Source organism: Manacus candei, unplaced genomic scaffold (genome assembly GCF_025592945.1).
Source record: "Manacus candei isolate 608988 ecotype Guabito, Panama unplaced genomic scaffold, ASM2559294v1 h1tg000165l, whole genome shotgun sequence".
Classification (NCBI taxonomy): domain Eukaryota; kingdom Metazoa; phylum Chordata; class Aves; order Passeriformes; family Pipridae; genus Manacus; species Manacus candei.
This window is the reverse complement of record NW_026138213.1, coordinates 480,214-624,392: the sequence shown is the minus strand read 5'-3', so window position 1 is coordinate 624,392 and position 144,179 is coordinate 480,214. Positions and strand designations below refer to the sequence as shown.

The 144,179-nt window shown below is 44.6% G+C and overlaps 2 protein-coding genes across 4 annotated transcripts in view; one reads left to right on the top strand and one right to left on the bottom strand.

The window, feature by feature from the left end:
• Positions 1-27,222, top strand: part of LOC127463519 (G protein-activated inward rectifier potassium channel 2) — a 165,155-nt gene extending 137,933 nt beyond the window's left edge. For all 3 annotated transcript variants that reach the window (XM_051773053.1, XM_051773052.1, XM_051773054.1), the window contains one exon: positions 25,272-27,222. In XM_051773053.1, the coding sequence (XP_051629013.1) occupies positions 25,272-25,597 (326 nt within the window). In that variant the 3' untranslated portion in view covers positions 25,598-27,222. The remainder of the gene's footprint in view (positions 1-25,271) is intronic.
• Positions 27,223-46,849: 19,627 nt separating this feature from the next.
• DYRK1A (dual specificity tyrosine phosphorylation regulated kinase 1A) lies at positions 46,850-118,188 on the bottom strand. The gene is given in 13 exon segments (XM_051773048.1): positions 46,850-50,450; positions 52,213-52,337; positions 52,883-53,189; positions 54,299-54,439; positions 54,750-54,896; positions 56,129-56,415; positions 58,298-58,445; positions 59,177-59,353; positions 59,355-59,366; positions 60,123-60,215; positions 67,315-67,520; positions 94,304-94,382; positions 117,604-118,188. Coding segments are annotated over 12 exon segments (2,277 nt in total). The 5' UTR covers positions 94,314-94,382; positions 117,604-118,188; the 3' UTR covers positions 46,850-49,826.
• Positions 118,189-144,179: the final 25,991 nt, after the last annotated feature.

Genomic DNA, 144,179 nt, shown 5'->3' with positions numbered 1-144,179 from the left:
TGGCAATGGGACATTTTTGATCTGTCTTTTGGAGGGGAAGCCCAAAGGCACATCAGGGTTGACAGCTTTGATCCCACACTTCTGACTGGTGCAGGCTGATGGGAACTGGAGAGAGAGGGAATTTCCCCTGCAAGAGAAAAATCCATCTGACTCTGGCAGAGCTGCCAGGCACCACCATAACAAAAAAGATTTATGACTCAGCCAGTCCAATTAAATTGTGCTGGCACTTTTGTTTAACCAGCCATTAGGCCCTTCTTTTTTTTTTTTTTTTTTTTTGCAACCTTGCATAAGAATTATTAATTTATTACATTTAGAGCTCCAGGGTGGGAAACCCCCCCCTTCCATTTTCATCATTTTCTCAATTCTATTCCCATTAGTCTCCTTTTACAGTGAGAAGACAACAAATTAGCTTCTCTTTCAGATATTAAGTGCAGCAATGGGTTTTTAGCTGCCAATAGGGCCAAGACAGATGCCGTGCAAAAGTGTAGGGGAGTTCAAAGCCAAAGGTTTTGAGTCAGTCAGGGATTCTTGTCTGGCCAAAAATCTGCTTCAAAGGCAGCAGCCACACCTACAGAGCTGTGAAGTGGGGAGGGTTTGCTTTGCAGCCTCAGGAAAATGCCTTTCTCCTCCCATCACTCAAGGGCTCAAACTCCTCTTTAAGGCTCTCCCCTCAGGGCTTGAACACAACTACAACAGGATTTTAAACCTCTGATAAGTTAGTCAAGATCCAGGGTTTAAGACGCAAAACACTAATTTTAACCTTGGTGTATCTGCCTTCCTTTACCCTGCAAAGGGATATAAAACACTGTTCAGGTGCTCGAAAGCCACCAGTGATAGAAATGCAGTCCAGAAACATCCCCTGTCCGTGTGGATCCAACATTTAATACACAACCTTGAGCCTGATCTGAAGCTCTCCCAGACCTGTGGAGTAGGACTCAGGTCCCTGGTGGCCTCTGGATGAGGACCCTAAGGAATAAATTGAGCTGTGCAGTGCCTGTCAGCTCCCTAATGGCCTCAGAGAAGAAGCAATTAGGGCTCTAATTACAAGGCAAATGGAAGATTAGAAGCAGATAAATGTTTCTAATTTAGATAAAGTATCCATACTGGAACAATTGGCTGTTAAAAGGGAACCTCACCACATGTGAGGTGACTTCATACCTGTGTGAGGAAGGGTGGGATCAGGCAGGATATCTTTCCCTGGGGCTGTGCTGCAGTCATTCTGTTCTCTGCAGCCACTGTTCCCTCTGCAGATGGATGGAAAAAGCCATTCCACAGTGACAGACCCAACAAATCCTGGATGGTTCAGCACACAAACTGTCCACGGCAAACCCAGACACAGAAATGCTCAGTCCATGAAAATGCACCTTCCTCTGTCTCCCTTTCTTATGTTCTCAGTTCACCACCTCCCACCACACTTCCCATCTGTCCCACGTGGTTTAGTACATGATCTGTTACAAAGGGAGGAACCAAAAGCCAAAATTTCACCAGGTGCAGCAGGTCCATTACAAATAAGGACTGATTTTTTTAATCTGAAAGGTAACAGAACCAGAGCAGAGAGCTGGAGACTCCTGTGAACACAGACCTCAAGGCTGATGCTGTTTAGGGTAGCCAAGACAGAGATCAAATGTCTCTTAAAACTCTTTTCTTTACACTCTGCAAATATCACACCAAGCAGGCCAGAAAAACATGGAAATAAAAAGAAAAATTAAGAAGTCTCCAGGAGTTTCCCTCAAAATTTGTTTGCCCTTCTGAAATTAAGCCCTTTCATTTTAAGCCCTTTTCCTTTTAGCAAAGACCCAGTTGACAGACAATCTTAATATTTTCAAGTGGAGCCCCACAGCCCAAGCTATGATGCTGAAAGCACAGCAGACAACTTTTACTTGGTGCCTACAAAGCAACCAAAATTGCCAAAAAAGGCAATAAATAATCAGGGCAATTTCTATGCAGCAACTCAGCACCTTCCACCTGAGCGCTGCAAAAAGAGCCAGGCTGGGATAAATTGGGAGTCTCCCATTCCCAGGCTCTTCAATCAGTTTTGATTTCCAGCTTTATCCACTGTGACACAGAAACCCGTGGGGAGGGAATCCAAAATGACCTCGTTCAGGCACTGGGAGAGCAGGACACTCAAGCCAGGCACCTCCCAGGTGAAGGCAGCACAGTGAAGCACAGAAAGCTTTATCTCCACTATTCCAGTTATCTCAGGACTCGAAAAGATAGGGGGAAAAAAAATCGATTTGAAAGCAATTTCATAGGGGATGGCCATAACTGACTTAAATGGACAAAATAAATAACATTCCTGTAGGTTGTTTAAACAGAAGGAGAAGGAAACAGCCCCAGGCAGGAGGAACTGGCAGAATATTAACACTTTGTGTGCAGTTGGTGCCGTGGAAGGACAGAAAATGCGGGTTGTCTCATAAATCCATGCTGGAATTTATGGATTATAATGTCTTTATCGTGAGCCCCTGTGGCATCCCACTGCAACTAAATGATGAAGCCGTGCTGATGGAAAGAGGATATTCCAAGCAGGTGGTGGTTGTTATACAGCAACTCTATTTTCCATAGATGTCACGTAATCACAGTCAGCTCAGCCTAGAAAATCTTGTAGAAGCAATATTTGTTCTGGGGTGGTTCCCTTCTGTTCTCCAGGCTGTAAAATCTTATTTTTTCATTATTGGCCTGCTACTGAAGAGACCCTGGAAACGGTTGTAATCTGCCAGGGAAGAAACATCCTTTTCTCAATTAAATTTTAACCAGAAATTGCTAAAAAAACTCTGAGTTTATTAGATTGCAATAAGCACCAGGGAAAGTGTTTGGGCCCAGGCCACTCAAATCCCAGGTCACTCAAATCCCAGGCAAAGTAGCAAATGAGTAACAGGGTCCTCTAACTATTTTTGTGGATTTGGGGTTTCCATATTTGGGAATTGATATAAATCAAGATATACTTGCTGAAACAGATTAGAGGAATTGGTATAAATCAAAATGTAACACAGGTCATCTTGTGGGCCCAGAGGTTGAGTTACACAGCAGCCAGTTGTCATTTTGGTTCTACCTCAGGGTCAATCAGTTCCTCCACTGCAAATTCAGAGCCCAGTAATTGTGCTAAGAAAGAAAATATCTGCTTTCTACCACCTGGCATCAGGTATTTCGAGGACAGGTTGTGGTTTATCTTATTCTTCTGAGGGTTTGAGAGTTGTACAAGTTTGTCAAGGAGGAAAAAAGGAAATTTGGTGGTGGAGAAGGTGTTTTTTCGAGGGCACAAAACTATTTTGACAGTAAAACACAACATTTTGGGAGGTATTGCTGCTACCCAGAGGGCTTTTGTTTGTATCAAGATGCTGAAACCCTGAGATTAAACAGTTGCCAGGGTGTGTGAGAACACCCTGAGTTCATTAAATCAGCAGAAAGTCTTTGCTTTGAGTCAGGTCTAACTGCATCATCACCAGGGCTTATTACACTTCCATAATCACTATGCTGAGATTTTACATCCAGACTAAAAGATATTACATTAAATCTATCTCAGATAGTCCATTTATTAGTTTTTTGTTACAAGTTTTCTTCTTCCTCCCCTCTCCCTCGTGCCAGAACAATGGGATGCAAGACCATTTGATTAGAAAAATAAAATACCACGTGAGCAGTACTTGAGGCCTAAATATGAACCCCAATAAATAGAATATCTGAGATCTATTTGTTGAGGTCTAGGGGAGCTGTGTGCTCACTGTTTCAGGTGTGGAAACAAAGGGGCAGAGGGTGAGAGGAGAGGGATTTGCCCTCTCCATCTGGGTCGCTCCAGATCAAAAGATATTACACTAAATCTGCCTCAGATACTCTATTTATTAGGGGTTTGGTGCAGGTTTTTGTCTTCCTCTCCTCTCCCTAGTGTCAGAATGGAATGCAAGACCACTAAGATTAAGATTCAAATTAAGAAAATACCATTTGAGCAGTACTTCAGGCCTAAATATGAACCCCAATTAACAGACCATCCGAGATAGATTTAGTGCAATATCTTTTAGTCTGACATGATTCAGATGGGGAGGGAAAATCCCTCTCCTCTCACCCTCTGCCTCTTTGTTTCCACACCCGAAAAAGTGAGCACAGAGCTCCACCAGACCTCAGCTGCACAGCTCAGTGGTAGCTTAAACTCATTTTGCAGGCAATTTGCATGGATGTGAACAATTACAACAGAGAATCAAGCCCTGCATCTAATGTTGGTAATGCTCTTAATAATAACAACCCCACTTCCCTGGAAGAGAACATTAAACCTGTTCAAAATACAGTATTTTTTTCCAAATGATAGTATTTCTCCCCTCCTACATCACATCTACCTTAATCATCTGACTCCCACGGAGCTGGCTCCACTTCAGTGACAGTCTCCTCTACTTGTTTAAAAGTCATGTTATTTCCACTGCCATCAGAAAGACATGATTTTCAAGTGAAGTTATTAAGTTTCCAATACAAGGAACAGTGCGTGGGTGCTGCTGAAGGAGACTCTCAGGAATGAAAAAGAGATTCCTTCCCTTCCAGCAGAGGATTGAGTCTTGCTTCTCTCTGGGGCCTGGAGACACCTGGATTTATTGTGATGTTTGTCTCCAAAGAAGTGAAGCCTGCGTCCCACATACAGCCCAGTGATCTAACTCTGCCTCCACCAGAAATTAGGGATCAGTCCTTCGTGGTGCTGGATGAACAGGAAAACACTCACTTGTTTTAACCTGCTTATGTCCAAATTCTTCTATCCAAAATGTCGAAGACAATGGGCAATGTATGAACCAGGTTTCCCCTGGAGGCTCCATAAGGCCACTCCATCTGTTTTTCTGCCAACCAGAGTCCAAGTGAACGTGGTCTGTTAAAGCTAAAACTGGTCAGGTCTGATCCACGTTCCTGATTCCCCTCAGATTGTGCACAGAAGAAAGGAATTTTAACACTTTCTGGGGAAGCACAATTGAAAAAACCTCTTCAATTCTGGCCCACAGCTGTTCACCTCGAGCTCTGTGTCTGTGCTTTAATCAACTTTACTGAATCTCAACTGGTTTTGTAGCAGCCCCCCTTGTGTGAGTGCAGCCTTTGTCAGTGGTTTATTAACTTTGTGTCATAGACCTGAACTGGGAGCCAAGAAATTAACCTCACACCAGTTCTGTGTTTTGTGAGAGTTTCAGCTCCTTCCCCTTCTCCTTTCGCAGCAGCTGTCAAATCACTGCAGGTCTTCATTTGCTGACTCCAACCTCCCTGAATTTTCACTTCATTAGCTGCCCTTTCACAAGGTCTCTCAGCTCCGTTCAGTCCCTCTGAATTCAGCAGGACCAGGAGATGGAGGGATGTTCCAGCTGCTACAGCAGGAAAGATTTTTGAAAACTATATTGTGCAGCACCTACACTATTATTGAATTAAATCCTCCAGGTTCGTTCTCAAAACTCTGCCATTGTTTCGAAACCTGTCAGAGCCCCTTAATCAAATTACAGCCTTCATTCAGCTCAAGATTATACCTGGTGGTGTGTCAGTTTGACACACTGTCATTTTTTTGACAAGGAAAGTGAATAAACAAAAGGAAAAAGTAAAGAAAGGTTTTTTTTCTACCATCCCCACTGCCCTCCCTTAAGACAGAGTAGCCCTGAATCACATTCATCTCTGATTTACCTGAACTGATCACCTCAAAATGCTCAGTTGTGAAACCAGGAGCAGGAGTGTGACTGGTACCAGGCCCAGAATGGCTCAAGACCCAGAAAATGCATTCATGACCCTCCTGAACATGTGAAACTTGCTCTGGTGGCTCACATTCATGTGCACAGTTCAAAACGTCACCAGCTATTTCTATTCCCACCCCAGGTTGTGTCCTGGTGCTGCCAATGTGCAGGTGCACCCTGAGAGTTGTGGCTCCCCATGTTACCATAAAACACTGAGATTTAGGGCTGCTCAAGGCCACATTGGATGGGGCTTGGATCAGTCTGGGATACTGGAAGGTGTCCTTGTTCCTGGCAGGGGGTGGAACAAGATGATCTTTAAGGTCCTTTCCAACCCAAACTATTCTGTGATTCTATGTGTGGTCCAGCTGGTTGACCCTTTGCTTCTTCACTTTTGGCACAACAGGAAAAGAGAAGGAAAACTCAGACCTGACCTTTTGGTTGTTCCCAGCAGCTCAGGTACCCAGGGAAAGAGAAAAGATGCTCTTGACCTCTCCAGTTGCTGTTCTTCAGCTGTCCTTCAGCTTTCCCAGTGCTCTATCCTTTCCCACCAGCCTTTCCTGACTGCCCCAAGAAGGAAGACTCCATTTGTAATTGATGTTTTTCCCAGGAAGAAACATTCCCTCTTGGGTGTCCTTATTGTCTTCCCAGGGAACTCCTTCTTGTCCCATCCTTAAATCCCTGCTGCTGCAGCATCTACAGACTTGATGCAGCACAACTGGACATCAGGAGGAATTTCTTGCTGGAAAGGGTGGTGAGGCCTTGGCAGGGGCTACCCAGGGAGGTTTGGAGTGCCCAGCCCTGGAGGTGTCCCAGGAAGGCCTGGCCGTGGCACTCAGAGCTCTGGGCTGGGGGACAAGGTGGGCATCCATGATCTTGGAGATCTTTTCCAACCTCAGTGATTCTGGAATTCTATGAAATGCACCAGAAGTGGTTCACAGCCTCCCTACATCAGGAGGATTGTGTGCCAGATGTGATGGCTGGTTGTTTTTTAGCTTTGATATTTTGTGTTTGCATTAAAAAGACAACATCAAAAGTGTCTGATGAAAACTACTGAGTTTTAGTTGCCACTGGAGTTCATTCCTCAGTCTTTTGCCTCTGCAAAAACAGAAAAGTTCCATTTGGTCCATTTTTACCCAAATGGAAACTATCCACAGTTATTGAATATTGACCAGTTATTCTGGTCTCAGGTGATGATCACCTTGAAGATAAGCACAGGTTTTGATTCTCACTGTAGAGATGAAATGATAGGTAAGGTGTTTGGTGTTCAGCATGGATTGGACCTGTGCATTTATGCCCTGTGTTGCATTCCTGGGAAAGAGAGAAAGGAAAACTGTCTGGGGCCCAAAGTCAGTCCATTTACCTGCAATGGAGGAGAACCATCAGCTGTGCTTAAGACCTGTCCACATCCTTAGTTTTGGACTAATTCCAGTGAAATCATTCATTCAACTGAAAAACAGCAACAACAACCTTGAGCCCTTGCGTGGAAAACATCCAATCTGAGTCGGAAGAGTCTGGAATTGTGAATGGTGACAGAATTAAGTTACAGGAAGTTTAACCTCTTGCCAAATGCTGGCACCAACTTGTAGCAGTGACCAGTCTGATTGTCTATTCACTGCTGTTCCCTCTTTTAGCTGCCCTGGTCATTCTGTTCCCTGTGGGCTTGAATCCTCATGAGAAGGGTGAGTCAAACAGAGAGCAGGGCTTGGGGTTCTCTCCATCCACTCAGTCCCTCTTTTAGTCTCTCTCCCTGGCTTGAAAGGGCCAATTAAAGTTGTCACAGCTCCCTGGCAGCCTCCTCTTCTTCCTGACAGATGTTGCCACAGTCAGTGGTGTATTAATGCTGCTGCACCTTGTGGCTTTCCAGAATATCCACAAAAACCCCTGGTTTGGATCACGTAAACACGGAGTTAGCACATGGATGTCTGGCAGGATCTGGGGAGATGGTTCACCCCATAGAATGAGCCTTCAGTTCAGACTCCCTGCTGGCTGCAGAGCTGATGTGCCAGTGCCCTGCTGGGTCATCCTCCTGCTCCTCCTCAGATCCCAGAGCAGCTGGTGCCTCCTCAGCACAGCGAGCACTGACCAGTGGGTGGAACTCACACTAAAAAAAAGGAATTGTCTGTTTAGTCGGCACAGCTGAGGGAATTATTGCAAGGAACCACTTATCCCTCACTCTTTTTCATGCCTTCTTCCAAGTGTGCAGCCAGAAGAAGCAGGGACCCACATCTCCTGGCTGGGTGGAGGAGTGGTGTCAATGCAAAACACCACCTGGGCTCTTCCAGTGCTCTTCCAGTCTTGGGAATATTTTTTTCTGTCTGCAGCTTGTAAATTAGTTTTGCTGTCAGCCTACAGCCCCGAAGCCCTCGGAATCAGGATGTGTGGTGACATCTCTCATCCCACTTCTCCCCCAGAAGTCTTTGCTCCAGGCATTCCTGGGCTCTTGGAAGATCCCTTCTGGCTGGCCCATATTGCCTTAGGACAGAGGGAAAACACCAGGAGCAGAAAGAGGCTCCTCTAGTGCTGTTCTGCACCTCTGGAGCAGCACAATGCAGCATTAGCACACTGAAGGATCTAGTCCATTAACTTTTAAAATTAGCTTATCAGGGGAGATGGCAGAGCTTGTGGGAAAACAAGACATTCAGAACTTCTTAAAAATCCAAGCTGTCCTCCCCTGGAGCATCACACCTCATCAGTTATGGCTGGAGCTCTCCCTCTCTTAAATATGACACTGCAGAAAGGCTGCACAGCAGATTTTATTCTGCAGCTGCCACCCTGATCTCCATCTTTCTCCCACTAGCAACAAGCCACAGCATTATCCAGGAGTTTTGCAGTGTCAGGGCTCTGACTGTGCTCCTTCTTTTGAGACAGTTGTTCACAGCAATTTAGATCAAGGTACAACACAGTAGCAGCAGATCAGCCTGATCTGCTTGAACGTGGCTCTGGCTGGAGGGGAAGGTTCCTGTGATGCTGTTGCCACACTATTGCAGTGTTCATGAAGCTGAGTTGTACCTTTTAGAGATCAATAAAACAGGTCATCCTCATTCTCTCGGGGTGATTTCCTTTGAATGAGTTCTTTTGTTGTTGCAACATTCATGTGATCCAGCAGTCATGTGGAAAACTGGAGAAATTCCCCAAAGGGATCCTGAAGAGTAACCCCATTCCTGTAGAGACTTTTGCTGCCCACCCTCATCCAGACTAAAACCATTCACTTCCAAAAGCCAGGAAATGCAGCAAGAAGACACTTTTGACTTTTGCGAGGCTTGGGTTGAGTCATCACCTTGTCACTGGATTTGGACCCGTCGGCCCCCTGGTTGGAAGCCTGTGGAATTGGGGTCATTAGTTAGGCCAAAATGCACAGATCACAAGCAGTTGGTTCACAAGTGAACCATTTCATAGTCCACAGAATCATGGAATGGTTTGGGTTGGAAGGGACCTCAAAGATCATCCCATTCCAACTCCCTGCCATGGGCAGGGACACCTTCCACCAGCCCAAGTTGCTCCAAGACCTCTCCAGCCTGGCCTTGGACACTTCCAGGGATCCAGGGGCAGCCACAGCTTCTCTGGGCAACCTTGACCAGGGCCTCATCACCCTCATAGCCAACAATTTCTTCCCAATATCCCATCTATCCCTGCCCTCTCTCAGTTGGAAGTCTTGTCCTGTCACTCCATCCCTTGGAAATAGTCTCTCTCCATCTTTCTTGGAGCTCCTTCAGGCCCTGCAAGGCCACAATCAGGTCACCCCAAAGCTTCTCCTCTCCAGGCTGAACAATCCCAGCTCTCCCAGCCTTTCCTCCCAGCAGAGCTGCTCCATCCCTCGGATCATCTTGGTGCCTCCTCTGGACTCGCTCCAATACTTTTCTTTCTCAGTATCAGTCAGGAAAATAAACTACATTAATCAACTACTCTTTCACTGACAGACACACTCCCCCCTCCACGGACACGCAAACAACCTGTTCAAGTTCACATTGGGATTTATTAATGAAAGCCTTCAGACTTGACCAGACTTTGAGGAACGTCCCTGAAATCCTGGCCTTGAAGCCTGCAGTCCATCACAGCAGCAGCACACGATTTAATCTCCGTGCTGGCTCCTGAGAGAACCACTGGGGTTTTTTTTTCTTTTTTTTGCATTACCATTCCTGGTGAAATCAGAGCAAACCCTCTGCTCTGTGATTAATAACGTGCTGAGCCACGGCTCCAAATTATTTTGGCTTTTCGATGGTTATGGGGCCGTTTACAAGACTGATGGTGGGCCGTGTGCTGCCAAGAGGCTGAAGGAGCTGTCATTTATTACAGGGCTTTCTTGTAGCCAAATTGTGTAATACAACCCCAGTAAACTGCAGAAGAAGGATTAGGAGTTTTGCTCCAGCCTCTTCCCCATATTAGAAATCAAGTCAAACTTTCTGCACAACAAATGATTTTTGTGAGGGGGGAAAGGGAGAAAATGAGGAAATGCCAATAAACTTTACTAAAATATGTAAAACCCAAACATTTCTATGCTGTGATGGTGCAGCTGAACGTCACGTGTTGTGTTGACTGATTCAATCCCTTCATGTCACAGCATTTTGGGGTGATTTTTTTTGTTCATTTTCATCATGTGCTTATAATCAGAGAATCATAGAATGGTTGGGGTTGAAAGGGGCCTTAAAAATCATCCAGTTCCACCCCCTCGCCATGGGCAGGGACACCTTCCACTAGACCAGGTTGCTCCAAGCCCTGTCCAGCCTGGCCTGGGACACTTCCAGGGATCCAGGGGCAGCCACAACTTCTCTGGGCAACCTGGGCCAGGGGCTCACCACCCTCCCAGCCAAGAATTCCTTCCCAATATCCTATCTAGCCCTGCTCTCTGGCAGTTTGAAGCCATTCCCCCTTGTCCTGTCACTCCAGGCCACTGGAAATAGTTTCACATCCAACTTGGCCTTGACCATTTCCAGGGATGGGGCATCCACACATCCTGATCCATGATCTCCCAGTTATTTCCTTGTAACAATGCCCTAGTGTCACTCTGAAGTCTGTTGTCTTCTTGCTGCTGGTCCTTAAATTCTCTTCTCCTCCCTTCATACCACACCAGCAAATCTCACTTGATGATAATCAACCAGTCTCATTATGCATTTGAAGGGACTGAGGCTTCCCGAGGCTCACACACCAAGGACTTGCTATTTTGGGCACAGGAGCATCTCCAAATCCCTGTCCTGTCCCCCCATCCGTCTCTGTCCCTGTGTGTGCACATGGCACAGCCTCGTGTCACCACAGCACCCCCAGGCAAAACCTCCTTTATCCTGGCAGCACAAAATTCTCAGCATGATTAAAAGAAGGGGGAAGCTCCATCCCCCACCAGAGAAGAACAGGAAAGGGCTGAGGAAGCACAGCTGTGACTCCAGGAAAACCTGTTCATATTCCATGACAGGATTCATCCCATCCACCTTCTGCTCCCGAAACAACCTCTCCTGTTTTGCTACCCTACCCTGCTCTGCTCAAAGCAAAGGAGAGAAATGGCCTTAGGAAAGATGTTGAGCTCTGCTGAGACCCTAACAATGAGAAGAAGCTTTGTGTTGAAGCAACAGGGTCTGAAAAAAGTGTTGTTCCCAAACTTCAGCTCTCCATGAAAACCAAATCAGTGCCCTAGGCCAAAAAATCCTCCTGGCTCACATCAAAGGGCAGCAGAGAGCCAGAATTCCCCCCCATGGATATCAGAATGGAAACATCCCCACCATGGCAGCCTTTCTTTGCTGCACACCTTCTCTGAGACCTTGGGGCAAATCTCCATTCTCTGCCTCAACTTCCCCACTGGAAAACAAAAATAACAACATGTCCTTTCCTTGAGACCCTCAGATAAAAACTGATGGGAAACAAGAGACAAACATTACTGGTGTTATTCTTTCTGAGCCTCAGTAATTTATTCATCACTGAGTTTCTGGATTCTCATGCAAACTTATTGGCAAAACACATTCTGTGCTTATATTGTTGCGTTTGCATTGACCTGCACCTCCAGCAAAATGGGAATAAAATGGAATTTAAGAATTGATGGGAAACACAAGGAGTAAATAATCTAGGTTTTATTAAATGTGTTTCAGCTACTGCTCTATGTACATAAGGCATGTCCAGCTCTGTCATTGCTTCTTAAAGCCACATGTAATGTCAGGATTTGGGCTTTTTTTTTTGGGGGGGGGGCAGGGGCAGCTGCATTTTTCAATTAATTTCCAGTACTCCCATTCCTGCTGGGAATAAGCAATTGCAATTTTTTCTCCATTTTCTCTGTAGAAATGTGTGGTTAAAAAGTAAAAAAAAGTGTTCACTCTTTGGGACAGCTCTGCCCATGCTGATCTCAGATTAGCCAGGCAAGAGTTCAGCCCTGGTTCACTGCAAGCATGGATTGAATCACAGAATGGTTTGGGTTGGAAGGGACCTCAAAGATCATCCAGTGCCATGGGTAGGGACAACTTCCACTTAGACCAGGTTGCTCCAAGACCTCTCCAACCTGGCCTTGGACACTTCCAGGGATCCAGGGGCAGCCACAGCTTCTCTGGGCAACCTGGGCCAGGGCCTCCCCACCCTCATAGCCAAGAATTTCTTCCTAATATCCCATCTAAACCTGCCCTCCTTCAGTTTAAGCCCCTTGTCCACTCACTATCTGCCTGTATAAGGGGTCAGCAAGTTTTCAAAGACAACATGCCAAGTTCTATTTCTCTTTCCCATCCTGGAGGTTAAACCTGCCTCGGGATCACAGCAGGAGCCAGAGGATGCTGCCTCACAGACATCTGTTGGACTGCTTGGGACTTAGCAAGGATCCCATGGAGGTGTAAAACTGTGGAGCTCTGAGTCAGGTCAGCAGTCTGGAATAGCTAAATCCTGATGGAAGGTGCTGCTGGTTTGAGTTGCTGCTGACTGAGACCAGAGCTTGGCACTGTGCTTTCAACATTAAAACCTCCCTTTAAACACTCCTGTGCAATGCTGGAGACAGATCCCTTCAGCCAGAATTGCCTGAGGTTTGGTTTTTTCCCTGTTTACCTCCAAAACTGGGAGCCTGGTGTTTTTTGAGAGGCAGGACAGCTCCAGAGTGAAGGATGTCCAGCATTAGTCAGGAGCTCATTGTACAATCTGTATATCAATGAAGGGCTCCAAATTAGCAGTGGTCTGGCAGCAGGAATAAAATCTGTGAGAGAGACACCGTGGAACTGTGCTTGTCATGAAGAAGAACATGGTCTGGTGTGCAGAAATCCCTCAGATCTGTCTGGGAGTCACAAGAAAATCAAGGAAGCCACTAAACTGTAACTCCAAGAGAGGTCAATGAGGTGTATCCTGAAATACATCCCTGCCACAGACACGGAGCATCCCGGCCATGCCTCATCTCCTGCCTGCCCAGGCATCTCGAAAGCAACTTCTGCAATAATCCCTCCACAAGATTTTCCAGGTTTTACTTCTTTTTCCCTTGGTTTAGGCACACACAGGCGCTTCCAAAGCTCTGTGAGCAGTCTCTGCTGGTAGAAGAGTGCCACCTCATGACTGATGCAGAGGATGGAACAACCCACGGCAGGAGAGCTGGAAGCACTGCCAGGGACAGCTCATGTCCCGTGTACCCAAAAGATTTTCATCCTCCACAGCTCCCTGAGACCTTCATCCCTTTCCCAAAAAAAAAAAAAAGTGCTTTTTGTGCCAGGAGGAAAAACTTCACGTCTTTGCTGAGCACAAAACCACACCCTCAGTGTTGAACTGAAATGAATTCCCCAGGAAAACAGACATTATGGAGGCTTCTGTACGAGGTTTTCCTTACTTTGAAAGCCCAGTAATTTAATTTCAGGTTCCTTTCCATCGTCTCCTCTGGGAACTGGGCAATTTTGGATGTGAGCACCCTCCTCTTTCTTCCCCAGAGAGCTTTCCCCATACAGAGCCACCTCTTCTCAAATTCGTTATTTTTCCCTTAATAACCAGCCAGTTTTTCCTCACCAGCTGCAACAAATATTGTTAAACTAAGGAAAATTTTGAGACACTTAAAACTCTTTGTTGCTTCCATAAATGAGATGTCAAAGAAACTTAAAATTTCCCTGCTCCATCACCTTTTGGAACAGGTTGTGGCAAAATCTGACACATATTGCCAAGGATTGATTTGTCTGTGCTCCTCCCAGAAAAAAATTGGTTTAAATATTATTAGTTTAAATAGTAAGGAATAGAACAAAACAACTTTTTGCTGATTTTTTGCTCCCTCCTCCCTTCTAAGTAAGTTCAGGCTTCGAGGAAAGTGCTACTTGGAGCTTGGAGTGTATTGTTCCCATTTTTTCCCAGAATAGAAATATCAGGAGAGGAGTACTGAAGCTTTCCTAAAATCCCAGCTCTACTACTGATACTCTCCTTTATTGGACCCATTGCTAAATTCCAGGCAGTAATTAAATATCCAACTCAGCTTCATCCTCACCACCACAAATAAAACCAAAGTCAATTAAAGCCAAGCGAAATATTAATTTTTCCAAAACGTTCATTGATCTCTTAGCAGGTACATTAATAGCCACTATTATTGGACAGGATTCCAGGCAGCTAAAATATGGATACAAATTTTGACAGAACTGGAATATTAAACAGTTTCAGAAGTGAAAGATTTTGCATCTCATTCCCCCAGGCAACCGGTTCCTGCTCAATCCTGCACTTCAAAAAATAGGCTGCTGAAGTTGTCAGATAACCAAATATTATTAACCTGAAAGCATCAACTTAATGTCTCATCCTATGAACTGAAATTAAAAAAAAAAAAAAATTAAGGAGGAAAAAAAAAATCGAAACCCACTTGCTGTTCAGTGGGAGGATTTTAACAGCACAGATGATTTTCTTTGCATAACTGCTGGAAGGCCTGCAAAAGTTCATCAAAAATCAGAGCTGCACCAAGCCTGGGATTGGCTGAGGCTTTTGTTGTGATGAAGATATCAATAAACCTAATTTAAATTTTAATTAAAGATCACTGCTGTGACAGATGAGCTTTAAGCTTAGTGCAGTTGATGGTTTCCCTGACAGAGATTTTTGTAAAGGAGTTGATCAATCACATGTTAAATAACGACATGAACAAGTGTTTGGTTGCTTAAACTCTCTCCCACAAAGAAAATTAAAGGGTATAAGGGCCACTATCCAAACCTATTATTTGAAATATCAACAAAACCAGCCCAGATCTTTCTCCTCCTCCTCCTCCTCCTCCTCCTCCTTTTCCCAGAGCTTGGGATTTAGAGTTTTCTCCTGAGCACCTCTACCCCCATCCTCTTGGTACTCTTTAGGTGAAACACAAGTCAGAAATCTAATCTCTGAAAACTGGGCTATCTTTAGAAAAGCTGATTTCTTCAAGCTGCCTCTTCTAAAAGCAAGTACCACCTACCCATGTTTGGTTGGTTCCAGCCCACCTGAAAGGATGCACCCTTACGAAACCACCCGGGCAACCCCACTGAAAAGTGTTGTTGCTCACCCAAAATTCCGGCCATTTTCGGATAAAACGTGTTTTCTCTTTATTTTTGTTGCATTTCCCCACCTCACTGCTCACCTGGAAGAAACGAGTGCTTTGTGCTGAGCTCTTTTCGTCTCCCCCTCTGCTTTCACAACAGCCCAGACCAGGTTTTAACAAAAACATAAAACCAGAAACATCCACCCGAACACTTGGCGGGTGATTCACAGGTTCTGCTGTCAAAAAAGCCGGTGATCTTCCCCTATTTCCTGAATTTTCCAGCCTGCCAAGCTGTGTGTACACGCTGCTTTGCCTTTAATCCTGGGTTCACAAACATTTCCACGGTAAAATGTGACAAATCTTTATAAAAACCTCCGAGTCGGGAAAGTTTGGGGGAGATGAAACCTCGGATGTTCTGTTCTCTGGGTGAGCATTTTGAGGAGAGAAACAAAAGGAACCATCCAAAGACATGCAGAGTCAAATTATGTGCTGGAGAAGCCTGCACAGCAAGTGGTGGAATAGATCACACATCTAATTTTAATTGAATGTTTATCTCACAGCCATGGCAGCACAAGTGTGCAGCAGGTACAAACTGTTACAGAGAATGCTGCTTTCACAGCAAGCATCGTTCCAACCAAAGGGGTTTTTCTCCCAGCCATCCCTTGGCATTAAAGCTGATGTGGGAATTCTGCAATGCCCAAACATGCCTTGTTTTAGTCCCATCACCACTGTGTGCTAAAGGCATGTTCTCCAGGGGGGTTGCATATGTTGTGCTTTGTGTAGAATAAAGCCAATAGAGCAGGAAGATGTATTTTTCTGTGTGCCTGAAAGGTTCCCATGCTGGAAGAGCTCCCACATAAACAATGCTTCTGACCCTTATCCAAGGCAAAATGCATTTCACAGAATCACAGAATGGTTTGGGTTGGAAGGGACCTCAAAGATCATCCAGTTCCCACCCTCTGCCATGGGCAGGGACACCTTCCATTAGACCAGGTTACTCAGAGCTCCATCCAACCTGGCCTTGGACACTTCCAGGGATCCAGGGACAGCCACAGCTTCTCTGGGAGACTGGTTCCAGTGTCCCATTACTCCCACAGCCAAGAATTTCTTCCCAATATCCCATCTAACCCTGCTCTCTGTCACTTTGAAGCCATTCCCCCTTGTCCTGTCACTCCAGCCTTTGCAAATAGTCTCTCTCCATCTTTCTTGGAGCTCCTTAAGGCCCTGCAAGGCCACAATCAGGTCACCCCAAAGCTTCTCCTCTCCAGGCTGAACAATCCCAGCTCTCCCAGCCTTTCCTCCCAGCAGAGCTGCTCCAGCCCTGGGATCCTCTTGGTTCCTGCTCTGGCCTCTCTCCAGCAGCTCCATGTCCTTGCTGGGCTGTTCCCCAGGGCTGGAGCAGCTCTGCAGGGGGGTCTCACCTGAGGGGACAGAGGGGTACAATCCCCCCCTGCCCTGCTGCCCACTCTGGGGGATCAGCCCAGGACATGAAGGGTCATTTCATGCACATTTCTGGGTCATATATCTTCTATTCCCACCTGCAGTTCATATCTGCCCCATTCCCACCTTCTGCTTCTCCAGCCAGGAGTGGAAAGGGAGGAACCTGCTCCTGAGGTGCTCATCTCATGTAGCCTTTGGGTTTGTGCAGAGTAGAGGAGAGCAGGAGCTGTTCTGCTGCTTTCTTCCCCAAGATCAGTAATTCAACAGCTCAGGTAGCTCCTTCTTCACCTTTCTTTTATCCAAAACTTGCTTTTCCCATGACCCTCCAGCTCCTCCTAAAAGGTGAGGGAAAGGGCAGGGAACTCAGAGCCCCTGGAGGAATCACAGAGTCGCAGACTCGTGGAACTGTTTGGGTTGGAAGGGACCTTAAAGATTACCCAGTTCCACCCCCTGCCATGGGCAGGGTCACCTTCCACTAGCCCAGGTTGCTCAGACCCCTGTGCATCCTGACTGTGGAAAAGAAGCAGGGAGCCAACCAGGACTCTGAATCCAAGGAAAGGCTTTGGTTCTTGCTGACTGGTCACCCTCTTTGTTATGGAAGCAACCAAGCAAGACAGTGGAGAGATCCAAAGCCTTCAACAGGACTATTGGTACTTAATGTACTGCCAGGGGTCTTCTCCACACTCCCTGGTACCCAGGATCCTCTTGGTTCCATGTAGATCCACCTTGGATCCTCTCTGCTCCAGGTAGATCCACCCAGGATCCTCCCTGCCCTTAACTCTGGATCAGCTCTCACTGCTCAGCAAAAAATCCTGCCATGACCCTTCTCCAGGGAGGCAGCAGCTGGAATGAACACCCTTCCTGCCTGTTCCTGGATGATTGTCAAGGAATTGGGGAAAAAGATGCCCCTGTGCCACACCAGGGAAGGACATCCCATCTTGCAGGGCAGGATTCAGGAGGAAGCCCATGGATTAGAAGCAATGTATTTTCAAAAGGTCAGGTCAGGTCTTCTCCTTACTCAGCACTTTGCATTTTGGGAGCTGAGCCAACGTGTCCTGCAGCCTCTTTTGAACAAAATTCTCATCAATCCTGATTTTCCACCTGCCAGGAGAAATGAAGCACTTCCTTCCACGCCTGAGAAACCACGGAATCTATAAATGTATCCCCACAGTCAAACACAGGGAGCAGGGCACAAAATCCTGGCACTTCATGTTCCAGCTCCACAGAATCGAGTTTCCTGTTTCCAAGGACTCCGAGTGCCAGTTCTGGAAGGAGCTTCTCTCCCTTGTCTGGTCAAACGTTATTTGATATAATAAATATCACAGGAAAATGGAATCATCACCCATTTCAACCAGCACAGCTGAAAAAAAAAAAACCAACAAAAAAACCCAAAAAAACAACATTAAAATTCACACAGGCAGCTTGATTTGCTGGGCATGGCATGAAAATAAGGCTAAATGAAGGTTAAATATTGGTTGAATAGTCATTCATCTATTTGGGAGCTGTTTATTGAGAATATATGAAGTGTTGGTGGCTAAAAGTGGCAGCACATTTGAGGCTGAATCAGACAAGGTTTCCTGGCCTCGCTATGTTTAATTTCTCAGACTAAGCTACCTGCAACAAAAGCAGAATTTCAATGCAAAAAAGCAGAATTTCGACACAAAAAAGCAGAATTTAGGCACAGGAAAGCAATAAATAAGACACAAACTACTCAGTGGAGTATATTTAATTCCTGGGAGAAGAAACACTAACCAATTAAATTAAACATTTTTAACTCAGCCTTTTTTCCAGTGGAAAATAAAATTTCACTGGCATTGAAATCTCCTGCTGGGGGAAAAACATATATTTTTTAATGGTTTGAAAAAGACTAAAGTAAACCCATTTTTCTTCTGATTTAGGTGTTGTTTTATACAATATGTCACATTTCAGAATGAAAGCAGAATGCTTTGACTGATCCAAGTTAGCCTTTGTTTAGAATTTAACTTTATATCGATTTTTTTTTTTTTATACTTGTTTATTTGTTTTCACCTCGTCGAGAACAAAATAGGTTTTGGAGCATCAGAAAGTTCAACTGACTCGAAATTACGGCCTCCCATCAGCTCCATTTCCTTTGCAAATTCATCTTCGTGCAAATGTGACCCGATAAGATGTGACACCTCCCACGGAGATGGGATTTTATTGCTGGTGGTGGTGGTCAGGGCAGCTGCTCCAGCCCACTCATTCCACGAAAACTCGGATTTTCTGCTGTGGAGCTGCTCCCTGGGTCCCATCATCAGCTGTGAGACAAAGGCAGGAGCTGCCACAAAGACCTCTGGGCAGAATTCACAGATGGTGTTAGCTGAAAAATTTCAAATATAGTGATTGGCTTCTCGGTCTGATCAGGAAATGTGGAAGCAGAAATACCCAATTACTCAGATTTACAGGAAAAAAAAAAGCCACACCAGTTTTAAAATTAAAAAAAAAAAAAAAAAGAAAAAGAAAACAAACAAACCCCAATGAAAGTTAATTCCTTATATTCTTAGAAGAATACAAAAACCATCTGTCCCCACTGCCTTCCTCTCCCACAACCCACAACATGAGGGTTCCACACACACGTCCCCAGACAAGCTGAGGCAAAGAGATCTTAAAATGCTCACAGGCACCTGTCCAGAGTTTACTTCTTTCAAGAGTTTTAGACATTGCTCAGGGTAAGATAAACATCCAATTTGCAGGTGTGTCCTGAACCAAGTCATCAGAACCTCTGGGAATTCCCCTTTGCTAGCTCTGAATTGGAAGAGATATATATGTATATACATATACATATACATATATAAAAATATGAGGTGTTTACTCAAATAAACTTGTTAGATGTCCCTAAATGCAAAAAGGGAGGGGAAAATATCTTGTCAGAGCAAGGTATTTGCAACATTTTACAGCAATGTCACCTGGAGAGGGACTTTTCATGAGGATATGGAGGGACAGGACGAGGGGGAATGGCTTCAAAGTGACAGGGAGTAGGGTTAGATGGGATATTGGGAAGGAATTCTTGGCTGGGAGGGTGGGGAGGCCCTGGCACAGGTTGCCCAGAGAAGCTGTGGCTGCCCCTGGATCCCTGGAACTGTCCAAGGCCAGGTTGGACGGGTCTTGGAGAAACCTGGGCTAGTGGGAGGTGTCCCTGCCCATGGCAGGGGGTGGAACTGGATGATCTTTGAGGTCCCTTCCAACCCAAACAATTCTGTGCCTTGGCTTTAAAAAAAAAAAAAAAATCACTGAATTTAGGGTACAACAAGACTTTTTGCTTTCTTTGCTTTCTTCTTTTTACCTTGATTAAAGAGAACCAATTAACCCTCACGGAATGTTTCTGCCACTGGCTTGGTGGCACCGTGGAAATTTTATTCTTAAATCTCTGTCCTTTTTTCGAGGCACACTCAAAAACACTCCTCATTTTCACACCAGGGAGAGCTGTTTAGTACAGATTTGACAGCAAAATTCTACTGCTTTTACACCTCAGCACGTCCCTGGTGGGACACCAATAACCCAGACCCAGCAAAGCTGGGGAATTTTGCCAAAGCCCACATGGTGTCTGCAGGAGAACTGATGTATCAATCAGGGGTTCTTGACTCCCAGCCTCCTGCTTGTTTTTTGGAGCACACATTGCCTTCTTACTCTCCTTAACACCTAAAAATAGCAGACTGACAAACCTCACACCAAATTTATTTGAGAGCAAAAGGTCACCCGGGGCAGAGGCTCCCACAGGCTGCTGGGTGACCCCTCAGGAGCACAGGAGCAGTGCTGGGATGCAAACCTGGAAAGTCACTGGAGCTTTTTATGAGCACCAGACTGGAGTTTCAGAGGCAAAGGTGCACATTCAGCTGATTGCCTCGATGTTCCTGTCATTGGACAGGGACTATTTTGGAGAGGGACTTTCCACAAGGGCGTCGAGTGACAGGACAAGGGGGAAATGGCTTTATGATGAAGGAGAACAGGGTTAGATGGAATACTGAGAAGAAATTCTTCCCTGTGAGGGTGGGGAGGCCCTGGCACAGGTTGCCCAGAGGAGCTGTGGCTGCCCCTGGATCCCTGGAAGTGTCCAAGGCCAGGTTGGACGGGGCTTGGAGCAACCTGGGCTGGTGGAAGGTGTCCCTGCCCATGGCAGGGAGTTGGAACTGGATGCTGTTTAAGGCCTCTTCCAACTCAAACCATTCTATGATTTTGTGATCACAGGGATTAAATAAAATTCTCCAACCTTCTCACCCTCACCCTGGGCAAGGTGCAAAACTCAGCTCTGACTCCACAGGTCAGCACCTCTCCCTTCATAATTCCTGCAGCAGAGCAGCTCCATCATGAGCACACAGAGGCTGCAGGAATTAACCTCAAGAGGTTAATTAACCTTCCTACGTGTTTGGTTTTGGTTTTTTAAAGGTTCTCACGATAGAAATGAAACTTCTGACAAAGTAGATTGAAACTTCCGTGGTGATACCTCAGCAAAGGTTGTTATGAACATAGGCAGGGAGAAAGCAACAGAACAGGAGCATCACATATGGACATGGAAGTTTTAATTTCCATCTGGAGACCCCAGACCAAATTTTGTACTTCTGCTGTATGGGAGTAAAACTCCTCTCACCCCAGAAACGGGGACACCCCTGTTTTCTGTGCACCCCTGAGTCCTTTGCTGCTGAGGTCTTGCTCCAGGTTGAACTGTGAAGTAAAATTCCCATGTAATGACTGAAATCAGGTCATTCTTAGGGGGTATCCCACAAAATTTAGTGCAGCAGAAAGTCTGTTCTGCAAAGTACCAGCAGGAAACTCCTGAACCTCAAAATCACTTCATGCTGTCGCTGTCAGAGAGATGGAGTCAGCCATGGGCCATAATTCTTGTCCCCTTCATTTCATTTAGAGCCCCTTTTTTATTATAGGAGTGGAATTTGAAAAGAAAAAGCCATGTAAAAAAGACTGCCTTGAGGAAACTGAAAGAGGCTGTTACTGTGTAAACTGCAGTAGGCTGACCTAGAGTTGAAAAATCACTGTATTTCAGCCCAAACATGTGTTTGAGACCGTGATTCTGAGGCCCCCTTTTTCCCCTGACTATTTCAAAGCACTTTATTTTTTTGATGGCTCCCATCACCTAGGGAAATACTGCGTGGTGAGAGTGCAGGACACAACATATGATTGTAAAACCTGCCATGAAATCTTAAATTAAGTGCAGTGTGAGGGAATGCATCAAGTCACCACCCCAAACCCTTTAAAACAGAAGCCTAAATAGCAGCAGACAGGATGAACAAACCTGAACCTCAAAATAACTGCACAGGGCAACTTCTCAAGAGGAATGAACCTGGAGGTGGCATCAACTTTGTTATTAATCCTGCTCAGTCAAAGGTGGGGTTGTAACCTTGCCCACCTCTCAGCAGCAGCTTAGGGGGATTTTTTTCTGCCATTTTCTTAGGCTGCACGGTGCAAATATTAAGTTTAATAAAACCATTCCTTCTGCCTGCAAGGAAAACTGCTGCCAGGGTGCACTGAAATAGAGTCCACACTCCCAGCCAGGCAGAGGGAGCCACTGCAGCCCATGTCTGGAGCCTGTTGTTGTTGAACAGGAATAAGAATTTAGAGGATAAATTCAAGTTTTAACTACACTGCTTGTATGGTAACGAGATTGTCCCAAGTAGCAACTAACTGCTGATTTTAGACACATGGAGCTAACCCAAACACTGGCAGCAGGACCATTTTTGTTCCCATTTGAAAGCAAAAAAGTAAAAGTGTTGCTGACTGTGGTGGTCACAAACCTATTACACTGAGTTAACTTGGCTGCCTCAGAAAAAAAAGCTCCCCATCATTTAGTTTGCCTCCTCTGATATAACAAGGACCAAAATTCAGCTTCCCACTCACACTGCAGAGTTCTGACCCGGGAATGGGGGCATGGGGAGTGATAGGAACAGGATCCACCGCGGTGTGTGTCTTCCACAGAGAAGTGGTGACTCTTCTGCTGCTGGTTAAAACCAACTAATTGAACATTAAACATCATAAAAACCCCTCATTACTGCTCATTAGAAATGCCTGGAGTGAGACAGCAGTTAAGGGCAACCCTCAGAGGTCTCATCAGCCCCTCTAAAATGCAGTTTGCAGTGAGGGCAATGGTGGGAGAACAAGCCCTGGCACTGCAGCCTGATCCTGCTGCTGCCATCCCACCCTGCCAGGACAGATGGGGGGGACACTCAGAGACACCACTCTGGGATGTGCAGGGGTAAGTGACTGCCCAGACCAGTGGGATCATCTGCCCACTGCCCTGGCTTCACAGAACCATGGAATCATTTGGGTTGGCAAAGCTCTCCCAGCCCATGGATCCCCCCTGTGCCCCATCCCCACCTTGTCCCCCAGCCCAGAGCACTGAGTGCCACAGCCAGGCCTTCCTGGGACACCTCCAGGGATGGGCACTCCAAACCTCCCTGGGCAGCCCCTGCCAAGGCCTCACCACCCTTTCCAGCAGGAAATTCCTCCTCCTGTCCAAGCTGAGCCTCCCCTGGCACAGCTGGAGGCCGTTCCCTCTCCTCCTGTCCCTTGTTCCCTGGCAGCAGAGCCCGACCCCCTCCGGCTCCCCCCTCCTGTCAGGGGGTTGCAGAGCCAGAAGGTCCCCCCTGAGCCTCCTTTTCTCCAGGCTGAGCCCCCCCAGCTCCCTCAGCCCCTCCTGCTGCTCCAGCCCCTTCCCAGCTCCGTTCCCTTCCCTGCACACGCTCCAGCCCCTCCAGGTCTCTCTTCCATGAGGTTCCAGACCTGGACACAGCCCTGGAGGTCCCTCAGCAGTGCCAGCACAGGGGACAATCCCTGCCCTGGGCTGTGCCCACGCTATCTCTGATCCAAACCAGGTTCCATTGGCCTCTTTTCCCCCTGGGCACACCGAGGCTCGTGTCCAGCCTCTGTCACCAGCACCCTCGGGGCCTTTCCCGATCCTTTCCATCCCCTCTGTCCCAGCCTGGAGCTGCAGGGTGTTGTTGTCACCCAAGAGCTCTTTGAGCTGCCACATTCCTCTCCCTCCATCATTTTGTGGGGGAAAAGTATCCTTTAGACTAAAAATCACACAGGACATCACACGAGAGGCGATTTTGTCACAGGGTTTGTTGTCCTTCCACCCTTCCCACCTGTGAAAGGAAAAGAAAAACAGTAAGACCTCAGTATTTCCATTTGTGCATTGCTTGAGAACTGAAATGCAAACCTGCCTTGTCCTGCAAGAACAAAGAGAAAACCGAAGGCTTAAATATTTCTATCAGACATTAAGAAAGAGAAATTAGGATCAGAGAGCATGACAGGAGAACAGAGGGGGTTTTGCTGGGTCCAGTGCAGCAGCTTTCCCATGACAGCTTTCCCTGACAGCCAGTGCTCCACAGGATCCAAGGCACTGCAGGAAGTGAAGGGAAGCACTGGAGAAGGGCTGAAGTACCACAGTGTGGTGGCAGCTGGGGAACGTCTTCCTAAAGGTAACACCACAAGTGAGAAATACAGAGTACCCAGAAAGAGCAGTTTTCACCCCTCAGAAGCAAGATATGAGAGCAAGAACGAGGGCAGAGTTACCTGGAGCACTTTGCACAACCCTGAAAAAAAGATTGGGGACAATAAACTCCCAGTGTTGGCTCTTCACGAGCCCATCCATGTGACTTTACCAGTGCAGAGAGAAAATGGACATTTCTGAAGTCTGCCATTTGTGCTCTCTAAATTAAACACTTCTTTTAATTGCTTGTGATTATCTTCTAAATCAGTGAAGTGTGGCAGGTTAAGTAACTTTATTTGCTCTGTATTCAATAAATACTGTTCAGCTGAAGTTTGCTTAGTCATACACAGCTAATAATGTGCAATAATCAAAAGAAAATCATCACATTCTCTCCATGCACTCCTATTTTGTTGGCATCATGTTTTTGCCTCTTAAATTCATTTCTCCTGATATTTTTCCTGCTCAGCTGGGTTTTCCCTTCCTCTCCTGAGCATGAATATTTTAATGTAGTGCTTCTCCAAGATGTTGGTGTGAGATGAAGCAGGTTCTCCAAGTCACAGGTCCCTGCCATGGGTGTTTCTTCACTCAGAGGACACTCTGGGTGCTGGACTGAGCTTGGAAGAGCTGCCTCTGAACAAAAAAACAGCATTTTTTTGCCCTGTAGAGTGAAGTTCAGCAGAGCTGTGAAGGGAATGTAGCAGAGAAATTAGTCCCAGTTATCCCAGTTCAACATCACCACTATCACACGTCCTTCAGCGGTTTTGGTGATGTTTGTGCATTGGCCACCAGCCCAACTCTCAAATCGTTTTAAATAAAAAGTGACTCCTACCTTCAGAGGAGCCAAGTTTTGGGGTCACAGGCTCAGGGGTGGGTTCCAGCAGAGGAATGCTGTTGTGTGAATTCCTGTCAGTCTGGGCAAGTGCTGAACATGGCAGTGGGACCCGGAGGATGGCACAGACACTCTCGGTAAACCACTTGAGAGACTCTTCAGCAGGTGAGTTGATGAAACCCAGGAAGAAGGACTGCACTGGATAAAGATGTGTTGATCTTTGCTGACAGACTTAGCACTGGTTATTTTATGCACATGCACAGAAGGAAAGGGCGTCAGAGATGTTTACACTCTAAAACTGCTTTCTAAGCTCAAATTCATACGATGTCAAACCTGATTTCTTTTCTGGCGTTTCTTTCATACATTTCTCTTATTAAATGGGAAAAAAATGATTAAATAATTAAAGATTTGGGCAAGCAGCGGGTCCTTATTACAGCACTTCTTCCTTCTCTGTTCCAGGGATGACCTGCCAAGCCCGAAGCTCCTACATCACGAGCGAGATCCTCTGGGGTTATCGCTTCACCCCCGTCCTCACTCTGGAGGACGGGTTTTATGAGGTTGACTACAACAGTTTTCATGAAACCTATGAGACCAACACTCCAGTTTACAGTGCCAAAGAGCTGGCAGAGATGGCCAGCCGAGCAGAACTGCCCCTCACGTGGTCCGTTTCCAGCAAGCTGGACCAGCACGCGGAGCTGGAAACCGAGGAGGAGGAGAAGAATCAGGAAGACCAAAATGAAAGAAACGGTGACGTGGCCAACTTGGAGAGCGAGTCCAAACTGTAGAACCAACAGAGGCACAAAGGCCACTCCACCTCCTTTGTCTTCTCCCTCTTGGCTCCCGGTTTCTTTCTGCGACACGCCTTTAATTCTTTTTTTTTTTTCCTTCCTACGATTCTCAAACCCTGGAAAATAAATACTCCAGATGCGAAATATCTGCCTACCCGATTCCAGCTCCAGAGATTCACAGACTCCAAGGCGTGGGGTAAAGCTGCAATACCCACTGGGGATGGTGGAATCTCCATCCCCACCCTGGCAGTGACTGCTGGTTCCGCCTCTCCGGGGTCAGACCTCCAGGTTTATCCACCACAAAAAAACCCACCCCGATTCAAGGGAGATACAAGCAAGGGGTTTAAAAGGAAGGACTAATTCATCCAAGTGGACTTTGACTCTGGTTTTTACATGTTTCAGGACAGTTTCACAAGCTGGGGGACAAACCTCTGTGAAATGGGCCTTGCAGCTTTAAGGGGAAGGTGAGCAGAGGGACCTGCAATCCAACAAAATACTGTACATATGCCTTATGTAACTACTTTCTCTTTACATTTAGTAATAAACGCCGCATGTACAAAAGTACTGTAGTAAAGAACTTCTAAATAATGTACACACAGACGTGTAACTAACGTAGGTTTAGAAACAAGAATCCTAGAAATATCGGGATGCAAAAAAAAACACTAACTCCCCATCGAGTAGGAATTTCTCTTCAAATATTTGGAGTGTAATACTGATAATTTTCCCCCCCCTCTAAGGCTCTTCTAGTGCATGACATTTTCTTCAGTGTACCAGACTGGCAGCTATTTAGAGAACCTCACTGTTTGCCAAACAGATCGTTTCACTGACTCTAAAAAGCCATAAGTCTGGGAGAGGGCAGGGTAGATAAATCCTAACAGAACTCCTGAGATACTGTGAAAATGTTTACAAATAAGGCAAAACCGGTTCCTGGTTACTCTTTTTTTGGGGCAGTTCGACCTAAAATTTAGGCTGTGGCAAACTCATGGCTAAACAGAATTTCCTGCATACTCTTAATATAGCGAGCATGTTTCATGTAGAGGTATTATCCTTTATGTGCAATATCCAGGGAAACTCCTCCCTTCTCCCTACCCAGACCATGGGAATTCAGCAGTTTGCTACACCAACAGCACAAGCCATTGAAAACTGAATTAGATTTTAGCTGCTCAGCTGGGAAAGAAACAGCTGCATTTCACGTGAAGCCAAAATCCATGAAATTTGTCTTTTTTTTTTTTTTTTGCCAGCAGAGTCACGGGTGGCACAAACAGCCCTGGGTGTGTGTTTCAACAGGGCGTCCCAGCTAAACACACGGATCCTGCCACCCGTGCTCGAGGGGAGAGAGAGCTTCTCCAACCAGTTTTCCACCTTAGGTAGCTGTAAATCACTGTAAATCCTGTACATTCCACCTCAGCCAACTTTAAAACCGTCGGGGCGGAGAGAACCTGCATCGCTTGGGCAGCAACACCCCCGTGAGTGGGGGAGCTCAGCCCCGCCAAGAACTGCGTTTCTGCCAGCAAAGGAGAAGAAGCTGCAGCCTTAACTCTGTTTTTGTTTGTTGTTTTTTTTCACACCTGCCTGCTCCGGGAGGAACAAACGCACCTGAAGAGAATCCGAAGCGGTTTTTTTTTTGTACAGAAACATTTACGTTAAAACAGAAGAGAAAATAATTTCAAAAAAAAAAAAAAAATTAACCTCAGGAGAAAAACTTGGCGGGCAGGTGGAAAAAATTTGCACTGTGAGATAGCTTTCACATTAAATTCACACCTATTTTCCTTTCTTTGGTTATTTTTCTTTGCTGGTACAGCTGCCCCTTGTTGATTTTCAGGGCGTGGCTAATCTGGGGCTGGGGGAGTTTTGCAGTTCCTCTCTCTGCAGGGATAATTCCCATTCTCCCTGTGCTTCCCACCGAGGAGGGTGTGGGGAAGGAAAGGGTGGCCCAACAGGGACTGGCAGATCAGGCTGGATGGAAGGAGGGTTTTTATGTCTCAGCTCTGAACATTTGCCCCTAAGAGGCTTTCCCAAGGCAGCAGGATGCAAGGACTGGTGCAGAATAAGGAATTTTGGTGGCTCAGTAAAGGTTCCTTACCCTCAAATCCCGGGAGGCAGTGCTGGGCTGGGACAGACCTCCCCACGCTCATCCTCCCACCAAGTGCTCCAGCCCATCCATCCCAACCCACCCACGAGGCTACTACTGAGAGCTTTGGGGGGAAAGGTGGCTCCCCAGCCCCAGGGGAAGCAGAGGAGCCAGGGTAGCAGCACCCCAAGCCCACGATCCGTGTCAGTCCTAGCAGGAGCAAAGCGTTCCTCTGAGGAGAAACCTGCTTTTTGCTCCTGTGATTTACTGGGGCCGCTCCGGAATCCATTGCTGCAGTCTAACAAAAATTGCATTGACTAGAACAGCAGCTCAGGGCCCTGATTAAACCTTTTTTTATTTTTATTTTTATTTTTTTTGGTGTCCTTTTAGCACAAAAAAAACCAACCAGACTTTCCACCACTGGGGCATGCGCATGTGTGAGCTGTATTTTTGTGAATAGGGCACTTCAAGCTTAAAATGTGTGTGTTTGTCTCTCTCTCTCTCTCTCCCCCCGTGTATTTTATTGTCTTTGGTATCAATGTAGTACGGACTGTAAAGTTTATGAACTCTCATTTTTGTAACATAAGCTTTAAAAAAAAAAAGAAAAAAAAAGAAAAAAAACAAACAAAAAACAAATAGAAGCCTCCAAAGCTTTCAATGGGGGAAGCTTCATGGAAACTTTGTACTAGAATGTCCCTATCAAACACCTCTATTTTTCTACAATGATTGATTAAGCAGTTTAACAATGTATTTTGTGTCAATGATTTCGACTGAATTGGTAAAAAGACAATTAAGAATCGAATGCTGTTAATTAACAATGGATTTTCAAGCCGTATATGCCGAGTGGTGTTTTCATTGGCAGGAAATAGTTTAACCTGGGAACTTCATCCCTCAAGCCTAAACAATATCCCATGGAAAGCTCAGTTCCCTATGGGAATATTTTTGGCAAATCACATTTTATGGAACACGAATGTAACATCTTAACATAATTGACTACCTAATTAATCGAGGCTCATTACACCTCTGTATCATACACTAAAATATTTTGATGACTTTTCCTCAGAGTATCTTGTGATTTCCAGGAGCAAAAGGATTTCCAGAGGTGAATGTGGGCTCTCAGTGATCTCCTGCAGCTTCCAATTCCTTCTTCAATGATCAGAAACGCTGCAAATGTGCTTTGTTTAGCTTAATGCCCAGAGTTACACAGTCCTCTCTGACTCCTTCTCCCTTTTATTTTTTCCTTTTTTGTTTTTTTTTTTTTAATTTAATAACACACTATTGTTTTTCCCCCACCCAAGTTTCCAAACCAAGTCTTCCAGGTATTAATAACAGACACAGCCCTCCTGCTTTCAACAGAGTAACACAAATTCCTTCAACCAATTATTCAACCTCAGGCCTATTATTTAGCAATAAATCCCCTCTTCACCAGCACTAAAAGAAACCTCAGAAATTCTTCCCAAACAAACATCCAAAAATGCAGATGTTCCCTTAGGTGTATGTAGCTGTTATGATCTAGAGCTTTGCCTCAGAACACCAAAGCCATGGGAGCCATCCCAATAAATTTAAACTTCTGAGAGGGTCCCCAGCAGCTGCCAAACGGGGTGGGACAAACACCAGGACGTTGGCAGATGGTTTGGAGTTCACTTCAAGCCTTTGGCTTTAAGTCTGGGTTCCTCTGTTGGAGTTAAAGGGGCTACTGAGGCCTTTCCAAGCCAGGGAAGAAATCCCTGTTCTGTGTCCAGCCACAGGGCAGAAGTTCCCGTTTAGCTCAGCTGCTCAATGTTGGGCTGTTCAGGACAGGGAAGACCTGGATTCACGGCTCTCTTCAGCCCAGGGATGGTCAAAGCCATGTCCCACTCCTCCAAAAGAACCAACCCTGCTGTGAGAGCACCAGCAGATCCCCAGCACCAATTCCAAGGGATAACTGGCTCTTGAATTCCCAAAAGAGCCCAAAGAAACTTCCATCTTCCAGTGGAAGGTGTCCCTGCCCATGGCAGAAGGGTTGGAACGAGAGGATCTTTAAGGTGCCTTCCGACCCAAACCACTCTAGGATTCTATGATTCTATAATTCTACCACCAAATTAAATCCTTGGGGTTCTTAAAGGAAGAGTGGACAATTCCTCATCCCCTGGGTTCCTCCAGTTCTTTAATGTGGATGTGAATTAGAAGCTCAATGCTGAAAACATCTTGTCCCCGTGGCAATGGGAGGGTCGGGCACCTCGTGTAGGACATTCCTGAGCAGCCCCCACCAGAGCTTCTGGCTGTGAAACATCAAGTTTTCACTATTCTGGTACTCTCTGTCCACCAAAATATCCTTCTTTTCACAATATCAGCCTCCTTCACAGCCACATTGCCACACTCAGACACTTTTTGGGCCACAAATCAGACCCAACAACACGAGAAATCGGCTTCTCTTCCGCTCTTGTCCCTTCAGCTCATGAACGAGTTGTTTGGAAACACGAAGACCAGGCATAAATCTGGGCTTTGTGCTGGAAAAAATTCTTAAAGGCAAGACCTGAAAGCTGTTATTTATTGATCGTTTCCTGAGGGGATTTTAAACTTTTAGAATTTGGCTTTTTGAAAGGGAAAGGCGGTGTCGACATTCAGGATTCATTTCACGGATTTAGTTCAAGCTTATTTCTCCCACTTTTTTTAGATCCTCTGGATTTCCAGAAATTATAATCCAGTGGCAACTTTCAGTGTAAAGCTGTACTTGTTTCACCACTTGCCATTGTCCCATTTTTTGCCAGGATCCTGGTGCTCCGACACGGTTTCACACAGGGAGCATACACACGTCACATCCAAAGATAGAGCTCTAAAGACACTCAAATATCTCCCCATTTCATCTCAAGTGTGAAATCTGTTTTCTATTCTAAGCAAGTTCACAACTATAAACCACAGTTCTTTCCTCTTTCTCCCCAGCTCACGTGTCGTTCACACAGAATAAAAACTTACAAGTTTTAAATAACACCAACTGCTGTTAGTGGTTTTTCTCAGAGGGGAGAGCCACCCCTACTTTTTTTCCTGTTTTTTTTTTTTTTTTTTATTAAATCAAAGGCAGCAGTTCCAAATTCACGGTCAAAACTCAAGGAAAGTGAAGCTCATGAAGCTCTGGAAGCTCCAGCACCATCCTGCTCCCAGCTTGCTTTGAAGTCTCCATCAGCCACTCTTCCAAGCCAAGGAGCTGTTTTCCCTCAACTGATCGTAGGAAATCACTTGCACTGATTTTCTGGGAAGTTAAAACAGGAAGAACTGGTGGAGAAGTGCTACCCCACCACACTTTTCCTCCACATGTTGGACTAGAGCCCTCTGGACTCCCTCCAGCTCAGGAAAGGAGCGTTCCTGGCACGCGAGCAAGAGTCCTCACAGCCCCTCTCCCTGGACACTTCCCCATCAGGGTGTCCCAAATTCCTCTGTGAAATATCCCTCCTAAAGGATGTGAGATGATGGTGTTTGAGGTGCTTCTAGCTGGGAAAGGATGGCAGTGTGGTGTTCAGTGCTGGATCCTCTCCACATGCTCCTCCTGCCAACCTGAGGGTGCAGAGCCTCAGAAATCTCCTCAAAATGCAACTCTAATCAAATTAAAAAAATGGCATTTTCTAAAACAGGTTGTGGTATCTTAACAAGAAGTGCCTAATCTGAAAACTTCAGTCAGGTTGGGCGTGGGGAACCCCAACTCTTACACTCGGGACTCATTTTAATGAATCCTGCTCAGCCGGTGACAGAAGTCACTTCATTTTTCACTTCATTTTGGTTTAGAGGGGTGGGATGCAGGAGCTCCCAAATCTCTGCCTGTGCTGCTCAGAACTGCTGAACACTCTCCAGCTCTTCCCAAGCTCAGCAGGGATTAGGGGGCATTTCTGGGAAGACCATCTGCTGAGCTGGTTGTGGGAGAAGCCGGTGCTGCCTTTTTGCTCCTGCTTTGGGGCTCCCTGGGAGGTGACGGAGTCAGGAGAGGTCTCCACTCACCCAAATCCCACCTGCACCCAACACATGCCAAAGCCCTGAAGAACCCACACGCTGGGGGAGGTTTTAGGCCCATTTTTAAGCACCCTGGGGATGACTGAAGGCACTGCCCAGAGTGTTAAAGGCCTCCAAACAAGGCTGAAGAGTGACTTGAGCCTCCCAAAGGCATTTTAGTGGAATTGGATTCGGGTACAGCAGTGGGGCAAGAGGAGGAGGCTGCAGAGATTGTCCTCATGCTGGAGCTTTTGTAGGAAAAAAAAGGAAAACACCACAGCAGGGAAAAAAAGAAATCCTCACTTTTAATAAACTCAACGCTTAAAATGTGGAAAAAAACATAAGACACTTCTGATCAAAAGGTAAAATCGCCACAGAACCCCAGAATGGTTTGGGTTGGAAAGGACCTTAAAAATCATCCAATTCCAACCCTCTGCCATGGGCAGGGACATCTTCCACCAGACCAGGTTGCTCCAAGCCCCATCCAGCCTTGGACACTTCCAGGGATGGTTCCCAGCAAGTCAAAAAGGTCCCTGGAAAGGAGGGACACGAACAAGTGCAAAGCCCAGAGATGAAACCCAACAAAAGTCTTGGACAAAGGGCAGGGCCACTGGAATCAAGGCTTCCAAACTCCATCCTGTGGCCATTTTTTACTGTTTATGTGCAAGTGTCACTTCTTTGACGTGCACAAAATTGCTATTAATTAATATAATAAAGTAAAGCACCACCAAAACTGTCGCATAAGAAAGGTGACCGAGCAAATCATCACCATGAAATCTGAAGGATGAGAAGAGACAGGGGAGAGAATTCATGATTTGAACCCCGTGGAGAACAAAAACAGGAAAAGAAAACAACACAAGAAAATATTCCTGAAAAAAAAAATAATGGCAAAGTGTGGTTTATTTCATAAATTTAAATAAATTCCTTTTCCTTTTTTTTTTTTAGTGACAGCATTTGTCCTCTCTTTGTGCCAACACACTGATTGATTTGCCAAAAAATCTTCATGGCCATAAAAATATGGCCTTTCAAGAGGGTTTCTAGCTTTGTGAAGAAATCCTGGATTTTAGGTCTTTAATTATTAATTCTTGAGTAATCTGTGGGCTAGTGCTGATACTTAGAACAAGATCAATAAAGTGAATTGCTTCAGAGGCAAGATTAAATCACATCCCAAAAATGAAATCGTATCACTTAAAAGCCAGAATGGAATATTCCATCCACAGGGTTTTTTTTTCCCCCTCACATTCCCAAAATAAACTAATGAAGCGTTATGGTATTAGAACAAAATGTTTTGTTCATCCGGAGTTTTTCTTGAAACAGGTTGAAAAAAACCCCATTTCTGCTCAGCTTTGCAGATAATGAACAAATTCAGGCCATCAAATCAAAATCAGTTTTCCCACTGTAAAATTGAACAGGTATTAATTTTATATTTTTTTTTTATATTTTATTTTTTTTAATAAAATCCACTCTTGGGGATATCTAACAATGAAGAAATCTGCCATTAAGCTCAGTTTTACCATATGAGTCAGTCACTGCCAGGCCTTTGATTACAGCTAAAATTAAACCCTTCCCAATATGACATCCTGCACATTTTCACACACACATACACACACAAAAAAAACAAATGGACTTGTGAAGAGTTTGGACCGAAATGTCGAGGATCCACCTGGGATTTAGGAAGTGTAGGCTCAGCTTCCTGCTGGATCTGACTCAGACAGGCATTTTTAATCTTGGATCATCTGAAATAGGGAGCTGCAGAAGCTCAAGCCACGGCTCCTTCCTCCCCTGTCTGGTCCTTCCCACCAGGTTACAAATTACCAGGCAAGCTGCTGCAATCTCTGAGGAGATATTCGGGAAACAGGGAAAAGAGACAAAACTTTGGGCTAAAAGGAAAATTTCTGAGCGGATCTACCATAAAATTCATGGTGGAAAAACCCTGTTGCAGGGTTAAAAAAGGGCTTTTTTCATTATTATTTCCATATTATGACTATAAATTCCAGTGTTTCAAAAGGTTAAAAATTATAAGATTATCTTGATATTAAGATAATATTATTAAGAATAATATTTAAGTGGGAAGATACTTTTTCAACCAGTTTTGAGCTCCTAAATGGGTGAGATCACTATGAAAGCTCAGCCTTCAGGCACTGTCTCAGTAAGAGCTTCAGTATTTTTCTTGGGTTGTAGAAGAGAATTAACTTTAACTCTTGATTGATCATTATTTGGAGTGGAATAAACTGAGTGGAATTAAAGCCATTTAAATCTCGAGTTGAGTGCCATAAACTGATTCTGTGCAATCAAAGAAATCCCCTCCAAATTATGCCATTAGTTAATTTAGATAATCAGGAGACAAGATTCAGCTACAAAGCTGGAGATGACAGATAAATATGAAGAGAAAAGGCAGCAATGCAGCTTTATTGGTAAGCTGGATAAACATGGGAATAAGTGGACTAAACAGTCACCAAAAAATAGGAGCTGTGAGGAGGAAAATTAAATCTGTACATCCAACTACTGTGTTATTATTTATGGAGAATTATTCTCCAGTGCAAAGGGGAAACATAAGGAAGAAAAGATGAGTTTTGCTAATTTACACTTAAATTTATAATACAGAAATTTGCATTGAAATACAAATTCCATTTAAATTTTTGGGCCCTAAATCTGAGTTGACCCACGGGAACAGACAAGGCAGGAGTGGAGCAGAGAGAGAGAAATCGGAGTTTTTTCCTCTGATTTATTGTCAGAGGAGAGGATGGGGCAGAAATGGGGACAGACAGGGAGAAGAGAAGGGGTCAAAGAGACCAAATAAACTCCCACAGCACCTTCTGGAGGGACTGGGAGAAAACCTGTGCAGAAAAGCTGAAGGAGCAGCTCCAGGGAGATGATCTTTGGGAGACCCAGAGAGGGGGAGAATTCCAGCAGTTTGGTGATTCAAAGGCCCCAACACGGAGCATCATCCCAAGATTTCCTTGAAGAGGAAGCTCCCCCAATCCCTGTGAGGGTGTTCCTGCCCAAGGGAGGGCGTGGGACGAGGGACAGCAGGGGCAGAAGAAGAGGATGGTGACAGCAAGGAGCACACCCGGCGAGCTGAGGGATGCACAGGAGGAGGGAGAGGGTGGAGAGCCTCATGCTGGGCTAAAACGGCACAAAACCCACACAGCTGGGAAGAAAAGGATGAAAACAGAACAAAAATGTGCCTGAGAGGTCGGACAGGAGCCCTTTGAGGGGGCAAGGGAAGGAAGAGAGCAAAATCAAAGGAAGAGAACAAAAGCCAAGGAAGAGAAGAACAAAAGCAAAGGTCCCTTCGTCTTTCCACGAGCTGTTTCTTCTGCTCCCCAAAGTTCTGGCTGCTTTTCCCCTTTTTTTTTTTTTTTTTTAATACTGAAAATGCTGTATTTATTATATATTATAATGATTTATTTATAAAATAGCCAAGTGTTTGCTTGACATAAGAACTGTGAGGCCACAGATGGAACTCGGTCTGAGCTCCCCGGGTTTGTCGTGCAAGGCAAAGGTGGATCAGAGGGAAACCTGGAGCTGCCAAACTGAGCATCAACAACAGTCAGGACAGACAAATTTAAAGTGGTTTAAATATCATTTCAAAATTAATAGCTGGAGTGGACAGCCCAGAGATTGTGGTGTGTGAACTGTGACAGTCACATTAAAACGTGGGACTGTGGGATTGACCGAAACCCCACCAAAATCAACCTCAGAGGGGGTGGAGGAGACAACCACTTTCTTCAACAGCAAATATTTAGTTCATGTTGCCTTTCCATGCCTGGAAGTGCCCAAGGCCAGGTTGGATGTGCCTTGGAGCAACCTGGGATAGTGGAAGGTGTCCCTGCCCATGGCTCATCCAGGGACTGGATGAGCTTTAAGGTTTGTTCCAACCCAAATCATTCTGGGATTCTATAATTCTATATGACACAGGAGTGGAGGTCAAACTAGTCCATAACATCATATCCCCTCTAAACTGAATATTTAGATTGAAGATTGCATTGAAACTGGGGGTTTTTAAATAAAAATCACAAAAAGCAGGCAAGGATTTAAGCAAATTCCATGCACCACCAAAACCTCAATCCTGGGAATATGAGTCATTAAAACACACCCCAACCCCCACACCTGAGTTAATATATATATTACATATATATTATAATACATATTTTTTCCTTATGTTGTTAAATAACTGAAAAACAGGCTCTAAGACTCATTTTGTTATGGAAACAAAGAAGAGGAGAAACAGCATTTTTTATTTTTCAGTCCCCTGCTGGTATTAAAGAACTGGGTGCACTCAGAGAGAGTTTTATATTATGGCAATAAATTATTACTCCCTTCGTGCTGAATTTTACATCACATTAGAAAACTTCTGGAAAAGGACCAAGAATAGAAAAAAAAAAAAAATAAAAGCTAATTCTTCATGGAAACTGTTGCTTTTATACAAAGAAACCACGAGCCTACGTGAATATCTGATCAGCACAAATTCCAGTGATAATGTTGTGGAGTGTCTTGCTAAAATGTGCTGGAAGAAGAGCAAAAAAGTAACATTTTCACCAGTATTTTAATTCTGTCATTTTTTTTTTCCCAGGAGAATTGAAGCTGCTGTGACACGAGTTTGGGAAATTTGGTCTTTGAGTACAGGAGCTTTTTAAGGTCAGGGGGGTGCTCAAATACCTTTCCCAAATTAGTCTGTGAATGTCACAGGAGCTACTCAGCACGTCGTGGGATGGTCTGGAACCCATCTGGGGTTGGAAGTGACACATCCCTGGATTCCCTGCCCCAGGGTGGGCTGCAGGGCCCTTCTGTTCCCTCCCCACTGGACAATAATAACCAGGACGTGCCCCTTTCCAGCCTAATTCCAGAGTCCCCCTCAACCTGCTGCCTGATCCCAGGGAGGATCAGCCAGGGTGGGATGTGGTTATGCAACGACCAGGAGCCATCAGCAGAGCTGGCTGGGAGAATTCTGGGAGAATTTGCTTCGTTTGGTGCAATAAAAAAGATAAAATCTTGCTGGTTTGGAAAGGCTCTGCTGGTTCTCAGCGAGCAGGAGGAAACACGAGGAGTATTTCTGTGAAACAATTCATTTTACAGGGGTTTTTTTGGTTTCTGTCTCGTCCTGATCCATGAAAAATTGATGCTTTGCTTTAGATTTCTTAAGAACACTTGGAAGTGCTCGTGTTATCACTGGTTAAAATCTACCAGCATCCCCCAGAGCCCTAGGGAATCACCAAGGGTGGAAGAGACCCTCAGGATCATCCAGTCCCACCACCTCAATCACCCCTAATCCACGTCCCCAAGGGCCACATCCAGGGGCCTCTGGATCCCTCCCAGAGATGGTGACCCCCCCACCCCCCTGACATCCTACATTTCTACATTAACACTGAAAAGGAAAGATTTTTTTATTTTTTTTTCTCAAAAACCACCACATTTCTCCCATAGGGTGCAAATCAGGTCAGAGAGGCTCAAATCATGCCAGCAGATTTCTTTAACCCTCACTGGGAAGAAGAGAGGGAGGAACCAGCCACACAACTCTTCCTCCAGTTGCACCCCACGGAAAAATCCCTGTTGCCTTTTCCACTGATTTTTTTCCCTCCATACCCTCAATGACTGGAAAATAACGGGGTCTTGCCCACCAAAAATTACAATTGCACGAGAACAGATGGATTTCATAAGGGTTTTTTCCTTCTTTCCTCTTTTTGTCCAGCTCAAATCCTTCCCTTTCTCCGAGCTTTGTCCGCTCTGCTTTCTCCCCGTCACGTTCCACCCTTGACTGATGTGTCCAAGTGCTCCTGGATCAAGTGGAGCCCCTCTGCAGTCACCTGATACAGCACTTCAGCTGTTTCTGGAAGGTTTTGCCTCTGCTGTGGGTTTGGTTTGCTCCAGAAATCCAACTTGCTGAGGGCCCCTCCGATGCCCCAGCTCCAGAAACTCGCATTTTATATTCCATTACTCCGCTGCCACGACTGAGAAACATCCCCCTGCAAACATATCTTGCTATTTTTACCGACCCCCCCCACCAGCCTGACGTTCTCAGGTTCCCCCCATCACCAGCTGGGGGATTTTTTCAGTGTCCCATTATTATTAATAGCTGCCCATCCTTCAGATCCCTCACCTCAGATTCACTCCCAGTTATTTCTGTGGTGACAGTTGCAGCCTCTGCACTTCATCTCATCTGTCGTGTGTGTGTGTGTGTGTGTGTGTCTTCCCCTTCTTGAGTTATGTTCTGAAGCATCATAGCCCCAGTTAGAACTTTTGCCTCCCTGCCACCCAGAAACAGCACAAATTCCACCCTGCACTGCTGCAAATGGCTTTTTAAATTCCTTATTGAGCACCAAAACACCCTTTTAATTTTCAGGAGTCGTGGAATTCAGCCCTGAGAGGTTTCTTTGCTCGTGATACACAAAGCCCAGCACTGCTGGATTTTTGCTTTCTCATTTCTTTGGGCAGAGTCTTCTAAACTTTTGCTTTGTCTCTTCACTTGAGACAAGTCACAAACTGCTCAGGCCTTTTCCTCTGTTCCACAGTGAATGAACAGAGAGACCCATCTGGCAAAAAATACCATCTTTTCCCTTATTTGCTGTATCCATTTGTGCCCCTGAGAGAAATTGTTCAAACATAACCAAAAAGACACAAGACTGACACAATCTTTTATAAAAAAACTCCGTTATCACAGATTTTTGCAGCAGGGTGTGGAACTCAGAGACAGAAGCGAAGGAGTTTGGCTGAAGCTGCACTGAAAATCTGGCAGAGGGATGGATACAGAGCTTCATTTTTTAAGAATCAAATCAGTGCCTTAACCCTCATGCCACAGAAAGGAAAAATCAGAGGTTACCAGCACACCAGTGCAGAGGAAGGGGCTGCACCCACGTGGATTTAATCCACATCCTGCTCTCCATCCACTGGCACTGGGAGAATGATGAAGGGATGTGTCTGCAGACATTTCCTTTCACACAACCATGGAATGGTTTGGGTTGGAAGGGACCTTAAAAATCATCCAGTTCCACCCCCTGCCATGGGCAGGGACACCTTCCACTAGACCAGGTTGCCCAGAGCTCCATCCAACCTGGCCTGGGACACTTCCAGGGATCCAGGGGCAGCCACAGCTTCTCTGGGAAACCTGTGCCAGGGCCTCACCACCCTCACAGCCAAGATTTTCTTCCCAAAATCCCATCTAACCCTACTCTCTGTCACTTTGAAGCCATTCCCCCTTGTTCTGTCCCTCCAGCCCTTGGAAATAGTCTCTCTCCATCTTTCCTGGAGCCCCTTCAGGCCCTGCAAGGCCACAATCAGGTCACCCCAAAGCTTCTCCTCTCCAGGCTGAACAATCCCAGCTCTCCCAGCCTTTCCTCCCAGCAGAGCTGCTCCAGCCCTGGGATCCTCTTGGTTCCTGCTCTGGCCTCTCTCCAGCAGCTCCATGTCCTTGCTGGGCTGTTCCCCAGGGCTGGAGCAGCTCTGCAGGGGGGTCTCACCCGAGGGGGCAGAGGGGCAGAACCCCCTCCCTCCCCTCCTGCCCACACTGCTTTGGATGCAGCCACATGTAAGGAATATTCTCTCCTTCTTCCAAATTAATATTTGAGGGGAAATCACATGAGATGTGTGTTGGAATAAACAAGCCCCATCCCATTTAATTAAAGCATCATCAGCAAACCTGCCAAAATAACTTTGTTAAAAACTTCCCTGAAGAGAACACCTTAAAATGAAGTTAAAAAAATACAAATAAAACAGTGCAATGGCAAAGCATTTGTTCTTAATGACTTTAACTCCTGCAAAGTGTCAATGCAAAGCACGAGCCCCGTCAGAATTTGGGTGGTTGGTGCTTCTAAACATAGTGGGGGAATTTGGTGACCAGGGCAGGGTCACCAAAAAAATTTGGTGACCAGCACCCACAGCCAGGTCAAACAGCTCCTCCAGCCACACTCCCAGGGCACAAGATATGATTAGACAGGGCCAAACCACCTCAGAGCTGCTCAAAACCCACTTTACTCCAATATTTCTCTGTATTTTTCCAGTACCCTCTACTGAGTTGATCTGAAATCTACCCCAGATAATGAGGAAAAGTTATTTGTGAGGTTTGTTGGGGTTTTTTTTCCAAACTAGAGGAAAAGCAAGTCAGTAGAAAGGTGCCTGCTCAGATCTGCTTTTTCCTGGTTCTCCTGTTACCCCTCCCAAATGCTTCCCTCCCTGGGGTCGATTTTCAAACACACCCTGGGAGCTCCCAGCTGTGGGAGTTTGGCCAAAGCTCAAAAAAAAAAATGGGACAAGGAGCTTTTCCCTGTAAAAGAGCTGGATGTGGATTGGGGGATAAAGGAGAAGGCTGCAGGGACAAGGAGCTTTTCCCTGTAATGGAGCTGGATGTGGATGGGGGATGAAGGAGGAGGCTGCAGGATGGGAAGGCTTCAAGAAAGCCCTTAAATGGTCACAGAGATCTTCAGGGTCTTCTCCCCAACTCCCACATTTCCAAGGGATTAACTCCAGGATTGAGCAGCTTTCTGTGCCTGGAAGGAGCAAGGAAGTTGTTTACCAACTTTCAAGGATTAGAATTGATTGGGAGACACAATTTGCTGCGGTCCAAAGTGATTTTCTGTCCTTGGAAGTGCTGAAATCCAGACTTTTCTCGTTTTTCCATGACTTTTCTCACCTGAAATACGTTTGTGCCCAGGACAGAAAGGATTTGGTGTGTCCTTAGAGACTGGGAATTAATTCCTGGCTGGGTGCTGGTTCTCCTCAGGGTGTTACCCATTTTAATTTAGTATTTCCTATAAGCTTTCCTTTCCCTCCTTGGTCCCAAGGAGACTCATGGGAATAAATTATGCCAGCTCAGCAGAGCAAAGCACAGGAATAAATTCTGCTCCTCACCCTCTTCCCAAATATCCAGTAAGGTCCCAACCCAGGAGCTTTTGCTCATCACTTTGAACACTTTTGCAGTTTTTATTTCCATGGTGGGAACTCCTCCCTCCAAACCAGATTCCTGCTGTCCCTCCCTGCTCCCAGGATCCCATGGAGCAGCTCCACAGGAGCAGAAACCCTTTATCCAGGTGGCTTTGAGCCTTCTGTTCACCCCCAGGAATCCTCCCATTCCCTTTGTTTTCCAGGGGATGCAGCAAAGGAAAAGACAAACACTCCTCTGCCAAGAACAAGCTTTCAGTGTTTATCACTTAAATAAAAAAATCTGGTGATTCCACTCAACTTTTCAGGAATTGGGAAAGTCCAGAGCACTGTTATTATTATTTTTTTTTCTATTCCCAGGCAATTTGGTTTGTCCTTTATCTCCCCACCACAGGAATATGTTGGATTCCAGTCAGGAATTAATTCCCAGTCACCAGCACTAAGGACACACCAAATCCATTCATATTTCAGGTGAGAAAAGTCACAGAAAAATGAGAAAAGCCTGGATTTCAGCACTTCCAAAGACTTTCCAGAAAGTTACTCTGGACCACAGTAAATTGTGTCTCCCAAGTTTTTTTCCCTGGCCTTTTGCTCAGGAAATTTCCATCTCAGTATTCAGGGAACAGAGTCCCTTTTTCACACCTGTAAAACAAAACAGTTGCAAAGACAAAACCGAGCAGAAAACAGGGAAATACATGGAAGAGAAATAAAGGGATTGATGGGACATTTACAGAGCTCAGAAATGGACCTCAAATGGCAAAAATGGCAAAACTGGCAACACCTGGAGGGTCAAAGTCTCTGAATTAAACTAAATTAGGTTCAGGAGAACTTAATTAGAATTAGGCAGAGAAAAAAAAAGCATAAAAAAGGATGTTTCCTCCTTCCTCAGAAGAAATAAGAATAAAGAAAAGGGGGTTTGAATAGATGACAAAGTTACCTCAGCAGAAATTATATTTTCAGTTCCATTCTTGCCTGTTTTTCTATCTTTAAACACTGATAATGACACACTTGTCCCTTTTGTTCTCCTTTTCCTCCTCCTGTCCTTTCCCCCTGTTTTTTAACTCTTAAAAGATGGTTGAGTGTTTGCATTTATGCTTGGAAATCATGGATAACTTTAAAACCAAACCATTTGTTTCACTTGATACCCCAATTTTTCCAAAGCCTGTTTGAACTATTTTGTTGGAATTATTATTTGTAATTTGTGAGATTCAACTTTTAATTCTTATTTCATTGGAGGTGTTTGTTTTATTCTGGCAACAATCCTGTCAAAAAGCAGAGTTGATGGTGGGGCTTCCAGAGGAAAAACTCCTTTAAGAAATATAAATTAATTTCTTGCTTGTAACAAAGATCTTAAAACTTAAAGAGGATTTTTACTCTTTAAGATAAATGGCTTTACAAAGCTGGATGGTTCCAAGTGTGTTTTGGAGCAGGAGAGGGACTATTTTATTGCTCCTTATTTGAGAAGGGGAAAAAAAGATACAGAGGTGAGAAAATGAGACAGGAAAGAAGAGGATGGAAAACAAATCCTGAAAGATGGAAATATTTGAAAAGAGGAGTGAAAACAAAGAAAAGATAGGGGAAAAAAGTGATGAGGAGGGAAAGAAGGAAGAGCTGCCAAAGGGAGAGCAAAAATAAATATAAATCAATAAAAAAAATTAAAATAAATTTAAAAAAATAATAAAAATAGAATTGAGGAGAAAAAGTAAATTGAAAGAAGCAAAGCAGGGAAGAGAAGGGACATGGAAAAAAAAAGGGAAAGAAAGAAAAGGGGAGGAAAAAATAAAAGCTGAAAGAAGGGAAAAGGAGAAAAAATCAAAATGGAAAAGGAGAAAAAAATAGAATGTGGGAAGTGTAGGAAGGGGGAGAAGGACAGTGTGGAAAGCAGGGAAAGGGAGGGAGTAGCAGTGAGAAAGGATGGGAATTTGAGAGTGGGGAGAAAAGGACTTGAAATATTCTCGTTCCTGAAGAGGGAAACAAAGTAAAGTTTCAACTGAAAAGCAAATGAAAAGTGTATTAAAATCATTTCAGCCAAAGTTACAGTGTTGGACTTTTTCTTCAGACAAAACTCTCTCACTGTTGCCATGAAGGAACTCTGTGACATCTCCCATTTTCCAAGATCACTGGAAGAGATTTTTCTCCTGAGATTCCTGGATTTGTCCTCCCAGGTCACTGAGGTGATGACAACTCAAGCTTTGGGAACTCAATTCCCAGGGAATGGGCACGGTCCCAAGGCTGCCAGAGCTCCAGGAGGGTTTGGACAATGCTCTGAGGGACAGGGGGGAGTGTTGGGGTGTCCTGGGCAGGGCCAGGGCTGGGACTGGGTGATCCTTGGGGGTCCTTCCCAACTCAGGATATTCTGGGATTCCCTGATTCCATTCCCTCAGCAGAGAGGTTTCTGCTTGAGATCTTCCACTGGGATCTCCAGAACAAACAAACTCTGCATTTGTTTTTCCACAGATCATTTTCCACTCACTCGCTGGTTTCTGACAATCAACATCCATCAAATCCATCTCCTCCCCTCTCCCTTCCCAAGGGGAGACCTGCAGGAGGTGGATTTGGTTATTAGTTCCTGTTGCCTTAGGAATGCTACTCCTTTCATTACTCAGGGCCATAAGGAACAGCCATAAAACCTGAAGTTGCAAGAAATTGTTAAAATATATGTGATTTTGCAAGAGATTCACCCAGCCCAGCAGGACTCCTCCCTGGGGATCCCACAGCACTGGGTTTGAGAGGCAAAGTTCTTAACTCTTTTCCCACAGAATCACAGGAAGGTTTGGGTTGGAAGGGACCCTAAAGATCATCCAGTTCCAACCTCCTGATGTGGGCAGGGACATATTTCACTATCCCAAAACCTCTCCAACCTGGCCTTGGGCACTTCCAAGGATGGGGCAGCCACACCTTCTGTGAGCAACCTGTGCCAGTTGGGACCAATCCATGGATTACCTTGAAAATGAAGCCCCATTTCTTTATATCCAAACACACACCAGGAAACAGGAAAGCCAGAAAAGAAGAAAGCTCCCAATTCAGATCTTCCAAATCCCAAACTCCTGCCATCCCAGTGCCTTGAGCAGCAAGAACTGACTCTAAGTAGGAAACTTAACACACTGCAAACATGTTTAGAGAATTGTCCTCCTTCAAACACACCAACTCTCAACCCCCTTTAACAAGTAGATGCTTTGGATCCAAATGTTGGTGTGTGCACAATTCCAACAGCAATGCATATATGGTTTAAAAAATTAAGCAATCCTTTAGACTTTCTGGAAGGAATCAAAGTGTTCACTCATTGCTTCTCTGGAAAAAACACTGTATTCCCAGAAAGTTTTCATGACAGACTCTCTACCAGGAGGCTGCAACAGCAACTGGAAGAGCCCAAAGAGCTGATGCATCCAAGAGAACATGGCATAGACTACAAAACTATTCCATATCCTAAAACAAGGAGGGCAGCAAAATTTCAAACCATTTCTGCACTTTGTTAACAGCTACAAATTTGATCTGTAAAAGGAGATGTTCTAGAAAATATGGTGTTAACAGACACACACTGAGACATCAGGAGAACTGTTTTCCAGGACTCTGGAGTGTGCAGCACTGGGGAGCAGAAAACAATGGAATGGTTTGGGTTGGAAGGGACCTTAGAGATCATCAAGTTCCAAAATCCTGGTGAAACTGTTCCTACAGAGACCTGGAGACCAAGGGCTGGGCTGCACAACTCCCCAGAGATGGGAAATGCCTCTTGCAAAGGTGTGCAGGGAAGAGAACGAGAAAATTCCAGTCACTACACAAGGACTTGGAAGTTCATTGCCTTGTTTAGGATCAAAGAATGGTTTGGGTTGGAAGGGGCCTTAAATATCATCCAGTGCCACCCCCTGCCATGGGCAGGGACACCTTCCACTAGACCAGGTTGCTCCAAGCCCCATCCAACCTGGCCTTGGACACTTGCAGGGATCCAGGGGCAGCCACAGCTTCTCTGGGCAACCTGGGCCAGGGCCTCCCCACCCTCACAGGGAAAAATCTCTTCGTTATATTTAATCTAAACCTGTCAAGTTTGCAGCCACTTCCCTGTGTCCTGTCCCTCCATCCCTTGTCCCCAGTCCCTCTCCAGCTCTCTTGGAGCCCCTTTAGGCACTGAAAGGGGCTCTCAGGTCTCCCTGGAGCCTTCTCTTCTCCAGGTGAACACCCCCAGGATGTGACTGAACTCTGTGATGTTCTGCAACATCTACCATAAAACACAATGAACAGAAACTACAAACCCTCTCAGGTCTGGGCAGATCATACAACATTTGAAAGGGTTTGTCTGGAGAACTGCTGGAATAAAATCAAGGAATCTCAATCAGTAAGGAAAAAAACAGCTCAACTGTTGTCACGAGATGGAGACACAAATACCAATCACAAATTTCCAACATCTGTAGGCATCTGTAGGACCCCACAAAACCAGGGATAGGGAACAGAAAACTTTGGCAAAGTGCCTTTCTTTGCTGGACAGATGTGCTATTTGAATGTGCTTCATTCTAAGGAAAATATCCCAGGATCACTGAGGTTGGAAAAGTCCTCCCAGCCCATGGATCCCCCCTGTGCCCATCCCCACCTTGTCCCCCAGCCCAGAGCACTGAGTGCCACGGCCAGGCCTTCCTGGGACACCTCCAGGGCTGGGCACTCCAAACCTCCCTGGGCAGCCCCTGACAAGGCCTGACCACCCTTTCCAGCAGGAAATTCCTCCTCCTGGCCAACCTGAGCCTCCCCTGGCACAGCTGGAGGCCGTTCCCTCTCCTCCTGTCCCTTGTTCCCTGGCAGCAGAGCCCGACCCCCCCCGGCTCCCCCCTCCTGTCAGGGGGTTGCAGAGCCAGAAGGTCCCCCCTGAGAGAATTAAAATAAGTTACAAAAATACTACAAAAATTTATCGAAACTCAGGGGATGAACACTCTGCAGTCACTCCACTTTGAAGCCACTCACTTGTGGCATTTTGACCAGAAAGACACTTCCAAGCTACTCAGAAGTTCCATGCAATGACCTCACTGAGATGTGTTGGGTCTGTAAATCAACATGACACGTTTTGTGTCGCGAGGGCGGAGTTTTCACTCACTCCCTCCTTAAAAAGGATGTTCCTGATGGCTTTCAACAGGAATTCTTCAACAGAGGATCGACTTTCCAAGGTGTCTTTTTCCAGTTATCAAGAATTAAATGTAAGAACATTGGTGGTTTAATGAAAACAATGATGGTGGAGTGATAAACAACCTAGAGGTGAACCCAACCCTTGTGCAAACCAGCCCCCTCCAGACCCCATTATACTTACAGGATGGGAGCCTAAATCCTGGGAGAGCAGCAGTTCCCAAAGGACTGAGGAATCATGATGGATAATCATCTAAATTTACAATCTTTTAATGCAAATAACTGAGGCTGAAAGGTTTCAAAAATGCAATCCTTGGAGGTATCAACAAAACAAGCCACGATATCAGCTGAGAGGTTCGAGGATGGACCTGCATGTCCTGCACACAGCAGGACTGAAACCATTCCCAGGGGCAATTCCACGCTTTAGAATGGGTTTTAAAACACCTGGAATTTCAGAAGAGCCATAAAAGCTTTACAATTAAAGAGGTTTAAGGAACTCCATCTACAGAGGTTATTAATGAACATGTTTTGACGTGGATAAAGTGAAATAGTTTCACACTAGAGTCGTTATTCATCCTTCTAAGAGGCTCTGATGGAACTGAACAGTCCTGGAACTCAAGGAGGACTAAGAGCATGGAAAACCAACTACCTGCACCACTCCAGAGACACGAGAAGGATCCTCACACTTGGAAGGATCTAGAGGAAAAGCAGCTTTTTCGAATTCGTGTCCTGCTGCACCCAAAAGATGTGGGAACAACGGGCTTGGCCTCTGGGGATGAGGACATGCCAGTGCCAGCATTCCACTGCAGGGTCACTCCTGGCCTTAAAATCAGCTTGTCTGGAAGAGCAGGAAGCTGCAGAGAACATCCAGACTACCAGAGGAGGAGAGAAAGAACTCCAACTACAGGTACAGTCCATGAGAAACGGAGCACAGAGCTGGGTTCACACACCACCCATTTGCAGACCTTGCTGTTTCAATTAAAAACTCCAAATTAGCTGTTAGGCCTCCAACTTTTACTTTCATATTCTTAATTCCGTTTCAATGTATCTGATATTTACATATTATAGTATAATTATACCTACCATACCATGGTTTGGAGTAGGTTAATTGCATAGGAAGATTTACTAATCGTTTACATTTTTGTTTCTTTGTTGTCGGGTTTTTTTTTTCCTTAAATTACTCTTTTTTTTTTCTTTTTTCCCTCTCTCTCTCTCGTTTTTAAAAAGCACAGTAAAGAGTCTGAGGACAAATTATTCAACTGTTTATCATACATAAGACTGCATGACTATAATACAAAGGGCTTGTCTTTTCATTTAACGTTACAATATACACAGCAAGTCCGGACTAGATCTTACAATCTGAACACAGGTATTTAACCTTTTCCATGCTGTTTATGTTTACAATGCACAGAAGTCCTGTAACCAAACTGTGTAGTAAAGCACACAAAACTGGACTGTAACATAACACAGTATGCAGAAGCACTGGATTATTTTTTTTTTTTTTTTATGATTTCTTCTTGATGGAGATATTATTTCTTTGAACTGCTTTTATTTGTTGGGTTTTTTTTGGGGGGCGCTCGCTAAAGGTGTGGCAACTGGAGCACATGAAATGTTACCCAGATTTCATATTACCCTTATAATTCCTAGACAGCAGTAAGTACTGGATTCCTTTTTTTTTTTTATATATATATATATTGCTAAACTCAGCGTTCCCGGTTCTAAGGGTGACAGCCTTCCAAATCCTGTAAACTTCTCCCAGTTACTGAGCTTCCAAAAGAAAACCATAAAGACAAAAAAAAAAAAAACCAAAAAAACACAAACCAAACCAAATGGAAACAAAAAAAAAATAAAAAATAAAATAAAAAAAAAAAAATCCCACTTTCATCCACAGGGTCGATGTGTCGATACAAAAAGAAATCGGTCGATCGAGGAAACCACGATTTACAAAAAAAAATAAAACTAAAAATAAAAATGAGCATCCCAAGGGTTTTCGTCCCCGTTCCCATGGTGAGTCAGCTGCTGCGTTGCCACTGTGAGGGTTAAAAAATTCCACCTTTTCCACGGAAAAAAAAAAAACCAAAACCAAACCACGGCTTGGCCGCATGGAATTGGCCATTTGCTGCTAAATTAACTTTTCCAAGGGCTTACTGGCAGAGGTAGATCACTGCTTCTGTAAGGGAGGATGGGCAACACTGGGCATCTGGGATGGGCAACAGAGGGATTTGCCTTCTTCTTTTCCCAAGTTTTTCATGCAGCTTTTACCTTTTTTTTTTTTGTTCCCCCTCCCCCCCAATCAAATCTCTGGATGGGCCCATAAATTTTGCAACTGCCAAGCTGACTGTGTTATATTAAGGCAGCGTTACCCAAAAATTAGGCACCTGTTAAATACAGCCTGCTAACCTCAGGTCTCATGTGAGTGTTTTTGCTTTACTCAGAACTTATTGTTTTGGACCTGTTCATGCAATCAAGGTCTTTTGCCTTCAAGTTTACAATTATGTTAATAAGGAATACAAGAATCAACTGCTGGTTTCATAGCTTCTGGTTCTAAGTGTCCCTTTTGCCTTCAGAAGCCTGAACACATTGATAATGTAACAGATGTTATAGTCTCCAAGTAGATGTCAATCTATTATCTTCAGTACACAGATTGCTGTAAATGTATTGGCTATGAATTCAACAACAGTTCCAGTTTTGTTTAAGCAATAGTACAGCCATAATTTTCAACTGACATTTAAAAATGGTCTAGTTACACCTTGTGTCAAAGTGCAGAACTGCTACATTATTGGTTACAGACATCTATGTGCTATAAAAACAGCTTTGGTACAATAAATTATCAAAAAAGAAAATAAATTTTTGTAAAATTCACAGCATAATTGTGAGGCAAAAAAGCAGTCACATAAAATTCTGCATTTTTTTTTTTTTTAAAAATGTTCAGGATGAACAGAAGACGTCTTTGTGCAGAAGTAATGGTGGAGAAACCACGTGCCGAGAAAAAAGCAAAAGAAAAAAGTAAAAAGCAGGAAGGGACACAGTTGTAGCTATTTCCATCAAAGCAAACCACTACTCCTGTGACCTTCAACCAATAAGGAAGTCAACTTTATGACACACGCAAAGTGACCTTGCAATACCTTACAATAAGTGGGTCACAAAAGTCTATTTTTTAAAAGAAAGGCCTCTTGAATTACCCATTCTCTGTGTTTTCAGCATTAAGGACTGTCTGCAAAAGCATGTCCAAAAGTGATTGCATCTGAAATGGTAGGCTCTTCTAACTTAAGAGTCCAAATCCATAAGGCCAAAGGTTATCCCAAAGACCATCACTTAGACCTCCCCAGGACTGGCCAGGACCGACCCGTTGATTGCTTCTCAGTGCACCTCAGTTATGAAACCAGTCATATTCCAACACTAACTGCCTGCGGTCTCCAAAAGGTGGGACCCCCAGAATCCCATCACAAATTGCTGCTTTGATCCTCAGTAGATTCAGAAAAGGAGAGTTCTGCTCACCGCCACTTCGCATGCTCAGTGTGCCTCACCAGCTCCGTCACAACCGTCCCTTTTTACAGCTGAAGAGTTATAGGTTTGTGTGATCTGAAGGTCCCTCTTGCTTACAGTACTGCATTTCTGTGCCCATGTTTGGTTGGGGAACTAAAAAAAATATATATATTAACTCACTCCCCCTCCCCACCCGAAAAACTTCAAAGGGCCTTTTCTCGGAAAACCATGTGCAATGCCTTTAAAAAAGAAAACTAGTTTGCAACTACGACTAAGGTTTGAACAATAACCCCCTGTTGAATGAGAGCAAAAAAAAAAAATAAAGAAAAAAAAAAAGAAAAACAAACCAAACCCCCTCCCCCAAAAAAACCAAACTATGACTAGAGGTTGTGGCAAGTTAAAATGGGGGAAGCAAAAGGTGAACACCACTAAGCTATTTGTTAAGGTGGGTCCAGACATGGCTCTTGAAAAAAAAAAAAATCAAAAAAAAAAAAAAAACCAACCTAAAAACCTCCCCCCACCCCCCCAAAAAAACCAACAACAAAAAAAAACTTCATTGTCCCTTTGCAATCTTTTCAAGTTTAAAAAAATAGTCAACTTTGCCCTCCTGTAGCGGTTCAGTGAGTTTATCTCCTTCTGATTCAAGCAGCTTTGCACTTTGTTTTTTTTTTTTTTTTGGAAAAACACCACTTCTATAAAAACACACAAGAAACAAACTTAGTTTCAGTTTAGTCACGAGCTAGCCACAGGACTTTGCTGAACACAAACTCCTGTCATGGGAGACTCTTCTCTATCAATGCCTTGCCTCATGGCAAGGTGTCCTTCAGTCATGTAATGAGCAGGACCTGTGTTAGCAGAGAACTGGTACGTGGGATGTCCAGCTATGCCCGTTTCTTGGCGCGGATTAGAGTAGACTGTTAAATTCATGTCCATCGCTCCGTTCTGTCCAAAGTCCAAGGTATTAGCAGCCACTGGGCGGTTCTGATAGGCCTGATTGCCTTGGTTACCAGTAGAGGAGGAAGATGTAGAGGAAGAAGTAGTTGAGGAAGACAGGGATGTCATGGAGTGGTGACTGTGGCCCACCTCCATAGAATCCTGGGTGGAGGAGCTGTTTGTTGGAGAATTGTAGACTCTCGGCCTGGTCCGGCTGCCCAAGGCTTGCTGTCCATGGTGGTGGTGGTGGTGGTGGTGATGGTGGTGGTGGTGGGAGCTGTTGCCGTGGTGATGATGTAATGCATTCTGTTGTTGAGGGTTTACATGGAAGGTGGTTTCTTGAACTGGGTGGTTTTCAACAGTGACCTGTGTCGGAGCTTCGGTGGCCGTCCAACCAATCGGGGGAGGAAACTGCTGTCGAACCTGGGAAGGAGCACAACTACAGTTAAAATGCTGCCTCAGATCTGCCCATTTCACAGGACCAGAGAGTTACTGAGGTCGGAAAAGACCTCCAAGATCATCAAGTCCAACCTTGGGGCACCGTCTTCTCAACTAGACCAGAGCACTGAGTGCCACATCCAGTCGTTCCTTGAACATTTGCAACATATGAGAGATTCATATTATTGAGTTATTCATATTATATAAGATTCATATTATATATATATTCATATATAAGATTCATATTATATATATATTCATATATACGTATTCATATAGATAATATTATATCAGATATTCATATATATATTAATATATTATATGTTAATATATTATATATATTCAGATAGGTAATCCTATTATATCAGATTCATATTATATATACTCATATATATTATATATATTCATATAGGTATTTCTAGATACTATATCAGAGATTCATATTATATATATTCATGTATATTCATATATATTATACATATGAACATATATTTTATATATTCATAAAGGTATTCCTATTATATCAGAGATTCATACTATATTTATTCACATATTTTTATATATTCATCTAGGTATTCCTATTAAATGACCTATGTTATATATTCATATATATTAATATATTACATGTATTCAAATAGGTGTTCATGTTGTATATTATATTTGTGATATATATTTATATTATATATTAATATATTATATATTAATATAATATATATATTCATATAGGTATTCCTAGTATATCAGAGATTCATAGTATATATATTCACATATTTTTATATATTCATCTAGGTATTCCTATTAAATGACCTATGTTATATATTCATATATATTTTTATATTACATGTATTCAAATAGGTGTTCATATTGTATATTATATTTGTATTATATATTTATATTATATATTAATATATTCTATATTAATATAATATATATATTCATATAGGTATTCCTAGTATATGAGAGATTCATATTATATATATTCATGTATATTCATGTATATTTTATATATCCATATATATTTTATATGTTCATATAGGTACTCATATCAAAGATTCATATTATATATATTCATATATTTTATATATTCATCTAGGTATTCATATTAAATAAGCTATGTTATATATTCATAGATATTAATAAATTATATGTATTCATCTAGGTATTCATATTGTGTGAGATATCCATGATATATATATTCATCTATATTATATATATTCATATGTATATATATTATATCAGAGATTTGTATTATATGAGAGTTATTCACATCTATGCCAACTTTTAGAAAAGTTAACCAAGCCTTGCAGTTGCAAAATTATTCCAGAGATGCAAGCACACAGTTAGGAATCACTAAGAAAAATAAATTTTGCATTCTGGATGTTTTTTCCTAACAAACAGTTGAAGTTCAATACGTGACCTTGCTGTTGAAATTCTACCAGCAGCTTTAGGCAACAGTAACAATAAACAATATAATATTTGTACAACACACAGGACAACAGGGCCCTGATTTCTGGCTGAGGGAGACAACAAGCAAACTAAAGTAAATTAATTGGAGTTCATACCTTGAGTGGTGTCAACAGCACGAGAGGAACCTCTGGAACAACACAGCTGGTTAAAGGTCACTAAAACACCAAGGTCTGCCTACACACCAGATTGTGCATGAACTGAAGTGTCCACTTGGGGAGAATTCCTGTATTTATCTGTTCTGCACCACGATAAAACACTGAACTGGCCTCTTCAGACCTACCTGTGGGCTGTGTGTTTCACAGTCCATTGCTTGAACAGCAGCAGTGAAGTGCCCACCACTATGTCGATGCTGGTGCGTGGGGTCCGACCGTGCCCTCCCGCTGTTGCTCGTTCCGGAAGATCCACCTGGAAAACCAGAACGTGCCCCATTAACTAAAGAGGCACCAAATTTAAAGCTGCAAAACGGTGACTGCGTGAAGATAACGTGACCTGCTCCAAGAGGAAAAGTAGGAGATGATCACTCACATTTTTGCTCAGCTAGTTTTTGGGTTTTGGTTGGGCTGGTGCCTGTTCCAGCTGATTGAAAGAATCGTTTCATGAGTGTGGTTGATGTATTGGGTTTTGAACAGGAGGAAAAGACAACATTTCATACAATCATGGAATACCCTGCTCAAATCTTCATTCACAAAGCCTAGCCATGATGAGGATGATGATGATGGAATACCCTGGAAGGGATCATTCTGTCCATCTCCTGGCCCTGCCCAGCACACCCCAACAATCCCCCTGTCCCTCAGAGCGTTGTCCAAACCCTCCTGGAGCTCTGGCAGCCTTGGGGCCGTGCCCACTGCCCTGGGGAGCCTGGGCAGTGCCCACCACCCTCTGGTGATTCACGTGGGCAAGATTTCCACCGGGAAATACAATTTATCCACCCGTCCATGCCAAAACCTCACCTGAGCTTGAAGATGTACTAGAGGTGGTTCCCGAAGACTGCGACTGCTCCATGGCAGGACTGGTGGACACGCTGTTACTCGTGTTTGTACCTTCATCCGCTGTTTTCTTGAAGAAACTGTGCTGCAGGGCATAGTAGGGCTGGATCCGTGTCTTGGGGTCATAGTCAAGCATCCTTAAGATGAGGTCTTTGAACTTCAAGTAGTCGGCTACAGTATGACCCGGTTCCCCAGCCCGGCGCCCGCCTGGTCCTCCTGTCTCAACTCCCAGGATGTTGTGAAGTTTGCGAGTCGCGGGGGGTTTGTATTCCTGGCGGGAAGTTGGGAATCGTTTGAGATCAAGGGGTGGGGTCAGCTTTGGGGGGGCACAGTTTAATTGTACAAGGAGGGGAAGTCAAAGCAAAGGAAGGAACTATTCAATGCTACAGAAGGTGTTACTTAAAGGACGAGATGGAGCAACAGTGGAATTCCATTTTGAGGAAGACAAGATGTAAAACAAAGTAACATCTCACCATTTATATATTAAAAATATATATATTTATAGCTATATAATATTATGTATCATATTGGTTATTTAACCTATCCTTTTTCCATCTTTGGTCTTCTTCAAGTTCCAAAAAAAACCAAAGTAACATCTCACCATTTATACATATAAATATATATATTTTTATATATATAATATATATATGAAAGATTTTATTTCTTTTTAATCATCCAGGCTATTTAACCTATCCTTTTTCCATCTCTGGTCTTCTTCAAGTTCCAAAAAAACCAAACTAACATCTCACTATTTATACATATAACTATATATATAAAAATATAATATATATATTTATATAATATATATTTATATAATATATATTTATGTGTGTGTATTTTTTATAAATATATATATATATATATAAGAATTTATTTTTTTAAATCATCCTGGTTATTTAATCTACCCTTTTTCCCTCTTTGGTCTTCAAGTTCCAAAAAAACCAAAGTAACATCTCACCATTTATACATATAAATATATAAATATATAAATATGTAAATATATAAATATATAAATATATAAAAATATATATATAAGATTTTATTTCTTTTTAATCATCCAGGTTATTTAATCGACTTTTTTTCCATTATTGGTCTTCTTCAAGTTCCAAAAAAACAAAGTAACATCTCACTGTTTATATATAAACATATATATAAACATATATGATAAATATATATAAAACTATAAATATATAAAATATATAAAAATATATATTTTTTATCATCCTGGTAATTTAATCTACCCTTTTTCCATCTTTGTCCTTGTTCAAGCTCCAAACAAACCAAAGTAACGTGTCACCATTTATATATATAAATATATTAAATGCATAATAATATAAAAAATATATGGTTTTTTTTAATCATCCTGGTTATTTAACCTACCCTTTTTCCATCTTTGGTCTTCTTCAAGTTCCAAGTGCTATCTGGCAACTTCTCAAAGAACTTTCTTGCTTTTGGTGCTTGGTCGAGGATGTGGGTAGGTGGTATCCCCAAAACTTCCACTATTTTATTCATCTGATCCACCTGTTCCAAACAAAAAGGATTTATGGGCAGCCAGCCAAGCAGTGTCCCAAATGTCAGCAGCCCAGACAAGTTCTTAATTAATTAATTTAAGAAAAATCCATTATGTACAAACAAATCAGTGAGTAAACAGTAAGAGGGAGAAGCAGAAAATTACCAGGCAATTTTGAATTCTGACAACAGACATTGCTGTTATTGATGTTTAATCATTTTAGAGTTATAGACTTCCCTCATTTATGCATTACAATTAAACAGACAGAAACCACGATGGGAATTAATTAAAAAATAATCTAATTTTTTGTCCACAACGTACCTCATTTGCCCCACTAAAGAGAGGCTCTCCAGTGTGCATCTCCACTAAAATACACCCAAGGGACCACATATCAATTGCAAGATCATAAGGCATTCCCAGTAGCACCTCTGGTGATCGATAAAAACGACTCTGGATATATTGGTATATCTGAAATAAAACATCTGAAGGTCATAAACAGCATCCAAGGGCATTCTGACAATTCCACGTGACAAAACACAACTCCCAGGAAATATCATTTTGGTGCAGGGAAAGGTCTCAGTGATACTCAAAATATCTATATATTGTATTAATAAAAATATGCCACTGTTAATTCTTAGGAAAATATTCATATTTTCCAAAAAAAGGTGTAGATTTACTCATGTGATCATTGATTTGTATTTGTGCCTCTTAATGTCTCAAAATCATATTATTGACATAAATAATCCAGGTGTCATTTCACCTCCTCGTGTCTCCCTTTACCCCAGGGTGAAAAGTTTCTAGTGTATAGTTTATATATATTAAAAGCCCTTTAATTAATGTAAATCTATGTCTCTGCAATATTCAATACTCTCTGCATTCACTGCAATATTCAGTATTTTCATCTGCTCTTCCCAAATTACAATGGAAAAAAGCAATGGCCAATCCCAACTCCTCAAGTGAGAATTTGGGGAATTTTGTTAAAGTTAATCCTTTAATTTCTGAATTCATTTCATATAATGACCCAATCTGTAGTATAACCAGTAATAAACAGAGGACAGGCCAAAGTGGAAGGAGTAATACACATGGAATAAAATAATAAGGTGATTAAAGGTAACATATATGGAATAAGATAATAATAAAAAGAGTATTTTATTTAACAGCACTGCAGACTTGTACAACCAAGTGCTGATGCATTTTCCACTGACATGGCACAAAAACACAGCCCAGGAGAACAAAAAAAGATGGAAATTTTATCAACTGTGGTGGATTTTTATCTACTGGGGAACTAAAGGGAAGTGGTGGAGTGTGAAAGTGTTCAAAAAAACATGGATGTGGCACTTGAGGACGTGGTTTGAACATGGTGGTGCTGGTTGATGGTTGGACCTGTTGATCTTAAAAGGCCTCTTCAAAAAGACCCTAAAAGGCCTCTTGATGATTTTAAAAGTCACAGAATCCCAGAATATGCTGAGCTGGAAGGGACCCCCAAGGATCATCCAGTCCTGCACAGAGGCACCCTGTGCCTGACAGGTCTTCTCCAACCGTAACAATTCCGGGATTCTGGAACTCGTACCTGTTGCTCTCTCGCACCCCGTTTAAACTTAAATTACTACTTCAAAGCCACCATGTGTGAAGTTTAAACGAGCCAGCTGAGCATTATGACTTCATAACATTGTGCAAATAGGATCTGGAGTGGTGCTCACCCTCTGTCCCAGCTGACACGAGCTGCCGAAATCCACGATCTTGATGGCGCTCCGCTTGGGGTTGCAGAGCAGGATGTTCTCGGGTTTTAGGTCACAGTGAATGATGCTGAGCTCGGGGGTGGCCAGGAAGAGCAGAGCTGTGCACATCTGCTGGGCAAACTTCCTGGTGAGGTTCAGGGACACCCCCCTGAAGTTGGTGTTCCTCAGCAGGTCGTACAGGTTGTAGGACAACATCTCGAACACCAAGCACAGGTGGTTCCGGAACATGAAGTGACGCTTCAAATGCACTTGGGAAAGGGGGAAAAAAATTCATTAAAACATGCCCTGTGTGCTAAAAATGAGGTGCTAATTACAATTAGGAAGCTTAATTATGAGTAAAATAATAAGAATATTATTTTCTTTTCCCCTAGTTCTGTGTTATTTACAGAATATTTCTGCAAGCCCTGGAGTACAGAGGGATATTTTACACATCCCCAGTATTATCCAAAGAATTACTTTGAAGACAGAAAGGCTGTATTACCAAAGCAAGTTACCACACCCCTGCATTTACAGAGGAAACATCTGACCATCAGATTCATTTAAGATTTATAATTTATAACTCGCAATTTATAAGCCGTGACTTCAATTGATTATACAGTTAATAATTAAAAATAATTGATTAAAATCAATATCCCCGGGGCATTGTATTCATTTCAAGCAGGCACAATGTGAGTTTCTGGAAGGAACCAATTCAGTTCAAATCCAATCCATCAATTTTTTCCATGAAATAAGTGAAATATTCATCCCATTAAATCTGTTTGTCAGTCTGCCAAGAGCTCAGGTTGCCACAAGAGAACTGAAACAGGATAAACACCTCAGATAAAAAGCAACACACTCCCCTTTTTTGCCATAATAAAATGTTGAACCAATATCAGCACAATGAGAATTCAGGTTTTTAATGAAGGTGGATTTTTGGTGTCCATGGATTTGTTTTCTCTGTTATCAGGAGCCAGTTCTTTCTGTGCCCTTTACAACTTACCTGGGACAGGTTCTTCCCTATAAATTTAAAATTCCAAGAGTTTATTTGCTGATGCCTTTACTTGCTTTTATTAATCTGAAACTGGTCATGTCTTTAACACCTTTCTGATATGGGGCACTGACAAGTTTAGGTTTTGTTTTATGTAAACCTGCCATTAATAAATTTAACTTAAAAATACCTCAAAAGCTTTGACACTGAATACATAAAATGCATTCTGAATATGCTATTCTATAAAACAAATTAAAATTTAAGTGAATAATCATAAAATAATTTAATACCAACGTATGTTAAAATTATTTCAAAGATTTCTTTCTAAACTACAGAAAGAAAAATCAGGAATTCAATACAGACATGCAAACCAGGACAGCACAGCTGTTGGTATTTTGGCTTCTACAAACTAAGAAATGCTTAAACCCAGTTTAATTTTCCTTAATCACTCTTTTTCATCTTTCTCCATCTCTCTTTACAGCATGGGGTTGTCTTCTTTCCATCATTTCTTTCCCAATTCTCTACTCCACAGGATAGATGGGATTTAATAAACTTTTTACAGGAGCTGACTTGATTTCATTATTACCATAAATAATAAATCAAGGGAACAACACTTCAACCTACAGAAACAGTCAAAATAATAGGATTTCAAATATTTTCTGAGCTCTAAATGGGAAAATCTTAACATTTACACAAATCTTTGGTTGTTACACCAAATTTTGAGCTTTTTAAACACACATGAAAAAAAGTAATGATGAAGCTACTGTTCCCATAAAATATTATGTTCTATATTCTGTTATTCCTATAAAATATATGTCCTTATCCATGACAGTTGTGAGATAATTTGAGATATATTCAAAGAGTGAAAATGATGCAAACCACCACAGATCATCACAGGTCCATGGCAACTTCTTCAGGGTGTCCTTAACTGGAAAAAAGAAAACTCTGCAGAAAATCTCAACACTGCAAAGTAACAAATCATTTTCCATATTTTAATTCTGGCTGTCACAAAGCAAACTGGGAAATCTGCACGAAATCACAGGAATAATTTTAAAAGTGTGTTGTTTTCTCAGTATTTCTTTAGGACCAGGAGCACCCTGTTGTATGGGAAAATGTCCTATATTAAGAATAAGATAAAAATGGGAGAAAAATTATTGAAATACCTATGTAGTACTTCATCTCAGTGTCATGTTTGTTCATAAGCTCAAGCAGTCTCACTTCAATCTGGGCCTGGTTTAAGAAAGCCTTCTTGTTTTTGATGATTTTGATGGCCACCCACTCCTGCTCCATTCGGTCATAGGCCTTGACAACCTGCAACAGAGCAGCCAAATCCATCAGGAAAAGCTCTCCAGTTTTCAGAACACAGCAAAACTCACTTTTCTACATTCAGGAAAACTTTTCCAGAAGTTTTGTCCTTTTTAATTTGATTTCTTCTCTCCATACCACAACAGAGCCACAACTGAGTGTGTGACATTTACTGCTGTGAGGGCACTTTACATGAATAAATATGTCAATAAAAATACATGTGATAAATACAAATAAAATTATCCAATAGACAAGAAGCATTTATTATTTCATAAATAAATAAAATCATCCAATCACCTAAACCAACACTGTAAAAGGACTGGCAAAATCTGAGGAAAACTAAAAAAAAAACAACCAAAAAAGAAAAGCTCCATCCTCCTTTCAGCCTTTTTCTTGAGGTCTGGCTACCAACAGTCCAAATAAATGCTACTAATAACATTTAGAGCAGGTGATCTCTAGGACTGGTTTATTGTTTTAATTTTAAAAGCTAAGCCAAACAGCTGATGGCAAAAGGTTGAGGATTTCTCACTGTAAAATGCTTTACCAGAGATACAAAATAAAATATATTCAAATGTTGCCTGAAACAACACAAAATATGAGTGTCCTGAGTAGACACTCAGTAAAACAGCACTGAGAAAAAACAGTTTTAATTTCAAAATGAAACAGGAATAGCACCTCAAATTAAACATAATTATGATTCATATAAATTATATATATATATATAATGATATATTTACCTGTCCAAAGGATCCTTTGCCTATTAAAGAGTCGATTTCATAACGATCCATCCACTTCTCCCCATTTTTCACAATATAATCATAGTTGTCATCATCATAGCCATCGTTGTAAACCTTCCTCTCCTTTTTGTGACTGGAATCATCTCCTTGGCCCTGCTGATGCCGCCGTTTTTTTTTTTGCATAGTAAACCTGAAGGTGAAAAGGGGGTTGGTGAAGAGCAGTTTTTAGAGTTGTCAGTTCAATCAAGAGCAAAATCAACTTTTATTAACCACCCTGTGGTTTAAAATGCAACTTGGAGCAGTGGAAATCCAAGCCACCCTCTGCTATTGCTCTGTTTGAAGCCAAATCTTTATTGCAAAGCAAAGTCTTGAGGAATAATTGAGCAGATCTAAATTAATGTTCTGATCCCTGCAGCTCACAGGTGCAAGAAGAACAGAACCATAAGTACACAGCAAAATTAAAAATGCTAAGGAGCCTGGAAATAAGAATTATCAGCTGGAGCTTTCCACAAGAATTCCAAGGAAGTCACTGAAATCCCTTCAACTGTCAAAATTAATTGATGCCTGCTTGTATTAACAACAACAATTCTATATTTTACATTTGCCAATAAGATTTAATGATATAATTTAGGGAAAATATGTATGTAAAATATAAAACAATTTTCCTTAGAAGTCCTCAGACACATTAATAAAGTTTTATAGCTCAAAGTGTGTTTGTGCCCCTCGTAATTCTTTTATCATGCAAAACATTTGTTTAGAAAACAAGAGAAAATAAATTCCAGGATAAAAGATTTCCTGTGCTGGAGCAGGACATCAATGACCTCAATGGGAACAACTGAGAGAAAACTTGATTTTTATGATCCTTTCATGACATTATTTGTAGGAAATACATTAATTATGTGCTGTAACAAAGCCCTGCCCTCAGTGCCCACCAAGGAGCTGTTACCTCATTAATATGCTTGTATGTTTTGATCAAATCTACGGAGAGTTTCCTCAGTGGAGCAGTGGCTGGATCACGGAAAGTTTGGGGCATCCGCCTCTGGAATAAGAAATGAGGGGAAAAAAATAGGAATTTAGTGATACAGTGACTGCAAGAAATCACGGGATCATAGAATCATAGAATAGGCTGGGTTGGAAGGGACCTCTGAGATCATCAAGTCCAACCCTTGATCCAACCCCGCCGTGGTTCCCAGCCCATGGCACTGATGCCACATCCAGTCTGTCCTTAAACACCTCCAGGGATGGAGAATCCACCCCTTCCCTGGGCAGCCCATTCCAATGGCTGAGCACCTTCTCTGCAAAGAAATTCTTTCTAATATCCAGCCTAAACCTCCCCTGGCACAGCTGCAGACCCAGCCCTCTTGTCTTGCTGATGGTTGCCTGGGAAAAGAGACCAACCCCCCCTGGCTCCCCCCTCCTGTCAGGGAGTTGCAGAGAGTGAGGAGGTCTCCCCTGAGCCTCCTCTTCTCCAGGCTGAGCCCCCCCAGCTCCCTCAGCCTCTCCTCACAGCACTTGTGCTCCAGTCCCTTCCCCAGCCTCGTTGCTCTCCTCTGGACCTGCTCCAGCCCCTCCATGTCCTTCCTGAGCTGAGGGCCCAGAACTGGACACAGCACTCCAGGGGTGGCCTCACCAGCGCTGAGTCCAGGGCAGGAATCACTTCCCTGGCCCTGTTGGCCACCCTGTTCCTGAGCCAGGCCAGGATCCATTGGCCCTCTTGTCCCCCTGGGCACACTCTGGCTCTTGTTCAGCTTCAGCTGAGTTGGAAGGATCAGAGTCCAAGTCCTGGTCCATCCCCTGCCAGACCCTGGGGGAGGTCCCCTCTCAGTGTCTGCTCTGGAGGCTGAACAGCCCCAGCTCCCTCAGCCTTTCCTGCTCCCAGAGATGCTCCATCCCTTCGGCATCTCCACAGGAGAATCATCTTCCAGCAGCTCCCTGTCCCTGCTGTCCCTGAGCCAGAGCTGGACCAGCCCTGCAGATGTGCCTCCCAGGGCTGGGCAGAGAGGCAGGATCCCCTCCCTGACCCTTTGGAAATGCTCTTCCTGATCCCCCAGGATCCCATTTGGCTCCCAGGACACGCTCCTTGGCCACCAGGTCCTTTTCCAGCAGCTCATTCCCAGCCTGGGCTGGTGCCTGGGGTTATTCCTCCCCATTCCCCAGTGACAGGAAACCTCAGGGCAAGTTCAAGCAATTCCACTGGAGAAAACCTTGTTTCATGTATGTTTTATACCCATATGATTGAACTAATAAATGTCCTGGAGAAGTGGAACTGCTCCTCCATCTTTTGCAGTATTACTTTATTAGTAAGTAATAATAATTATTAGTGATAATAATAATTAGCAAATATTAAATTAATTAATACTACTTGAACGTTACTGAATAATAAATACTAGATGTTATTATATTCTATTATATTCTAAATATTAAATTAATTAATTAATACTACTTGAATGTTACTGAATAACAAATACTAAATGTTATTATATTCTATCATATTGCATTCTATAATATTCAGTATTATACTACTAAATTATATAATACAATATTTAGTATTAAACTACTAAATATTATAATAAATAATAAATATTAGAATAGTTGTTGTGCAAAGAGTGCACGACAAAACAAAATTTTTTTTTAAAAATCACACTGCAGTGACCCAAAAAAGGTCTCACAAAAAAGAAATTATAAAGGTTTGTGCTTCTGAAACCAGACCTGCCCTCAGGGACCCAAGGAACCATCCCAGAAATCCCAGCTCCAGTGGGTGCACGGAGCACATGGACAGAGGGAAAGACATTAATTCTCTTTTATTACAAGCAATAAAACTTTGTAAACATCAGGAAACTGCCTGAAAGTTTCCTAAACAAACTATTTGACATTTACAAAACATTTTTCTGTTGCTTCCTTTCAGCTGCCAAACAAATGTGGAGCATTAAACAAACCACACTTAAATAGGAGCTCCTTTGGTTCCCTCCCACAATCTGGTTAAAAACTGAGCAGCAGCACATCCTAATCCCAGCTGGCACTGCTCCAGGCTTCCCAAATCCAAGTATTTCCTTAAAATTTCTTAACTGGAGCACAAGAACACTGGTAGATTCTGCTGGTAAAACCCAGGCTGTGGTACAGGAATATCAGCAGGGCTGGATGAGCAGCACAGGGACTCTGAGTTTTCCACTTCAAGAATTCCATAGTTCAGATCAACTATTCACATATAAGATTCCTGTAATCTGGAATGGGAATTTATAGGACAAGTCTTCATGTTTATTTTCTAATTTATAAGTCAAATTTCCTTGCTTACTTCAAAAATAAATCTGATTTCCACTCTGAAATCAGCAGCCTGGTTAAAAAAAAATTATAATCTGATTTGCTGCTGTTCCCTAACTATCATTATTTAATTACTGTAAATAATTAAATAATAATTATTAATTAAAATTCTGAAGGCTACTTCTCTGGTTCTTGCAGTCAGTCCCTTATTTAAAACTTGTGCTTTCAGTGTGGATTTGGACAGTCCCACATTCCTGAGGCCTCACTTTGAACCTGCAGGAACTTCAGGTTCTATTTTGCTCTCCTGGGTTCAGAAAGTTTTGGGTGGGAGAAGAGAAAGAATTGAGGGTTTTTTTTTTCCCCTCCTCCTTTTATGTTTTAACATTTGTAACGTTCTCTTCTCTTTCCAAGAGGGATTCTTGCTCCCTCTCTCCTTCCTGGTGATGGAAAACCGTGGAGCAAAGTCTCATTATCCATTTTATACAACACCACTCTCCAATCCTTTACTGATGGGGAGACACTGATTCCTGCCTGGGCTTCAGAGAATCCTCAACCACCAAAGGAAAGAGGAAAAGAGATGAAAAAAGAGAGGAGAGAGAAAGAAAACTCCTCTTTCACGAGCTTCAGTCTCTATCTGGTGGCCAGAGAGCAACACTGCAACCTCAGATCTTCCTGGAAACAGCCCCCAAATCTTCCTGAGAACCTTCCCAAATCAAAGAGATGCTGGAATTTCTGTCTGAGAGACAAAGAATTATTTTAATTTCAATTATATGTGTCAATAAACACCCATAAAAAAGGCAACCAAGAGCCCCACTGATACTCAACACACCTGAGACAAACCATGTTTGAAGGAAACTGTGATTTTAACTCAGGTGTGTTATTTGAACCAGCACAGTCTTTGGGTTTGATGAATAAAGGAAGAGAAAACAAAATTCCCTCTCTTTGGCCATAGGTTTTATTACCTAAAATAATAATAATTTAAAAAAAATAATAAAATAATAAAATAAAATAAGATTTCCTTATTAAATGCCTTTTATTTTGATTATGGAAATATATATTCTGTTCATGGGATGCTTGAATTCAGATTTTTTCTTTTTTAAAAAGAAAGATCCACCACCATCCACGTTCATTAAGAAAAGGGAATAAAAGATAAATTCAGCTTGTGTAAAGTCCATGTTCCATTTTAGAAATGGAATAAATAATGAACAGAATAAATAATGAAGATTTTAGAGTATAAAGGCAACTTTTAGCAGGAATTCCAGTTGTGATGACTTGTTTAATTGACATGTTCACACTGAGGACAGAGTCTGGTGAAGTCCCCCACTAATATAATGTTTATCAGGTAGTGGAAATAACTGAATGAAGGATTTTTAACTGAATTAAGGATTTGAATTAAGGCATGAACTTGGCCCTGATCTAGTTGTGATCAATGAAATCTCTGGCCACGATCTGGTCAGTAAAAAACAGGAATTATGCAGGTGCTAAGTGATCTTAGATAAATAGAGATGAAAGTGTTCAGCATCAGCCTGACCTTCCAATTCCAGGTGCTTCCTGAAAGCTGAACTGTTGGAATTTGTTACCAAAATCTGCCTGTGAGTCCACCTCAACTTCCTGAGCAGGTAAAGTCATTTTCTGATCTTTCTGTACTTCACTGAAAACAGTTTCAGGCCATCTGAGCCCCCAGGATGGAGACAAATGTTAGTGCAGAGTAAAAAAAAAAACCACTTCTTTGAAGTTGTGACAACTTTTAAGCTTCTTATCTTCTTTTACCATCGGGTTACGTTGAACTCACAAGATGCAACCAGTTAAAAATGGACAAAGAAAGAGGAGTTTGGGATTGTTAAAGGAGAAAAATCCCACAGATCCCAACTTTGCTGTTCCTACAGCTCCCTGAAGCTGGTTCTGGCTCTCAGCACAGAGTGAGACCCCACAGCCAAGAGCAGGACCCAGCACTTTTTGGGAAAAGAAAGCCTAAAGACCAACTCCTGAAGGAAAAAGTTAAAAAGGAAAGAGCTGTAAGTTTTTAATTGTAATTAAAACCCTCATAAATGAGAAAAGTGGCTGGTTTTGGAGTATCTTCCTATTATTTGGGTTTGGGGAGCACAGCCAGAAAGCAAGAGGTGCAAGAGAAGATTATATAAATAAAATTTTAAGGGTAATTTTAAGGTATTTTAAAGGTTTATATGTATAAAAATACATATATTTTATATATTTTAACATAAATTGTTGTTACTGTTTTCTAACAGTGCAATATTTACATTGTAAAAAAATTTTATGTTTTTTACAACTTTTGATTCCTAAAATAGCAGGATATGGCCTGCAAACCAATAAAATCAAAATCCAAGCAGGACAGAGCAGGAATAAAAGGAATAAATTCCCATTCAAGGCTTCCCCACTCTCTGTTTATGAATTAAAATCACTGCAGGAACCTGAACCAGAAAATATCCTCAATTAAAAAAAAGAGTCCGTTGAAGTAAAAAGAAAGACATAAAAATAACCTGAAAAAGTAACAAGGCAGTTATTTACCAGAGGGAGTTTCTGGAAAGGATGGGATCTGGGAGAGGGGTTGGCTTTCCCAGCAGAAGCACCGCGGCCCTTTGGCCACCAGAGGGGGGCTGGAGCTCGGGAAAGACTCTCCTTACCTGGAGCTTCCCGGGAAACTCCTGCTTTCCTTGAGTGCCCTGGCTGCTCAGTCCCCAGGGAATGGGCCCTCTCAGGAGCAAAGGGGTTGGTAACTCGTTAATAACCAACTGGTGGACACTTGCACCCAAAAAAATCACTTTTAGGGCAGCGAATAAGTTCCTTTTAGGCTGTGGAAAGCTGGAGCAGCCAAGCTGAGCCCACTGTCCAGCCTGCTGATGATCCTGGTGTCAGGAAAACAAAGCTTGGAGATCTAATCCTTGTCTGTTTAGACCTAATTCTCATCTGTTTGACTGGATGTGAGCCACTGCACTAAAAGGATCTACCCTTTAAGAATTAAACTCCCTGTATCTGCCAGAGTTACCTGTTCCCTCCTCCTATTTTTATGGCCGTGTCAGATCAATCAAATCTTCTCCAAGAGACATTCAGCCTTTGGCTGCATGTTAAAAACAGGATTTTCTTAAGGATCAGAAGCAGAATTGGAAAAAAGGAGGCTCAGGGGGGACCTTCTGGCTCTGCAACCCCCTGACAAGAAGGGGGGCCAGGGGGGGTCGGGCTCTGCTGCCAGGGAACAAGGGACAGGAGGAGAGGGAACGGCCTCCAGCTGTGCCAGGGGAGGGTCAGGTTGGACAGGAGGAGGAATTTCCTGCTGGAAAGGGTGGTCAGGCCTTGGCAGGGGCTGCCCAGGGAGGTTTGGAGTGCCCAGCCCTGGAGGTGTCCCAGGAAGAACTGGATGTGACACTCAGTGCCCTCACCCACAGAAAGTCACATCTTTTATGAGAAAAAAACAAGAAGAGTTTGAATCGAGATGAACTAGAGCTGGAAAAGGGCAACTCTAAGAGAAAGAACAAGGCATTTGTTTAGGTCTAGAGCAGATGATCTGACCCACCAGCATGAAGATCTCAGCTGGACTGGGTTGTGCAGATCAGATCAATGCAAAGACAAAAAGCCACTGAGACTCCCCAGGAGGCTCCTACAGAACCTCAACTCCAACCAGGAACCTGCTCTGGAGAACTCTTGGTGGGACAAGAAGCACAAGAACTCAGAGGAGGACAGAGGCACAAAGGACAAGTAGTCAGAAGACTTCACTGAACTGTCCACCATGAAAGCCAAGGGTGCTGAAAGGATTAAGAAGTGACAATTCTGAGCTGCTTGGGCACAGGACAACAAAGACTTCAAGGAGACAATTACAGTAAAATAGGAAAACAGAAGCTACAATGCAGAAAAAACCAAGATGGAGCTGGAAAACTAAGAACTGATTCTATAAAATAGTGTTAGTGGTGCAGAGACAGCTCCACTGCCATCACCAAGGTGTCCAGCTGATCCTTTCCTCACATGGATAACATCCACACAACCTAAAAGTCCCTGAGTTTGGCTTGAAAACACGACCAACCAAGCACTGATGTCACTAAAGCTCACACAGGGGGTGCCTGGTTGTAGCCCTGAAGTGCCTTGAAATGTTCAAGGAACCAGCAACTTTTCTCCTTGACTGACCAACCTCACTGGGGAGGTTTGGGGGCACCTTTAACCTAAAACAAGTCACATAAAATACCTTTGTATATATTTTTGTGCAAACCTCTCTACTCCAAATACACCAAGCAGTGGCACTGCATTAAAACACTGTCCATGAGAACAAGTAATAAAGTAATTATATTCTAACAAGCAGCATAAAAATTTAAAAACCCCACTATTATTAAACTCCCTTTAGAACTCTGCCCTTGTAGCATTTTCTTAAAATAAGAGGAAATATTGTCTAAGTAGAAGAATCACAATAAATATGTACCAGATGTTTAAAAACAACTTCAAGGAACTTATTTGTCTACCCATCCTTAAAGAGTCAGGAGTTGTTCAGTTCAAAAAATAAACAAAACAACAAAGCATTTAAAAAAAATAAATGTAGTTAATTAAACTGGAGAGGGACTTGGAGCGACAGGACAGGGAGGAACGGCCTTAAGCTGAAGGAGGGCAGGGTTAGGTGGGATATTGGGAAGGAATTCTTGGCTGTGAAGGTGGGGAGGGGCTGGGATAGAATTCCCAGAGAAGCTGTGGCTGCCCCAGGATCCCTGGAAGTGTCCAAGGCCAGGTTGGAGCAACCTGTTCTAGTGGAAGGTGTCCCTGCCCGCGGCAGGGGTGGCACCGGACGATCTTTCAGTTCCCTTCCAAGCCAAGCCATCCTGTGATTCCACAGCTGTTATTCAGAGGAACTTCTGACACCTGAAGGACCTCTGTGTGCCCCTCACCTGGTTTGTCAGTGGGAGTGGCTGCTCGAGCTGCTCAGCGTAGGATAAGGCAGAAACCTGCTGGTCACTGATGTTCTGCGGCCGCCGGTCACTGTACTGCTGATGGGAGTGGGACATCTGTCCAGCCATCTGAAGGCCAGCAGCATGGAATGAAAACGATGGTGCAAGCCGAACAGATGAAGGTTTGCATGCTGAAGTCTCTCCTCCTGCAAAGACAAGGGGGAGGTTTTGAATGGTTTGAGAGGATTTCCCTCCGTGTCCCGGCTCGGCGGTTTTGTCGTACGCCGAAGTTTTGAGAAGCAGGGAACCCAGAAATCATCCTGGTGGGAAAGATTAACTTTCAGGAGGGCTGAGAGGGGCTTTTCATGAGGGCATGGAGTGACAGGACAAGGGGGAATGGCTTCAAATTCAATGATAGTAGGGTTAGATGGGATATTAGGAAAGAATTCTTGGCTGGGAGGGTGGGGAGGCCCTGGCCCAGGTTGCCCAGAGAAGCTGTGGCTGCCCCTGGATCCCTGGAAGTGTCCAAGGCCAGGTTGGATAAACTTGGAGCAACCTGGTCTGGTGGAAGGTGTCCCTGCCCATGGCAGGGGGTTGGATCTGGATGATCTTTAAGGTCCCTTCCAACCCAACCCATCCCATCAACTCGAATCCTTTTCTCCGACTACGTGTCACAAGCAGAATTTGACAGGGGTTATTTTCAAACATAGGAATTTTGTGTGTGGATTCCACAAAAAGCCAGAAAAACACCCAAGCTGTGCCTCTCAGGGTTGCTCCCAGCAACTTTCTGACTGACTGTGCCAAAAGAAAAGCAGAGGCAGTGCCCAGTCCCAGCAACTCCTCTTTTGGGACATGGATTAGGGGGGATTCTGGTGGGATTGGATGATCCTGAAGGTCCCTTCCAACCTTGATGATTCTGGGATTCCCTGCCCTCTGTTTTTGTGCCTCCCTGCAAACAAACAGCAGCTGCAATCTCAAAGCAGAATTATTGGTAAAGATTAAATTTAGAAGGAAGGTGTTAAACAGCCAAGCACCTGACCAAGGAAGGGAAATCCCCATTTCCTTTACAAGCAAAACCCTGCAAGGAAACATAAACAGTAGAAAACAGCAGATGAACTAAGACTATCAGTTTGGGCTTTCTTAAGAATAACTATGCCAAGAAAAAAAAAATAAAACATTGAAAATTACACTGGATCATTGACTCAGCCCTGTCAGGGCAACAGAACTGCATGGGATGAAATCAAAAGTCATCTTACACTGATTATACACAAATACATTCAATAAAAAAGTCAAAATACTATTCAAACAGCTATACAGGAGAAAGGCTGCATATAGGATAATTATTATGACTTTAAAAGGGGTGAAATACCCACTGCCAGGCCACTGGTGTTTTCCTCCAGAACAATAATGATGCTATTTATGAAATGATGAAATTACATATATATAATGATGAGATATAGGAAAACTCCTTTTTTTGGTGTGAATTATTGTGCCTCTGATAACAGGATAAAGTCTCAAAATGGTCTCAGAAATGAAAATAAAATAAATTCCCGACTACACCATTTTAAGTTAACACTGCACAGAAAATTACTTTTAACTCTTCTGTAAAATGTCCATTCAAAACTGAGAATCAGAGTTAATCTTCCACCCCTAGAACCTGATAAATTTAGTGTACAGTTACTTTTTAATATATACTGAACACTCCTGTAAGAATGGAAGAGCATATGTGAGACATCCTCCAGGATCTCTACTTTCTGCTCTTTAAATTCTTGAAAAAACCCCATAATCTCACTTAGCAACATCTTGGTGACTGAAGTAAAAGTCAAAACAATATTTAAATCAGACAGTCAAAAATACCATTAATCTAGATTGGAGCCAGTTACTTTAAAAAGTTTATTTCTTGTACTTTTTTACCCCAAGCCACAGGTTTACAACAGACAGATATCTGGCAAATTACACAACTTAATAAAAACAAATTTAATTTTTGAAGATTCTGCACTTGGATCCCTAAAAAAGCAGAAACTCACATATGTACACCCAAAAATCCTGGTAGTGTGGGGTTCCCATTTACAGTTTGACTTTATAGGACCTTCTGACACTCCGAAAATCACAACAAATCTGAGGATAAACTGAATAATAATAACCTGAGTGCACTACACACACTTAAAATAAAAAAGTAAAGTAGAAAAGTATCACAAACATAATTATCCCACAGAAGAGCAGCTGTAAATCCAAGATTTCAGTTCCACTTGAAGCTTTCCATGCTTGCACACCCCGTCCCTCCCAAGTCCATTTTATTCATTCCGTTTAAATTTTTGGGGAGATTTGCTGTTTGTGCTTCACAAACAGGTCCCTGTTTGTTTGGAGGGAAGTCCCCCACAAAATGGGATGTCAACAGACACGAATCCAAACCGTATCCCATGGGAAGTCCCCCACAAAAAGGGATGTCAACAGAGGAGAACCCAAACCACGTCCAATGAGAACCTTTCTCTAAACCAGAAAAATAAAGGGATTTAACCCCAAATCTCAGGGCTGTGAGGAGACACAAGAGCCTGACCAGGGGAGGACATGAAGGATGAAAAGGAGATGGTGGGAATTGTCCAACTCATCCCAAACAAAGGCACTTCAGTCATGTCCTGATGGTGGCACCAACCCTCGCCCACGTCGGCGACAAGCAACAACCACCCGGGTCAAAAGTTGAAGATCTGCAACCACCAGGAGCAGCAGCCAAGGAATTCCATGTTTACAACTTCTTCCTGTCCCTGAAATGAAGGCACTGGAGTTCATGGACTTGTTGCTGAGAGCAGCACTGGCTATCAACAAAAACAAGCCCTGATGAAATACCTGCCCTTGCCACATCTCAGACTTTGCTCCGTGACACCTGCAATCCCACCCCGGGACATCTAATCCCAAGGGAACACTTGGAACTGCCTGGAAACACCTGGTGACAGGTCAGGAAGAAATGAGGGGAGAAAGAAGAACTTTCTTTAGAATAGAAATCTTGACCTCCTTTAGTTTTAGGTCGAGGAGTCGCTCCAGAAATGGGGACGTTTGTGTGCACCCATTAATTGAGGTTCACAAACCCTCTGGTGGCTCAGAGATTGATTTTTGGCTCATAAAGGAGAGTTCTAGACATCCAAAAAGGTAAGTGATCTGCTGGCCACCACGGGAGGACTAAAACCCACATCCAGAACTTCCACAGGATAGAAATATCTAAGGAACAGGGTGCAGTCAATCACTGATTTTCCTTTCTGAGTACTGCAAGTTCAAGTGATCACAGGTTCTAAAAAAGTGACAGAAAACTAAAAGCATGCCAAGATCTCTATACATTAAGAGATTATGGATTGGGAGTGAGTGAAATTATCTTACAAATAGGCCTGACCTGATGTTAGTTTAGGGATGGCATAAAAATATACACCTTTATGTATATTTGCACTCAAAGGGTTCCCAGCCCAGAACTACCTGGAAATACAGACACTGTTGGGTTTATTGCTTTAAAGCATCATCTGAACAGAGTGGAAGAAGTTCAAGAATATATTTATTTATTTGGTGAGGATGGGAAATACTTTTCTCCTTCAAAATGGCTTTGTTTCAAGTGGATTTCTTTTTAAAGGATGTTTTGTGGATACCCCACCCCTGGAAGTGTCCAAGGCCAGGTTGGACAGGGCTTGGAGCAACCTGGGACAGTGGAAGGTGTCCCTGCCCTTGGCAGGGGGTTGGAACTGGATGGACTTTAAGGTCCTTCCAACCCAAACCATCCTGTGATTCCATGACTTTTCCAAGCATCACAGAAATTATTAACTCCAAGCAGAAAAACTACTTGAGGTGGTGGTTATTGAAGAGTCTATAAATAAACTACAGTTGGTTTAACACGGGACAATTTTGGGGTACAATTCAAAAACCCAACACAGTTTTTCAAGACTCAATTTCCTACCTCATCCATTTGAGATTCCATTATTCCCATGCTGACATAACTCATTTAGACATTAAATCTCCTCCCAAAAGAGGTATCTTAAGGTCACCAAGTGGTAAAACCAAAGCAAGGCACAAACATTCACCAACTCACGGGGAAGAGCTGCAAGTTACTCTCTTCCACCCCAAGAGGGGATCACTATTCCTGAAAAAATGGGTGGACTGTGCTCCAAACACAACTGCTCATGGTACAGGGCAACCAGCTCCAGGTGGCCCTGCTTGACCACAGAGAGGTTGGCCCAGGTGACCTCCAAAGGTCTCCTCCAGCCTCAACATGTCCATGTTTCTGTGCCACAAAAGTCAGCAGAAAGTAAGTGCCAGGATTTCTCTCTCGGAATCAGGAGTTGCTGGAGCAGCTCCTCTGTCATGTGGGACTTCACCTGAAAATCCCCACAGCAATTAGATGGGGTTTTTTGCATTTCTGTCACTCATTAAAGATATACTTTGCTTCTCTAAGTATCTCTGTGACTCTCTTTGTCCCTCTGTCACAGCTCTACCCAAGTATTCTATTGAGGTATATTCACAGTGAGAGATAAAAAAGGAGGCAAAGTCAGACAAAAATCATGAGAACATTGAAAAAGTGACATTTCCTTAACATGTCTTCATACTTACTTACCCCACAACTAAAAATTAAACCCAGGAAAAGACCACTTTAACTGTTTTGACCCTGGGAGATATTCAGGTTTGCCTCTGGGACTGACAAAAGCATCTTCCAAGTGCAGCAGCTGATCTGGATTTCATGACACCAGGAGATACAGAATTACTTTGCCCATAACACCCCTTTGCAACAGCCTTAAAAACACCTCCCTGCCCACTGAACTGCTGGGCAGGATGGAGAAGGTAAAGCAGTGAAAGTCCCACCAGCATTTAGATCATACTTTTAGAAGGTCAAATGTAGGAATTCCCCGTGGTTGAGAACTTACCACTAACAATGGTAACAATCCTTGGGGTTTTTCCATCCCTGGAAGTGTCCAAGGCCAGGTTGGACGGGGTTTGGAGCAACCTGGTCTAGTGGAAAGTGTCCCTGCCTGTGGCAGGGGGTGGGATGGATGAGCTTTAAAGTCCTTCCAACCCAAACCATTCTGTGTTTCTGTGATCTCAGGTTTTTAAGGATGAAACTTTCTCCTCTGCACGACTCACTTCTTCAACATTTTCCCTCTAAAGGTCATTCATTGTTTTGCCCTGAAATGTTTTGAGCTTCCTTTCACCTCCTGCCCCAATCCTCCCTTTCCCTGTCTGGGTCATTCAGAGATATTCCCTCTCAGGGATATTTTGGAAGCTGAGTGAGAACCTGCCAGGAAACCCCACCAGAGAATAAAAGTGTGAACTGTTCACCACAACGGGGGTTCTCATTGCCACACTCAGAGTTCAAGAGCTTGTGGACCAACACCACAGACCAAGTAGGGTGTTCTCACTGCACAGGACTGGTTCAGTCTTCAAATCTTTTTTTTCCAGTCCCTGCTAAGCCACCACACATGAAGGTGTGCACCTTCTTGCTTGTATTTGAATTAATGACTGTGAAAACAGCCAAATGCCTCCTCAAAGAAAATCCTGTGTTAGTCAAGGAACTGTACAACCCTCTCCCTTCATGTAACATCCACATTTTTTTTTGCAAAGTGAATTGTTTTGCAGAGTTCTGGTCCACCTTGTTTTTCCAAATCTATGGCTCAGTATCCATGAACATTGTGATACCTGGAAAAGTGAGGCTGATCCTGCATTTCTTTAATAGCCAACCACCCCTGTGCTCTACCAGCACATCCCAAAGCAGACAGGGAGCAATTAGCAATGGAGACAAACACTTGTACCTGAAGAACTCTCTGTTCAAAGAGAAGACAAGTCAGACCTACCAGAGCTCTGTCTGAGCACAATAAATGTCAACCACGGGGGATTTCAGAGTTGAGAACAATCATCTTTTCAGCAACAAGCAAATGCCAACCTGAACTCTCCGTGAACTGCTGCAACATTCCCTGCCCATTGTCCCCCTGCTCGGAGTTCAAAATGACCACATGAGAACCTGGAGATCCATGGACCTCACTCTGCTGAGAGAACCCAGGGAAAAGCTGGGAGAACCCAGGGAACAAAGGGAAATTACCTGCAGCAGCTCCTGGAGAGCAAACAATCCTGTTATAAATACCCCATGGTAGTTCCTCCTCTGGAGGAACTAAATTATTGTGGAGGAGTTATTAAGAAAGGCCACTTGAGAAGTGATCCTACAATACCCATTCAGCCAACTTCCCTGCATGGAAAAGCCAAACACTGCCTTCTCTCACAGCAAAATTAAGGCCTAAACTTAGAAACATCCACCCTCTCAAATCCCATTCACCGGGCCAACACACCCCCGGGTTCCTCCTGCTCGGGCTCTTCCCTGATGGACACAGAAGACACAGCAGTTAGGAAGGGACATAAAACTACTCCTGGGATCTTTTCCCAAAAAAACAGGCCAAGAGCAGGTTCATGGGCTGTTCTGACACTGCCTGTCCTGGCTCTGTTCTTCCCTGGAGGAGCTGCAGCAGGGGGTGGACTTTGGGCAGGGCTCGCACGTGGTCTGGGGGGTTTGTGCAGCCAGAGGACACCAGTTCCCTCTCCTGTGGAAAAAACTGTGGCTCAGACCTGGGACAGGGACAGGGACACACTGTGGGAAGTATCTTCAAAAAAAACCAAAAAAAAACCACTCAGAAAATCTGATACCAGAAAGACAAAACACTGGAATTCTCCCACAGCAAGAGAAGGGAGTTTCTAAAACTCATTTAATCCACTGGCAACACAATAAAAATCTGTGTTCCATTAACTTATAAATATTACTTTGAGGACACTCTGGAGAAACTCAGAGCTAAGAAAATGTTGTGAAAGTGAAACTACTCTTTTTTTTTTTTTTTTTAAATAAATGAAGCCTAAAATTCTCACCTAAAACCTCTGAACTTCCAAAGTCAAAACCAAGCTCTGTGACACCTCTGCTTTTACATCTCTGTTCTGGAGGAGCAGCTGCCTGAGGGCAGGTCTCAAAAACACCTCCAACTCCACAGGTAAACAGGGAGAACAAACCTATGGATGATCCTACACAGACCTAAAGCCTCCACCAATGTATGAAGTGGATTAAAGGGACATTAAAATGAAGAGTGCCGGGCACAGAAATTAGGAAACAGCAGAATCCTTCCCCAGCTTTAATTCAGTGCCTCCATGTCAATAAGTTATGATACTGTTTAGCTCCATGAATGCCCTGTTTGTTTTGAGGGACAGAATGGAAGCACAGCTCACTCAATAGGTGGCCGTACAATAGATCTTTTTATTTCCATTGTATTTAACATAATATCCCTTGACACCCCTTCAGACCGTGCTCCAAATAAAATTATTCCTGGCTGCATATATATTCTATAGAGTGGGCATTGTTTTTGTATCCTTGGAATTCACCAACAGCAGTTTCCTTCTGTAATATTCTGGATTTTCTGCAGAAAAACAGGGAGACACGGGATAAACACAGAAGGGTTCCACGACTTTGAACCTCTAACTTTGAATATACAGAATGTGAAAGGCTTTAAAAACACAAGGAACACATACCAGGAGGTAAATCTCCGTTTTACAGAGCTCCACAGAGGAGCAGCTTGAAAGGTTAGGTAAAAAACCCCACCTTTTTTTGACACACTGCCCTCCTGGGATCCTCCAGGAGAGGATATCCAAGGATTTGGAGAAGAAACAGTCACAGCTGTGCAACTGTATTTACACAACAAAATAGTTATTATTGACAGGTTTATGTTTTTCTAATTTTATCTTCTTCTAATTTAATATTAAATATTTATTATTAAAAATTAGCATTCTTCAGTTTTCCTGTCACATCCCAACTCTTCATCCCAAACCATGGGTCAAACTCCAGTGGTTCAGCTGCTGATCCAACCCAAGGTGGTATTTGTTTATAGTATGTCAAATGAAACTCAATATCTCAGCAATCAACACTTTATTATTGAATATTTAATAAACCAGATTTAAAGAAGAGGCTTTAAAACTGAAAAACACAGATTATTCAAAAACTCCAAAGAATAAACCACTGATTTTCCAGAGGTCACCGATGCCAGTGGAAATGTGCCGAGGTTGAGCTTCTCATGCTTCTTTTTTCTCTCCCCCTCCTCATTTATGTGCATTTTATGATTGTATGGAGTTATCCTAAGGTTTGGGAGTTTTCTAATTCAACGAAAAGCCTGACATTTTAAAAAGAGGGAATACAAAGGAGAGGGGAAAACGGAGATCTGCTTTTTTATGATCACGGTGAAAGTTGGGAGAACCACAGAAACATGAAGGTTGGAAAAGACCTCCAAGATCATCAAGTCCAACCCTTGACCCAACAAATAAAACGAAGCAGAAACAAAGAATAAAGTGTGAATATTATTCCAAACACAGGTTTTCCAACAACTAAATTCCAACTATGCATCCTTATTTAATCTTGCTGAAAGACCCCCACCTGTCCCTCAGTTCCCAGTGAAAACCAAAACACTGGTGATACACAAAGTTCTGTCAAACTCAGTAAATAAGGAGAAAAATACCTTATAAACCACGACAGGCTCACAATACAACAGAAATTTGGTGACATAAAGTTTAAATTGACATGACTTTTTCATTAAACATGTTCTAAACTCACACTTCAGAAGGCTCCAAACAAACTCCAAGCACACACAAATTATATTTTATCTTAGTTTTCAGCTTCCAAAACGCACTGGGAATCATTAAGTTTCCCTATGAAAAGGTTTGCTCGAAGAGCAATTAAATTTACCTCTGCTGGACCTGAAGTTTTCTGTCAAAAATTAAAATTCCATCGAAGTAAAAATCAGATTTAATCAAAAATCTGTTGGCAAAAGGAATTTCCACGGTTACCAGTGGTATCAAACCTCAGATATATATTGATACTTAGGCTAAGGGGAAGGAAAAAAAGCAAAAAATAACAAGGAATGTAGCTGGATTTACTCAGTTAAATAATTCAGTAACCTTCCAGTCAGTTTTACTGAGTTGGATAGAGGGAATCTAAGCAGTTATGGAAAGAAAGCCCAGGAATTGGACACTAAGGAAGGCAGAGGGAGGGAGTGGGGAACAGGACTGAAGAAGGAAAAGTGATCCAGGACTGAACAGGAGAAAAGGCAGGTTTGGAAAACAGGGGAAAAAAAATCAAAATAAAAAAAGAAACAGCTACAGATGCAGATTTAAGCAGCGGGATATATTTTAAGATCAGATTCCCCAATATTCTTAGGCAGGAATGCTATACAGGGAAGGAAAAGAGCCGGACTCAACTTACAGCTGAGGGGGGTGGTTGGGGTTTTATTTTTTGTCTGGGGTTGGGGGGGATGTGAAAACACCCTTTTTGAAAGGTAAATGTGTGTGTATTCCATGAAAAAAGCTGGACTCGACTGACAGCTGAGGGAGGTTGTTGGGGTGTTATTTGGTCTGGGGAGGGGATGTGAAAACACCTTTTTTGAAAGGTGAGTGTGCGTGTGTTCCATGAAAAAAGCCTGACAACCTACAGCTGAGGGGGTTTGTTTTCGTCTGGGGTGGGGTCGGTGAAAACACCATTTTTAAAAGGTAAGCGTTAGTGCGCGTTCCATAAATAGACGATTCCACATCCACCCCGGCTCCAGATCCCTATCGGACACGGGGGGAAAGGGGAGTGACATCCAAGCTGGACTGACACCCAACCTCGCTTTATCACCGTCTGTCCCCCGCCCCCGGCCGCGCTTTCTGCGGGGGCCACTTTAAGGCGTTTTAATTAAAAACGAACAAAACAAATAAATAAATCAAATAAAACGGAAATAACGAAGTCGCCCCGCCAGGCCGCGGCCGCCCCATCCCTGGGGCCAGGTTGGACGGGGTGGAGCGGGAGAGGCCGTCGGGGCGGCCGGCGGTGCCCAGCCCCGAGGCGCTGGGGGGCCGTGCGGCGGCGGCGGGAGCCGGTTCCCGGTTTTCCATGGAAGCGGGAGCCGCTTTTCCCGGCTCCCCTCACGCCGCTGCCGCGGCGCCCCAGCAACAGCGCCTCATTAGCATAGCCTACCACGGCCCGCCCGCGCTGATTGGCGCAGCCGCCCGGCGCGCCCGCCAATGGCGGCGCGCTATGCAAATGACCGCGCTCAGTTGCCAGGGCAGAGCTGCCGCCGGGCGTCCAATGGGAGCGGGATCCATAAACAAGGAGCGCGATTGAGCTTTGTCACATTTTCAAGGCGCTGTTAACACTTTCAAGTTTAGGGCGAAATTAGCTCCATCTCCCGAGGATCAGCCTCATGTTCTACATTTCACCCCCACAGCAAGGGCAGGGCGGCGCAGCCATGATACACGGGATTATGGATAAGCGCCGCGCATAGGATTCCAACTTCCCTGCCCGGCTCCGGGACGCCTTCGCCAGGGCTGGGATGCTTAAAAAGCCTATCCCGACGCTTCCCCGAGTGGGAGCTCGCTCGGCTGCGATCCTTCCGAGGGCTTTGAAAAGCTGTAAAGGTCCCTTTCACTGCCTTAAGTCAGGTCACCTCCTAAAATTCCAGGCTACTCCTGTCCTTCCCTTTTTCCACAGGACATGAATTTCTGTTTCATTTCTGTTCCATTTCTGTTCCATTTGCTTGGGTTTAACCCTAAAGAAAGACCATCCTTTATTATTATTATTATTATCATTATTATTATTATTATTATTATTATTATTATTATTATTATTATTATTATTATTATTAATTATTATTCACCCCCCGGCAGATTTTAAGCAAACGAATTCCAGCTCCTCCGACCACCGGTAAAAAGGACTGAAGCATCCTAGGAGAAATAAGCCAATTTTTGCCACCGATTTAAAGGCAAATCAGGTTATCTGGCAGAACATTCGTGTCTGTGCCTGTGACTGTGTGGATCCATGGAGGAGCAGAGCAGCCACTGACCAGCATCGCTTCCAAGGCTCCTCTCCTCGGGAGATCCCCTTCCCACGGGCACGGCTGTGGGTTTGGAAAACCGGCGTCTGGAAATGCAAAGACCGACAGACTTACTCTGGAAGCCACTCCAGGAGTTCCCCAGATCCCTCTTTACGCCGTGGCGGCCGCAGCGATGCCGATCCCGATCCCGGGCATGTTTTTTACTCCACTTTCCCAGCCCCCAGCGATGTGGAAGCGCTGCTGCGATTCCCTCACCTGGGAGCGGGCTGGGGGGGGTGCTTCCTGTTCTCCAGTGCCTCTGGAAGGTGCCTGGCACCGGGAACAGACCCCTCCTGCCCAGCTGCACCCCGGGCACAGGCTGGGCAGCCCCGGCAGCCCCGCGGATCCCCTCAGGATCCTGAGGGGACTTTCCCTGCGCCGCTCACCTGGCTGGTGGATGAAGAGGGGGGAAGGTCCCTATTCTCCGTGGATCCCTGTGACGCTCCAAACTTTCCAGATCGGAACCACGGAACCTGCTTTTCCCAAGTTCCACAGCCCGGTGCCAACGGGAATTAAAGTTTTACCGGCTCCCTCCTTTAGAAAACGTTACAACTTCATCTTGGACCTTCTATCAGCAGGAAAACCGCTGAAATATTTCCTTTGACGCCCTAAAACACACGCGAATATCTCAGTGTGCGCGCCCCCAAAAATCAGTGCTGTCTATTCTTTATCTCCTGACAGCTTTTTTACCTAAAATATTGCTTTTTAGCCCATCTTCCCAAGCCCTGCAGCAGAGCAGCCACACAGGGAGCAGGAGCAGCGTTATCCCAGCACGGGCTTACAAGATTTTCCAGGCAATCCCGACTGGGCCAGGACTTTGCAGCATTAATCCTTCTCCTGCTCTGCTCCCACTGTCCTTCCAGGGAAACACTTTTATCAGCAGCTAACTCAGAGTTTTTCTCGTGTTGGTGCAGCCTCCAAAGCGAGCAGAAATAACATTACGATTTTCAGTGCAAAACTAATTAAAGGTTGAATAAATTTCCTACATGGCAACATGTAAAACCATATAAGAAGTGGAAAGCACCCAATATTTTATTCCCAATCAATACCTGGCCTGAAGCCTAAACTCCCCTGTTCACATCCCACTGGTCCAGCTGAACACAAGGTTACCATAAATACCATTTTTAAAGCTCTCCTTTAATCTATTGTGCAAACACACATGTATTATAAAAAAAAATAAAAATAAAATAAAATAAAGTAAAATGAAAAAAAAAAAAGAAATCTTTTCCTACGCATAAAAACCATCAAGGGAAATTACTTGAATTATTCTATTTCCCATTTGCAGTTACTGAGGCACAAGATATATTTAAACAGTTGGTAGAGAAAAAATGGGAAGCATCTCCCATATCAATGTACAGCCAGCATGCCAAACCATTAATGTAAGAGCTAAACAAGGGCTGAATACATCATGTGCAATAGTCTCACATGATATAAATTATTCAATACCTGACCAAAGAGAACAGCTTTCAGGAGAGAGGGGGAGGATCTCAAAGTACTTCTGTAGTTTTGAATACATACAGTGTTGGGGGATTGATGCAAAATCTTTCTAACTCTCTGCAAGGTAAAGAATCACATGGAATTTTCACAGGATTCTGTCCGTCCAACTCACGTTCTGGTGTTCACCATAAAGGTGGATTTCACCTATAATTGATGAAATTTTAATTTCCACTTTAAAATAAAACCAACTTGCTTTTATAAAATCACTTGGCACGTGGGCAAGGATGTATTTGCAGGTTTTCTATCCCCTCCTTCCACAGCCCTGTTGGTATTACAGGTCTTTTTGCTTTCCCAATTCCAAACTGGCTGTGCCACACTTTATTTGGGATTGCTACCCTGGCAAAAAATTAACACCTCACACACCTAATTCGTGTCAAACAGAAGCTTTTGGAGTATTTACACACACACACACAGAGAGGCTTTTTAAGCAAAAAACTGAACTACAAAAAAGTATCCACTGTTATAAATCACACCTGGATTATGGGGAATCTGCTGGTGTGATGATTCCAGGGAATTCCTTCCATGGCTGATTTCATGGATGAATTTAAAGCAGTTCATTTCACTCGAGCAGAAGTTCATAGCACATACTTAGTTTTGGCAACAAGCAAAGCAGTTCTGTTGCACTGGGAGGCATTACATTGTTTTATACTCCGTGCTAATGACACAAATTCTGATATAATTCCTCTAAACCACAAGCCTTCCAAACTCCCAGGCTTTCTGGCCTTGGTAATCCATATTATACTTCATAAAAATAACAACATTCAAGGTTTTTCCTCACTCCAAAGTGGCCTGGAAGCACCGGAGCTCTTCTATAAAGTCCTCACGGGCTGTAAATTGCAATTAAAGCATCTCCCTGCTGTGTTCCCAATGATTTGATAACTGATATTCTCACACAGCCTTTTACAGACATCTCAAGCCAGACAAGCTCCATTCACACTTCTCAAGTCCTTAAACAGTAAATCACTCCCCAGTAAAAAGTTTTAATAATATTTCCACCTCTGCCTTACTGCTCATCACAGAGAAGCCCAATTGAAACCAGAACTAAATCCAAGCTTTCCCAAACCTCCCAGTTCCAAAGCACTTATTTGACAGGCCAATTTCCTGCCTCTGTAATAATTTCTGCATTTAGGAGATGCACTTTTAAGTTTAAGTAATTACTCCTTTTGGTTTGTCTCGTCTTGAAGTAGTGGCTTCCAAGGAGAAAAAAAACTTAAGTGTGGTTGAAAATCCTTGCAGCTAAAAACCACTAAAAAACTAGTGATGCCAGACTTCAATAATCCAAACAATACAAGCCCAAAGTGGAGCTCACTGTAAATTGCATGAATTTCTCTCAAGTAACACAAATTTAAACCTAGAAAATTTTAAAACAAAACAAAACAACAAAACCCACCCACAAACCAAACAAAAACTGTCACTATTCCTTTAGGATGATACTGTGATTTAAGAAAACTACTTTTGAAGTGTAACTCATACTTTTCCTTCTAAAGCTTAACTTTTTTTTCTAGCACAGACTAAGCAGTATTCCTATTAAAATTGGGCTTTTTCTCACAATAATAATAATAATAATAATAATAGAAGTAACACCATCCAAGTACCAAAGTTGTGCCAATTTAAAACCTTTAAATTTCATCTACATCTTCCAGACTCACAAATGGTTTGGGTTGAGAGTGACATTAAAGGCCATCCCATGGGGTCCACTGTCCCAGGTTGTCCAACCTGGCCTTGGACACTTCCAGGGATCCAGGGGCAGCCACAGCTTCTCTGGGCAACCTGGGCCAGGGTCTCACCACCCTCAGAGCCAAGAATTTCTTCCCAAATTTATAATACAAACTACACCAAGGAAAATGGGGTTTGGTGTTTGGGTTGGGTTCTTATGCCTCCAGAGAGCTCCAGAGGGAGAAGAAGATTCCACCTGAGGGAAGAGACCTGAGTGTTTCCAAGGAAAGGTGATGATGTTAAAATTATTGCCAGGATCCAAACACTAAACACACAAGGAATTCTTCAAGCTTCAGCCAACAAGTGTGTTCTGTGGGAAGCTCATCCCAAGCTCAGTTCAGAGCAGAAATGTTAATGAAGTTGTGACCCCGGAAGGCTTTCGATTCTTCCGGAGTTTCCAACCCAACTGTGTCCTTGGTCTGGGCACAGGGTAATTCCAGTTCCTGAGCACATCCTGAGCATCACATTTACAGGCACCAGACACGACTGTGCTGCAATCTAAAGAACCACAACCTCCTCCCATGCCATGTGACCAAGGATCAAGGGAACTGCAAGGCAAGGAGAGTGAAACAATGACACACAAACTCTTTATTTAAAGGTTGAGCTACCACTGCGCTTCAAACTTCAGCATTAGGGTGAATAAAACCCCCTGTTTCATGCATGGTAGGTGGCTCCCACAGTCCTAGCTCTGGCAAACACACATGTGAAGGGGAGTATTTAACAGCCTGACTCTTTCCTGGGAAGCAGATTCTTAGGGAAGAGGGAAGAAGCTGGAAGTGCCCTCGTCCCCAGGACTGAGGGTTGTGTTAGGCTACTGTGGGAAGAGAGGCTTCAAAAGGGGTGTAAAGAAATGTCACCACCAGCAGGACATCAGCTAAAGCAGTTATAGAACAGCCTCCAAGGTAACAGGCCTTTCTGTCACTGCAGTGCTGAATTAGGCTGCCCAGAGAGATTTTGGATACCCCATCCCTGGAAGTGCCCAAGGCCAGGTTGGAGCAACTTGGGCTAGTGGAAGGTGTCCCTGCCCATGGCAGGGCATTGGAATGAGATGATCTTTAAGGTCCCTTCCAACCCAAACCATTCCATGAGCCTGTGAATTTGAGGGAAGTACAAAACAAGCACAGTATCTCCCCAAAACAGGAGCCACATAACTCCTCACCCTCACCCGGTGGCTGCCATCGGGCCCAACTTTTTACTGAATCCATCTAAGAGTTTAAAACCAGAAAAAAAAGGAGCAATATTGTTTATGGTGCTCCAAATCCACTGCAAAAAACCAGGGAGTTGATGCAGAAGGAGCAGAAAGAACCCAAAGCACCTGCTCCTCCTGCTCTGCAGCACCAGCCCCGCTGCCAAGCAGTGGCGACACACGAGGTGAGATCTGCCAGAGCATCTGGGCTGAGAGCAACAGGGTGTTGTTCCCTGGCAGTGCTGTGCCAGTGAGCACAGAACTGCTTCAAAATGTCACTCAGATCTCACACAGGCTCCTCAAAGCTTCTTGAGGAACTGGGAGGAACGCTACGATTCTCAGCGGCTCCCGATCGGGGCCAAACGGAAGGTGCCCTAAAGGACTTCCCTTCTTTTCCCCTTCCTCTGCCCCATGAAAGGGTAAGAGGAGGCTTCCCAACACCTCTACAAACAAAAGGGAGTGGCCACAAGTGGGAAAATTGCCATGATTTGTGAGAGGAAAGCATGGTAGATCTCCAGAGTGCCACAGACTGGCCACCTTTAGCCAACAGTCCAATGTTTCAGAACGTCCCCAAGGATTCAATGATTTTGCCAGGGGAGGTGCAGATCAGACACTAGAGAAACTTATCCCTGCAAGAGCAGTCAGGCCTTGGAATAAGTTCCCAGGGAGGTGGTGGAGTCCCTGTCTGTGGAAGTGTTCAAGAGGCAGCTGGAGGTGGCCCTTGGGGACATGGGTTAGGGGCGATTCTGTCGGTGCTCGGTGAGGGTGGGACTGGATGATGCTGAATTCCAACGCTTGACAACCCTTCCAGTGAGGAAACTCTTCCTGATGTCCAACCTGAGCCGCTCCTGGCACAGCTTGAGGCTGTTTCCTTCTTGCCCTGGATCCCCACCTGGTTACAACCTCCTGTTCCAGAAGGATGAGACACTAAAGTCCTTTTGTGTCCTCAGATGAGGAACGAGCCGGGATTTCATTCCTGAGGGCCAGAAGCACACCAGGCACAGTCATACTTGGAATTCTCATGCTTGTCCCTTCCCTTGTCACTGTACTGAGGACCCCAAGGAGCTGCAAAACAGAGACTCCCTGACTCTTCAAAACTGAGCTTTTCCATGGAGCACCTTCTACAGATGCTTCCAACAACTTCCTGAGGCATTTCTTGTTTTCAAAACCCGATGGGCTCTTGCAGAGAGTTCCTAACGTGGAATAAGGAAAGACAGGCCTCTGTCAGAGGTCCCATTAATCCAAAGGTGCAATACCTGTCTAATTACCTGGTCTTTGATGAAATTCAGACGATTCATTAGGAGCTGATCTTGAAAGGAGCCCAAATCACTTTGTTTAAGTAGCCTGCTCCACAGACTTGCTCACGAGACACCAATTCACTTTTCTCTAAATTGATCAAAAGGCTTATCCAGGAGGGAGATTAACCATCTTCCTAATGGTTTGCTGCAGCTTCTTGGAAAGAGGAAGCTCCTGCTAATCTGTTGTGCAGGATAATGTGGATTTTTGATGGCAAAAAGATACTGTTAATAAAGCCAGATCCTCGGGAAAAAGTGTGATACAAAGTAAAACACCGTGTTAAAATACTGCAACCAATAAAGATTGAGCAAGTGTGTCTGTGCAAAGTGTATTTGGAAAGAAGGAATTCTTCCCTGTGAGGGTGGGGAGGGGCTGGGATAGAATTCCCAGAGAAGCTGTGGCTGCCCCTGGATCCCTGGAAGTGTCCAAGGCCAGGTTGGACGGGGCTTGGAGCAACCTGGGCTGGTGGAAGGAGTCCCTGCCCATGGCAGAGGGTTGGAATGGGATGATCTTTAAGGTCCTTCCAACCCAAACCATTCCATGAGTCTGTGATTCTCTGAAAGCAAGAATTCTATTTTCTCCTCTACCAATCCCTTCCCAGAAGAAAAGGTAAAGTAGATTTTTTTTTTCCTTCCTATTATTCAGGCTGTAATTCAGAGTTCCAGGACACAAATTATTCCTCTTCATACACACGGGGTGTTTACAGGAATACCTGGAGCCAGAGTGAGCAAGTCCAAGGAAAAAGACGTCACTGTGGATCTGGAAGTGTTTTCAACCCAAATCCCTGCTCTAGACAAAGTTAGCTCCCAAATTCTATTTCAGGAAACTGCCTTCTATTGAGGCAGTGGAGTATTCAGCTGGCTCTGTTCTGGTGGCACTTTTTCTCTGAGCAGAGAGTGTCAGAATTTTTGCATTTGGATGGCAGCCTATGGAGTCTGGATTTCTCCCAAGGAAAAAAAAAAAAAAAATGAAGTTTTGCTTCTTGCCTTCCCCTGGAGCTCCACATGCCTCCAGACATAAAAGAAAACACCAAACAAACAAACAAACAAAAAAACCCCAACAAAACAACTACTTTTTGCCTTTCTCAGGATCCAAACTGTTGTTGCCTGGGGGCCTTTTGCTACCGGAATCTTTGTAGGGAAACAAAGCTGAACACGGAATTAAAACTGAAGGTGCAGGACCCTCACTTGAAAACTGACCCATTGATCTGGTGCTAAACAGCCTCTTTTTTCTGAGGAAAATCTCTTTTCTCCAGAAGAGAAGTCATGAAGGCCCCCAAAGTCCATAAAGCCAGAGGACAAGAACAACTTGATGGATACAGTTTGTCAAAAGGTGGAGGAAATGCTGAACTTTTTGAAGGAAACCTACAGGAAAACACACAAAACTTTCTTGTACTTTGGAAGAGAGAAGGAAGCAAAGGAATCTTCCTGCAGCTCCAGGTCAGTTAAAAAAAAAAAAAGTTATAGATAGATGTATATTTATATATTATGTATAAATAATAAAAGGTAGAACAAGAGGGGAAAAAAGGGAAAGAAAAAATCAGGGAGGGAAAAAAAATCAATCTTGTTCTGAGACATCTCCAAAGGGAAAGGAAAAAGGATTTAAGGGACTTAAAATGTGAGGGATCATGGAATTAGCAGCAGGTTCAGCTGGGCTGAGGGAGGGTCCCAAACCCGGATCCGTGATCCGGTGTGTCCGTGCAGCGTTCCAGCACTCACAGCACCCCTTCCAACCAGCTCTTCCCCAGTAACTCCTGGGAATGTGTGGCAGTCAGCATGTTCCAGGAATCCTTCCCAACAGGCAGCTTTCAGGCAGCCACCCAGTTGCACAGGCTGGGACAGTGACCCAGCACAGATGTGGCTGTTCCACGGGATCGGCTCCGCGGGCTGGGAATGTTCAGTTTACTAACGGGGAAATGGGCCTTTTTATGGGGGAATTTTTATTCTTAAATCTCCTCTCACTCCTCTGTTCCTTACACTTACAAAGAGTGTCTTCTGCCAGTCTGGAGAAAACCTCCTTCCAAACAGCAAACCAGGGAAGGGTCAGTTGTGAACCCATGTTTGTGAAATCCCGGGGTGTAAGGAAAGGAAAACACATGGAAAGCCCCTGTCCAAGAGCTGCACTGCCTGGTCAAGATTTTGGGCTGCTGAACCTGTTTCTTTGCAAGGTTTAAAAGAAGTCACTGCTCTAATCAGACCCAAAGGTCAGGGGCATCCAGGATCACCAAGGACAAAGCACCAACATGCCAAGATCTTCCCAAACTGCTCTAAATTAAAGCACACAAACCCACCTTTTATTGTCTCAGTTATTTATTTATCATCATTATCTTAATGCTGCAATCAAAAGTTGCCTTCAACATCTCAGGTTGCCCAGAGAAGCTGGGGCTGCCCTTGGATCCCTGGAAGTGTCCAAGGCCAGGCTGGAGCAACCTGGGCTGGTGGAAGGTGTCCCTGCCCATGGCAGGGGGTGGGATGGGATGATTTTTGAGGTCCCTTCCCACCCAAACCCTTCTGGGACTCTGTGACCTCGACAGGCCAATTTTGAAAAACTGAGTTTCGGAGAAAACTCCAGAGATGTGAACATTTAAGCTTAAAAAGAAACACTGGCTTATTTATATCACCTTCTGAGACCAAGCACCAGAAATACACTTAAACTGCATTCCAGGGATGCATCATTTTACTCAGTGAAGTCTCTGGGAATTACTCAGCACCGTGAAATGATTGCTTGGTTTTACAGCTCAAAGTTTTAAAATGTTGAAACTTAAGAAATAAGAATAAATCAATTACCAGATTATTGTCTTTTTTAGTCTTTAAGGACCTTAGGCAGCCTACCTAAAGCTTCATCTTAACATAAACCTCTGGAACACTCCCTAAAGTGAAGCTGTAAATGGAATTTTGATGGACATCTTTTGCTTTTCACAAACTTCAGGAAGGGAAATATTTCTAAGGGCAAACTCCAAACCAGCACAAGGCCTCTGGATTACTGGAAGGTACTTGGTAAACGTATTTGGTGGTGGCTTTTTTAATTTATTATATATTTTATAAGCTGATATAAGACAGGTTAAGCCACTATTCCACACCTACAGGAAAATCCCACCAGTTTTGTACTCAATCCAACTCACAGAGAAGGATCTGATGGACTGAGAGACACTCATAGCAAGTCAAAATTCATATTAATATGGCAGAAGAATTGTAGATGCTTTTACTAAGATATAAAAACTTGCAGGATCAGTTCACTCCATTTAGGCACCTTCAGGACCTCGGATGGAGGAGCACGAGGCTGGATGACAGTCCTGCTACAGATAAGCTAAAAATACCCACTTTTTGGGCTTCTCTAATTGCTGTTTTGTGTGCAGGGATCTTCATGGATTGCCAGAAAGTTCTTTATTCCTCTGGAATGGTGGGACAGCCCTGAGGAACTGTGGACTTTAGTTTTGGAGGGTTTAGCAAACTTGAGGGTGGATTCTCTGTTCACACATGAAGTGGATTCATTCAGACAATGAAACAGAAGTCAAGAGTATGTGAAAAAGAAAACCGGTCACAAGATCCAGAATCAGCCAGTAAAAGAAAAACTTAACAGCTTTTGAAGGGATCAGTAATAACCAATTTGTGAGGAAAATGCAGGAACCAACAGATTCCCACAGGGAAGGAGGAAATCCAGAACAAACCTCCCTCCTCTGTCTGGAACAAAACTGTTGCCACCTGTTCCACCTTCACATGTCCAACAGCTGGTTCTATCTGAATGAACTAAAATCCAGCTCTCCAAAGATATCTGGGGACTTAACTCAGCAAAATGTCCCCAGGAGTTGGATGTGGGAGGTGTCCAGGACGTGCTGAACCTCAAACCAGGCTCCAGCAGATCCCTGGGTTGATGGAGAGATGTTGTTCCCACTGTTCTCAGGATAACTGGAAGGGCAGAACTTTACATTTGCCATCATAAACACAAATGATTGTTTCTTCCTCTCTAATCTAATCACTGGCCTTAACAGCTTATCAAGAAATACATGGTTTTGAGAATAATGAGAATAATTTTCATCACAATGACAATCTGAGAGCTGAAACATCCTCAGTTTTAGGACATTTTAAGCTTAACTGTGTTCCTTAGGACAGAAGGGTTTAACTAAACCCTCTCAGATGATGTCTTAGGTGATGTCAGACAGTTGACAAGAGCAGCCTTTAAGTTGTCTTATCCAAGCCTGGACAGCTGAGTGCACATTAACACATGGAAATCATCACAAACCTGGTGAGAAGAACTTACTCCCTTATGTATAACCAGGCAAAAACTCTGTCAGCAAGGCTGAGTGTATCTTATTTGCTTTGGCAAACTGGGAATACACCAGCTTGGCATCCCAGTTAGGTATGGGAACATCTGGACACCACTGCCTGGAACAGCTTCTGATAGAAACATTAAAAACCATCTCTCAGGGAATGAATGGAACAGGAAGCAGCAACCTGACTAAAACAGAGAAATACAGATTTTAAGAAGTCAGGATGTCCAATTTCAGCAAGATTCAGGAGGAATATTTGCCCAGTTCTTGCCCTCCACCTGCCTGATAAAGGATTACAAACAGAATTCCTACCAAGAACTACCAGGTACTGAGGTTTGGCCATTAAGAGCCATCCTGTGGCTTCTCTCTGTACTTTAAAACCTAATCCCCAATGAACTTAACTTCTAGGGATGGAGGGAGAGGTTATTTCCACCTGGCTCCATGATTTATAAAGCAGGATGTCTCCCACAAACATTTGCTCCCCTGCTCATGGATTTTACAGAGTGTGCTCAGGAACTGAAGTGGGACAAGTTTAAGTTAAGCCACTATTAAGCTTGTCCAGTGATAGGTCTAAACTGATGAATTTTGGGTATTCTGTCTCCAAAAAGGGTGGTCAGGCCTTGGCAGGGGCTGCCCAGGGAGGTTTGGAGTGCCCAGCCCTGGAGGTGTCCCAGGAAGGCCTGGATGTGACACTCAGTGCTCTGGGCTGGGGGATGAGGTGGGCATTGGGCACAGGGTGGATCCATAGGCTGGGAGGGCTTTTCCAACCTCAGTGATTCCACAAAATACAAATAAAGCTCTTTGCAATGGAAGATCTGCTCCCTGGGACGAATGCAAGACTTCAGATGAGATTCTTAGAAAGCTGGGAAAGCTCCTGAACTGCTGCCCGTGCCAGGGCCACAAAGAAGCTCCTGCAGATATAACCAAAGGCTTTCCCCAGGAACACAGGGACAGATTCCCCTCAACACCCACCCTCGCTCCTCACTTCACTCCAAAACCTCCCAACCCAGCAAAGACAATCAATCCAGGACCAGTTTTCCACCAAAAGCCCAGGGAACAGGACACAAAAGCTGAGCTGCCCAAGGTGATGCCCCCCCAGCAAACCCCTGAGCCAGCAAACCATCCAGGACAATTCCAAGGCTCCAAACACCATCCCATGAGTGCCTTGCCCAAGGGAACCTTTACTTTTGATTCACAGACTGAGCTCTGACCTCACAGGGGCTTCTTCCATTCCATCCTTTGATGACTTTAAAGGCTGTAGAAAGACTCTGGATTTGCAGTGTTTTGGTCGTGGGGCCTTGTCACTGCACTGACCAACCATTCTGGAAGTGTTCAGTAGTTTTAATAGTTAATGTTTGCAATGTTTCATCTGAATTATATTTTTTTATTGTTCAAAATCAAATTTTTCTCAAGTCTAAGTGAGTCTTTGCCCTCAGAAATAGGTAAGAGAAACAAATTTCAGCCTTGCAATAGGACTGCTGGAGCACCACTTTTCATCAGAAAGAAATGTCCTCAGTACTTTGTTGAAAATTAACTCCCCAAAGTTTTTAAAAGAGGGCCACATGAAACAGGAGACAAAATGAACACAAATTACTTTTCCAAAATATGAAAACTATATATAATGACAGAGGCTCCTAAAGATTTCCTGGGTTAGATGCTCTGCTCTGTTCCTGAGTAAGGAAAGCAGCATTCTCCACCAGGCTGTTAATTCCATGGCAAAAGCCTGGAACAGGAGTTTTGTCATTTGTTTCCTCTTACATGAGGAATGAGGCTGAAAACTGAAATCTTCAATATCACAGGTCCTGAGCCATTTTGGAGGAGGGGAACTAAAAAAAAAAAAAAAGCCCTTTTCTTTTAAATAGGCAACTTCTTTTTAAATATGGATGCACGAATCTAACTTTAGCTGTCCAGGTTTTCACATTCCTGATCTCAAATACAGAAAGTGGAGCACTAATTTAGTCTCTTGACTTCAAGGTTATCATTCATTGAGGTCAATGACTCCTTCTCTGAAAAGCAGAACTTCCACTTTCAATATGAGAAACGTCGCCCTTCACTGAGTAACTTCACCCCACTCCTTCCTGGCTGATTCCTCACAAACCCCAGGCAGAAACACAGCACCAACCACTCCTGCAAAGGGATTTATCTATGGAAAAACAGTGGTTAACCCTGCAAACATCCAAGTCCTCATTAGCTGGTTATATTTAAAACTTCCCTCCTAATGAGCAGCCCCGGCTCGTCCATTATTTTATCAGTATCTTGTGTTTATGTCAAACTTCTGCTGAATATCCACCAAAAACTGCCTGAAAAACAGAGTCCAACATGTGAACAAGTTACTGAGGGACAGATTCCAACTGGAACCAAAGGCACACACCAGAAACAAACCCAGTGCCAGCCCCTCCTGGGCTCCAGGAGGGAATGAGCACACGGGGCATCCAAACCCAGCTCCAGGTTTATGCCAACAACATCCCCTCCCAAAACACACTCCAGGGGTGCAATTACTCCATGGGAACCAGAAGAAGATGGAGGTAAGGGATAAAATAGGGATGGCCCAGAAAGTTTCTGGAATTCCCTGGTAAAAAAGTAGCTCTGCCTGAGCCAGTTCAAAGGCAGGGTTGGGGTTCCAAACACAGAGCAGCAACAGGGACACGGTTTATTCTGACAGGGTTTGTTTTTTTCCTGCTTTGTTTTGGGTTTTTTTTTACTACTGACACGTACAAAAACATTCTTTAAAACAGCTACAGGCTCAGTGAAATCAGTGGCTAAAATATTAGCAATATGAGACGTCAGAGACATGGCCCAATTTGAAATTTTCAGGTTTTTCTTACATAAAAGCAACACCTGAACACTTGCAGATCATAAACTCAACCCAATCCCAGAAATTCCCAGAAATTTTTACTCTGGATTTGTTATATTACTTTAGGAAGTAATACAGCTGGGGGAAGACACGTGCAAGGATTGATTATTTCATTGCTCTTGCACTGTTCTAATTGAAAACGTTGGATTGGCTTTTTTTCTTCTTTACAAACATGAATAGTTGAATTTTTTAAAGTTAAGAGCAATAAGAGCACCTCCAATGTTTTATCAAACAATGCACCATCACATTTGCTTGGCTCTCAACACCTCTGGTGCATTCTGTATGAGAATAATTTGATATTATGCTACTCTGTTTTCTTACAAAGGTTAAGAAAAGAAGATTTTAGCTCTTCAAAAGCTTAAAAATCAGACAACTCAACATTTTTAGATACATATTCCCAGGTCAAAAAGTCAAACCCAGAAAGCTGTTACAAAACCAGAGGATTTTTATAAGGAATCTCCATAAAGAGGAGGGGGAAAAAAGTAACAACCAAGCACAGAGTTACACTGGGGATTAAAAGGAGCAGGATAAGATGTAGCAATAACTTTGGAACACGAACTTTCAATCACCAGGTGAATCCTTCTCTGTGGGAATACAGCACAGTCCGAAATTTGATGCTACTTACACTCATTATAACCACCAGCATAACTACAACCATAACTGTTAGGTTCCTTCCCTTCCCAAAATGTCCTGGAGGGACTTTCTCTGAAACACAACCTTGGCTTTTCCTGCAAGGAGCTGAGCCCCAGCTTTGCTTATTGCAGAGTGTTTCTGGGAAAGCCAGGATAGATCCTAAAAAGCCTACGAGGAAACATGGAATCCTAGAATCAGTAAGGCTGGAAAAGAGCTCTATGATCATTGAGTCCAAACCCTGCCAGCTCCACCACTGACCCCCATGCCCAAGCAGCACATCCATGGTGGGCACTCCAAACCTCCCTGGGCAGCCCCTGCCAAGGCCTCACCACCCTTTCCAGCAGGAAATTTTTCCCAGAATCCAACCTGAGCCTCCCCTGGCACAGCTGGAGGCCGTTCCCTCTCCTCCTGTCCCTTGTTCCCTGGCAGCAGAGCCCGACCCCCCCCGGCTCCCCCCTCCTGTCAGGGGGTTGCAGAGCCAGAAGGTCCCCCCTGAGCCTCCTTTTCTCCAGGCTGAGCCCCCCCAGCTCCCTCAGCCCCTCCTGCTGCTCCAGCCCCTTCCCAGCTCCCTTCCCTTCCCTGCACACGCTCCAGCCCCTCCAGGTCTCTCTCCCAAGAACTGGACACAGCCCTGGAGGTCCCTCAGCAGTGCCAGCACAGGGGACAATCCCTGCCCTGGGCTGTGCCCACACTATCCCTGATCCAAACCAGGTGCCTTTGGCCTCCTTTGTTTGTTTTCCTGGTTATTCAAACTGGAAAACAACATTCAATATCCCCATTTCTTCGCATTTTCAGGGTTTGGGGGTTTTTTTTAGCACATTTCTGTGTTTTCAATCTGAACTTTAATTATTCCACGGTAGAAAAAGTGACAAAATCCTCTTTCTTCAGAGGATTGTTTCCCCCAGTTACACTGTGGGTAATTTTAGGGTTTTAGAGTAGGTCAGCTTGCAGGGAAATAAAGTGATGCCCATTAGAAGCTTTCACCCTGTAGCCAAAGGTAGTTCAGACACCACCAGGCACCTCTGACCCCTCACCCTCAAGAAACCTTCTTGAAAATGCAAAAGAGCCATCACCAGTAACCACAAACCCTCTCAATTCCGGGCCTGAGCTCTCACCAGCTCCTTTGAACCTCAGCAGAGTCACCAGATGACTCTTGTTGCTGCCCTACAAAATAATCCCAGTTCAGGTTTTCATTCTAAGGCTGCAAATCTTGTTTATTCTCAGGAACTCAGCACACCAACAGTGGCTCTCCTAACAAAGAGAAAACTGAAAATGATCTTACTGGTCTAACTTCTAACGTGTCAGAAGCCTGAAGGATTTTGTCAGGGCACCACTGTTTTTCAATCTGTATTTCTCATGGGACTTGTGAACAAAGAATTTGGGCTGCAGAAGACAGAATTACGACTTAAAATTTCAAAATCTTGTCTATATTTCTGTTCTTTAAGCTCATCATCCTCCAAGCTCAACATCATCAGAAACCCTGACCAAAACTGGAAGTGCTTCACTTGGAAGTTTTGAATCAGATTAATGGACTGCAATTTGAAACTTCATTCTCTCAAACATGAGGCACTATTTCATACCATTATCTCTCCTTTCAGTGGTAGGACGAGCACTTTGAAAGCTTTTCAGAACATTTTCTCAATATTTAAGTTACACTTGAACCTGTGACTACTAAACAAGAGCTCCCCACACTCGATGGGCCACCCGAAGATGCAATTTGGAGAACTTCAGGTATTTAAACCAAATTAATTATCCTTTTGGCTTAGTTTTTCTTTCTTCTCTCCTTCACCCAAGCTAATTTTAGAAGCCTTTAGACCCCAGTTTCACTCGAGTTATCACCACCCAACTCCCAGCCACTCAAGTGGGGGATGAAGGATGTTTAGTCCTCGCTGAGTGAAATCTCCACTTGCAGCATCTTGGGCTTAATCCAAGAGTCTCCCTGTAAATATACCCTGCAAAGCTGTTTATGCAGGAACAGCTGATGCAACTGAAAACTGTCAATCAGGAGATGAGCTGGATGCACACGTAAATCCACCGAGGGTTTCTTTCCCAGCCCCGAGGATTCCTGGGCTTTAAAGCTGAACAAGCAACCCCAAGGATCCCTCTCTTAGGTGTGTTTTTGGCCCCAAGAACTGCTTCCAAAAAAGTGGTATTTTGGTATAAAGAACTCCACCAACCCTCTTGGATAAACTCTTATTTTATTCTATTTCTATAGAAAATATGGATTATTTTTCCAGCAAAAGAGTATCACTAAAAATTATCTGTTGAATCTGCAAATATATCTGTCACTTAGAGGATTTTAAGCAGGCAAAAATGGAAGAACTTCCTAAAACATCAATTTTAAGAAGGGGTAACAACTTTTTCTTGCATGGGACATCCCCAAGAATCAGCACATCTTCAAAAGCAAACCCTTTCAAAGCATATTTCCATTCAGTGAAACCATTTTGTTCCTGGGAGAAGAAGAGTTTCCAAAGCTGCAGAAGGGCAAAAGAAAGATTTCCAAACTCAAAAAGGTTCAAAATTTCAAAGGTTCTTCAATATTCTGCTAAGTTTGGAATTTTAGGGGTAGGGAGGACGGAAAAGAAACAAAAAGCACATGAAAACATCAACTGTTTTCCCCTCTAAAAAGCCTTGAAAAATCAGCTTACCTGTATGCATCGTCTTCTTTCAAGTCTCATATCATCCTGCGGGGTTGAGGGGACAGGGGGAGTCCAGCAGCAAACAACACTGCAAAAGGAAGAGGAAAACAGGGATAAACCTCCATTCCATGGAGCCACAGGAGCTCAGTCCAACCCCAGATCTCAGCAACAATCCCGGAGCTAAACCAAGAAGTTCAGAGAGAAAATGAAATTTTCTAACAGTAAAAGCAGAAATTACCAAGATTTAATTCCCACTGATATCTGTTGTTAAAAAAACCCATTATCTAAGTGTCAAAATTCCAAGGATTAACTTAAATTTCAACTGGTCGTTTAACAGTTATGAAAATAAAGGTCACCCATCTTTGCCAAGCCCTTAAATATGGAGATTTTTACAGAAACTCAGGACAATGTTTATAAAACATGACACAACTTGTGGGATTTTGGTGAATTAACAAACTATAAATGCATATAAATCCATAAATGTAAACGTCCATTTTTTCTCCTATCCTGACAAAATTGAGTTAGGGTCATTTTACTGAAAAATAGAATTATACTTTCTATAAGATAAAGAGATTTAAAGACACGAGTTTCTAGGAAGAAAACTCCAAGAGGAGTTAAAAAGAAGAGCAAAATTATGCCAAAAAAAAAACAAACCACCAAGCCCAAAACAAAACACCCAACAACTAAACCTGGCCTAAGTATGTCTCAAGTATTGGTTTTTCATTTGTTCTCCAATGGTTTTTTTATCACTCTGCAACCTATGGAAGCATCAAAACCGCTCAGAAATTCCTGAGGATTTCAGAGAACTCTGCAAATTACCAGCTGAAACTGGACAGTCAAGTTATTACTATTTAAACACCTCCTGAAATATGTAACTTCCAGAAGTGTGTCCAGCCTAAAATGCACTTAAGACGCTGCAATTTGAGCAGAAAACGTCGCCGTTCGCTCCATTTCCCCCCAACAAGGAGTGTTTAAACCCTGCCCAAACCCCCCTAAGCCCAGTTGGCCTTCCTGCCACCACACTGGGCTTGTCCTTGTGCCACACAAATGGGGAAAGGGGGGTCAGGAAGACAAGGAACAGCTCATTTTGGATCCATGGAGGAGCACGTGTTGCTGTGGTTTTGGGGGTATTTTATGAGCAGGTGAATTCTTGGTGTTCTCGGGGGAAAACCTGCCCATCCCACATCAGGAATTAGGTTTTTGCTGTTCCACAGAGCCCCAGAAAGTCACTGCCACAGCCAAAGGAGCCAAGAACTTGGAAAAGCTGGGGAGCACAGCACAAGGCTGCACAAGATCCTACAAATCAGGCACTTTCGTGCCTAAATTGCCTCAATTTGGGTAAAAGGTTTGGTCTGGTGCTTCTGCTGAGGGTAAAAAACATCCCACAGACACACTGAGCTGGTCCCAGAAGGAAAAAGAAAGGAAGAGCAAATTCTTATTTAAACAAACAATAAAATGGTTTGGGTTGGAAGGGAACTTAAAGATCATCCAGTGCCACCCCCTGCCATGGGCAGGGACACCTTCCACCAGCCCAGGTTGCTCCAAGCCCCATCCAACCTGGCCTTGGACACTTCCAGGGATCCAGGGGCAGCCACAGCTTCTCTGGGCAACCTGGGCCAGGGCCTCCCCACCCTCACAGCCAAGAATTAATTCCCAATATCCCATCTAACCCTACTCTCTTGTCAGTTGGAAGCCATTCCCCCTTGTCCTGTCCCTCCAGCCCTTGGAAATAGTCTCTCTCCATCTTTCCTGGAGCTCCTTCAGGTCACAATCAGGTCACCCCAAAGCTTCTCCTCTCCAGGCTGAACAATCCCAGCTCTCCCAGCCTTTCCTCCCAGCAGAGCTGCTCCAGCCCTGGGATCCTCTTGGTGCGTCCTCTGGACTCTCTCCAGCAGTTCCATGTCCTGGAGCACCAGCTCTGTCCATCCCACAGGGGTGTCTCAAGGTTTCAGAGCCACACTCCCAGTTTTCAAAGCTCCCTCTGCCCAACAGACTTTGGTTTTCCCTTTGAACTGAAGCCCCACGGACACAGGGATCACAGGAAGCCTTTCCCAGCAGCACAACCACCTCCCATCCCACCAGTTTTGGGTTCTAACCCAGGTTAGTTCAAACTTAGTTTGAGCAAAGCAGATGATTTTCAGCCAAAATAAATAGTGGAGCTTCAAACACTGTCTCCTGCCCATTCCACAGTGGGAATGGTCAGCTCCCAGAGCAGCTGGAAAGGTAACTGCACAGCCCTGAGTTATTTTAGAATTTAAAAGACACTCTCAGAGCCACCAACGCTAAGGAAGAGCTGCTGCTGTGACAGAAAGTCCTTAACAGATTATTAACAGGGAATCAACACATCCATCCATCCCAGAGCTAACCAGGAAAACACATCCATCCCAAACCAAGGCACTTCTTCAGTCTCCTTCCAACTCTCCAACAATTATCCCAACAATTATCTCCAACAGTTCTGGAGAGCTGGAGATCCCCTGTGGAACTCAGACCCTGTTTTCTAAGAAGGGACCCACAACATAAAAGTGATTTTAAAACCCTTGCAGGGCCCAAACCCGGTGAGTTCCTGTGACTGTCACAGGATCTCACACACACACAACATAAAATGGTAACAATTTGGGGGTTTGTTTTTTTAAACAGATACCACCAAACTGCAGGGGCAGCACAAACTCAGTCACTGAGTGTCTTCTGCTGGGTCTCTGCACTGCCCAGAGTGCCCAAAAGGCCCTTTAGGGAGCCTGCAGAAAGGCTGCCTGGGTTAGATAATAAACTGATGTAAGAGGAGGCAGGAGAAAATCCTGCTCATCACACAGTTGGTCAGACCATGACTGGAAGGATCCCCTCAGCAATAACATTTACTGGGCTTGGAGAACCCAGTTTCATCTGCTTACTGGTGCAGGACAGAAAACTGGCAAGGAAGGAGGAGAGGAAGGAGGAGATGACAAGAAAGGTGTTAAAAAGCACATTATTGAAAGAATAAAAGCTGAAGGCTTTTATTTAAACAAAGAGAGTTCTTGGAAATCAGCTGTGTCTGAAGCCACCACAGTGACACTTTACCTCGTGCTTTTATTTCCTTTTTTTAATCACTGTTGCTTTCTACTCTTCATCTTTCCTACCCACACAATGCTCCTTTGATCTCCCCAAAATACAGGGGATGGAGTTACCTATCCAGAGCCACTCCATGTTCAGGAATAATTCCAAGTGCAGAGTTATAAAATGTTTATTTAGACACATCAAAGGTGCTGAGCAGGTTTATCCCAAGTCCCACTCCACAATATCATAAAGATGGTGACTCTGAATAATAATAAATAATAAATCCTTCACGTTCTCTGACTTTTGCTCACACCACAAGCCTGGTTTGCCTTTGGCCTCCTTGAGGGCTGATGTTTTATTCCCTGCATTCCTTGGGAGCATCCATTGCTTCCTTCAAAACACTCAATACCCACCACAGTCAATAGGTTCACTGCAGATCAAAGTTGGTTTCAGAGCAATCCCACTTCTAAAACCCTAAAAGTTAAAGTGCAAAAACCATTACTAACATGAAAATTTAATTAAAAGGAAAGTCTGCTGGGGAGGGTTTTCCTTTTTACACTTTACTAATTAAAACATTTCCTGTAGAGGTTTATTTTCCTTATTCAGTATCACTGTGGTATCAGATTCAACACGGCACCTTTTCCAAACTAATCACAGCAAAGTTCTTCTTATTTTTTTTTTTCCATCTGTGAAAAGATTATTTGGTAATTTTTCAAGTCACACTCCTGAAATCCAGAGAAATCCCTGCCCATCTCATGGTTGCCCAGGCTGCTGTCAGAGCTGAACATAATTCAGGTCACTGACCTTTGGGGAACACAGGCAGGGCCCTGTTGCTACCAACAGAAAATAGAAATACTTGCTTAGAAACAACTAATTTTTTTTTATTATTTACCAGGGAAATTATCTTGTTAAATTGAGATTATTGACCCACTGGAACATAATCAATTTAGACACATATAAACCTGAGCTATGCACAGGCAACCAAGGATGCTGCTCGAAATAAAACAAACTGGGCAAAAGATTCACCAAACACCCCAGGTTTGGTGCATTATTTCAAATGTTGAGGAATAAAATGCCACCAATTACCACCAAAACCACTGGAGTTCACTGTAAATAAATAAATAAGCCTCTCCAAGTGCTTAGTGACTGTCAACTTCCAGAGAGACACAAGTGAGGAATTCCAGACTTGCTGGTTTTCCAGCCCCCAGCACATGCAGCCTGTGCTTTGTTCCCAGGGAAATCCCGGGTGTTTGATGGACAAACTAACAGGGATCTGAAAACTAAACACTCTGTTCTGCTTACAACATATGTGAGGATCTGTCCAAGGAATAATTCATGGGAATGAAAGGAAAAAAGACTAGTTTGTAGGGAGTTCTGCTTTCTACAACAACTGAGGCTCACCTGTAAAATCACAGTAGAAAACTCAAAAGTACCATCGTGGTTTCAGCAGGAAAAGCCAACACAGCCTCCCCCACCTTTCCAGTCACCTGGATGTTTCTATATACTGAGTCCTGAGCAAAACACCAGGAATTTGGGATCAGCATCATGTTTGTCATGTTCCCCAAGAAGCCACAGATCCCCTTCTCCAGGTTTAAGTGCTGTGGGATTGTGGAAAACTCAGGAGCTGAATGTTTGCACTGGAACAGCAACTGCAGAATCAGGGAATCCCAGGGTGGGGTGGGTTGGAAGGGACATTAAAGATCATCCAATTCCAACCCCTGCCACAGGCAGGGACACTTTCCACCAGCCCAGGTTGCTCCAACCTGGCCTTGGACACTTCCAGGGATCCAGGGGCAGCCACAGCTTCTCTGGGTAAAGGTTTTTAAAAGTCATCAACTTTGGGGTTTAAAATTCTTAAGTTGAGAAGAACAAATAATTTCCCTCTTCCTTTTAATTTGTGTTTAATTTCAACAGAACTTCCAATGTCAGCTCACCCTCCAGCACGGGGCAAACATTCTCCTTCCTGAGCATGGAAAGGGAAGGGTCAACATTTGGGAAGAGGGCATTTTTGTACAGCTCTGGTGGAAAGCCAACAAGCAGCAAAACTGAGTTTAAACCAGACTCCACCAACACATTTCTCACCCTCCCAAGGAGTCAGAAAGGCCAGGGCTGGACTGGAGACTCCACAAGTTTCCAGGTCAGGATCTGGGAGATGCTCCTGAACCAGCCATCGTTTCTCTTGGACTCTGCAAATGGTTTTCAGAGTTCCAAAAAGCACCAGTTCCCCCAAAAAGAACATCCTGTGAATGACTACTTCCACCCTCCTGCTAAATCTCCAACACGTGATGCAAGGAGCCATCCTGGAGGTGTGAAAACATGTGGAAGCAGCTTTCCTGAAATCCCAGACTTTCTCACCCACATTCAAACCTGGCAAAGGCAGATCTGCAGTTGGAGAAGAGCAGGAATTTCTCTCCAGCAGCAGCACTGCTGGAGCAGCTCCTTCCTTCCCACTCCTGCTGCTGGGATGGGACAGGGGCACTCAGCAAACTGCACTGGGGGAAAACAGGGAGCAGGAGAAACCCTAAATCATTATTCTTTATCCCAAATCAGTCCTCTAAGCTGGGCCAATGCAGCAGGAACAAACAGCTGGGACAAAACAGGGCTGTTTAGGCCACTGTTGGTGTCAAAATCCCCTCCAAGTGCACCTAAAACACATCAGAGTGTGATTTTATTTCCAGTGGTGTCACCCCAGTATTAATTCAGACTTAGTGCAACTTGAGACTCTGAAATATCCCATTTATGTCCTTTTATGAAAAGAAATGCATCACCTCTAAAACATGCACTGCTTGCCTGGCCTCTGAAGGGACTGAAGTGGCAAATTTATAACTGACCCACACAGCCAGAAAACTCTGGATTTGGGGGTTTTTAAATATTCCTTTAATTATTTATGGGAACCCCAGAATAAAGCCTGTGTGGGGTTTTAGAGAAGAATTAAAATATCACAGTTGGGAGGGGAAGAAAAGCCTCACACTAGAAGTTGAAATACTTGGGATGATTTAGATCATTTGTGTGTGTTTCTTGACTTACTCACTGCCTAAAAATATTAATTTTAGAAGCACAAAGTTAAAATATTTTCACTGTACTGACCTTATAAGGACCCACCAATTAGAGGGGGGAGTGGTTTTTTTTTTTCCACCCACTTAATAGTGTGAAGCAAAAGGCAAAACCACTGGATTTACATTCCCAAAGGAAGAGAAGCTCCAGCAGGAATTGCCCATCCCCTGCAATAGCAGGGAGAGCAAAGTCACATTTCCAAGTGGAACTACAAAGTGTAAACTACTTTATCCACAGAAATGCTGGGAAATTCTTTGCAGAGCTGACACTTTCCTCTGGACTTTTCTCTAAGTGGAAAATTCATTCACAAATTGTTTCTGTTCCTCATGGTTGGGAAAAGAACTTTTTAGAAATGCAGAGCAAAACGACAGATTTGCATTTATCATTTCAGAACTTGGGACCTAAAAGTCCCAAGGGAGGACAACTTCCCACTTCTCCCTGGGTTTTCCAGCCATAAAGGAAGAGGAATTACAGGAACACCCTTAAAGTTGCCTTAAATTTCCACAGAATGTGAACAAACCACTCAATTTACAGATTTTTACAACAACTTTGATATTATTACAGCTTATTATTATTATTATTATTATTATTAGTGGTTACTAACTCCTGCTTCTATTTGTTGCACCTCTTATTTCCCAAATGGAATCTCTACTTCCCAGACCTCAGGTGCAGCCACCTGAACTAAAATCAGGACAAAAATCAAAACCAGAGAGAGTTTCCAATCTTACTCAAGCCACAACAAACCCAAATATATATAAATACATAAATATATGTCGATAAATATACAAAAATACTTTATGTATTTATAAAGATACCTGGGAAGTGATCTTTGGAGCTGCTATCACGTGAATAAATGAAATTAAACTACTTGTCCAGCTCAGCTCTGGCAGCAGATAGTTGTGATTTTACTCTCAAAGAAGGTCTGGAGTTAAGTGTTTCCAGTACATTTATAACAATGTGGATGGTTGTTGTCTTGGTACAGCAGCACCTTTAATCTCCAGGGCTTCCAAAATATTTTAATATATGAAGATATGCACACTTTTAGTCTCCAAAATTAAAACAAAAAGAAAAAAAAATAAAAAAGGCAATAAAATACAATCAAAGGCCTAACTCCTGGCTGGCTCTGGACAGAAATGGTGCTTATTTGTAAGATTTGGGGTAAGTGGCTTGTTTTAACCATATAATTTGTGAGCACTGAAGTACTTTTTAAACATTTCCAACTCCCTGGGTTTCAGTGCCACGACCCACCTGGGCCTTTCACTGCTCAGGTTTACACTGGGCACACACACAGAGAGCTGGGTCCTCTTCCCAACTGCTCTTCCAGCTCTTTTTTCCCTTGGAAAACAACCCCCAAGCTGCAGCTTTCCCCAGACGTGTCAGTGCAGAGACAGCACGCTCAGAAATCCTGTCGAACACGCTCTCAGACAGCAGTTCATGGGGAGTTCAAGAGCTCTGTGAATTCACAGTGGTCAAGTTCGGGCTCCAAGTCAACCAGATGCATTTAAAATCAATGGGAATAACTGAATTATTCCATTAAAAGAAGAATTCTCGGGCTCAAGTGCCCCAAAAGCCAATTCTGACTCGGCTGCTGTGGTCCCACAGCCCTCCTTGACCCCAGCCACTGGGTTCAAGCCCAGCCCTTGCACCACCTCTGGCACCTGCCCTGGTCCTGCTGAGTCAGTTCTGCAATTCCCCAACGTGGGAAACAGGCACTTTCCTGGAAAAATCTTCTGCTGATTCAGCACAGCTCCAGAGCCTGAATCTGACTGGGACTCATGGAATGGTTTGGGTGGGAAGGGACCTCAAAGATCATCCAGTTCCACCCCCTGCCATGGGCAGGGACACCTTCCACTAGCCCAGGTTGCTCCAAGCCCCGTCCAACCTGGCCTTGGACACTTCCAGGGATCCAGGGGCAGCCACAGCTTCTCTGGGAATTCTATCCCAGCCCCTCCCCACCCTCACAGCCAACAATTCCTTCCCAATATCCCACCTAACCCTGCCCTCTGGCAGCCTGAATCATTCCCCCTTGTCCTGTCCCTCCACCCCTTGTCCCCAGTCCCTCTCCAGCTCTCCTGGAGCCCCTTTAGGCCCTGGAAGGGGCTCTCAGCTCTCCCTGGAGCCTTCTCTTCTCCAGGTGAACACCCCCAGCTCTCCCAGCCTGGCTCCAGAGCAGAGTTGCTCCAGCCCTTGGATCAACTTAGTGGGCTCCTCTGGGCTTGTTCCAACAGCTCCACATCTTTCTCATGTTGGGGAAAATAATAATAAAATTCCAGAGGGAAAAGAAGTGTCACCTCCAAGCAAAACTCCACTTTCCAGAGTGCTGGAGATGCTGCTGATGGAGCTCCCTGGATATCTCTGGTCATTAGTGTGATGCAGCCATAAAACAGACCACAAATGGTTGTCCTGAGGAAAGTATTAATATTTCTTTTCATTGTAAAGAAATATCCCAACACTGTGTGTCCTGAAAGGTACCTGAGATTCTGGAAATCCAGCTCTCCTGGAGCCCCCTTAGGCTCTGGAAGGGGCTCTCAGGTATCCCTGGAGCCTTCTCCAGGTGAACACCCCCAACTCCCCCAGCCTGGATTCAGAGCAGAGCTGCTCCAGCCCTTGGAGCATCTTTATATCCCTCCTCTGGACTTGCTCCAGCACATCCACATCCTTCCTGTGTCAGGGAAGCAGCATTCCAGGTAGGATCTCACGAGAGCAGAGGGGGCCATGAATAAATAAAGCTCCCCCATTTCCCCCCCTCGCTCATTCCAGCCCTGACATTATTTCTCAGCACACACACCACTGTCAAGCTCCAAAAATGTTTTTTCCCCAAATATGAATCATCCCACCATCATATTCCTTAACTTGAAGAGAATTCAACGTGGTTTTTGTGTTCCATCTGCAGCACATTTGCCATGGCCTTATTCCCCGGGAAAGGAACCGCTGACCTAGAAAACTCTCATTGAGGAAGGAGAGGAACTGAGGAACTTCAGGGAATTTTCAGAGGATCCAGGGAGGGAGTCAAAACACCTCCTTTTTCACATGGAAAACTCCAAAAATTCTTTCACTACCTTGGTAGCCTTCAGCCCTGCTGCTGAGCATAGTATTAAAGCAAATCTTGGGATATCCCAAGGTAAACCAAGATACCAGGGCAGAGCTGGCACTAGGCTGGGAATTCCTCAGTTTAAGGGGTATTAAAATCCATGAGAATAATTCAGGCACCTTATCCAAGTCCCATAAGCAAAGTCAGAGAGAGAAGGCAGGACAGAGAGTGGGTGTATTTATTATCACTGGGTACATTTATTATCACACTGAACAGAGATTTCTGTACCACCACAAAATACAGTTACTGTGAGTTCACTGGAGACTCCAGAACACTTGTTATCCCAGAGAAAAATCACTATAAGTTCAAAAAAAATACACCCAGAACATACTCCTCATAATCTAATGACCTTCTACACAACTCCTTCAGCATTTCATCCAGGAATTCCTCATCAAGCCTCCACAATCCAAGGAATAACTGGCAAAAGAACTAATCATTTATAAGCCTTCAAAGACCAAGAGACCAGGGCATTTTCATCCAGCAGAACAGATTGCCAACCACCCTTCAAACCTGATTATTTCCTGATTATTCATATGGAAAACAAGGACTTTCTGAGCCTCAGGAATCTACCAGGAGTTTGCAGCTCCCCTGCCATGAGGAAACTCAATCCAGGTTTGAACGAGCAGTTCAAATTTGGTCTGTAAATTTGGGATAATGTTGGTTTGAATCCCTTTTTGAGGACAGTCACTATGGGGAAATATGGAATTCACTTTTGAATATTCCCTGCTGGCAGTCATAAGACAAAAGTCTAAAAGACATCTCTTAGCAAGAGAAAAGCCCAGGAAAAGTCTCTATAACAGGTTAATTTGGTCCAACTCGACTTTTATGAGGCCAAAGAGAAGAAGCTGAACCTTTGGGACAGTTGATGTGGAACTTCCCTAATTCCTGCATCAGAATCCTGGGTTTGCACTGATCCATCTGATGCTCTCTGAGTTATTTGTCATTTGTTCAAGAAGTGGACTAAAACTTTGATAAAATTATTCATTAAAGTAATTTAGGTCATGGTAAGACCACACAATTTTCTGATTATTTAACAGTATCTCTGCCAGCATCAGAAGCTGAGAAGGTTCTGAGCTTCCTGTGGCTTTTTTTTTCCTTTATAAGACTTCCTAAAATGATTATAATAAAGCAGGTTGCAGGAAGGAAACGAGGACAAATTAAAAAGAAGAACCAAAAAAAAAAAAAAGCCTTTTAAATCCTGACCTTCCAGCTCTCCAAAGAGCACTCAGGATCACCATGGCCGAGGTATCCAGGAAATAAAAAGGCAAGAAAACCTTGCACACTCCCAGGAATATCTTGGGATGGATGGAAAGACTCCAAAACAAAGCCACCTTTCCAGCAGATTTATTCTTTAGTTTTCTCCTAGTGTTCCTGGTGTATTCCATGGAATGATGTGCTGTGGTTTTGAGGAAAGATTGCTGTAAAAAGAGAACTTTTAAAATAGTTCTCCTCTTATTCCACGTTGTGAAAGAGCTCAGCAAGAAGGTCCTGAGTGTGTGACTAAGGAACCTCAACTATTCCTAAAAACTGTCCAATCTTCCACATTTTTATTAGAAGTCACTCTGGATTATTAAAATATGGATGGATTTTACAATATGGATGGATTTAGATATTAAGGAATCAGCACTCCTGTCCACTTTCCTAACTAACAGATAATAAGTTATCAACAAAATTTAACTAACGTGAACAAAAATGCTGAGTATCTGAACACTTGGAAGTGAAACTGGTCATTTATTTAAGAGGACAAGCAAAGATGGAATTTCCAAAAGAGTTGGTGGGCTGGTTTTGGACATAACTGGTCCAGCTGGTGGCTGTGTGAAAGAGAAACAATTTTTATGTCTCCTTTGTAGAGCAGGAACAAGAAAACAAAGCATCTTCACTCCACAATTTAACATCTGCTACAATAAGTACAGAGACACCTGAAAACACCTTTTATTAGAACATTAACTTTGGAAACCTCAATTCCTCTTTCAGTTTATCCAAAAAGGATAAACCACCTACTTTATGTGAGCATATCTTAAGGCAACACAGAATTCAAGTAAAAATTCAAGAGGGAATGAGGCAAAGAAATCTCTGTCTTGTATTGGTTTGTGGTGATGTTTGGGGTGAACACACAGAAAATCAAAAACTTTGGAGTTTCTTAAGAGGTTTTAGTCTTTAAAATGTGGATTTTTTTCTTCCTGTGAGGGAAGAGAAAGCAAGAAGGAATAGTAAATGTGACACTAACAGGGAGAGCGAGAGCTGGAAAGGACCTGGGAGAAAAAGGGCAGGAGCTGGAAAATTGTAAAAAAGGTGAGGAAGAACAAGAGGAAGAGCTCAAGGGAAAAAGAGAGCATGGAGAGGTGCACCAGGAGCGAGCAGGAGAGATGGAGAGAGAAGTTGTTGCCAAGTTGAGGCCGTGGCAGCACGTGCTGAGCGTGCCCAGGGCAGCAGCGGAGCGGGAACGCGCAGGGAGGGAGCCGGGAAGTTGGAGATAGCAGGGAAAGTCGGGGAGAGGAGGGGGAGAGAGACTGACAGAGCAGTGATTTACTACAGGAGGGGTGGCAGAAATTCCTGGGGATGATGTTCTCCATTAAGTAACAGTGCTATCAGAGCCAGGGAAGCAACCCCTGCCTCTTCCAGGCACCCTGTTCCTGTCCACCCACACAGCCCATTCCATTATCTTGTCACGCTGTGCCGGGGCTGGGAATGGAGCTGGCTCAAGAGTAACCTGATTCTCCTCCCCCACACACACCCCAACGTTAAAAATATAAAATTATGTATTTCAGCCAACTCTGTTTCTAAGTCTGATTCACTGAGTTGGGCTCCCAAACAGCTGTGCCAACACAGAGCAGGTGGGAACAACCAGGAGCTGCTCAAGGGGTCCTTCCTTCAAACAACTTGTTGCACACTTGGCCTCTTCCAACAATTGCCCTCAAATTCTTCTGTGACTCCACACCTTGTGCATGAACTTCCCCTCAGTTTGTCAGCACTTGTGACACACACAGAACATCAGCAGGTTAAATACTGGCCCACACCCCTCAGAGACGAAACAGGAAAACTGTTGTTGCTTTTTACCTTTTTGCTTCTTCTTTATCCATTATTTCAGATTTGGCACATGAGTGGTTTTGAGGGGAGCAAGGTAATTGTCACCAGCCCCAGGAAAGCACAGATGTGGTGGTGGAAGGAGAAAATGGTTAAGGGTGGAAGGAAAAGGGGGAGAAAAATCAATGTTGCTTGTGTTTTGCTCTGAATATGCTGCTCTTGCTGTGCTGCCCTTCAGCACCCTCTGAGCACTGAGATTCTGTCCCAGCCCAGGGTCTTGTCTCACCCCACAAGGCAGAACTGATCTGGATGAAAGACAGATCATGAAGTCTTCTCCAATTCCCCCCAGATTTAAGAGGGTGGAGCAGCAGAAGGCCAAGAGTTTCAATCTTTATCCATCAGCTCCTGTCACTTTGTTCCCCTCCACTGCCACCACTCCCCACGGTGTCCCAGGACTGTGACAAGTTTGATCAGCTGGAACTGGGAACACCTTATTGTAGAAGAGTCAACATTTAAGACATTGAACCAATTTTCCCTCAAAAAATCCAACTAAACTCAAGAACAAGGAAGGGTGGGTTACACACCTGGTGACATTTGCACTGTTCCCCAAACTATTCACTCTGCCAGGTCGGGTGGGAAACACTGGAGCTTCTGGACTAATAGGATGGAGTTGTGGCTGCCCTGGATCCCTGGAAGTGTCCAAGGCCAGGCTGGATGGGGCTTGGAGCAACCTGGGATGGCAAAAGGTGTCCCCACCCATGGCAGGGAGTGGAATGAGATGATCTTTAAGGTCCCTTCCAACCCAAATCATGCCATGGTTCCCTGTTTCAATCACGCAAACTGGGTAAATCCCATACACGCCTCCTTCCCCTTCCATAGGAAAAAAGTTGAATAAATGTCATCAAATCAGAGCCTAAGAAATGTTTAAGGCAGGCCTGATACACAATTCTGCCTCTTTTAGATATTTTGCAGCACAGTCTTCACTTCCAGAGTCAAATGGTGTTTTATTCATTGCACAGATGCTTATCATGTGCAGCAGGAGGAGAGCACACAGGAAACAAAGCTCCACAGCAAACACCAGCTATGCCATAAGTGATATTATTTACCAAAATATTCCATCACTTTTCCCCAAACTGAGGGATGCAGATCAAACGGGGAAAGAGACTGCCTTAAAAAAAAAACAACAACTTTTAATTTTCAAATTCCCTTCGGGGAAAAAAACGAGTTCCAACTCCCAATTCCCCCAAATTTCCAACCAAATCCTAAGTTCCTTGAGCAGACCTCTGTGTGGATGTGCTGAGTCACTCCCCAACGTTCAGAGCCTGCTCCTCCAAGTTCCAAAGCGCTGGGAATACAAACTCCAGGCAAATGAGGCTGCAAATCCAAGGAGCATCCTGCTATTAAGGCCTCAGACACCCAAACCCTCCCCCCTGGGCTCCGCCCGCTGCGTCCCCGCTGACTTTGGGCTCTCACTTCCACCTTTTCCCTTTCATCCCCCTCCTTGAGGGAATTATTTATCCCGTGGGAACAAACTGCTGCCTGCATGGAGAGCAAACATGAAGCTCTACAAAATGCCTAAAATCCCTGAATCCCCTCTCCCCATCCCCAAAAACTCAGGCTGCCAAGGAGGCACAGAGAGTTTGGGTGGAGGGGTTTTTTCTCTCCGTTGGATCCCAATCACTGAAAAACTTTACTCTTGCACAAGAAGCTGGAAAAAATCTCTTAGAATTTATTTGATCTGGGCACTAAAGTGTGGCATGAAAAGTTATAAAACTCAACATCAAGTGCAGGGTTGCACCTGGGCAGTGAGCACTTACTAAAGTGCTTCCACCTAAAGATACAGATATATACATATATATATATATATTTACTCCATGATGAAAGGTAGTTCAGACCAAGAGAGAATTTTCCCATTTTTGCCAGAGTTTGAGTGCTCTAGTTTGGGATTTTTAATGGAGATAACTAATAAAGTCAAATGTAACTTTACAGACTGAAATGTTTTCCACCTCTGGAACATAAGCCAAACACACAAAGTTCTCTCGAAGGCACACACAAAGTTTGGGTGTCTGTCACTGTCGAGCTGGGAGTTCAGAGGTTTCAGAACACACATGTTGACTCATATGGACCTTAGAAATTACAGTCTGGGCCCTCTGTGTGATTGCTAAAAACATACCTTGAGCTTCAGCCTCACCTCAAACCACAGAGCTCGGATGCTTTTGTTTTATGCAAAAGAAAAAGCACACCGAGATGAAAATTCACATTTGGTTTTTAAAGCAGCAGCAGGCCAGAGGAAGAAAATGAAAGCAAATCATAGAAAGAATCCTGCATCACTAATATTTTTGGTTTTTTTCAAATCTGGAAGTCTAAACATTAAACTCTCCATCCCATATTCGAACTCTTGTGCAGAAATAATCAGATATTCTCCCCTTGCAATAAAATGAGGTAGGAAGAACAAGACTCAAAATCTTAAAAAAGGAAAGTGAGGCAAATAATAAGACCAAAATACTGGGGTTTAGCTATGAAGACCTAGGATTGTACTTTTGAGGTAGAAATAGAAGTGATAAAGATATAAAAAATGAGGAATGACATAAGGAAGGTCAAATAACTCATAACACACTTTGGAAACACACATTAAAGGACAGCAAATACAAACTAAGGCTGAGGAAATCTTTGCCACACACACACAAAAGAAATCTCTGATCTCAATCAGAACATGATTTAAATATATATATATATATATTTATTTAGAACTAGAAGTTACTATGTTGGCCAGAAAGGGGGGAATGAAAAAGAGAGGGGAGGAAAAACCAACCCCAGCAAAGCCTTCAGAATGTAAATCTCCCATGAACTTCTCAGTACCAGGAAAACATTGAATGGCATGAACAGCTCCAATCTGGCCTTTCCTTTCTCTTCAGATTTTTTTAATAAGCATTTAAAAGCTCCCTGAGCTGATTTTTTTTCTGCTGGCAACATTTTGCAGGAGAGGGTGATTTCCAGATCTATAGGCAGAACTTGTTTTCTCCTTTCTTGAAATAACTGGATGCTGGTTAAGAATATCCAGCAGAAAACCAGAATTAAATACCTGCTTTATGCAAGGGTAACACAACTATTATACAATAGTTACACAACTACGTCTTTGGATTATAAAGAAGAGAAAAAAGTATTTTTTTTTAAACTAGACTTCAAAAGAGAGAACTTCACAACATCATAACTCGGCCAACTGGTTTTCCTTGCTTTATTAGCTTCTGCAATAAATTAAATAGGAATATTTTAACAAAAAGGGGGTTTTTTGTTGACTGAGACTGTGTGGCAGCAATCAGGTTAAGTGAAGGGGTACTAGATACTACTTTCAAATCCACATTTTGAAATTTATGTCCCTTTCTAATGGTTCATTCACAAGAAAACATCAGATAAGTTTCTGGTCCTCATCATGTGAAGCAAAGTGGTCTCGGTTTCAGGGTGACAAGCAAAGGAGTCGGTGCTGTCAGGACCCACCAAGGCAGGGCAGGAGATGTGCTCCAGCTGCTTCCACCTGTGCAACTGCATTTCCCAAGGTTTCAACACCAAGCTCATCAAGTTTTAAGATGTCCACACTGTGAACATGACTCTGGTTAATTTAAGTCCACAAAGATCCAGAAAGGAATGTTTTGGTGGGTCACAAGACCCAAAGGTGGCTCACATGGACCTGGTGCAGTCATGGCCACGTGCTGTGTAAAATACAGGTGAAAACATCCCCAACCCAATCCTACAAGGACAGGAGAGCAACCCCTTTGGAAGGACCTCCAGATTATTAGTTTTGAGACCTTCTACTATGAAGCTTTTGTACAGCAAACTATCAAATTGCAATAATTCACACCCCTTTTTATTCCAGGGTCACAGAATACGCTGAGTTGGAAGAGACCCCACCAGGATCAAACCACAAACACACATGGATTTCCCCAGAGGAGCACCTTAGGGATGGACAGGGATCTCCAAGTCATGAAATCTGATTGAACAGAGAAAGAAATAATACTTACTTCATGTTGTACCTACAAACCAACATGGAAATCAGCCCCCAGCAAAGGTCTCTCTACAACCACCAAAGCCAAGGAATTCTTACCCATGTCCTCATAAAAACTTCCCCTGTGTAACACAGTATCTTCTGCTCTTTCCACTGGAATTCTTACCCATGTCCTTATAAAAACTGCACCTATGTAACACAGTATCTTCCACTCTTTCCACTGGAATTCTTACCCATGTCCTTACAAGAACTTCCCCTATAACACAGTATCTTCTCCTCTTTCCACTCAGCCTTCAAGGTACCCAACTCATTTATGACACCGTCTCTAGTAGAGACAGTTCACACAAGACACCAATTCACTTAGAAATGAAGCTTTATAATTAAGCTTTATGATTAGTAAATATATACTAAGCTTATTATAAATAAGAAACCATCACAAGAAGTTTGAGGAGCTACGAGGGCCATTCAAAACAAAGCTGTAGTAACTGGGTAGTAACTGGGTAGTTCCTACTACCCCAGTACTGCATCTACCACCAGTTTAAGTTTGTAGCCTTAGAAGAGAGCTTGACTTAGCAAAGTTTAACAATTTAGACAGGGACAGTGGGACTGAGGGCACCCTCAGCAAGTGTGACAATGACACTGAGGTGTGTGGGGCAGTCACACCCTGCAGGGGTGGGATGGGGCATCCAGAGGGACCTGGACAGGCTGGAGAGGTGGGAATGTGTAAAACTTAAGAAGTTCAACAAGGCCAAGTGCAAAGTCCTGCAATCCCAAGCACAAAGACAGGCTGGGAGGAGGTGGATGGAGAGCAGCCCTGGGGAGGAGGAGGATGGAGAGCAGCCCTGGGGAGGAGGAGGATGGAGAGCAGCCCTGGGGAGGAGGATGGGGGGTGATGGTTGATGAGAAGCTCAACAGTGAGTTCAGAGCCCAGGGGGATTCTGCCCCTCTGCCCCTCAGGTGAGACCCCCCTGCAGAGCTGCTCCAGCCCTGGGGAACAGCCCAGCAAGGACATGGAGCTGCTGGAGAGAGGCCAGAGCAGGAACCAAGAGGATGCCAGGGCTGGAGCAGCTCTGCTGGGAGGAAAGGCTGGGAGAGCTGGGATTGTTCAGCCTGGAGAGGAGAAGGCTCCAGGGAGACCTGAGAGCCCCTTCCAGAGCCTAAAGGGGCTCCAAGAGGGCTGGAGAAGGACTTGGGACAAGGGATGGAGGGACAGGACAAGGGGGAATGGTTTCACACTGAAAGGGAGTAGGTTTAGATTAAATATTAGGAAGAAATCCTTCCCTGTGAGGGTGGGGAGGCCCTGGCCCAGGTTGCCCAGAGAAGCTGTGGCTGCCCCTGGATCCCTGGAAGTGTCCCAGGCCGGGTTGGATGGAGTTCTGAGCAACCTGGTCTGGTGGAAGGTGTCCCTGCCCACGGCAGGGGGCTGGAACTGGCTGATCTTTAAGGTCCCTTCCAACCCAAACCATTCTGTGACCTATAAAAAAATCTGATTTTAGTGAAAAGACAGAGATCCACACATGCAGTCACACATTAAGCATTTACAGAAATGCTCATTTTCCTGCCCAGGGCCTGCCATAAAACCCCAGTTTCTGAAGGCACACTGTGACACTGGCAGGAAAGTCACCCCGAGTACAAGAGCACCGAGTTCCAACTTATGAACATCTGACCACGGTGAAAAAGGTGCATTAAGCTGTTATTCCACAACACTCCCCTGGTATTTGTAGCATTTATGAAGAACTTCTACAGAAAGGAAAAGTACCAAGATCTTCATGCAACAATCACTTCTTGTCAAATGAACAAAGAATTCAATATATTTCAAACACTGACTCTGTCACACCGTTAAATTAATGCCGAATTATCCACAAGTTGGAAAGAATAACAACAAAGAAGCCAGGATGAGACATGATCCAGGAAAGTTACTGTGCTTCCAGTACCACTCAGATTTTCAAGGTGGGTACTGGAGACTGATTTGTCATAATCACACACATACCCTGTCTGTGGTTCATTATAAATCCTGTTAAAAACATTTAAATACAAGAATATGTCTGGGTAGACATTTATAAGTAGGTAAAAAGCTGAATTACAACTGGACAGACCAAAGAGAGTGTTTGGTGTGAGGAAATTCAGCGTCCAGGCAAATACAGAGCTGAGGGATCACCAACACATTCCCTTCCCTCCCTGACAATATTTCTCTCCTCTTTTTACCCCTTCCTTGAGTTTTAACAACAGACTGGTATCATGGACACAAAATTATCCCCTCTCCAAAGTGGATGTTGTATGTCCCAACTGGATCCTCAGCAATGGGCCCACTGGCAAAGTAAGTGAGGAGTTATTACCAATTTATGGAGTTCACAGAAGCACAAATTATGATTTGAACACATACAGGGAAACAGGATTTTGAAGGAAACGTGTTTGAAGCCAGGAAACCAAAAAAACCCAATGAACAAAAGGGTTTTGGGACACCAGGATTTAAAAGTTTCACTGGCAAGTTCAATTTAATCATTAAAATGTATTTTGTCAACTACTCATTTTACTGATTTTTTTTTCCCAGTAACTCGTCAAAACTCCCTCTAAATTTTTTCCCATTATATTTTGAAGGAATAACTGCCACCAGAAATCAATTTGTACACTTCCACTTCTCTCTTCCTTCACCATCCAAACAGTTACTAAAAAGAAAGAGGAAACTTTTCAACACAAAGAGGTATTAATGTATTATTAACTATTCCTTTAACTGACTCACAACACAGTCTATTTTTATTTGCCTCTGGGGGAAAAGGAAAAGAGGGGGAAAAAAAAAAGAAAAACAGAAGGGCTTGGAACTTTATGTAACACATCAATTGAAAGGTTGGTTTCTCACAGCTGGAACAAAACTGGCCCTTAATGGAGTTAATTTTACTTTCATTTACTGGGTTTCACTTTCAGGTATTTGGTGCTACTCAGCCCCTGGAAACTTTGCAAGGAGTATGTTTACAAATAAGTGCCAGCTTGTGTTATTCCAATTCCAGCAGCATTGCCCTGCTTTTCCAAAATGCCACATTCAGGGCTGGAATGCAGCTCATTTTGTCTTGGGGCAGGGGGACTGAAGGAGCTGCCACCCAGATTTGGGAGGCTCCAGAGTATTCCCACTGGAGGGACACAAGCAGGGCTGGCTGGGAGCTGGGTCCCAAATTTCTCCAGCCCTTCAGTGGGGATTCTCCCTGAAAAATCACACAGACAGGGATTCTGGGGTGAATAAGGAGAGGATAAAGTCATATTTTCACAGGGGGGAAGTACAAAGCAGAGCCCTGTTCTGAGGGAATGAAATCCAGTGGCACCAGCAAAAGCAGGTGAGTTATTTTTCCAGTCAGGTTGGGATAAAACACAACCACATGCAGAAAGGGGAAAAGATGGATAAAAAAACTGGACAATCATTGCAATTCTATTGTGTATTGTGTCCCCTTGAAGAGGCAGCACCAGATAACTCTACATAAAGTTTCTGTGGTGTTTTGGAACCATCCATGGACTACAATTCCCATAACCCTCCTCCTGAAGGACCCATGGAGGTGAGGAAAGGAAAAGCAGAGTATTCCCCTTCTCTGGATTATGTTTTTCACCCCTCACAAGAAAGGCACTCTGCTCAGAGAGGTTTTTTTGGTATTATTTCAAACAGAGCAATAAAGAAGTCTCACTGCATAAACATCAGACTTCTTGAAGTCTGAGTAGCAAAAAAGTTATTACATAATTTTTTTTTAAACAGATATTTCTTACCAACCTCTTGATACAAAAAAAAAGAGATGAAACTGTAAACTTAACAAATAATCTTTTGTACTGGGTTATAAAGACAAAAGCAGCAGTTCTCTGTAAATAATCCTATTCTACAACAACAGATCTATTTACAAAAGGATTTCAGAAGTTATACAAGTCTCCCGTGCTCCCTCAAAACAAAGGTATCAGAAAGTTTTTGCCTTCACTTTGGAGAACAGCTCCTCAAATGGCATTAAAAATTACCATTTTAAAGGCTGAACATACACCAGGCTGCAATTCCTACTCAGAAACATGAACTGGAACAACAACTTTCAACCTACAGTCCCAAAGCCAGGGTTAAAACCACCTGAAATAAGAGGTCTTAAGAGGAATGCCCAAAAGATAATCTAATTATAGCAACAAAAATTGCCTCTTTTTTGGCACTGGTAGGTTCTAGTCTTCGAACCACCACCCACTGGAGCTCAGATGAAGCTGTAAAATGCCACCATGGCAAGGAAAGGTTGGGTTTTTGTGTGTGTAACTCATCTTCTCACATCCCAGCCGAGCAGGTGGTCCAGTTTCAAGCATGATTTTAAGCTGTGGCACATGTCAGCAAATATGTCCTAATTAAATGGCACTTTAGGAGCTCAGACAAGGCACAGTTTTTTTCTGGACACCAGTGGTGTTGTGCTACTTTGGTTAAACTATCAACCAGTTTGCAGGAGTCACTCAGGGCCATCAGTGCTGATTCCCAGCCCACACAATCCCCCAGACCTCAAAAACTGATAAATTCCCGGTGCCTGCCTCGTTATTTCCCACAAGGAAGAGAATCCTGCCCATAAATCCACGCTGGAACAGAGAACTCTTGGCTGCTATTAGGTAAAATTATCCCTGTTGTGGCTTCTCTGTCACTGTCCAACGTGGGGGAGGGGATCCCAATGACAAGTCCTAAATCCACCCAAGCATTGATGCAGGAACTGTAACAGTTCCTGCTCCTGTAACAAACCTCTGAGCCTGGAAACAATATTAAACTATTGTCCTCTTGCCCTCCCGGTTCAAGAAATCCCTGCTTTTTATTCAGTTTTGAGCAAGATACACTTGCTTTACCCGAGGAACGTTGCAAAGCCATGAATTAAACTCAATAAGCTTCATAAACTTGGAGAGAATTTTTAATTTGCAGCAGAAAATGTAAATTTAACACTTCACACACATATTCGACTTCAGACTGCAAATAAAAACAGTCTAGTTCTAAATAATTCATGTAAGCCAAAAACATGAAGCGTAGCCTACAAAAGTATCTATATATACACACAGCAAATATATATAGATAATAGTTAACAAATACTAGCTCAGAGTTATTTCCAGTGTTATTATTCTAATTCTATAAAGTATAATTAATTTTCCAAAAATATCCAACCTACACAGGTTGGGGGAGGAGGGGGGGGCATGGAGAAAAAAAAGAGAAACAAGTTTACCAAAACTTTTTAGGGTTACAGTCTATTCCAAGGAGGGAAGGTAAATTCTGCTTGGCTACAGGCAGGGAATTAAATACTACCACAAACTAAATGTTTGCTTATTTATCACCAGATATCATCTGTGTATTCTTCAACTCCACACACCTCTTCTTAAGGAAAATGTAAAGAAATACCAACAAGATAATAAAAAAAGTTGTGGACTTGTACAAATCCAGACCCCCATGATACTAAATCCACCTAAGTCTGACTTTAGGAACCCCCTGGCAAAAGTTAACAGGACACTCTAACTCAGATTAAACCGGGACGGTTGTCAAAAACACGCTTGTTGATTTATTTTGCAGTCAGATATTCTGCCTTTGTTAATTTTCAATAACAATAAATGTTTATTTCCCCCGTGACTGGGGAGTAATAGGAGAACTAAGTAAGAGCAGCAATGTAGATACATGATCAAAGAACCCTTATGTGGTCCTTGGCCGGGCTGAACCCAAAACTTCAAAGCTGACCGAGATTCAAAAACGCACCAATTTCGAAATTTCGAAATACAGGACGTTTTAATTGCGTTTTGTGATTCCTTGGCGGCGGGAGGGAACTGTGGCCGCTCCAGAGGAGCACCCAGCGTACCCGAGGAGGGCTCCAATTCCTCCAGCCACACAAAGCTCAGCCCCAGCAGGGTTGCGACCAGCTATTAAAATATGGAATCCCAGAATCACTGAGCCTGGAAAAGCCCTCCGAGATCACCCAGTCCCCCCCGCGCCCCATCCCCACCGTGTCACCCAGCCCAGAGCACCGAGCGCCACGTCCAGCCGCTCCCTGGACGCCCCCAGGGATGGAGACTCCGCCGCCCTCCCCGGGAAGCGCCGATGTGTCCCTGTGCCTGTGTGTCCCTGCGTGTCCCTGCGTGTCCCTGTGCTATTCCCAACGCTGCTCCCTCCTCCTCCTCCTCCTCCCCACCCCCCACCGGCGGGATGACAGGCACCTCGCTCAGGTAACTCCTTCCCCAGCTCCCCCTCCACGCTGCCCACCTGCCCCCTCGCAGGTGCCGGGCCATCCCAACCCTGCCCTACAACAGGTGATGCTCCAAGTCCCGCCGCCCTCCCCGCGGCCGGCCCGGCCCGAGCCCTCGCACCCGCCCACCGCAGGGCGTTGCGCATAACACCGAGCGGCTCCGGGCGAGCTCCCCTTCCTCCACCGCCGCTCCCAAGGCCCGGGAAGGCAGAGCCGCGCTGGGAGCGGGGAAAGGCCGCGGGGAGCGCAGGGGCGGGCGGGGATGGCTCCCGCTCTAAGATGGCAGCGGAGCGCTGCGGCCCCTCCGCCGCGGGCCCGGGCGAGGCGGCCCCGGCTCGTCCCGCGGTGCGGCGTCTCACTCACCCGAGCGGCGGCTTCTCCCGGGGCGAGGCCTCCTCCCTTGGCGGGGCGAGCGGCCCGGGCGCGTCCTCCCGCTCTTCCCCCCCCCCGGGGGCCTCGGCGGCGGCGGCGCCTCCTCCTCCTCCCTCGGGCCGCGGCGGTGGCCGCGGAGGGAAGGGGGGCGCGGGCGGCCCGGCGGGTCCCCGGCCGGGCTCTGGGTGTTCGCTGCCCTCACAAAATGGCGCGCGGTCCAAACCTGCGCAGCGCCCGGCGGCGGCTCGGCCTCGCCTCGGCTCGGCTGCGATCGGCGGCCTGAGCCCCGGCCGGGAGCGCGGGGACAGCGGCGGGGGGAGCGGGAGGAGCGGGAGGAGGAGGAGAGGAGGAGGAGGAGGAGAGGAGGAGGAGGAGGGGATGGGGGGAAGCGCAGCGCCGTACCGAGCCCCCGGGAACTCCTCGCTCCCTCCCTCCCTCCCCCGCCTGCCAGCCGCTACCTCCTCCCCCTCCCTCCCTCCCCGCCCGCTCCTCCTTCTCCTTCCCTCCCTCTCGCCCTCCCTCCTTCCTCACGAACCGGCTCCGCTTCCCGCACCGCCGCCGCCTCAGTCCCGTCCGCGCATCCCCGGCGGGACCCTCGGAGCGCACTTTTTTTTTTTTTTTTTTTTTTTGGCGTCCCTTTCTTTTTCCTTTTCCTTTCGCGGTTGGAGGTCGAAACAAGGAGAAAGCGCAAAAGAAAAAGAGAAATTAAAAAATAACGAAACAATAAACCCCGCGATTCTGGCGGGAAAAGACAGCGCTTCGGTGTTTTTTCTTTTTTTTTTTTTTAATTATTACTTTTTTTTTTAAAATTTAAAAAAAAACCCCAACTGACAAAATGGCGGCGGGGCGAGCCTGTTGCCATGGCAACTGTCAATCACCCGCGGCCGGGCGGGAGACGGCGCTGACGTGGGGAGGGAAGGGCGGGCGCTGCTCGCCATGGCAACGGCTCCTTCCCCATTCCCCCCCCTCCCCTTTCCCCCTTATTCCATCCCTATTCCCGATCCATCCGCGCCCGCCCTCCGGCATGTGACGGTGTCGGCGGCGCTGCGGGCCGGGATGGCCCCGGCGGGGCGGGGAAGGGGAGCGGCCGCCATTCCCGGTGAAGGGACCCCGCCGGGTGAGGCGCCGCCGGCCCCCGCCCGCAGGGGGCGCCGGAGCCGCGGCGGCCGCTTGAGGCGAGGCCGAGCCCGCCGGGGCTTCCCGCCCGTTGGGCGTGAGGGGAGGGACCGGCCGGGCTCGGCCCCTCCGAAAACAGGCGTGTTCCCCAAAAACCGGTTTAAAAATGCAGTAAGAGGAGCCCGCTGTGGGAGCCTCGAGTTCCGGAGGGAAGGCGCCTTTCCTCTCGGAATTGCGTCCAGGGGTTTTTCTCCTCCCCCTTAGAAAAGGAGTTTAAAAATGCGCTAAAATTAGCCCGGTGCGGGAGCCTCGGGCTGCTGAGGACAGGCTTCCCCCTCCTGAGGGAAGACTCCTCTCCCCTTAGAATTGCATCCAGGGGTCTTTCTCCTCCCCCTCAGAAAATCAACATATTCCCCCCCCCAAAAAAAAAAAAACAGTTTAAAAAATGCACTGTGCGTTTCCCGGTGTGGGAGCCTCGGGCTTCTAAGGACAGGCTCCTTTCCCTCCTGAGGGAAGGCTCCTTTCCCCTCGGAATTGCGTCCAGGGGTCTTTCTCATCGCCCTCAGAAAATAAATGTATTTCCCTGAAGACTATTGGGTTTGAGAGCCGCACGATTCTGAGGGAAAGCTCCTTTCCCCTCAGAATTTTCGTCCAGGGGTCTTTCTCATCCCCTTCAGAAAAGGAGTTTAAAAATGCGCTAAAATAAGCCCAGTGTGGGAGCCTCAGGCTGCCGAGGACAGACACCCTTCCCCTCGGAATTGCATCCAGGGGGCTTAATCCTCCCTCTCAGAAAATCAATATATTCCCCATAAAAAAAAAAAAAAATTTTAAAAATGCCCTAGAAGTTTCCCGGTGTGGGAGCTTTGGGCTGCTGAGGACAGGATCCTTCCCCTCCTGAGGGAAGGCTCCTCTCCCCTTGGAATTCCATCCAGGGGTCTTTCTCATACCTCTCGGAAAATAAACGTGTTTCCCCAGAAACATGTTGGGTTTGGGAGCCTGGAGCTGACGAGGGAAGGCTCCTTTCCCCTAGGAATTGTGTCCAGGGATCTTTCTCATCCCCTTCTGAAAATAAATGTATTCCCAAAAAAATGCACTAAAAACTTATCCCAGCGTGGGAGCCTCGAGCTCCCGAGGGAAGGCTCCTTTCCCCTTGGAATTGCCAGGTCGGTGCCACCAGCCTAAATCTGTGACAGGGGTTTTTTTTAATTTTTTTTTTTTCTGGAATGCCCACAAAGATCAAAAAGTAGAGTATGGCCTTTATCTAATACTTTAATTCTAACGTGTGATACTTTAATCTAGTCATTTCAGTTCACAGCCAGCCTCCTTGGAGAAATTAGGACATGTTACTTGTTCCATTTGCTCTTTCTCCCCATTTTAATATTTTTTTAATCTCGACTTAAAAGGTGGAAATAAGCAGCCAAGGATCAGGGGGACGGGTGGAGCCGCAGCCAAAGTGCCCCAAATAATTGAAGCATTGAGACTTCTACTGTGATCATGGAATCATGGAATGGTTTGGGTGGGAAGGGACCTTAAAGATCATCCAGTGCCACCCCCTGCTATGGGCAGGGACACCTTCCACCAGCCCAGGTTGCTCCAAGCCCCCTCCAACCTGGCCTTGGACACTTCCAGGGATCCAGGGGCAGCCACAGCTTCTCTGGGCAACCTGTGCCAGGGCCTCACCATCTTCACAGCCAAGAATTCCTTCCCAATATCCAATGTAACCCTACTCTCTTTCAGTTTAAGGCCATTCCCCTTTGCTCTGTCGCTCCAGGTCTGTGTGAAAAGTCCCTCTCTGAGGATACGGATGCCAAGGGAACAGAAGGAACATGGGGGAGGAATCGTGGGACCACCCCATGGGTCACAGCACAGTGTCAGGTGAGATGAAATCATCCATGAAATTGCACCTTACAGCCTTGGGAGGAGTCTGGGAGCACCATGATTGAAGTGGTCCTTTCTTGTTCCCCTCAGCTCCAGAAAGATTTGAGGTCAATTAGGGCTGCTTTTGACACTTCTCCCTTTCCTTCAAGTATGACCAGAATGTGGTTCTTGCCCAACACCTGAGGGAGCTGGGGGGGTTTATCTGGAGAAGAGGGGGCTCAGGGGGGACCTCACTGCTCTCTCCAACTCTCTGACAGGAGGGGACAGGGAGAGGGGGTCGAGTTCTTCTGCCACATCCCAAGGGAAAGGGGGAGAGGAAATGGCCTCAAACTGCACCAGGGCAGGTTCAGATCAGAGATTAGAGAAAAAAAATTCTCTGCAGGAGTGTTCAAACCTTGGAATAAGTGTCCCAGGGAGGTGGTGGAGTCCCTGTGTCTGGGAGTGTCCCAGAGGTGTGTGGATGTGGCCCTTGGGGACATGGATTGGGGGTGATTGTGGTGCTGCTGGGGTGGGACTGGATGATCCTGAAGATATCTTCCAGCCTTGATGATTCCATGATAGCAAAGGCCCACGGCATCACCTGCTGCTACCCAGGGGCTCCCAAGTGTTGGATTTTGTCCCGGGGCACTGCACACACTGAATATTGTACAGGGAATCCAGAACAATCCAAAAGCACTGTCCTGCATAACCTCTGCCCAGCTCCTCAGTCAGGAAGGGCAGTTCCTCTCTCAGGGATGGGGATTCCATCCCCATGAGGATTTTGTAAACCCCTCTAAAATCTCTTTGCCAGTCTGGGTGAATGGTGCAGTGACACAGTAATTGCTCTGTTGGTCAGTGTAGGTAACTACAGAGCTCACAGAAAGTTGTTACACCGTTCACTGTAATACTGTAACTTCTTGGGGTTTGAGTTTGGGGGTTTTTTTGAGGTTTTTTTTTTTTGCTAACACTTAAAAATATTAGTTTTCAGGAGTCTGTGCATTTGCTCAGTCATCCTCTACTTTTATTTTGTTGGCTATACCAGAGCTCTGGCAACTTGGGCAGAAATAAAATGTCATTTAAAAGATGATGGCTTTTTTTTTTCAAATTTTCTTTTCCAGCACAACCAACTAGATATTGTTGGCTTGTTAATACTATTTCAATAATGAATAACCTGCATGGTTCTTCTCTTGTACAACAGTGTTCTCCCAAGTGTCCTTTTCATTAAAAAGTCAGGGAAGGTTCAGGTTGGACATCAGGAGGAATTTGTTGCTGGAAAGGGTGGTCAGGCCTTGTCAGGGGCTGCCCAGGGAGGTTTGGAGTGCCCAGCCCTGGAGGTGTCCCAGGAAGGCCTGGCCGTGGCACTCAGTGCTCTGGGCTGGGGGACAAGGTGGGATCAGGCACAGGTTGGACTCCATGGGCTGGGAGGGCTTTTCCAGTCTCAGGGATTCTGGGATTCTGGTTGCACATTACAGATGGTCTACAGCATTTTCTGTTTTGGTCCTCAACAGCTGAAGGGATTGATTAAAATTGAGGAATGAGGTTATTGGGAACTGCAGTTCCACCAGGAACCTGCTCCAGCCACAGGATCTGCAATAAGAGCTGGTGTCAGGATGGACTTGTGTTCTCTGCTGCAAGCAGGTTTAGGGCTGGGATTAGGGATCTTCCAGCCTGAGACTCTCGTGCCTCACCTGGAAACCCAGCCCACTGGGTGGGAAAAGGACAGAGCACTGGGAGCTGGGAATCCTCCTCTGTGCTGGAAATATGGGTAAAGGTTGGGTTGGGTTGCCCAGCATTTCCAAAGTGAGGGACTTCCAAGCTGGGACTCGGCCAGAATCCTGCTCCATCCAGTTTTGCTTTGATTTTAAAACCAGGTCGGCTTCCTGCTCCATTGTGTAACACATCCCATAAATGGCTGTACTGGAGAAACCCAGAAGTTGGCATTGCACAGGGGTAGGGTGGGAGTGAGGGGCAGGAGGTGACAGGACACTGTCACTGGGAACTCCACTCAACAGCCAAAAAAAACGTGGAGCAAGAGAGATGAACTTCTGAGGGATCCACCCTGGAGAGAAGCAGGTGAGAGAACAGGGATTGAGGATGGAGAGTGACTGAGAGTTTGTGATCTGGACCAAGGGGATCCAACTTCCTGCTGCTTTCTTCTGCTTTATTCACCATAAGAGTTATCAAATCTTACCTTTATTTTAATTTTCTTTAGGAAGGGAGGGACTGTCAAGACAGAATAGACTAATTTTATTTAACTCTTCATCACAAACCACCTGGATTAGGTTTACAGTACTGGAAAACAGGAGTTTGTGTATATTCTTTATGAATTAGGAGATGGGCTCGTAAGGAATACTTGGGTTTCTCTTCTTTAGAGACCACCCCTCAGAAAACAGAGTATTCTGGGCCAAATTAGAAAAATTGAGGGGAAAAAAAAAAGAAAAAAAAGAACATTAAAAATAAGGAGGAAAGAGTATAGTATGGAGAAATGAGAGCTAAGAAAGAAAATAATACACAGCAGTCTGGAGAAATGGAACAGGTGGAAAAGAAACAACAAAACAGTCTAATTAAAGCAGTACAGTGACACCAATAATAACTTTTATGCCCTTCTGAGCACACAGTTTATCAGTCAAACCGTCTCTACCATTTTGGGGGTGAAGGCATTTTCCTAATTAAAAGGCTGAGAACTTCCCAAGTCCATGGAAGCTGCTCAGGATCTTACCAGCCTGGGTCCCTCTCTTCCTGCTTCAAACTACAGGCAGTTGTTTTGGTGGTTCAGCCACACATTTACCACCAGGCTGAGAGGGTTGGGCTGTTCAGCCTTCTCAGAAGAGAAAAGGTTGTGTGGAGACCTCACAGTGACTTCCAGGATCTGAAGAGGCTCCAAGGAAGCCGGAGAGGGACTGTTCTTCAGGAACTGCAGTGACAGGACAAGGGGGAGTGGGTTCAGACTGAACGATGGGAAATTTAGGTATGTGGGAAAAGGTGTTCCCTGGGAGGGTGGGGAGGCCCTGGCCCAGGTTGCCCAGAGAAGCTGTGGCTGCCCCTGGATCCCTGGAAGTGTCCAAGGCCAGGCTGGACAGGGCTTGGAGCAACCTGGTCTGGTGGAAGGTGTCCCTGCCTATGGCAGGGGGTGGAACAAGATGAGCTTTAAAGTTCCTTCCAACCTGCACTATTCCATGATTCTATGACAGTGGAATGTGGTTATGGATCATATATCCCAGTTTTTCCCTTCTCAGCCTTCCCACATTGACTAGAGGAGTCCATTTTCCTCTTCACTGTATGTTCTGGAAAGCATCATTCCACGATCCAAACTCTAAAAGCCCTCGTAGCTGTGCAGTTTTTCTTTGGAATGTGTGCATTTCTGCCTGAACTCCAGCCTTCCTTCACACAGTCCTGGACACTGACTTTTCCAGGGCTTACTATTTGTCCTTTGATCAGATATTTCAGTCCCAAGCACGTGTTGTACCCACAGCAATTCAAACAATCCTCAGTATCGGGCAAGAGTGGACCCAGCTTAGAGGATCTTCAGGAAGGATTTCCTCGTAACACAGAAAAGAGGTGATGATGCCAACTGTGCTGTTGTGTTTCTCAGGCAAAGCCACCACAGAGCTCAGTTCCTTTGGCACTGGGCCACCATCTGAAGTTAAGTCCCCAAAGAAGTTCTTCTCCGTGGGTTACGTCACGACCGCGCCACAGCAGCTCTCAGACAGCCTTCATTCCAAATCCCACCATCATCTGGAGGGAGCAGCTTGTGTTTCTCCTGTCAGAAAGGTGCTGCTGAGTAACTAATGTGGTCCAGCTCTTTTTAGGCCAGAGGGGTTGCCAAGGTAACCCGTTCCAATGGAGATAGATCGGCTTTTGAGTCATCCTCAGAGCCAGCTTCCATAGTAGAAGGTTTGGATTGACAGCCAGTGCTGCCTGCTGTGTAGGCTGGCACGCCCCTGGACCAGAAGGTCCTGGAATTGCTGCTGTTGCTTGCTCCAAAAAAAAAAAAAATAAAAAAAAATGTGTGTATCCCTGAGTTTCCTCTGTATCCCTGAGTTTCCTCTGATGCTCTCTGGAATGGTAGTCATGGATTCCTCACTCAGGTTGAACAGCATGCCCCTAAGTATGAAAGGTCCCTCATCCAGTTTAAAATATCAGTTGGGAATTTCTGGACATCAGGAGGAATTTTTTCATGGAAAGGGTGGCCAGGCATTGGAAGGGGCTGCCCAGAGAGGTGGTGGAGTCCCCATCCCTGGAGGTGTCCAAGGAAGTTCAACAGTGCTCTGGGCTGGGTGACAAGGTGGTGATGGGTCAAAGGTTGGACTTGATGACCTTGAAGGTCTTTTCCAACTTAATGATCCTGGGATTCTCTGAAAAGTCCTTTCTCAAACCCATGGAGTTTTCCGGGGAACACACCTCTGGGAAAGAGGCTGTTACTTATCCTATGGGAAACATTAACTTGGAAGCTGTATCCCAGAAATCCTCCTGAGACCACTTTCCATGATAAATCCATTTGCAGGAGCACAGAACAGTTTTCTGTTAAGATCAGATGTCCTGAAGAACTGTGGTTCTTTAAAACTTTTGCAGATCAAGTGCTACAATGATAAGTGTTTGCCATCTGGGAACTTCTCTGCATCCTCAGTTTCCAGCTTCTAGAGGAATCTGGTTTCCCTGGGTTTGAAAAGATGAAAAAAACCGTTATCTTGATTTAATCATCAAGTTTCCCTCACATCCAGAAGGATCAGTACCATCAGTGTCTCTAAAAAATTTCACTTGGTGCCACTGATTGTAACAGAGTTGGATCCACCTACACCTGTTCAATGCATGGATTTTGCTTCTCTGTAGGAATTCCTGGAAGAGTCAAAGGCTGTCTTCAATCCCACTGAAATCAGGTCCTTCACTGGCCCCTTCTTTTGAAGCCTCTCTGTTGGGCAGCAGGATGTGTGTCCTTGCTGGCTAAAGGGAAAGCTTTGTTCCTGCTGCTGGAGGCAGCTCCTTGTGCTGCTTCCAGAGGGATGTTGTTTAGGAAGTTCCAACACATGATAATTTGCAGTATCCTGACTTCACGAATCCATTCAAGAAAGTTCTCCAAAGTATGTTCTCCTGGGTGCCTACACGGCCAACCTCCTGCTAGATAAGGAAAAGAAATTGTGATGAGTTTTAAATTAAATTGCTCTAAAATTATTACTTAGGGTGCTTCGCCACGCCAAGAAATGGTTCTTCCAGGAATACTTGGTTGTCTGTCCCTTTCTTCTTCCAGATCCTCTGTCCCCTCACAGTCCAATATACCAGAAGGATGGAGATGGACTTTTCACAAGGGTATGGAGTGACAGGGCGAGGGGGAATGGGGTTCACACTGACAGAGGGTAGGGTTAGATGGGATATTAGGATGGAATTCTTCCCTGTGAACTGGGACTTAGCTCGGATTACACGTGGGCAGCTTGGCCTGGTGTCCAACCAAACAGGAGCATTAACAGCATCCCAGAATCCCAGAATGGGTCAGGTTGGAAGGGAACACTGTGGGTCTTTTGGTCCCACCTCCCTGCTCCATCAGGGCCATCCCAGAGCACGTGGCACAGGGTTGTGTCCAGGCAGCTCTGGGATATCTCCAGTGAGGAGGCTCCACACCCTCTCTGCACAATCTGTTCAGTGCTGGGTCACTGCCCAGCAAAGAAGTTCCTCATATTTAGGTAGAACTTCTGTAACAGTTCAGCTTTTCCCAAAGGAAGAAATGGTTGTGTGATGACCCAGGATTTATCCTCAACACAGCCACCAGTTTTCCCAAACTTCTCTGAACCCCTTTTGTTCCAGATCTCTGCCCAAGGTGGGTCTGTCAAAGGGGGCTGAGAATTACAAGGAGTTAAGAAGGAGCCGGTCTGAGGATCCAGAATAAAAAGGGTTTGTTTCTGTCCAATATTCCCATAAACCAACTGAGCTGTGTGTGCATTCCCTTCCTGTTCTGTGTATTCCAGACTCAGTTCCCTGCCTGTCCCCACTGCCATGGCCCTGGAGCGTGTTCTGTGGCACCACCAATGTAGGCTAATTGCTCTGTGGGCCAGCACTGCTGCTTTGTAGGGCACTGCTTTTCCCCTCCCTGAGCTATTCCAGGGAACTGGCAAGGCAGGGAAGGTCAGGGCTGACCTTATCCCGAGATCCCAGCTGCATTCCAGCGGGACCAGCCTGGCCTGAAGGGTCCAGAATGGAGCAGCTAAAATAGCACCTCGGCTGCCAGGCAGGGAGGATATCCCTGAAGTATTCCCAGAGCAGGTTCCCCAGGCTGTTCATAGCTCTGGAGAGGGCACAACACCACAGGCACCTGTGGGGGAAGCACGTGTGGACACAGACCTGAAACCGGTATGGGAAGAACAACAAGAAGTTGATCCCGGAGCTGGAGCAGCTCTGCTCTGGAGCCAGGCTAGGAGAGCTGGGGGTGTTCAGCCTGGAGAAGAGAAGGGTCCAGGGAGACCTCAGAGCCCCTTCCAGGGCCTAAAGGGGCTCCAAGAGAGTTGGACACAACTGATTTCTGTGGTCAAGTCAGGTGCCAGTTCCCTGTGGAGGTGTAATGGGATGAGTAAGTGCAGAGGATCACATGATGGTTTCCAATGAATTCATCTGCTTGACACTGTTGGACCTCACAGTTCTCCATCCCTGTTTTTTTAAAGAGGCTACAGGGCTGTCTTCCCTACTGTCAGTGACTTCCACCCTTGTGCTGGGATTCCAACATTAACCCACCTGCCTGCTGGCCTGCCAGGATGAGTGGAAAAACAAGCTTGGAGAAGTCATGGCTTTCAGATCTCAGGAAATCAGAATCTGGGGTAGAATCACAGAATCACAGATTGGTTTGGGTGGGAAGGAACCTTAAAGATCATCTAATTTCAACCCCTGCCATGAGCAGGGACACATTCCTCTAGCCCAAGTTGCTCCAAGCCCCATCCAACCTGGCCTTGGACACTTCCAGGGATCCAGGGGCAGCCACAGCTTCTCTGGGCAACCTTTTCCATGACCTCCCCACCCTCACAGGGAACAATTTCTTCCCAATATCCCGTCTAACCCTGCTCTCCGCTAGTTCAAAGACATTCCCCCTTGTCCTCTCACTCCGTCCCTTGTCCCCAGTCCCTCTCCAGCTCTCTTGGAGCCCCTTTAGGCCCTGGAAGGGGCTCTCAGGTCTCCCTGGAGCCTTCTCTTCTCCAGGCTGAACACCCCCAGCTCTCCCAGCCTGGCTCCAGAGCAGAGGGGCTCCAGTTCTGGGATGAACTTCTTGTTGTCAGTGGTTTTCCCCGGGCAGGAGGGAGCAGTGCCACGTGCTGCATTACCGAGATCACTTCTAGTCCTGTCCCAGAGTAAATCCACAGCAGCACAAGCTGTGTGTGTGTAAAACAGAACAGACTCACCTCTACCTGCCCCAGGACCGAGTGTGGAAAGTGGGCACAGTTACACTGCCCTGGGATCCCCAGCACAGCAAGGACATGGAGCTGCTGGAGAGAGTCCAGAGGAGGCACCAAGAGGATCCCAGGGCTGGAGCAGCTCTGCTGGGAGGAAAGGCTGGGAGAGCTGGGATTGTTCAGCCTGGAGAAGAGAAGGCTCCAGGGAGACCTGAGAGCCCCTTCCAGGGCCTAAAGGGGCTCCAAGAGGGCTGGAGAGGGACTTGGGACAAGGGATGGAGGGACAGGACAAGGGGGAATGGCTTCCCACTGCCAGAGGGCAGGGACAGGTGGGATATTAGGAAGGAATCCTTCCCTGTGAGGGTGGTGAGCCCCTGGCACAGGTTGCCCAGAGAAGCTGTGGCTGCCCCTGGATCCCTGGAAGTGTCAAAGGCCAGGTTGGATGGGGCTTGGAGCAACTTGGGATAGTAGAAGGTGTCCCTGCAGGGGATGGAACTGGATGATCTTCAGGATCTGATCTATGATTCCATGATATGAGAGGTATGGAAAAAAATGGCTGAAGTTGGGGACAATTGGCAGGCATTGGTAGCACAATCGAAGATGAGAGGTGTTGTTTGCATAAGAGGTATTTAATAAATAGTATTTTAAATTGTTTCCCAAGAAATCTTTCATTCCCAAGAAATCTTTCATTCCCAAGAAATCCATCAGGTTTTAAATTGCACAGTGGCCTGGGTGAAGGTGGCAAATCTGTGGAGATGGGAAAGATTTCATCCAGCAGCAGCTGCACGAGAAACTCTCTGTGCCGGGGGTCGCACCAAACCGCTGCTCTGCTCTCTGGTAAGAGCACTGCCCATAAATCCCTTCCTTTCTGGAGAATAAAACTAACACAATTCCAGGAAGCTGAGATTTTTGTGTGTAGGGGCCATCAGGTTTCTGAATGCTCAGCCTCGTGCTCCTGAGTGCAAACATCATGGAGCTCATAAGGAGGGAGCACATCCCAGCCCTGCCCCCAGCACACAACCTTTCTCTCTTGGTAGATAAAACTCAGTTATGAAAAACAAAAGCTGAAAAATTATCACAACCCCTTTTTTGCCCCCCCCTTTTCCAACCTATTTCTCATAGCAAGTCTTTTTACAACAAGCCTCCACTGAATTTTGATGTGTTGACAGAGGAGGTTTTTTAAAGTTGTTACCTCGAGTGAGTGCAACTGAACCCAAATTTCAGGCAGAATGTAATTTTGAAGACTTCCAGTTACAAATTAGAACAAAGCTAAATGAAAGGCATAGAGAAATATCCAGGTAGCCAAGATGCATCTTTAAATCTATTTTAAAAATTAATGTAATTAACTACTCTGTTTATTTATTCTATTCAATCTGTAAAATACAGATAATTCTGTTAGATACACCTCGGCCATTGTAGGTGTATGGATATGAAATGTAAATCTCATATTTGACATAGGGAAGTCTGAATTAATACATTTGCTGAAGAACTATATTAATTAAATACTAATTACACAGTGCCAATTATACACGTGGGAGAAACTAATAGAAAAAAAAAAAACAGTGCTCAAATTTCCACAGGTACTTTATACCTGGAATGGACAGAGGGTTTTTGCAATATGAAACATCAAGAACAGAACACTTTCTGGCCTTATTTTTGGGGTTTTGGGGATAGTTTGGGGGGTTTTATGTGTGTGTCCAGAACATTCAGGCTGAGGCAAACATCCAGCTCATCCTTGGTTTTTTTTTTTCCATTGTTTGCAGGTTTGCCAAGCTTTAACTGCTTGGAAGAAATTTTCTATCCTGGGTGTTGCCTCAGGATGATTTTTCTTCTTTAAACCCACCCTTCCCTGTTTGGGTTTTTTTTTTTGTTTTGTTTTGCTTTCAGGGAAAGGAATATTCAGAATTTGGTCTTATTCTGAAAGAGTAATATTTTAATTGTGGGAATTTACAAGCAACTGCAAAACAAATGCAAGTTTAACAGGCTCAAAAAACAACAGCAAAAATATTTCTAGCTTAGATTGTCACAAGAAAGAACTTTTTACCTTCTTTTTCCTGTCGCTTTTTGAGGCAGTGAAATCAATGTGTAATAAATTGTAGTAAATATCCCAGCTTGTGTTGCTAATTTTTACCCAAAACCTCCCAGGGCAGTTCCTGTGTGAGCAGGGACAGGACCCAGGGAACAAACAAATGGTATAATTTCCTCTTTTTTCCTTTCTTAAAAAGGAAATATTTCCAGACAATTTCCAATTAAGCAAAAGTCCTAAAAATGTGTCCCCCTGGGTGAGGAATTGGGCAGTTCCAGCCTCAGTCACCACGGGGGCCCTGCTGGTTTTGGGCTGGGCGGTGTTGGACTCACAGGAGATTGTGGTTGTGCCTGGGAAATGAGGCAAGAATAAATCCAGGGTTTTCTACAGTTTCCCTGTGTGCTGTCCCATTCCTGAGAGGTGCTGGCCAAGAGGGAGATGGGGTCAGGAAATCTGGAGAGGAGTCTCTGTTCCCTCAGGCCCCGATCTTGGCTCACTGGGAGCAGGGACAGGACCCAGGGAAGGGCTGGAGCTGGGACAGGGCAGGCTCAGGGTGGATCTCAGGACAAGGTTCTTCCCCCACAGGGTGGTGGGCACTGCCCAGGCTCCCCAGGGCAGTGGGCACGGCCCCAAGGCTGCCAGAGCTCCAGGAGGGTTTGGACAATGCTCTGAGGGACAGGGGGGATTGTTGGGGTGTCCTGGGCAGGGCCAGGAGTGTGACTTTGATGATCCTTGTGGGTCCCTTCCAACTCAGGATATTCTGTGATTCCCTGATTATTTCTGCTGCCAACACCCGCCTTGCTCCTGAGATGGACCCAGAACAGAGGAGCAGGATTGGAAAACTCAGCATCTTTTGTGACCAGGTTGTGCTGACCCAGCCATAGGGGAAAGGGAGCAGCTGAGAGTGGTAAATGGTTGTGGTGGGAAGGAGCGACGAGAGTCAGAGAGTCCACAAACCATGGGAATTGTTTGTTAAACATGTACTAACTTTTATTAATAGATTTTCTGAATAAAATTATTAAATATATTGCATATATTCCTAATATATTGTTATATATTTTCTATCGTTATTTATTACATTTATCTAGTCTATTGAATTAAATTTATTAAAAGCAAAAAGAAAGAGCAAAAAATAAGAAAGAAAAAGAGAGAGAAAGAAAAAAGAGAAAGAGCAAAAAGGAAATTAAAAAAGGAAAAAAGTGAGAAAAAGATAAAAAAGAAAGAAAGAAGAAAGAAAAAAGAAAGAGAAAGAAAGAAAGAAGAAAAAGAAAAAAGAAAGAAAAAGAAAGAGAAAGAAAGAAAGAAAAAGAAAGAACAAAAGAGAGAAAGAAAGAAAGAAAGAAAAAAAGAAAGAAAGAAAAAAAGAAAGAAAGGAAGAAGGAAAGAAAGAAAGAAAGAAAGAAAGAAAGAAAGAAAGAAAGAAAGAAAGAAAGAAAGGAAGAAGGAAAGAAAGAAAGAAAGAAAGAAAGAAAGAAAGAAAGAAAGAAGAGAGGGAAGGAAGGAGGAAGGGAAGGAAGGAGGAAGGGAGGGAGGGAGGAAGAAAAAAATGGTTACCAGGAGGTGGTGTTTGTCCAGCTGATGGGATGTTAATCCTGGTCCCAGCGTCGATCCATGATGGGATGGTCAATCCTTGTCCCAGCATCTATGCACAGGATAGGATGGTTAATCCTTGTCCCAGCCTTGATCCCTACCCTCATGCTGGGATGTTAATCCTGGTCCCAGTGTCCATCCAGCTGGGTTGGTCTGGCCAGGATCCAGCTGGGAAGCCCAGGATCCATCCAGCAGGGAAGCCCAGGGTCCATCCAGCTGGGAAGCCCAGGGTCCATCCAGCTGGGAAGCCCAGGATCCTGGGGGTTCTTTCCCCATCCTGTGGAAGCCTGAGGTCCATCCGCGGGGGGCGGAGGAGGCAGAGGAGGCCTGGGCGGGCTTCTCCTCATCCATGGCCATGGTCCTGTTCCTGTCCATTGTCCTGTTCCTGTCCATTGGCGTCGTCCTGTGCTGCAAAGAGGGAGAGGGGGAGGGAGAAGGGGAGGGAGAGGGAGGGAAGGAGAGGGAGGGAGGGAGAGGGAACTGCTCCTGGGGGAGCTGAGATGGGCTGAGCTCTGCACCCCTTATATACCCCTGGGGCAGGGCGGGGTCTGGGATGTCACAAAGGTCTCTGGGCACACCCATGTCCCACCTCACAAAGGGCCCTGGAAGGTGCCCCCGTGTCACAAAGGGCCACCCCCGGCCCCCCATGGACAGCGGGACCGCCTGGACCCGGCCCGGGGCAGCCCCGGCACTTGTGGCCTTGCAGCCCCTCCTTCAGTCCCTGCTGTGCCCTGAACCTTCCACTTCGTGGAGGTCAAGTGGTGATAAAAAAAGAGTTGTGTTATTGTTTTGAAGGTCAATACCTAGAATTGGGAAGCTCCCCTCCCCACTGGTGGTGTTACTATTTAGTTCACTTTTGCTGCCAAACAAATGGTATAGTTTCCTCTTTTTTAAATTCTTAAAAAAGAGAATATCTCCAAACAATTTCCATTTAAGCAGAAGTCCTAAAAATGTGTCCCCCTGGGTGAGGAATTGGGCAGTTCCAGCCTCAGTCACCACGGGGGCCCTGCCAGGTTTGGGCTGGGCAGTGTTGGACTCACAGGAGATTGTGGTTGTGCCAGGGAAATGAGGCAAGAATAAATCCAGGGTTTTCTACAGTTTCCCTGGGTGCTGTCCCATTCCTGAGAGGTGCTGGCCAAGAGGGAGATGGGGTCAGAAAATCTGGAGAGGAGTCTCTGTTCCCTCAGGCCCCGATCTCTGCTCACTGGGAGCAGGGACAGGAGCCAGGGAAGGGCTGGAGCTGGGACAGGGCAGGCTCAGGGTGGATCTCAGGACAAGGTTCTTCCCCCAGAGGGTGGTGGGCACTGCCCAGGCTCCCCAGGGCAGTGGGCACGGCCCCAAGGCTGCCAGAGCTCCAGGAGGGTTTGGACAACGCTCTGAGGGACAGGGGGGATTGTTGGGGTGTCCTGGGCAGGGCCAGGAGTGTGACTTTGATGATCCTTGTGGGTCCCTTCCAACTCAGGATATTCTGTGATTCCCTGATTATTTCTGCTGCCAACACCCGCCTTGCTCCTGAGATGGACCCAGAACAGAGGAGTAGGATTGGAAAACTCAGCATCTTTTCTGACCAGGTTGTGCTGACCCAGCCATAGGGGAGAGGGAGCAGCTGAGAGTGGTGAATGTTTGTGGTGGGAAGGAGCGACGAGAGTCAGAGAGTCCACAAACCATGGGAATTGTTTGTTAAACATGTATTAACTTTTATTAATAGATTTTCTGAATAAAATTATTAAATATATTGCATATATTTCTAATATATTGTTATATATTATATATTGTTATTTATTACATTTATCTAGTCTATTGAATTAAATTTATTAAAAGCAAAAAGAAAGAGCAAAAAATAAGAAAGAAAAAGAGAGAGAGAGAAAGAAAAAAGAAAGAGCAAAAAGGAAATAAAAAAAGGAAAAAAAAAGAGAAGAAGAAAAAAAAGAAAGAAAAGGAGAGAAAGAAAAAAGAAAGAGATAACAAAAGAAAGAAAAAAAAGAAAGAAAAAAGAAAGAAAGGAAAAAGAAAGAAAGAAAGAAAGAAAGAAAGAAAGAAAGAAAGAACAAAAGAAAGAAAGAAAGAAAGAAAGAAAGAAAGAAAGAAAGAAAGAAAGAACAAAAGAAAGAAAGAAAGAAAGAAAGAAAGAAAGAAAGAAAGAGAAAGAAAGAAAGAAAGAAAGAAGAGAGGGAAGGAAGGAGGAAGGGAAGGAGGGAGGAAGGGAGGGAGGGAGGAAGAAAAAAATGGTTACCAGGAGGTGGTGTTTTTTCAGCTGATGGGATGTTAATCCTGGTCCCAGCGTCGATCCATGATGGGATGGTTGATCCTTGTCCCAGCATCTATGCACAGGAAAGGATGGTTAATCCTTGTCCCAGCCTTGATCCCTACCCTCATGCTGGGATGTTAATCCTGGTCCCAGCGTCCATCCAGCTGGGTTGGTCTGGCCAGGATCCAGCTGGGAAGCCCAGGGTCCATCCAGCTGGGAAGCCCAGGGTCCATCCAGCTGGGAAGCCCAGGATCCATCCAGCTGGGAAGCCCAGGGTCCATCCAGCTGGGAAGCCCAGGGTCCATCCAGCTGGGAAGCCCAGGATCCTGGGGGTTCTTTCCCCCTCCTGTGGAAGCCTGAGGTCCATCCGCGGGGGGCGGAGGAGGCAGAGGAGGCCTGGGCGGGCTTCTCCTCATCCATGGCCATGGTCCTGTTCCTGTCCATTGTCCTGTTCCTGTCCATTGGCGTCGTCCTGTGCTGCAAAGAGTGGGAGAGGGAGAGGGAGAGGGTGAGGGGGAGGGGGAGGGAGAGGGAGAGGGAGGGAAGGAGAGGGAGGGAGGGAGAGGGAACTGCTCCTGGGGGAGCTGAGATGGGCTGAGCTCTGCACCCCTTATATACCCCTGGGGCAGGGCGGGGTCTGGGATGTCACAAAGGTCTCTGGGCACACCCGTGTCCCACCTCACAAAGGGCCCTGGAAGGTGCCCCCGTGTCACAAAGGGCCACCCCCGGCCCCCCATGGACAGCGCCTGGACCCGGCCCGGGGCAGCCCCGGCACTTGTGGCCTTGCAGCCCCTCCTTCAGTCCCTGCTGTGCCCTGAACCTTCCACTTCGTGGAGGTCACGTGGTGATAAAAAAAGAGTTGTGTTATTGTTTTGAAGGTCAATACCTAGAATTGGGAAGCTCCCCTCCCCACTGGTGGTGTTACTATTTAGTTCACTTTTGCTGCCAAACAAATGGTATAGTTTCCTCTTTTTTAAATTCTTAAAAAAGAGAATATCTCCAAACAATTTCCATTTAAGCAGAAGTCCTAAAAATGTGTCCCCCTGGGTGAGGAATTGGGCAGTTCCAGCCTCAGTCACCACGGGGGCCCTGCCAGGTTTGGGCTGGGCAGTGTTGGACTCACAGGAGATTGTGGTTGTGCCAGGGAAATGAGGCAAGAATAAATCCAGGGTTTTCTACAGTTTCCCTGGGTGCTGTCCCATTCCTGAGAGGTGCTGGCCAAGAGGGAGATGGGGTCAGAAAATCTGGAGAGGAGTCTCTGTTCCCTCAGGCCCCGATCTTGGCTCACTGGGAGCAGGGACAGGAGCCAGGGAAGGGCTGGAGCTGGGACAGGGCAGGCTCAGGGTGGATCTCAGGACAAGGTTCTTCCCCCAGAGGGTGGTGGGCACTGCCCAGGCTCCCCAGGGCAGTGGGCACGGCTCCAAGGCTGCCAGAGCTCCAGGAGGGTTTGGACAATGCTCTGAGGGACAGGGGGGATTGTTGGGGTGTCCTGGGCAGGGCCAGGAGTGTGACTTTGATGATCCTTGTGGGTCCCTTCCAACTCAGGATATTCTGTGATTCCCTGATTATTTCTGCTGCCAACACCTGCCTTGCTCCTGAGATGGACCCAGAACAGAGGAGCAGGACTGGAAAACTCAGCATCTTTTCTGACCAGGTTGTGCTGACCCAGCCATAAGGGAAAGGGAGCAGCCGAGAGTGGTAAATGGTTGTGGTGGGAAGGAGCGACGAGAGTCAGAGAGTCCACAAACCATGGGAATTGTTTGTTAAACATGTACTAACTTTTATTAATAGATTTTCTGAATAAAATTATTAAATATATTGCATATATTTCTAATATATTGTTATATATTTTCTATCGTTATTTATTACATTTATCTAGTCTATTGAATTAAATTTATTAAAAGCAAAAAGAAAGAGCAAAAAATAAGAAAGAAAAAGAGAGAGAGAGAAAGAAAAAAGAAAGAGCAAAAAGGAAATAAAAAAAGGAAAAAAAAAGAGAAGAAGAAAAAAAAGAAAGAAAAGGCGAGAAAGAAAAAAGAAAGAGATAACAAAAGAAAGAAAAAAAAGAAAGAAAAAAGAAAGAAAGGAAAAAAAAAGAAAGAAAAAAAGAAAAAAAGAAAGAAAGAAAGAAAGAAAGAAAGAAAGAAAGAAAGAAAGAAAGAAAGAAGGAAAGAAAGAAAGAAAGAAAGAAAGAAAGAGAAAGAAAGAAAGAAAGAAAGAAAGAAAGAAAGAAAGAAAGAAAGAAAGAAAGAAAGAAAGAAAGAAAGAAAGAAAGAAAGAAAGAAAGAAAGAAAGAAAGAAAAAGAAGAAAGGGAGGGAAGGAGGGAGGAAGGGAGGGAGGGAGGAAGAAAAAAATGGTTACCAGGAGGTGGTGTTTGTCCAGCTGATGGGATGTTAATCCTGGTCCCAGTGTCGATCCATGATGGGATGGTTAATCCTTGTCCCAGCATCTATGCACAGGAAAGGATGATTAATCCTTGTCCCAGCATCGATCCCTACCCTCATGCTGGGATGTTAATCCTGGTCCCAGTGTCCATCCAGCTGGGTTGGTCTGGCCAGGATCCAGCTGGGAAGCCCAGGATCCATCCAGCTGGGAAGCCCAGGGTCCATCCAGCTGGGAAGCCCAGGATCCATCCAGCTGGAAAGCTCAGGATCCATCCAGGTGGGAAGCCCAGGATCCATCCAGCTGGGAAGCTCAGGATCCATCCAGGTGGGAAGCCCAGGATCCATCCAGCTGGGAAGCTCAGGATCCATCCAGGTGGGAAGCCCAGGATCCATCCAGCTGGGAAGCCCAGGGTCCATCCAGCTGGGAAGCCCAGGATCCTGGGGGTTCTTTCCCCCTCCTGTGGAAGCCTGAGGTCCATCCGCGGGGGGCGGAGGAGGCAGAGGAGGCCTGGGCGGGCTTCTCCTCATCCATGGCCATGGTCCTGTTCCTGTCCATTGGCCTGTTCCTGTCCATTGTCCTGTTCCTGTCCATTGGCGTCGTCCTGTGCTGCAAAGAGGGAGAGGGGGAGGGAGAGGGGGAGGGGGAGGGAGGGAAGGAGAGGGAGGGAGGGAGAGGGAACTGCTCCTGGGGGAGCTGAGATGGGCTGAGCTCTGCACCCCTTATATACCCCTGGGGCAGGGCGGGGTCTGGGATGTCACAAAGGCCTCTGGGCACACCCATGTCCCACCTCACAAAGGGCCCTGGAAGGTGCCCCCGTGTCACAAAGGGCCACCCCCGGCCCCCCATGGACAGCGGGACCGCCTGGACCCGGCCCGGGGCAGCCTCGGCACTTGTGGCCTTGCAGCCCCTCCTTCAGTCCCTGCTGTGCCCTGAACCTTCCACTTCGTGGAGGTCAAGTGGTGATAAAAAAAAAGAGTTGTGTTATTGTTTTCAAGGTCAATACCTAGAACTGGGAAACTCTCCTCCCCACTGGTGGTGTTCACTTTTTGCTGCCAAACAAATGGTATAGTTTCCTCTTTTTTAAATTCTTAACAAAGAGAATATCTCCAAACAATTTCCATTTAAGCAGAAGTCCCAAAAATGTGTCCCCCTGGGTGAGGAATTGGGCAGTTCCAGCCTCAGTCACCACGGGGACCCTGCCAGGTTTGGGCTGGGCAGTGTTGGACTCACAGGAGATTGTGGTTGTGCCAGGGAAATGAGGCAAGAATAAATCCAGGGTTTTCTACAGTTTCCCTGTGTGCTGTCCCATTCCTGGGAGGTGCTGGCCAAGAGGGAGATGGGGTCAGAAAATCTGGAGAGGAGTCTCTGTTCCCTCAGGCCCCGATCCTGGCTCGGTGTGAGCAGGGACAGGACCCAGGGAAGGGCTGGAGCTGGGACAGGGCAGGCTCAGGGTGGATCTCAGGACAAGGTTCTTCCCCCACAGGGTGGTGGGCACTGCCCAGGCTCCCCAGGGCAGTGGGCACGGCCCCAAGGCTGCCAGAGCTCCAGGAGGGTTTGGACAATGCTCTGAGGGACAGGGGGGAGTGTTGGGGTGTCCTGGGCAGGGCCAGGGCTTGGACTGGGTGATCTTTGGGGTCCCTCCCAACTCAGGATATTCCATGATTCTACCTACAAAGAAGTTGCCTTTCTCCCACCATGTGCTCCTACTTTTCCCTTGCTTTCTGAGTTAATCCTCTCCCTCCTTTGCCGGGAGCAGCTGTCCCAGAGCTCCCCACAGAACCCCCGGAGCCCGGCACTGCCCTGCAGAGGAGCTGGATGTTTCCACACGGGTGACCTACTTCACTGCCTAACTGGCTTTGACACTGTTTTCCAGTTGTATGGATTAAGATTTTTCCTTCCTGAAGTCATCGGGCTCTGTCCGAACCTTTCACCACTCTGAACCATGATGATAAAACCCACAGTGTCTCACTGTGCCCTTTTCCACGGTGTTTTCGTGGGAATTCACAACTCATCCAGTTTGGGATGTGGCTTCCAGCGGCCCCCAGCAGAGGATGCCCAAGGAAGAGCTCACAAACAAGGTCAGTGGTCTGTCCCCGAGCATTCCCAGTGTCCAGTCATCTGTGGGTTGGAGTTTCTGCAGGGTGGGTGGGGGGGGATGTTTCTTTATTTAACAACCATTACATTTAAGAGACTTTTCTTCTGTTAATTTGATTGGTTGGGTTGATCTCCCAAACCTTTACAGCTTTGCAGTATCACAGAATCACAAAGTATCCTGACATGGAATGAACCCACAAGGATCAGAGTCCAGCTGGGACAGGGACATGAGCCATGGGCAGGGACACCTTCCACCAGCCCAGGTTGCTCCAAGCCCCATCCAACCTGGCCTTGGACACTTCCAGGGATCCAGGGGCAGCCACAGCTTCTCTGGGCAACCTGGGCCAGGGCCTCACCACCCTCACAGGGAAGAATTCCTTCCCAATATCCCACCTATCCCTGCCCTCTGGCAGTCTGAAGCCATTCCCCCTTATCTTGTCCCTCCAGGCCCTTGTAAAAAGTCCCTCTCCCTCATTTCCTCAGGTACTGGAAGGACCTTTTGAGATGTGAAGAAAAGAACTGCACATACCACTCAATATGCAGAGAACTATGGATTTACACTGGGGTGGGGGTGTGACAATGTTCTCTGGTTTGTTCTCTGTCTTGTTCTCTTAACAATTCCAAATATTTTGATTTGTTTCTCTGAGTAAAAGGGAACATTGTGCTGAGATTTTTATAGAAATATTAATCAGAACCCAAAGATCTCACTTGTGAGTGGAAAACCAGCTTAGAGCCCATCCTTGTACACTGAATTTCCCCCCCATGCTCACTCCTTTACTACATCAGATTTTATCTGCCATTTTATTATACAGTCACTCAGTCTTGTAAGGCCTTTCTTCAGTTCTTCAGAGTGAACATCCCAATTTGTCCTCTACCTTTCCTTTACCTGAATACTCAATATCTTTAGAAGTCTGTGGCATTTCACTGCTCCCTCCCCTTTCCCCAGATCCTTCAGGAACATGTTAAGCAGCACCAGGTCCCTGCAGACTCCTCTTGTGATCCCCCTCTTCTATGAAAACTGACCTTTTATTGTTGTTTTATTTCTGTTTCCTGTCATCCAGCCAGTTTTTGATCCGTTCTTCTCTTGCTTCTTGTTGCATAAAGACCTTTTTAATGTCTTTTTTTTTTTTTTTCCCAAATGATGCTTTGTCTAGGAACCTCATTGCCCCTGGAAATCCTGGGAATGCTTAAATATGGGTCTTCATGTTTGCTGGTAATCAAGGATAACTCAGCTTTTGGGCAACTGAGCTCCTGGGTGGAGCCCACCTGGTCCCCAGGATGTCTTGACCTTGCCTGCCCTGCACTTCTATTTGTGCTAGGTCTCTTAAATTCCCCATAATTCCAAGTTCTGGCATGGATTTCACACCTCCAGTGCTGTGTCCAGTTCTGGGCCCCTCAGGACAAGAAGGACATTGAGGGGCTGGAGCAAGTCCAGACAAGGGAACGAGGGTGGGGTAGAAATATTTACACCTAAAATGATCTCCCAGCTCAGAAACAGGACCCAGCTCATTATTTCATGAGTGGCCTGATTTGGAAATATTGTAAATATTTCACTTTGAAAGAGGAAAACATGAAAATAACCTGGTCTAGTGGAAGGTGCCCCTGCCCATGGCAGAGGGGTTGGAACTGGGTGATCTTTAAGGTCCCTTCCAACCCAAACCATCCTGGGATTCTGTGAGTCTGTGAGTCTGAGAGCTGAGCTTGAGGAATGACTTACAAAACCCAACTCCTTTTCTGGACTTGGATCTAATTCCAACCTTCCACCAGACCAGGTTGCTCAGAGCCTCATCCAACCTCACAGGGAAGTTAAAAAGAATTTCCATACTGTCCCTTCCTCCAGTTTAAAGTGTGGCATTAAAAACCACAGCCCTCAACATTTTGGGATGGTATCTCATATCTGTGATGAGCCAATGGAAAAACATATTTTAGGGACTGAGTTCCACAGTTTTACTTCTCCATGACAAGAAGAAAACTAAAAAACTAAAAAAAATACGTGTGTCTGTCTCAGGTGGCTCCAATCATCAGAACAGCCAGGATGTGAATATTAATTAGCATTAATTAATTATCAACCTTCACACCCAGTTACAGAGTCCTTACAACGAGGAGGAAGAACCAGCAGTGGACAAAAGCTGATCCAGAAACTGTAATTTTAGACTTGGAGTTTTAAAAGTTATTTATATCACAGCAAAATGTAAACAGCTGAGGGGGTGGGGATCAGTTACTGATACAAGTTATTTGCCCTGGTCCCAAATCAATATTTTAAAAAAATTAAATTTAAAAATGTTCTGTTTCTGTCTCATTTGAGGTCGCTGCAAAACTTTAGTGACCAAGGGAATAAAGTACCAAGTGAGATCAAACTGGTGAGTTGGTTGACTCAAGCTTTTGTCTCAAAAAATAGTATGGAATATTTGTCTCCCAGATAAATTTTGGGCACCACTGTTTTTGTTAAATACAAGTGTCAGTGTTTTCAATATAACTACCAAATTCATATTATCATATTATTTCAGTATAAACACCAAATTATTTTACAAGGCCTATCAGCACTCAAAGAGTCGATTTTAGACATTAATTTTTCATTATTATTATTACACTATTTGTTATATTTTACAAGGTTATTTTAATATAATTTTAACATTCTTTAAAAACCCACCTTTTTTTGACACAGCCTACTACAATTTAGTGCTGCTGGAAGAATATACAAATTGTTTTTATTCTCCATACCTGTATCCCACCATAGTTATCTGACAGCTTCCCAGCCAGCTCCTTCGTATCCATCACTTCTCACACACAAGGCTGCAAAATTGGCCATTTTGTTACGAGTTTCTTTTCTTCCACAATATTTGCAAATATATCAACCTGCACATCATCCTCTAGAATATCACAACACCCAGAAACAACCTTTTGCACTGGGAAAAATCACTCTTTCTTTCTTTTGTTTTATTTTGTTTCTGATATCTAAGTACTTTTGATTCAGGATATTCAGTCACTATTTTCTTTCCCCACCAAACTCTTCCAATATTTTTTTTTTAATGTCTAAATCACTTGTTTTGTTTTATCCACTGGTTTTTGTCATCCCCTACATGTTTCATAACACTATTTTCCTTATTTGCTAATTCTTTGGAGAGGCAAGTAAAGCTCAGTGCAATTTTCAGTCAGTTCAAGCCCTTTTAAACTACAAACTTAAAAATGGTGCATTTTTGCTGAAAAATTAGTTCATTCTTAATTACTTTTGAAATTCCTTGATCAATATTATGCTTTACAGTGTTATTTACTTTTACTGTACCTCTCTCTGTTTTAACATGACACAAAATCTGACTTTTTAGACCTTCTGTCTGGACTTTTCCTCAGCTTAGTTTCATCTCAATTAGCTTTTCTCACCTTGATATGGGAACAAATCCGTTTATTTTGTTGCCTTCAGTGGTCTTTTGTCATTAGTTCTTTTAAATCTGATACACTTTAAAGGATAATTTTTAATGAAAAAGGAATTCCAGTGTGGTGGGGGATGTTTTAGAGAACACTGATAAATCAGATTTAATGTCTGGTGCAGTCCCTCTGTGTAGGGCAGGTATTTTAATTTCTTTATTATTATCTTCCTCCTTTCTGAGGCATTCAGAAGCACCACTATTTATGTGCTCCAGTGCTGGGATTTGCTGGGATTTCTCCACCAGAGATAATGAATTTTAATTTACTTCCTGTACTTCAGTGTATCAGTTATTTCTTCTATTAACTCCTCGGTGTAACTTAGGAGTAAAGCACAGCCTTTCCACTCAGGTGCTCTGAAAAACAATGTTCAGTTCATCAAATGTGCTTATATAAACCATGAAGTGATCAAAAAATTGTCCAACATAGGAATAATATTTGAAATTATTGTTTGATTAGACTTAAACATCTCTAAACTCTTCCCAACACTGTGTGCTCCACATGGTTCTGGTGGCAAGCAGTGAAATCACAGGTGCATTTTTTGTCATCACTTTCTAAAACTTCTCCTTTTGAATTCCTTAAGTCAGGTCCCTTCCAACTGAAACCATTCCCTGATTCTGTGATTCTACACTGTTGTTCTCCCTGAGCAAAGATTTCAAAACTGTGAAAAAAAGCAGAACAAAAAGTCTCTTTCAGCTTCCCTTTGTGTATCCCAAGTGAGGAATGCTGTCATTCCATATCAACAAATCCATATATTGCAGCTCTGGCTTGAGGCAAATACAGCAATCTGATTATTCTAAACAATTTAAATACATTTGTTAAAATAAGGTAACAAAGAAGATCAGGTAGGAAGGTGGAAGGTGTCCCTGCCCGTGGCCGGGGATGGAACTGGATGATCTTTAATGTCCCTTCCAACCCAAACCGTTCCATGATTCTCTGATGATCAGGTACATCCATAAAACAAGTGTGTGCATCATTCCACTGAAGTTCATATCATTTTTCCAGTTGGTTTCAGTTTAGGTTCTTTTGTTCTTAGAGTTTTTTTATTCAGTCCTGGTTCGGGCTCAGCAAAGCTTGAAAACAACAATCTCCCAATCAGTTGGAAGCCATTCCCCCTTGTCCTGTCCCTCCAGCCCTTGGAAATAGTCTCTCTCCATCTTTCTTGGAGCTCCTTCAGGCCCTGCAAGGCCACAATCAGGTCCCCCCAAAGCTTCTCCTCTCCAGGCTGAACAATCCCAGCTCTCCCAGCCTTTCCTCCCAGCAGAGCTGCTCCAGCCCTGGGATCCTCTTGGTTCCTGCTCTGGCCTCTCTCCAGCAGCTCCATGTCCTCCCTGTGCTGTTCCCCAGGGCTGGAGCAGCTCTGCAGGTGGAGTAAATAAAACTATGTTAAAAAACCAGGTTGTGGGCACCAATATTCCACTGAGAAGCCCATTTCCCCTTTAGTTGTGATTTCCTGAAGGAATTCCCATTCCCAAACAAAGCCTAAAATTGTCAGTCTCACCATTTGTCCAAATTTGGGGTGGATTTTTCGAGTGGACAGACACAGCAGGCTCCTGACAATGACAGGGCTCAGTGCCAAACATTCCAGCCTTTGCTCTGAGGCTTGAACTGTCTCATTTTGATGAAGCCTTCCCAAATAATTCAGTATGAGGTGGATACTCCGTAAAGAAAATTTGCAACTTGGATCAACCAAAAGAAAATCCTGCTACTGGAGAGGGAATTTTCATAAGGGCCTGGAGTGACAGGACAAGAGGGAATAGTTTTGAGTGGAAAGAGGGCAGATTTAGATATTGGGAAGAAATTGTTCCCTGTGAGGATGGTAAGGGGCTGGGATAGAATTCCTGGAGAAGCTGTGGCTGCCCTTGGATCCCTGGAATTGTCCAAGGCCAGGTTGGACAGGGCTTGGAGCAACCTGGTCTAGTGGAAGGTGTCCCTGCCCATGGCAGGGGGTGGCACTGGATGATCTTTGAGGTCCCTTCCAACCCAAACCATTCTGGGATTGTTTCTGCAAAACCAACCACCCCGAGGGTGCTGAACTGTCAGTGCAGAGCCTGACTTTGGACATGGATTCGTTGAGATCCCGAGGGTTTGTTTGTGGGATGTCTGTTGCTAAGCAGAGGGGCAGCTACAGCCTGTTCCAACAGGAGCTTTTTCTGGACACGAGGCTCCAGTTCCTAGAAATGAGTAACTGAAGTACCTTGGAAAAAGTTTTCCAAGAAAAACAGTGGATTGTGAAAGTGATGGCAAAAAAAACATCAACATGCTCAGAAGCAACTGTACTGTCCAGGCTTGTGTTTTGCTTTTTTGGAGCTCTCCTTGGTTGGGGTAAAAAATAAAACATAAAAATCCCTCTTTTACCTGCCCCACATTAACTAATAACAGTAATTAGCTACATGAGGTAAGTGGCTAATATAAGTAATCAAAGTTAAATGCTCCTATCTCTTTACACTGACCACTTTCCCTCTTTTCTCTGAATTGTGAGATGACTTTGATATCTCACTTCTTTTCCCAAAACAAAAGATGCTCCTCATTACAGGAACATGCACTGGGTTTTGCTGGGTTTTCCATAAGCATTCCAGGACAAAGGGAGCACAGATGGGTTTCAGTACTGAAGGGGAGAGGAGGAATAGGACAGAACCTTCTTCCAGGTGCTCCCACCACTGGCAGAGACTCTGTTTTTTATTTATTTTAATTTTTTTATTTATTTTAACTTTGTGAAGCTTAAGAAAATGTACATTTAGTTTGCTACCTCTAAACACCAAGGTTAAAAAAATGCAGATAATAAAACTAAATATGTAGAACTTCAGAGTCTGTGAAAGGTTTATTAATTCTCTAATTTCTAAATGGTTTTGCATTCCCTGTTTTCATGGAGAACAGGAATAAAATTGCCAGGAGACAAGTCTTCAAGCTCTGGTCAAGAAAACGAGCTCTGGCAATCAGATTAAAAAATCTAGAATAGGAACAGTTCCTTGGGTGTCTGTTTGAACCATCTAATGTCTTCTTGGAA